The following is a 126,104-nucleotide window of genomic DNA, read 5'->3' as shown; positions in this document are numbered from 1 at the left end:
CAGATGCTGAACATTAGGGCATGGGGATGAAGAGAAGATGAAGCAGGAGTGTGTGTGAGACTTAGCTAGAGAGGGAAACGAAATGTTGTTATCCTGTGGTGTTCAGGCTATCTGTGAGTGCTGTCTTTGTTGAAAGCTACTAAAGGAAATCTGCCACAGCAAGCCATGAGTGGGGTACAGACTCACATTTCCAGTCCCAGAAGCTCAGCCACCTGTTCATTGCATCTTCAGATACTGACCTTTCCTGTTCATCACTCGTCTGTCATGTCTACCCTCCACCTGACCCACAGCACTAACAGTGACAACAGCAGTGTCATTATAGGCAGTAATATACTGGCTGCTTCCAGCTGCTACTTGCAACTTTTAGAAGACAGACAATTTTTAAAATTAATACCAACACTATCTAGGACAAAAAGTGGTTGGACAGAGATTTCGGAGAGGATTTCCCTTGACTTTAACTTATTTAGCCAATCACTCTCCTCATTTCATCAATCTCAAAGAGGAAGATGACCTCCAAGACCAATTCATTAAGCCTATGACTTACCCTGCTGCCCTCTTTCCCAAAAGTGTTGGATTCTGGAAGCAGCTCATGACTTGCTCTAGCAGCCTGTAGACTACTCATAGCCACTTTCTTCTCAAGGAGCCCTGACAAGCTGGACACACAAATAGGCATCTAACAGGCACATGCATTTGCGTTAGGTCAAGACTGAAGAGGTACGTAGAGCAACCAGCTCCCTTCAAGGAGATCCATTGGGTGACTCCCTCAGAAAGGCTGAGTATGACTCTTGTCAAGTATTTTGAGACATGAGGAGACAATTGCACTTGAAACATGACAGAGAACCCAACAGGGCTCACAGGCCTGTCTTCTTTTTGCCTTGAACAGAGGAGTTTGCTGTTGCAGTCTGAGGTCTTGCCTTCCATGTGGCTGAGACCATATTAAATCAAAGCTGGTTTCAGATATGTGACTTCATATACACCCCTGTGAAGGTTCTTATTTACTACAAAAGTATTAAAAGGAAATGAAAGAGGGAATATATTTTTGCAACGTCATCTTGCACATGAATTTATTTCAATTTTTTACACTAGTTTTATTACCAAATAGCTCTGGTATACAGAGCTCTTCCATGTGTCAATAGTTTAGCAAAGGTAGGCCAGTACTTATATTCTATAAGCCCATCATCTCCAAATACACCTAAGAAATACCAGCTCAACACTCTTTCCTTCATACTCAACACTGTCCTTTTACAGCAGTGACAAGTAATTTCATATTGTCTTAGTGATGTCTAAATAGGAAAAGAATCTACTTTGTCACATATTATATCCATAAACTACCAAACATAAACTGTATTATATTGTTGGGATAAAAGCAGTACATCAAAAAATTATCAGTAATACCAGAAAATTTAGATCACAGTAGATTTTAAAGGGAAAAACAGACAACATCACTATTACTTTGCAGAGTAATGTTACCTTGAATAACCAGTGGGATACACAGCCCTGGATCTTGTAGATTCATCTGCTAAATATGTGCAACAGATGATTTTGTAATGCAAATAATGAGGCATATGTGCATTTCAGATGGATTAAATGCCTAGCAAGTTAGGGTCAGGTACATTGACACACACCACATAAAATGATTATGTCCCAAGGAAAGAGATTCAAAAGACATAGTGACTATGTATTTATCTCAGGTGAGAAAATCCCAGTATAGTTCAAAAGATACTTTTGCTGCCTTACTAGAAGCTCATTTAATTATCATGCACCTTGAAACAGTTTATTAGTTTTGAAGGCAAAGTTAAGGATTAACAGATCCATGGATGTATCTTACATCTTCATTGAAATATTTCACTGTATAATATCAGAATTGTTTCCTCAAACTGTCACTACTTAATGTGCTTACTTAAATGTTTTGCTTTTTGAGAAACCTCATGGGCACAGATATAACTTCTCTGAGGCTCTCAAAAGAAAAATATTTTTTCTATTTAATCCAAAACGTTTTCATGTAATGCAAACAATGTACTACAATTGAAAGCACAAGTCGATAAAGGAGCAGTCACCAGCTCAGCTCTTCTGAAAGAAGGCTTCTTCCAAGTATAAAGGTAAAAAATATATTCCTGGAATTTTGCTTCAAAGTACCAAATAGTAGCAACATATTAGAGATCTTTGCAATGCAGAACTCTGCATCCCTGTCTTAATTTTATAGTTCTAGAAATTGCAGTTTATTGCCAGGTATGAACAGTGGGCCAGGCTATTAAGCATCTGGTTAATTAATTCTTATCACTACCCTCATTTGAATAGTTTGGTGCAGAATATGAAAACTAAAGATACACTGCAAGATAAATTGTTCTCTTTATTCAAAACAAATAAGTTATTGACTAAGATTTAAAGACAAGAAACCTGCTATTCAGACAGATTCATCAGATGACTAATGTAGAGAATCCTGGGAAAAAACCCACCATCCATTTTATGAGTCACACTGATTTTCCTTGTACCTTTGGGCTCTTTCCTGTAGTAAAGATGTATATACTTCACATAACAATGATTTGGCACGCACTTTAGATGAAAGACAGAGACTTTTAGCAATAATACCCAGTCATACAATATTACACAAAACTAAAAAAAATTAAAATATGGTGGAACTAGTAAATGCCAGGCATCAGAACCAATTTTTTTTTTTACTCATGCTTTAAACTGAAAATATTTTGGAATATTAGAATGGAGAAAGAATATGAGACTTCACCTGCTTTGTCAAAAGAAATATGAGCAAGTATTATCTACTGTTTAGTTGTTTCTTCCAGTTTTCCCCAACTTTCATTTTTCTTCATGTTAACGAAAAAGAAAATCAAGCACTTTCTCTTGAGTTTCTACTTGTGCAGCCATGTATAATAACTATAACATCAGACTATTTAAATAATGAATTACATAGTATGGCATGCAAAAATATTTGCTATTATCTAATGGACAGGAAATCAACAAACTTACTGAGTTAGCTGATTTTGTTCCAGTGACATTTCTGAGCTGCTAAATATTAATTCAGCTTCTGCATGCTCTTTATTTTCCATATAAAAGTATGGTGATTACTATCACAGAGTGTTCCATCAAGAAATAATTAGCCCTGTATTAAGAAGATGATCTCATTGAGGCTGCCAGTGACCTCATTCTAAATTTCAGAGTTCCAGCATCTTTTAACAGCATTGTTAGCATTGTCAAAAAAATTGTATTAAGTTCTAAAATCTGCATTATCAATATAACCCACACAAATGCTAGAACATCACAGCTTTGACCACTGAATTATACCCAAAAGCCATACTCTTTGTTGCTTTGAATTATGTAAAATTCTTACTTACCAAAATCTTTTGAATGACTAGAATGTGATGGTGACATATAAGCAACAAATGCACAACTCCTCCTACTTTTGTCCTGTAAAATTTTAGCCACTATACCTGGCAAAGCTGATACCATAAGAATGGGCAGGGGTACTGGCAGATTTTGAAGGGGATATAAATTTTCATTGACATGCTGATTTTGTAAACATCCTGTTTGCTAGAATGATACAGCACAATTTGGCAAAGAAACAAAAAACATGACATTGCACCATCAGATATTGCTCTGACAAACAAGTTTGACAAAATAGAGACTGACTGAAGCATTGGTGAAATTTGGAACAGAAAGACTACTCATTGTTTTCATGAAGCAGGACAACTCAAAGAGGCATCTGTTCATTTTCAATCCCATACCAGATTTCCTTTGATGAAGGTTATCCTCATCCATTGATTACAATCGATGAACACTATCAGCTCTTGTCTTCCGTGGTCAGATTAAGACCTCACCTGAGGTACAGTAAGAAATTTTGCCATTGAACCCATCTGACCCAGAGATGTATAAGAACTAGGTACAGACACAGCAGAGGGGACTGAGCACAACACAAAGCCATGTACTTGCAGTAAAGCATGTAAAAAATCCTGCAGCTGTGCAGGTAATCAGCTCACATATAGTAATGATTCTGCTGTGAGTGGAAATGTAGTAGACTTGAGCAGAGCAATCATCCACAGTCTAACAAAGGGAACAAAGACAAATTTCTGATGATTCCTCATCGAAATGGCATAATAATAGGAATAAAGATGTGTTTGAGATATGAGAAATAAGACTGGTAGAAAGACCCAGAACAAGAGAAATGAAGCAATGGGATGGAGAAAGTGGAATACTAAGCATATTATGAAGAATATAATGCTTGTAGATAAAATAATACCAAATTCAAGGCCAGCTGCCCCAACACGATGAATCATATGTGACTGATCAGTTCATATCTTTGGTTTGATCCTAATGAAAGGAAAATAAAAAATTAAGAATAAACTGTGGGTGTGAAGATTTGAATCGATAGCAGGATACCTATCTTAGTTCCCAGGAGTCATAACAAGAAACATCTTTCACTTCTCATATCTCCAAGATTTTGAAAAAAAAAAAGATAATTATGAATGAATGTTTTCTATGGTGAAGTTAGGAATAAATCTAGTAGTCATATCTAGTATGAGTAAATACTACTCTATCAAGTAGTCAGATATGATCTATATCAAACCTTAATTTATTCAACTAGATCTGTTGCAGGGATATTTTTGGTGCTGTGTAAAACATTCCTATTAAACACAACAGATTAATACCCTCTATGCATAGGTTAACACTAGTGCTAGAGACTCTAACAGCCTGCTAAACAGTAAACCCCAAACTGCTTTGTTTCCTTCAAAGTGTCACCTCACTTGGTCTTACTTAAGCTAAGAGCACTTCTTTCCCTAGGGTCTGAGGCTGCCCTATAGGTTTTAGGGTTCAGACTTGATAGATCTAATGCAGTCATGTACATTTCACTTACATTGCAGTGAGCATGAAACTGTACCTTTCAGACTGAAAGACTAAAACTATTCTGTATTTTAAATTTTGCAGTAGGATAATGAAACAGAGAAAGACCCTGACAGGGTTAACTCCTGGCAGGATAAATTCCTGTAACTTTCCACTGAAGCACTGTGCACATCTTCTATCTTGTAAGCACAGATCTTACTTTTAAAAACAAGACATTGCCAAGGCCAACTAGGTAGAGAGGGGATTAACTTCTGTAAAAGTGCAGGTCTTGCTCTCAAAACAAGGCACTGCCAAGGCTAGCTAGGCACTGGGGGAGTGTGAACACCTGCACGGAGACAGGATGAGGCCGCCACAACCAGCAGATAAGGGAAAGATTATCGCAAGGGTCCGATTTCACTCTATAACAAGAGGATGAAGTCATCGAAAACAGAAGAGATAAAGAGTTCAAGTTGCGAGAAAGAACGTCCAAGGACCCCCTGACATCTCCCGGACTCCGCCTGGACTCCGCCTTTCATGAATATTATAATTCAAGCTTATGAATATGTATTTAACCTGCCCTGTAACTGTATAAATACCCTAACCCTTGCTCTCAGGGCCAGGAACTCTTTGTCCAGCACGAGCTGGGAGTTCCCCGGATCCGAAAATAAATACTTTTGCTGTTTAAAGACTCAAAACTCTGTCTCTGAACAGTTTTGCTTGGCCCTTTTTGGGCTTCAATAAGGAGCTTGTGTACTTAAGGTACTGAGATGTAATGAATAAAAAAGCACTAGCTTCCCGTGTGTGCTCTTCACAGTCACAGAATGTTAGAGGTTGGAAGGGACCTTGAAAGATCATTGAGACCAACCTCCCTGCCAGGGCAGGATCACCCAGCATAGGTCACACAAGAACACATCCAGGCAGGCTCTTTGAATGTTTGAATTTCCAGAGGAGACTCCACAACCTCCCTGGGCAGCCTGTGCCTGTGCTCTGTCATCCTCACAGGGAAAAAGCTTTTTCTTATGTTTATACAGAACCTCCTATGCTCCAACTTGCATCCATTACCCCTTATCCTATCATTGGTCATCACTGAGATGATCCTGGCTCCATCTTCCTGACACCCTTTACATATTTATAAACATTAGTGAGGTCACCTCTCATTCTCCTCCAAGCTGAAGAGCCCCAGCTCCCTCAGCCTTTCCTCATAAGGGAGATGTTCCACTCCCTTCATCATCTCTGTGGCTCTGCACTGGACTCTTTCAAGCACTTCCCTGTCCTTCTGGAACTGAGGGGTCCAGACCTGGGTTCACCTCTCCTCCTTCACTGACTGAGCCCGTTTTTTCCTTGCAGTTTAGGTAAACCTATTTCTAAGGACAGACTTTAAAAATTGTAAAGGCATCCCAACAGAGGAGCTAATGCTGAATAACTGCTCTGCAAATGCATAGCTGAAGACTCAAACTAATATTCTTGCAGAACTGGCTTCTAGGATAATATTGGAACCATATCCCTCAAGTTTCTTATTTTCCTTTGTTTTTCTTTAGAGTCTGACACCCATTTCTCCTTGGAGCACAACAGCATTGCATGCCTAACAGCACTGCAGCAGATGGGTAAATGCTTAAAATTGATAGCAGCTAAAAAAGACCTGTAATACACTTGTAAGTAATTAGCAAATTTGCTACTATTTGTAGCAGATTAACCCAGAAAAGACACATTTCTATAAATACTTGTGCTTTTCCTTTAATTACATTGCTCATCTGAACATTGACTTAAAGATTAATTCCAATTGTTTTAAGAGTCAAAAATCTCACCTTTCCAGCATGTATTTTTGGTAACCAGGTTAAATACTGCAAACAAGTCCTGAACCCTAACAGAATACTTTGACCTCATTTCTATTTAAATAAAGCAACAGTTTTCTACTGTAATTGGAACACAAACTGTGAAGAAAACTGTGTAACACTCTGCTCTTTCTGGGCACAGCAAGGGCCAAAGGTGGGTTTGTTGTTTTGCTTTTCTTTTTCTTGAGTTTCAGTTTAAAAGACCATACATATCACAAGTCTCTACAGTTCCCATTACCTGAAATTTTCACATATACTGAGATTTTTACATAATAATATTGGTAAGGTAAACAAATGCATATTTATGCTTTAGACACGTACAGCCAATGACATACGCACTTCTGTAGTGTGCCAGCCTCTGTATCTCTAGTCTTGTATCTCAAATACCTTCTTTACTCTGACTTTTTTATTCCTTCCAGCAATCTCTTAACCTTTTAAAGTTTTAAAGTTTTTAATGGACCTTCTATATCATACTTACCCATCTTTTTTTTTTTTTTTTTTTTTTTTTTTGTGCATCCTTTTCCCTATTTTAAATTCCAATCTATATTTGGGCATTCATTCTGAAAACATTCATGCACTCCATGAAACCACCCTTCATTTCAAGTCACACTGGCACATAAACAGAATGACATTTGCAGAATGACACCACATTTTGCTCCAGCCTTCCATTCCTCTGTTTAGTTGATCCCAATGCTCACCAACCTAATGAATAGTTTTCAGAAAGTATCTAAAAACCTGTTTGCTTTTCTTGAGGCTCAAACACTTATCCAACCAAGTTGTGTTCTGACTGTATTGTCTTCAGACTGGCAAAATTTATCACCACTCAATGCCAAAATCCATATCTTATTTGGTTGTAGGCCTGAGCCTGCAATAAACTGTGAGCACTGCAAATTTCCCTAAAGCCCTGCAAACCTCTCTAACATCAAAGCTTTTGAAAGTGGTTAAGACCGGTTTTACTTCTATTTTGCAACGTGTCATGTATGGTAATATCTGAATATTCACGTATCTACTTCAGTAATAGATCAGAGTTGAAGAGATTAATTATTAGACATGTTGATAATTAATTTTAAGATAGAAATATATGTCTCTGATATTAAGCCACTAAGTGAATCTGTTAAAATCTTCATGTATTAGGGCAAAATTTTTTATTTACTTGCCAAATTACATTTAATTGGTATTATGCTTATGAGATTATATTCTTATTTCTGCCTAAAATTTTTGCATGATTTATAAATATGCCTTTCTAACATTCCTAGATACTTGTCCTTTGGAGCTCCATTCATGCCCTCCCATTAACATACACCTCAGTTTTAACTTCTAAAACTCTGATGGTTACACTGCAGCTTTGTAGCAATGTCTGGGTACTGTCCACTACCCAGATTACAGTCTGGGATTTTGCTGCAGTCACTACGGTGGTAAGAAGTGTTATCAATATCTGCACGACTTTCAGAACCATTTTCAAGTGGAAATCTTTAATTCTGAATACCCTGACTTTCAAAATGCAAACTGCAATCTCTCCCTGAAGCAGTTCACAGTCTGCAACAGTTTTATTCCATGAGAACAAGGATTAATTTTACTTTTCTGCCAGGGGCAAAATACCCGCTCAAGTTACACAAGAAGAAACAGTGGGGCTGGCAGCTGACTCAGAATATCTGTCTTCTGCATTCTAGAAAATTCTCAGTTTGTTTGTTTTCTTGTGATAAACTTTGTAGCAATAAAATACTGACTGTGTATTTTAATTGCATTCCTTTTAATTTGCACTGCCAATTTCTGTGACAACTCAGTAGAACTCAGGTCTGTATTATATGCAGTAGGCTAAGTGAACATAGAAATAAAACAGAGTAGTGCTACAAAAACTATTTACTGAGTGGATCATTTAACATGGCAATTTTCCTACATTTGATTTCAATGAGTCTAGTAAAAATAGTCATGTTCTTCACTATTTGAATACTATTCCTCTCCATTGCTTCCAAAGACCAGCACCAGAATCAGTTTTGTATATTTATATTAAATGCATGTTGGTCTATGGAACATTTTTCAATCAAGAAGGTGCAGAATTGCTGTATTTGCATAATTTCTCAATGATTTGCAACTGAACTTGCTAGGTTGGGAACCACTGCTGAAAAGCCATAGCTGGATCTGATTCTTTGGGGACTCTGTTCATGATTTCTTGTCAATGCTGAGGACATGTCAAAATTGTCCATCCGTGCACAGACTCAGATTTGATAACATGTGGGGCTGGATAAAATTTCTGTAATTATTCAGCTTTTATGTTTGAATGAAATTCTTTCCAAAGTTCTCCTATAGCTTTGGTTAACACAAACTGCTCCCACTAAAGGGAGTTTAAGGACATTGGAAAATCTAAACGTCAGGGAAAAACATCCCTGACTTGAGAGGACAGACATACAAATCAACCAGAGAACAACTGAAAGCAAGCATGGATTACCAGTTGCCACCTCCCCTTCTGCCCCCACAACCATCAACATTGAGGGATTGGGCAGGGTTGTCTCCCCTTACTTGTTTGTTGATCTCACTGTCTCCAGGGATACAGCCTGATTCCTGCTGCCCCCTGAGTAATGTCCTCATCAGTGGAAAGAAAGGGAGCTGAAAAGAGCCAAGGACATCAGAGCTGAGATGTTCTTCCTGCTGGTAGCATAGGGAAAGCTTGCAACATCCATTTTGTGAAGGGCAGGATGTAAGAGTGTACATACAACAACAACAAAAAAAAGAGCTGAAAAATCTGAAAACATTACTGCAAGTGGCATTAAAACATTTAAATTCCAGAAACGGAAGGATTTTTTTATTCAAAAGATCTCTTTAAAAACATAACAGCTACAAAGATTTCTGTGTGGAAAAGGCAGACTGTGGTTAATTTTATGAATTTTCCTAACAGCAGTCCCATCAGCCCTTTCACAGAATGGCTGTGAACCCACAGACTAACACACCAGAGGTGAGGGGCACATTTAGGAAGCATTTCCAGAAGGGAGAAGTTCTGAGTAATTTGTTACAAACCATGGGCAATGAAAGTTCATCTGGAGCACACAGGAAAAGGTAGGCTGGAAGCCACAAACTGCAGAGGGCTCTCTCACTGGTGCTGTCTTGATTCCTGAAAAATCTTTAGAAAAGAGAAAACTGAGGACATTATAGTGCATCTTTTTCACCGGGGGTGGGAAGGTGTAATTCAATTTGCACAGTCTGCATAAGCAAATCAGTATTTTTCTTTAACCTATGCCAAGTCTGCAGTTGTTTGTTTTCACTGTTCAGTTCAAAGCTTTTAAACTAGGAAAGGCCCTAATAAATCAACTTGTAAGAGTACCCTGTTCAGTTCTGGGCCCTTGCTACAAGAAAGACATTGAGTTGCTAGAGCCAGGGAGAGAAGGGCAACCACACTGGTAAAGGGTCTGGAGAACAAGTCCTGTGAGGAGAGGCTGAGGGATTTGGGAATGTTTAATTTGGAGGAGGCTGAGGGGAGACCTTATTGCTCTCTACAGCTATTTGAAAGGAGGCTGTAAGGAGGTGGGTGCTGGCCTCTTTCAAGTGAATAATGACAGGACTAGAGGAAATGGCCTGAAGTTGTGTCCAGGGAGGTTTAGACTGTATATTGGGAATTATTTATTTACTGAGTTGTTAGGCACTGGAATGGGCTGCCCAGGGAGGCGGTTGGAGTCACCATCCCTGAAAATATTTAAAAACTGTGCATATGAGGCACTTTGGAACACGCTCTTGTGGGTGATACAGATATTGATACCTATATTTTATTCTGGAGGGTGTTGACAGTTGCACAGTGTTGTTAGTGTGGAGACAAACACATAACCACTCGGGAGAGGTTATATGTGGTGCTTTATTCGAGGCCCCGGGAACCAGGGGTATGCACTCAAATCTGGCTCCCCATCCGTCTCAGTGCGACCACAATTTATCACCGAAAATTTTGCAACCTAACTGTATATTCAACAGGTAACAACATTTCCTAATACATATGCATATGTAGATTGCTTCATCAGTGAGTTACGACACTGGCCCCTTCTGCGCTTGTGTCCCTCCCTCGGGTGGTCGTCGGGATGAAGTAAAATAGTCTTCCTCTGATGAAGTAAGATGTCTTCCTCACTGTGTCCTTTTCACCTTCCTTCTCTTGGGTAAAGTCCAGCTGGTACATGGCAACTTCCAAGTTGTTTTTCCAACCAGCTTCCTTCTCTCTCTACTCGACTAACTTTGGTATACAGGGTCTCATCCTTATCTCGCTACTTAAATAGATGCTGAGTAATAGTCCTCTACTCCTAACAAAGTACCCTTCTTACAAAGTAAAACTTCTACATGTTTCCACATTCCTATTTTCTTCTGCCCCTAATTCTAAAATAATTACTTCTAAAATAATCAGATTCGGGATATATTTCTTTTATTCTCTTTCTGTCCCAACAGTGTGATCTTAAAGGTCTTTACAAAATGTGTCGATTCTGTGCTTAAGTGATCTCATGGTACATCACACTTCTAGTAGCAGCAAAAGCCGTGACCAATTAAGAGTGGGAAATGGGGACAGGCATAAAAATCAGAGAATTACTGAGATAGCAGACCAGGGATAAAGCACAGTGGCTTGCGAGCTGCACAAAACAACTGTGTTATCTCATGAAGTCAGTGTTACGCTCCTGGAATAATAGTTAAAGGGAATCCTATTACTTCCTCATCACGAAGCGCTCCCACAATCCACTTTAATTCCACCATCGCAAAGGAGTTTTATTCCTCCTTCACATTTCCCTGTCCACCTGCGGCCCTGCCTCCCACACAGGCCTCCAGCTCCTCCACCCGCAGCGCTACGGGCACTACCGGATTCTCATAAGAAGCAGTGCACACCGCTACCCCTCCTCCCGCTTTACGGACACTGAAACAACTCCAGCAAATTTTTAAAAAGAAGGAAAACCCACCCACCCCACGCCCCGCAGCCTCCGCCCCGCGGGTGGGCCCCAAAGAGCTGCCCGGTTCCCTCCTCCCGACCCCTTCTCCACCCCCGCGCAGGCGCAATACGCCCCGGGGCACCGGCGGGCGGCTCACTGCGCAGGCGCAAGGCAGGGACTACACTACCGACCCCCCCCCCCCCCCCTCCTCCTCCTCCCGTTTCCGCTGCTCGCTGGGCTGTGACGTTACTGTGGCCTCGGCCCTCACTCTCAACGCGGTCCCCGGAAAACTCCGACCGGGTAGTATAGCTGATGGAGAAGGGTTCCGGGAGAGGTTTAGTTCCGGGGGTTCCTCCGCTCGAACCGCGGCCGCCGCCAGCGCCTGGGCTGCAGCAATGATCCCGATCTCGGTGGTGGTGTGTGTGCTGGGGGGCTGGTGCGCCATCTACCTGGTGGATACGTTGCTCAAGGTGAGGGCTGCAGACGCAGAGCCAGACGGGAACCCTTGGCCCCGCGCACGCTGGGGCAGGAGCGCCGCTTCCCCTCCCCGCTGGGGCCGGGCGGCGGGAGGTAGGGCACCGGTCAGCCCCATCCCCCCTCGGGATAAGGTTCTGTTGCCGCTAGCGGGCGGAAGCCTCCCCGCTTCGCCCACCCTCCGGAACACCGGGGTTTGGCCGCCAATTCCCTTCTTTCGGAAGCAGAGGGAGGCGCCGCTCCCCCATCGGAGCCCTCCAGGCCCCGTTTGGCGACTCCCGCCCTCTCCGCCGGTCGAGATGTAACGGCCGGCGCGAGGCCCGGGCCGTTGGGGGCACGTGACGCCCCTCCTTGTGCGAGGCCGGGAGCTGCCGGGGGGGCCCTGAGGCTCGGATGGGGGGAGCAGCCGCCCCCATGCCCTGCCCTGACCCGACCCGATCCCCTCACTCACTCTCTCGGCTCGGGGTGGGCAGAGGTTATGCCGGCTCCCCCCCGGCGCCTCACTGCCCTCCCTCCCATTCTTTCCCCTTGAGGGAAGGCCTTAAACGGGGGTCGTCAGCCCTGCGAGAAACCTCAGCGGCGACGTCCACGGGGGGGTCCGCGGGGGTTTTGCTGCCGCCCGTGGCTGGGGTTAAAGGCACCTCCCAGCCCGCTGTAAGGGCTTCAGGTCTGCGTTAAAGGACCTAAGCTGGGAACCGGTAGGGAATGTAGATTGTACTCCGCTGTTTAAATAGTTTTGCGGCACTGAAACGCGCTTTCTGGAGTCTGAAGGGTTAATATATTAAAAAAAAAGAAAATATATGTTATACATATATATATAACATATATATATATAATTTATATATTTTTATATATATATTTATATATGTTTTAAATATATATATATTTTTAAAAAGAAAAGCCAACAACCAAAACCCAAAATCAACCTTAATTTATGTTTCCTGTGTATAGTGTGTTTTTATAATAATGATTTTTCTACTATTACCGTGTAAAAACAATGAATTCACTTTTTTTTTTTCTTTTGAATGTCCTTAGTTTTACTGAAAGAATTTAGTTGGGACAATACAACTACTATTTAGTTGAGACGTACAGCTACTTTTTAAAGAAATTAACTTCCATTTCAGAGAGAATTGTAACACTCATCTTCTTCCTCCTGCTGGAGAGGGGAAGGTTTGAATGGAAAATACACCATGACATTGTACATCATATTTAGGGATGAGGTTGTGCATTGCACAGGTTCTATTAAGTGATTTTTTTTTTTTAAAGCTCAAGAGGTACGATGTCTGACAGATGACTGAAATGCAGACATATGTATGCAAGATAGGATGTATGCTAGTTAAATATGAGGAAAAGTTAAACGAAAGGTTGGGTCTGTAATTGTTTTGCTTTTTGATGTTAATGTTACAGTCCAGGAGCTGCAGTTCTTTTTGCCCCGTGCAGACAGGTCCTATTGATTTCGAAGTTAAAAACGTTCATTTTGTCAGTCTTGTAATATATAAAAATAAAAGGGATTTAAGGCGATGGGAAAACTGGAGAAAATCAGTGGCTCCCCCTGCTGTTAGTCATTGGAGAGCAAATTAACTCGGTAAAATGACTAGCACTCTTAATTGCCAAATATTAGTCGGTATGTAATCACAATAAAGAATGCAGTAGTTTAGCTGAATATTTTTCAAATTTTACTACATTAGATCTATATCAGGTATTTGGAAAAGAAACGTGGCATCATTTTGAAATGTGTTGAAAGATTGGCTATATACCAGAAAAATCTGCTCTTGACTGTAGCGAGACACACCAAAACTCACCAGGAAGGCTGGATGTCTTCTGACAGTAGCTTTGTGTCTGAGGAGGAGTGTGAATCAGCAAGAGCTGAATTAAAGTAGTGGACCTGTGCTGCTTTGATGCTGAAACCCATTTGTATCTCTCATCTTCTGAACACCTCTTTTAGCATTAGAACCTAAAATCATTCACTTTTGTAAATAAGAGCAGCCACTACTTGTCACAGATTCTGGTGGAGCTTAGAAGCAGCACATGGTGAAAAAGAGAAACCGCACAGTGTCTGGAGCCAACTTAATACCTGATTTATGTTGGAAAAAAAAGGAGAACACCTGGAATGCTATAGGAAACAGGAGAGTCTAGGAGTTAAGATACAACTTTGATCTTTTAACTTCAGGTTAACAGAATATATTTATCTTCAGGAACCGTGTGGGGGCTGTTGGATTTCAGTGAGCTTACTGATAGGTCTCGTGTGTACATGTCAATGACAGGTTTCACTGTGAGTACCATGACCAAAATAGAACTTGGATTAAATAACAAGATTTATATAATTAGGAAACTCAGGGTTGCTTACTTTATTGCTGGTACTGTAAATCCTCCACCACATTCATAACCCATGGGTGCAAGCAACTAGCAGGAGGCAGTTGCTTCTTAGACCTCAAATCACTTGCAGTTTAATTACATCAAGAGGATGTGCAGAGCCGAAGTGAAAAATAGTACAGGAGTACTTTTCCATGTATGATCTTGTTGATATTTTTGGCAAGGGAATGATATGTTCTGTAACTTGCAGTTGATGTTTATTCTGTAAACTTGTTCAGTGTCTCTTGCTCAGTTTGTTCCCTCACTGGTTTTATTCACATTTCAAGCATTGCATTAGGCAGTCTTGAATCCTAAAAAGTCTACTTTGTACAAAGCATAACTATGGGTATAAATGATTTTTTTAACAAATAAATACACTCATGATATTGCTAGAGTTACATATAAATACATGATGTATTTGTGCTAGCAATCTAAACATATGCCAAATCCAACTGGGACCTGGAATTTTAAGTGCCTCTTGTTGCTTCATGGAAGCACTGGCACTAATGTTTCCATTGAAGTTTGGGTCTTAGAAGAGGGAATCAGGCAGACACCTGAATTTCTGCTTCGCAGCATCCTCAGTCATCACATTTGGTTGTGTCTAAAGGATCAGGAAAAAGCAAAAGGTGGAAAGTTTTCCTTCTTTCTGTTTTGAGAAATAAAGGATGCATTAGATGTGTTCAGTCAAGGTTAGCTTTCAGCTTTTAAGGTCAGGAAGCTCAAATGGTTCAGAGTTCTTGAACAGATTTGGTCAGCAAAGAAGAATGTTAAGGGCTCCTGCTTGTTGGCAGGCATTTATGGAACTCCTGGAGTATTTAGCAGACATTCATTATTTTGAAGGCTTGCATAAATAAAAAGAGGTACTGCTATATAAATGAATATAATGAACTTGGAGGAGCAGAGCCAAGGCCTGTGAGAAGGAGACTTAAAATGAAACAGTACCAACATAGCCCATACCAGGGCATGAGAGTACTCATGGTAATGTGGTAATCCCACTGGGCTCAGGACAGAAGGAGCAATGTTTGCACAGGGCTTTTAAATATATTTGTAAAGGGGTGCAGTTATCTAGTTATCATGAATACTGTGTGCACAACTTCTGAAGAAAATGCAACAGGAGAATGGTACTACCTTTATTTTTTTTTCCCCATGTGGTAAATATATGGTAAGCAATCTCGTATATCTCATGGGAAACTTCATATTATTTATGCCTTGCTAGTACAGTGGGGGTGTGATGTGGCTGGAATGAATTTTAAGGGCCTAATTTTTGACATTTCCAGGGAAAAAGTGTTTTTTGCATTTGATAAGGGGAACACATTTTTAAAGTGCCAAATATATATCCAGTTAGCTTTATTATAATATGTAGTTCATTGAGGGGGGTTTGGGGGATTCTGTGAATTAATAGGATGTGCTTACTTAATTGTGAAAAGACACTTAAGTCAGAGGAAGTGAATGTCAAGTATTTTTTTTGTTCTTAATTAGCTAGAAGATTATGTGTGGACATCTTTTGTTTGTGTGTTTGTTTCTTTGGCTTATGTATTATAATTTGTAAAAATGTAATAATCTTCGTGATCTCTTCTGCTGAAGGTAGAAAATGCTGGGGTAGGAAATGCTGACCTGGTTTTGGACACTGAATTTAGTGGTGTCATAGGGAATGAGTAGTGTTGATTAGGGAATACATGAAGAGTAAAATTTCTGTCCATGCCCACGGACTGAACAAAAATGTGTCTGAAATCAGCAGGTTGAAGAAGAAGAAAATGACATAGTACTATATATAGGCATAAAGGATAAATGGTGCAGTACATGGTAAATGAACAATGACCTGAGTGAATGGATCTCTCATCCTAGGAAAATTGTTACTTGAAATAAATTTTAATGTTCAAATTTTAATTACTTCAACCAAAAAGAAAAGCTGTGAATATAGTTGTGATTCTCACTCCCCACCATGACTGTGTCAGGACAGGAGGAATGCAAGGAACTTCACAAGTTCTAAATTTGTTTAAAGAACTAAGGATGATAGCCAGAAACTTGTGAAGTTCCTTTTGTGGTGGGTAGAGGGGAGCCAGTTGTGAATTATGCATTCCCAATGTCTTCAGTAGGTGCTGCTGCTCAAAGGGAAACTTGGGAACAGTGCCCCAGATCAGACAGCTCCAAAGACTTGTCTGGATTATGTCAGAGACACTCCTGTCTTGGGAGCTGCTCAGAGTCAGAAGGCTTGGAGCTCTGGTGCTCTTTTCCTGAGCTATGAGCTCCTCTTTCACTTCCACAGAAAGTGTTCCAGTCTATTGAGAAGTGCCATATAGTATAAAAGCAATCGCAAAACTACATCTCTTGGTCTATAATTTCAGATAATACTGCAGTTAAGTATTAATCATGTAGTCTATAGGTCACATTTCTCATGAAGATAAATCTCTGAGGCTACTAGGAAGGCATTCTAGCAGTATATTGAAATGCTGAGAAATTACCATAGCAAAATGGCTTTTGCAATACAGGTTGGTAATTTTAAAGTCCTTCTCACTTATTGTTAGTATGCTCAGATATTCCACAGTATCTCTCTGGGCATTGCCTCTGTGTCTGAAAGGTAGGCCTCATTTTTACTGTTATTAAAAGGTAGCCTCAGTACTGATACATATCTCACCAATTTTACAAACATTTTTTTCAGCTGAAGCCAAAAGTACATAGTTCTTTATTGTAGTTTTAAAAAATGTTTACTGGAATATAATTGCACATTGAAAAAAATATCAGAAAGCATCCAATCTTTAGCCTTCTAACCAAGCAGTTAAAAGCTACTGAATATGATTTAACTCTGAGAAAGATGATGTAAGATCTTGTTTGTTAGACGACAGTGGTTACCTGATCTCTCTTGCAGTCCTAGAGCTGTTGTGATTTACATCAGAACAGTGGCATAACTTTTTCATGTTATGTGTCACACCTTCCTATATGTTAAAACATAAAATCTGTGCAGGACGTTTACCTAAAGTTAAACATCCATTTTTATATAAACAGGTCATCTTTACTGCTTGATCACGTAACACACAAAATCATCCTAGAAGTTTTGATTAAACCTGATTTTCTATTGTTTTGCAGTCATCCAACTCTCTGAAGGCATCTTATGAAGACTGGCTGCTGTCATATGGCTTGAGTGTCTCTCCTTTTCACATGCGATGGCAAACAGCGCTCTTCAACCGCCAGTTCTACAACTGGGGGAGATGGAAACCCAAATTTCTCTATTTGTGGTATACATTCAGGATATTTTTTTTCTTCTGACAAATAGAGTTAACCACATCTCTGCCGTTTCAGCCTTAGAAGTATAATAGATAGACATGGTTTTTTCACTAGGCTAATAATAAAACCAAACTAGCATGGCTGACATAGTTGTACTGTGCCAGTATGTCTTTCTCCTCTACTAAAAAATATGTATCAGGTTGCCTACTGAGATGCCATAATACCAGAAATATGTAAACAGTATTTATCTGTGGTTTGAACTTGACATAGTTCCTAGGAGCACAGCTATTACATGTAATACTGCACGCAAGTAGGTCTGGAAGTGGCATCTAAAATCCTAGATGTGTCCATCACTGTATGCTGAGCTCTCCCCCGATGACTAGAGTTTGAAAGTATTCAAAGACAGTTGTGTCCCTCTTGTCAGTTATTGCCCAGACATTCAGCAACTGTACCTGCTCAGAAGCACATTGCTCACCTTCTGGCTTTTACCTGCTGGCGCCTTTCCCTGCTAAAGTTGCACAGACTGATAGTAAATAAGCAGGGTGGCTAGTATGGGTGTTCCTGGACTCATTTCACAAATTATTGCCTTCCTAGCATTATTTCCTACCTGCTCTGTGAAAATACAAAATGAGTAAGGTTTTAATTTCTTTTCATTTCCTGTATTGCTATCCTCAGGGAGATAGTAATGAAAGAGTGGCCTGCTTCATATTGGTTTCTCTTGTATGTAATGATTTTGCGGTTTCAGTTTGTAATAGTTCTATATCCATCACAGTTCTTTAATGTGTATAATTTATTACAGTATAACGTTTCTACCAGTCTCTTTAATTAACATTACAAGTACACGTTGCTTAAAATAAGATTGCTAATTCTCAGTGAGCTTCTTTAAGAAAGGTAACAGAAAAACTACACTACTGTGAGAGGAAGAAGCACTGGTAGTGAATTAAAGTGTTTTAGCTAGAGAATAAACTTTATCACATCCTATAACTATTGGACAGTGTAAAATAATAATGTGGAATAAAAATTCACCACTAGGCAGACTGTTGGAAATTGAAATTTTCAATACTGATTCTAATCAAAAATAATGGTAAGAAGAAGAATGTGTTTTAAGTATAATTGATTTTTTCTTGTTCTTGTAGTTTTAGCTTTTAGTTTTTCAAGAACTAATGCGTCCCATTTATTGTTCTTTAGCACTTTTATTGTTTGTGAGGAAGATGCAAAACTTACTGAGAAAGGCTATATAAATAAACGTGTTCTAGCCTACCATTTGATCTCGGTCTCTAAATATGTGATGGTGTGGTACAACATGGTTGATTTTATATTATTATGTCTTCATATTCGTGAAATCATAGCATGGCTTGGGTTGGAAGAGTCCTTAAAGATCACCTAGTTCCAAACCCCCTGCCATGGGCCAGAACATCTCCCAGTAGACCAGGTGGCTCAAAGCCCCATCTAACCTCACCTTGAACACCTCCAGGGGCAGCCACAGCCTCACTGGACAACCTGTGCCAGTCTTTCACCTCCTTCACAGTGAAGAATTTCTTCCTAAATCTATGAAGAATTTCTAACCTAAATCTAACCTCTTTCAGTTTAGAGCCACTGCCTATTGTCCTGTCACTACACATCCTTGTAAAAAGCTCCCTTCAGGTACTGGATGGCTGCTACTGGCATGTTATGTGTATTAGATAACTGAATACAATTTAGAATATGCAGGAACAACACAGAAGTATTTGAAATTAATCAAGGTATGATTTGGGCATAAGAAAATATTAAACAAGGAAAATATTACATGGTTTTATGGCTATGCATTGCTAAATTATTTGTTTCTCTTTGTAGGTTCAGCATAGGAATGGTGTTTGGTATAGTTGCCATGTTTGGCTCTGTTATCCTTCTTGGAAAGACATTGATGCAAACACTGACACAGATGCTCACTGAAGCACCAAAAGCCCAGAATGATCGTATGCTGCAAGTTGTGGTAAGTATTCTCTCCTCAAGTCTTTGTTTGAGAGCTGGGAACTTAATGGGATGTGTGATGTTTAAGTTCTCCCATGCAAGAATAACCTAACTCCTGATATTCATCTACATTAAAATTTGCTGGTTTGTTATAAGCCTTAAAGTGTAGGTAGCAAAAGAGGGGAAGAAAAATGAAGGCAAAAATGTGGAAGAGATTTTATTTAAAATTCTGAGTGAGAATTTTGGAAAGCCCTGAATTATCATAGTACTAAGAATACAAAACAGGGCTAAGAACTTACCTCCTCTGAGCTGTGCAATTAGAGACACTGGTGGCTTTGAAATTGCAGAGCAAATTCATAATCCATGAGAAAAGAGGAGTTCTATTTATTACAGTACAAAATATCAGTGGAAAAGAAGTGTAAAAAGCTTTGTGTGATAGTGGAAGCAAAGATTCATCAGTGAGTAGATGGCTTATTTTTTTATTGTTAAACACTTCTGCCCTAATTTACAGTGTGAAATTGAAAGTTCTGTTTCTGGCAGTATCCAGTCAAAGGCCTAATAACTTTTTAATTGGTTAATGGATTTCTGATGTTGGACTATGTATTTTGTGCTTTTAGAAAGGAATCTATATCACAGAATGGGGGAGATTGCCAATATTGTATTTTCTATCTCTATTGTGCAAGGCAGCAATCAAAGAACTGGCATTGTCCTTACAACACTTTCAGCCTAGGATTCCTAGCCAGCCTTATTTCTCCAGGAGTGCTTTCTGGCAAGAATCTAAGGTAGTTTCCCAGAAATGCAGGAAGTCCTATAAAATTGCTCTGCCTTCTGCTGCATGGCTTAGAGCAGGGGTGCCAAACCATTTTACTCTATTTAAGTACTCAACTAGTTGAGTGAACAGAAGTTGGGAATTGTGTGCTGCCATGATAGGCCTTCCAGAATTTTTAAACTGGCTGTGTGCCCCTGGACTGAAAAGTTGCATGAGTGTGGGAAGCCTTATCATTAGCATGTTTGATAAACTTGGTTTGGTTTGAGTCTGCTTTGAGTCTGGAATGGTTTGAGTCTGTTTCACACATGCAGGGTAAGCATAGCAAGTGCCTGTTGTGTTGGCAAAATCAGGCAACAAGACCCAGGAGGGGCTGGTACTGCTGGTACTGCCACTGCAGTCACCTGGTCCACAGCCTGCTCCAGAATTTTATCCAGAAGTAGACAGAAATGGGTAATTTGTGCATCAGGTAGAGCACAAGTTGGACATGCCACAGAATTTTTTGAATTTACATGCCAACAGGGTCTGTCCTAAGCATGTATGTCTGCTACATTCTGGAGTATCTGAGATGTGGATCTATCCGCTTTGAGACACCAGAGTGAAGTGGTCATTTGCAATACAGTGCTCTTTTGAAAAACAACATAGAGGCAACCAAAGTAAAAGTGAGCCTGTAGAATTCATCTGGTGTGAACTGGAACTATGGAAGGAAGCAGAAATCTAGCGTAATGTTCACAGTTGTGATTTTTAATGGATTCCTCAGTGGCTGCCTGCTGGCAGTATCACTGTACTCAAACAAAGGACAAACTGACACTGAAAAAGATTAATGTATAGGGATAATGTAATGTTATTTATGGGGACAAGGTTGCTTCTTCTAAGTTGACTTGTGGTTCTCCTTATTTCCTACCTCGTTCTTTGATGTCTGAATGGCCACAGTTGTATAATTGTGCCTTTTAAGGTGTTTCAGTATTCTTTCTGAGGGAAATTTCCAACCATAAATTGACACAAAAAAGTAACCCATGCGTGGTTGCATAGAGGTGAAGAACAAGTCAGAAGGACCTTCTCATTTAAATTAGCTATTTGGATTTGGCTGCCTGGAGGAGAGTTAATTAGCTTTTTTAAAAAAAACAAGTTACTTTTAAAACATAGCTTTAGCCTGTGGCATAAATCTGTTTAGTCTTTAGACTTGGGCTGTGGAGAGGGGAAGATACTATTCTGCTTATGATTTATTGATTAACATTTTTGTGTCCTTCCTCTTTTGTTCAGTCACATACTTTATTTAAAATGCCTGTCTGTAGGTAATGGAGCTGTTTGGTTTGGGGTTTTTTTGCTGCCCCTGCTTGTGTTGGTTGCATGTTAACAAAAGTGGGAAAGATCTTTTACTAAAGGCATTTTTGGAAGACTATGAAATATAAGTTGACATTGCTTACTAACAAAATACTGCTGCTTATTTTAGAACCCTTCATGAGAGTTAGCTTCCCTTTTAGGTGATTCTTAAACTGGTTTCTTTGGCATAAAGTCTGACAGCATCCAGTACTGTCATGGTGGTATTAAGATGGCAGCTCCTGCTGTTGCTGTCTGTCCTCTCATGTGCCTGCAGCAGAGGGCCGCTGGCAATGCCAGTTACTTGATGCATTAGTGCCACCAGCTGATGCTGTAATACAAGCAATGGATGTTTAACAAATGAAGAGCAGCTGTCTTCATATAGTGAGGCAAAGTAGTTGTGCCAGGTAAGATAAATATTTTGGTCACACTCCGGACAGAATTTATTTAATTATTCAGTTTAACATTAATGAAAACAGTCTTCTGAAGTGTTTCTTTTAGCTAGATTGTCTCACCAAGCTATTGTTGAGTTCTGCTGCATGGGCAGGTGAATGCAAATAGTTAAGGAATGTGCAAGAGTGAATGAAGGTAGGATCAAATGTGATCTGTTCAGTTGGATCTGCTGCTCTTTGTGTCCCATAAGGGTAATTTTCAGAGAGTCCTATAGACAGGCCAGGATTTTTTTGCTCATCGTATCTCTTTACGAGCCACTGGATTACAACTGACATTTAGTTCACATCAGCTGCTAGTGACTGTTCTGGAGTAGACCCTGCCCCTTGAGCAGAGAGAGCTGTGGAGCAGACAGAGCTGTCTCAAAGGAAACAGCAGAAGTGGCCTTACTGTCCCGCTGCACCATGGCTGCTGAACAGGGACCAGAACACAGCCACAGGAAAGTCCCCCAGGAGCATGGCTAGCCTAGGGGATGGTTCCCCAGTCTCTTGACTCGTGATTGCTTTGAAGCCTGTCTGGAAGGACCTGGTGTCCCATGGATAATCCAGTGAGGGACATGGGGAGTGGTGGGAAACCACAGCAAGAGGAGGAATGTGAGGGCCCTCCATATTATTATGTCTTCTATAAATTAAGATAGTATACTCATTTCAAGGGCTTTTTAAAAAAAGTTAAATTGCCATACATAGACTGCCAAAACTTGAACAAAAGACAAAAGTTACCCTTTTTGGACCTTGTAAATTTGGGATAGTTTAATGGTTTAGTTAGGGAGAGAATAGAGACTGATAGTTCCACTTGTAGTATCATTTTCTGAACTCTTAGGTCTTGTAGTGTTTTAAGTGCCATACAGTTTATTTTTTATTTTGAAGGGTGGGTATTTTCTACAGCTACATGACTAGCTACAGGAAATGGTAAACTAATCCTCACAGTTGACAAGCCTGTCTCATTTGAGTAGAAGCCTTTGTATGTTCTTGTAAACTTTTCAAGCTTAATATAGAGTAGGACACATTTAGTCATGGTTGTAGGGAATAGGTAGGGCAGGGAGAAGTGCCTGGACAGCTTTTCAACCTTCAACAAAAGTATATATCTTAAATATATTTTTTAATACATTGAATGAATTAGGAGAAGAGTTACAAACTGATGGTGCTTTGTGAAAACAGCCCCTGTTCTGTTGCAGGTCTGAAGCAGCTGAATGAGAGCAGCCAGTGCAGGGACAGAATGACTTGTCTTTGTACCTCTTGGTTTCCTCCTGTGTTTTGTTTTGTTGTCATGCCCACATCAACAGGTGCCTGGTGTAAATTTGCCTGTCAGCCAGCTGACCTATTTCTTCTCTGCAATCCTCATCAGTGGTGTGATACATGAAGTCGGCCATGGGGTGGCAGCTATTCGGTAATACAAATTATTTTTCTCTTACCATGTGCCAACAAGTTCTAATATTGCAGATCCCTTCCTTACACGAGAATATTGTTTGCACTGCTTTGGTTTATCTAGAGAATCTGTTTATTCTGTATTTCATAGCTTCCTTATATTTTAAGTTTGGAAGGGTTTTAATAGACAGAGTTTTAATACAGTGTCTATTCTACAGAACATGAGAAAGGACCTTTTTCAAATATACTACACTGCATCAGGTTTAAAATATTTCTTTCAAGTGGTCCTATTTTTCACACAGCAATTTTATTTCTGCAGCTAGAGTGCTTGAAGAGGACCCATACGCTGTTGCACAATGGTACTTTAAAATATATTTTAAATTGATTTGTTTATACATAGTTTGTGAAGTAGCATATTAACAGGCTGAAGCAGAAACTTAGTAAAATGTGATCATTAATCTCAGTGATGTGTTAATTTTGATCAAAGATGATATTTTAATGTCACTTAACTATTCTGACTGATGATTACAAGAAAGTTATTGGACATGGATAGTCATTACTGTTAAATGACACTCTAACATAAGAGGGTTAAGTGGTGCTTACTAGGACCAATATTCATGTCCTCTGCCTTTCTCCTGGACATCATCATTACCTGACCCATAAGCATAAAGCCCTAAGTAGTTTGTCTCAGATTCTTGAATGTAAGCAATCATGACAAGCATGACTGCAGCTTCCTCTATTCTTTTTTTATGGCTTTAAAAGTTCTCAGTTGAAGGGATGGTTTGGGGCCCTCTGTGTTTCATATGCTTTGTCTTTCAGCGTTTTTCCACTAATATTCACAGGGATTTTTCTATGGAGGATAAAACTCTTGCTCTTGCTTAACCCATGACAGGAAGAAGCAGCAAAATTTTCATTGTCTTACATCCCTTCCTTCTCAGTGTAGAGAAGCCAGCAGTAACTATACACTTCCTTTTATGCAGAATGAATAATTCTTGTACCTTAATGGTGTACTGTCTTCATTCATGATTTGGGGCAAAGGCTCTGAGTATTCAAGTTGGGGTTATGTTTTTGTCAAAAAAAAAATAATTCCCAGCTCTTTCCAGGGAAAAAGTAGTTTGTCCAACGAACTACTTGATGTTACTGCTGCTATTTTCCTCTTGCTGTTTTGGTTCTGGTTTTCCTCCTGGCACAGGCTGGGTCTGTAGCACTGTTACAGTCAATCATCAGGGTTTAGGATTTACTAGATAGCTGTTCTGTGGGCAAGTTTTGTTATTCTGGCAAATCACTTTGACTCCCTGAAATCTAATAAACATCTGCCAATTTCAGTTCAAGATTGTATTTGCTGTGAACTACAAGAAATATTTGAGCCTTAGCTTAGTCAAGGTTAATGCCAAAAAATCCTTTTTCTTCCCTTTGTTCCTCCCACCCAAGACATTAAGTCATGTATAGGCATTAGACTGCCTATTACTAATTAGTAGCATGAGTAGATATGGTGAATGAACTCCAGGGAATGAATGTATTCTTGCATTCTGATTTTATTTTTCTATATAATTCTGTGTCTTCTTTTCTTGTATATGCACGTTAAATAAATAAATGTGAATAAATGGAATGCCAGACAGTGTACTATCTCAGGAAAGATAGGGAATTAGCTTATCTGTGCTTGGTTTGTGTTGGAAAATGATTGTCTTGGAATAATAATTGCAATGTAATTTTCTTGAAACATGATTATCATGCCTCTCTAAGTCCCTTATGAAATTTCTAGCTTCATAAAGCTTTGATGTAGTTATTCAGAAAAAGGCATTTGAAATTAACTGTAAAACCTCTGATAAATATGTAGATGTATATAATCTGTATGATAGTGTCAGCCACTGATATATTTAAGTGGCCTTTGTCCTTCTAACCTTGTTTTTATTTTTTTCAGATTACATTTCCCTAATTTTTGTTAGTTTACAATTTAATTTAAAAATTCATTTATGAGAGAGAAATGTTGAATTCCAGGAATTTATGAGTGTTTCTTTAACAGGAAAGTGCTTGCTTCTTCCAGATAATTTTTTGTAGATTAGTTTAAAATTGCATCCTACAGGCTGCCACTTTTTTACTTACAATAGAAAAATCCCCCAGATACTAAAATATATATGAAAGTAAGGGATTTTAGGTTTTTTTTCATGTGTTATTTTTACCAGAAGACAGAAAAGAAATTTAACTTATTTTTTTACCAGGTTCACAAATGTGCGCTGCTAAAAAGTGGCAACCACTGCAGAAAACATCTTTTAATTTAATCATCTTTCCATTGTTTGTATTATGAAAAATAAGTGTGTTTTATGATTATCATTTTAGTCATTACTACTGCCAAAATATATGTGCCTTGTCGAATCTTTCAGGTTTTCATTTGTTTGTTTGAGATAACACCACTTAATTTTTTTTCTTTTTAAGGGAACAAGTTCGATTTAATGGATTTGGGATTTTTATCTTCATTGTCTATCCTGGAGCATTTGTTGACCTCTTCACAACTCACTTACAGTTGATATCTCCAATCCAACAATTAAGGATATTTTGTGCAGGTAATAGTTTGTGCTTTTTTAATAATTCTTTTGCTTAGCGCAGTAACTTATTTGCAGGCGTTATTTGTGAATCCTTGATATGGAGGATGGAAGGTGTAAAATTAATAAGTAGAAAAGCTTCTTTCTACCTAAAGGTGATCTCCTGTTCTGAACCTACTCTGTGATTTCAGGAAGTTAGCTGATTATTATTGTCCATATTGTGCTATTTTCTGAAAGAGAGTGAGCAGTCTGTTTCTGGGAGCTTAAATGAGGAGCAATTTCTTGTGATGAAAATTGTTATTATATCCTAGACCTTATGCCCTAGTTGGGCATAAGAAATTCCCGTTGAGTGGTTGTAGAAAAAAATATGGCTTGTTACGCTAGCTCAGGTACAGAAGTTCCTTTGCCTGTTTTTATTATATAGTGCACATGCCAAAACCTTGGAGCACACAAGATAGAAAATGCTCATCCAGAAAACATGTGGAATGAGGACATGGCATGCTGAGCAATTCACCCAACAGTTTCTGAACTAGGAGCAATCTGTTACGTGATTTTTCAGCAGTACTGTGAGTGATCTTCAGTGACATGCGAGTTATGTTATTATACAGGTCACTGTGTTTTGCTGTTGCCACCAGGAGGAAATAGAGGCTAAAACAAAAACATCCAAAGAGAATCACAGCATACTGCTCCAAATAACCTCTGTATATTTTGGGTTTGATTGTTTTTGAATAGTGTGGCTGCTGGGAAGTAGAGCCCTAATGTAGTGGAACAAAGCAATCAGATGCCTCTGATTACCGAGAAGTAGGTGTGAGCCGGTATCAAATCCACCTGTGCCCAATTAGGGCAGGCCCCCTATTGAGCATGTGCAAGACCAGGGGGCCAATAAAAGGTGAAACTCACAGTCACAGACTAGCTCACTGCTGGACTAGTCACGAGAGAGGCTGGTAGCTCTTTGAGTACTGTATTAACTTCATTGCTCCACTAGCACTCATCACCTCCAGGGTGAGGCTCTCTGTGGAGTCTCGGACCCAGGGCTTTCGGCATTGCAGTACTGGGTCTTAACCAGCAGCGCCACGAGAGCCTCACCTTGGAGGTGATGAGCACTAGTGGCGCAATGAAGGTAATACAGTGCTCAAAGAGCTACCAGCGTCTCTCGTGACTAGCCCAGCAGTGAGCCAGTCTCTGAGTTTCACCTGTTATTGGCCCCGTGGTCTTGCACATGCTCAATAGGGGGCCTGCCCTAATTGGGCACAGGTGGATTTGATACCGGCTCACACCTACTTCTTGGTAATCAGAAGCATCTGATTGCTTTGTTCCACTACACCCTAATGTTGCAGAAAGTTAGACTGAGACTGTTACATTGACTGAACTACTTATAGCACAAAGGTGCTTCCCAAACTACTGAAATAAAGAGGAAAGAAACATCTTGGTTTAGTTTTTGATACTGATGGTTTTCTGTTCCAGGGAACAGTAGGATAGCAGGCAGTTCTTGTAATACTTAGATACTAACATTGTTTCTTGAATATTGTAACAGAAACAAGGCTGGGAATAACTAGCCTTTAGCAAAGCATATTTTGAAGCTTTCATAAATCAAGTAAGTTATGATAAATATTGGATAAGTATTTATTTCAAATACCCTAATGAACTAAAGTAATTCACTGCAGTAGGCTAACTTCTATGAAGCCCTGTTTCTCAAATTAATTAATTTACATTTCCACCTACTAAAAGAGAAGGCATACCGATTTTGAAAATGAATTGCTCACATACATTCCTTGTAAATTGTATAGAAAAATAAGATGATAAGTTCTAATAGAAAATGATTGCTTGTATGTTTTTGATGACAAGCAAACACCTATAATATTTTTTCAGGTTTCTTGGAAAACCTGGAATGGAATCACGCAGAATCACTAAAGATGCATATCACAAGACTGCTTTGCATTGGTAGCTTGTTATCAGTTAGGTGTAAGAAATATATGCATTTTTTTACATCTAATGATAAGTATGTGTCACGGTTTAACACTGGCTCGGCAATTAAACCGAGTAACAGATGCTCTCTATTAATCTCTCTCTCCTCCCTGATAAAGAAAGGAGAGAGAATAAGGGAGAGAGACTTATGGGTTGGAAACTAAACTACACAACTTTAATGAAACAGTAATGATAAATAGGAAAAATTACTAAATATATACAAATATACAGGAAAATGGATACCACATTCCTCCCCCCCCCCCCAGTAACTCTCACATCACCACCGAGGCTGCAGGGCAGCCCTGGGAAAGTCCAGGCTGGACTCCTGGAGTCGGCAGCAGTTGGGAACTGGAGGCAGGAACACACAGATATGGGCTGGCATGGATTAGGACCACAGGCAGAGGAATGGACGGAATCCTTCCAGGATGCTGGGTGAAGGAAGGGAAGCAGGAAAGGCAGGAAGGACAGGCAGCCAGAAGCTGGAAGCATGGCTTGGCCCTTGTGATGCCTCAAATTCATATTGAGTATGACGTATATGGGATGGAATACTCTGTTTGGTCAATTCTGGCATCTGTCTTGTTCGCTCCTCCCCAAAGGAGGGCTGCAGGTGGGACCTCTTTCTTCCTTCTGGAGGGTAAAATGTTCCTCAGAGCTGAGCAGTGTCCTTGGCTCTGCACACCAGTCTCTAGCAGTAACTATAAACATCAAGTGTTGTCAGTCCTAGAAGCACACACTGTCTGAGAAACTTGCTGTTAATTTCAGCAAGTGCAACTACTTACAAGAGACTCAGCTAAAAGCAAAAGTACAAGACAGAAAATCACCTTTATCCTGGCCCAAACCAGGCCGGTATGTTTTAAAAGTAGGATTTTTGCTAATGATAAAATGTGATATTCAGTAAACTTGACTAATTTTGAAATTTTATTATTAGAGCAGTGTTCTGAAGATCTGAGTTGAGAAAGACAAGCTTTCAGATTTTTGTATGGCAGCTAAGTAAAAGAGATAGAGTATTAACAACACCAAATATGCCTCTTCAGTCCACCTATACTCTGGAGTTTATTTGTTGTACAGCAGATGGCATCCTGAGTTCAAGAATAGTGAATGAGCATTCTTGTAAGACTTGTGATATTTTTAGCATGAATTCCATTCCTAGTAGATAAAAAGGACTTCTGTGCAGCACTTTCTTATAATGAATACAAATACATGTATTATTTTTTGAGATCCTTTTTAATATGTTTTGTCTTTTTGTTAACAGGAAAAGGACTTAAAGCTTTTAAAAATACTATTTAAGGTGTTTTAAGGGTTGTGTTAAGTGTCCCTTTTTAAATATAAGGAATTAGGTATCCAAGGATGAGACTGTATTAGCAAAATGAAATTAATGGTATAGTTAAGCAGTGTGCTTCTACAGGTCTTTGAGCCTGTTTGTTTTTCTGTGGATCACCTAGGATTAATTTGAAACTTTTCTATTGTATTCCACACAGCAGACTGTGTAGATTATGGTATTGAGCCCCATCCTTTTTTCCTGGCTGTTTGAAAGTATCCCTTGTCACTGTCTGGTTCTAGTACCCCTTTTGTTATTGTTCTAAATTGTTTGGTTTTTTGGTTGTTTTGATTTTGTTTTCCAATTTACTCTCTCTAGTGGCCACAGTTAAAAGGGGTTTTTGTTCCTTTCTTAGATTTTTTTTCCTGTGTTAAGATGAAAAAAATATTTTTAAGATAAAAGATTTAAAACAATAAAATTAATATACTTAAAGCTTTTGGGTTTTTGCACTTGTGTGTGTACATGTGTATATGTACATGTGTGAAATAAAGACAACTGAATGATAGAATATTTCATCTATCTGATTACCTTTCAATAAGATGATTAAAAACTATAGAAAAAGAAGTTGCTTTAAGAAGCATCTGCTTGTGGAAATGGCAACAAACCCTTAGCTAGTGTACTCAAGAAATGTCTCATTTCTTTAGCATTAGAAATGTAAAAAAACAGGTGAAAGAAAAGAAAAAAATATGTAGAGTTAGCCGAAGGAAATAAGTCTGCCATGTGTTATGATTCCTGTGCAATATACAGTCCAAGAAATATAATTTTAATATTTTTAAATATAGTTACTTCAGTAGTAAATTTGTTTCAGTAGTAAATTTACTTCAATAGGAATTCTTCAGTTATTCCTGTAACTGCCCTGTAAATATATAATTGAATCAAGCCCTTCCTAACAAGATGAAGCACTCTACGAAGGAAACAAGGAGTCTTCACCTTTGGAAAGTTTTCCTGCCTTGGTCATACAAAATGTTTCTCCAAGGACACAAACTGAATGAAAACATTTCTGTAGTACTGGAAACAAAGTATGTCTTATGATAATGGTTCATTTCTTCCTATGGTGAACAGCATAATATAAAGATTGCAGTTAAAATTCATTGCCAAAATAATGCTTCAGGATATGCTGATCACATAACTTCATTTCTTGATGTGGTTTTAGGTTCAGGTTTTCTTGTAAAAAAGACTTGTAAAAATTATTTTCTAAACTCGCTTAACTTGCTTAGCACATATACATGTAATTATCTTCACTGATACAATGAAGATAACAATGAAAAATACTGAATTGCAACTAAGTTTCAGACATGTTGCTGAATAGGACAAACAGTGTTTATTCATGTATAAGATTCTTATATTCTACAGTTGATTGTGATAGAAGGCATGTTAATATATTTCATTCACCATTGCTTTAATATTTTTGATTGATGACAACTCTATATAGAGAAACTGTAGTTTAATTTTTTATTCAGAAGTCCAGTTTTTAATCTGGAGTCTCTGTCCACTACATGCTTATAAAAGTATGTTTAAAAAAAGTATAAAAGATATTTCTGCCATGAAATATCAAAATGGTAGAATGATATCTTAAGAATAGACTTACCACTGCCCTGTCTTGTCCTGTAGTGTAATTCCCAGGGGGTCAGAGGCTTCTCTAAAATTCCCCTTAAAAACTGCATAATAGAAACTGAAGTTTGTAGGATAATATATATGTTCTTCTTTTATGCCTATGTGATGAAAAGCACAAAATAGTTTCTCATCCAGTCTTACAGTAATCATTTCAGGAATGTGAACTAGGAGGTAACTGCAGATTCTTACCTTTTAAAAACACCTTTTTGTTATTACTATTTATTTAGAAACATTTTTTTCCCCTTCTTTTTAGGAGTGTGGCATAATTTTGTTCTTGGTGTTGCAAGTTTCATGGTTTTGTTTCTGCTGCCAGCCATTCTTTTCCCTTTCTATTACACGGGTGTTGGGGCACTTGTCACTGAGGTTGCAGAGGTAAGAAAAGATCTTTGCTGTTTTTGTATTATATCTTTTGTAATTTGGTCAGTGCAGCACTCAGCAGAATCTAATATATTGCACTTCTTGTGTGCTTGAAGTTTCCTTTTCAGTGTCATGTTTTTTGGTGTTAGAAAATGGTTAGAACATGGTTTGAATAATTACAGATTATTCAGCATACTATAAAACTATTCAAGCATTTCAGGTGAGTTTGCAGGCTTATTTCTGGAGAGGTTTTTTATCTTATTTTCAGTTTTCCACCAAGTAAATGTACTAGAAACCGCATTATCACTCTAGTTATTGCTATCTCTTTTTAATGTTAAAGATTATTTTCCTTGCTTGTTTGATCATCTGGAAACAAACTAGAGATAGGCTGTTGAGATTCTGGAAGGGACTGATGTTTTTCTGACTTAATCAAATAACAGCACAGTTGAACAGCACAGCTGAAAGGATTTGGGAGAATCTAATTCAGGATAGAGTGACATTTATTATCTCTTCCATCTTCAAAAGTGTAGGTACACTCTGCTTTGTTGAAAGATTCAAGGTATTGTTTTGAGATACTTGAACTTAAAATGGTAGGAAAAACCACAATATACTAACTTGTATGAAAAGAATTAGTTAAATTTGAAGAGGTCCTCGGAACACTTGGAGACTTGCCTTTTTCTTTACTTTTTGTTTGCACTAAGTAAATAAGTAAGTGGTTTTGTAGTGCTCTATCATAAATTGAAATAGTAAATTCTAGTGTAGTGTGATTTTTTTCTGTTTTTCTGGAAATAGTGTCATACCCTAAAGATTTCATAGCTGTTTGGTAGAACTGCAAACAAATCTTTGTACTTTTAACTATAATAGTGTGACTTCACTGTTTCTTCTCAGGATTCTCCTGCCAATGGGCCAAGAGGTCTTTTTGTGGGAGACCTTGTCACTAACATACAAGATTGCCCAATTTATAGTGTGGAAGACTGGAATTCCTGTCTGGGAGACATTTCAGAGAAGTCACAGGTTGGCTACTGTGTAAGTGCAGCCACCCTACAGCAGTTAAGCTTTCCAGCTAGAGGTATGACTTGAGGTGCTCTCTTAATTATTTTCTGTTGTAACTTTTATCATGTCTCAAAAACTGTTTTGAATTTGGGTTTTGTCGGTGGGGTAGATTTCTCATGAGTTGCATCTGCTCTCCTGTTTTAAACAGCTGTGATATGCCATTCCATTTTGTGAAATCTGAAAGTGAGGAAGAGGTAGCTGAAAGAATTTCTCTGGTCTTCCAGTCATCCTATACAAACATCCTGTATGATCTAAAAAATGAAATTTGCCTCTTCAGGATATTGCATAACCTGCTTATTAGCAGTAATACAATTAACTCTTCTATTTTTAGTTCAGTTATTTGGATCAACTCAGTGATCTTTTGCAGATGTAAATTCCACACATTACCTTACTGCTTTGGTCAGCATGACATTACAAATTGTACAGCTTAACCCAATGATGTGCTTTATTGTCATCGCTTCTGATGTGTCTCACTATATGGGTCTTATGTTTTGTTTGCTTCTTCGATCTCATAATGTCATTGCCCATGAACTTAGTTTTGTCTGGACTGTACATATTGCTTCTGCAAGTAGGTCTGTTTCCTTCTGTTTTCATTTATACATGAGAGTTCTTGTTGCTATAATGACCTACCCCTGAGAAACAAAAAAATGCAAATCGAACTAAACTGAAGCAATAAACAAAAATTAATTAGAGTAAAACACTAAAGTTAAATTGGCTGAATGTCTTGTGACATGCCCTACAGCTCTCTAGAGGGAGTTGCATGCAAGCATTCATGGAGACTGAACTCTAAGAGAAGGGGGCTGCTGATGAGCAAAGCCTGTGTGGTGCTGTTTAGAGCTTTAAACATGTTACTACGTTTTTCCATCACACTGGAAGTAAATGGGAGTTCAGGCAGCTCAATTGCCCATGGTTTTTTATGTGTTAAAATTCTCTTGAAAAGGTAATCCATTAAATTTTTTAGTATGGAAGAAAAGTAATCTTACAGCTTGAACTAAGATAAATAGTTAACTGAAAACTAGCAAAATATGGGTAAGAACCTGCATTTAGAGTCCTAACAGTCTGAAGGGGAGGGCAACTTTGGCAAGTGTTTTCAGTTTGCAGGGATGGCAAATAAGAACCAGTTCTTAGATGCCATTTATGTACTCAGATTTTGCCATTCTCTGAAATGCAATTTCAGGGTCATGGATAATAAAACTGCATATTTCGCAACAGAACCAGTCCTGTTTAGATTGAAATACTAAAAACTTAATACTGGACACTTAGAATTGTTTCCAAACTTCGATGCTGTATTGTGTTTGCAGCCCATTGTCCCTCTACTGCATTCTAATCAGACCAGTCTGTCTGCATTTTTGGAGTCATAAGCCTCCAGCAGTGAAAAATATTCCTCTGAAATTAAATGAACTCTGCATGGTCTCTAGCAGCTGTCATTTGTCAACATCTTGACAGTGCACAACTTGACATAAATAGAGAATATCAATAAAAAAATGGACCCTATGTGCTTGACCATAAAACAAATGGAGAGTAAACTATTTGAGTTTGAAGGAACACAAAAACCAGTGCCCCAAGGACCTTTTTGAAATTTAAGGAAATAAAAAAAAGATAGAAAAGAAAAAAGTGTTCTTAATATAGTTTATAAGGAAACTAATTTCATGGTCAATCAGTATTCAAAAATATATATAGTTGCTTAGCTTCAGGGTACTTGAAAAAAGGATTGTATGGTACAGTGCTTGCACCTGTAAGCCTCAGGCATAAAGCTTCATGTTAGTGGACTGCAGGTTATGCAGAAGGAACTCAGCAAGCAGCATTTACAGGCTTGATCTACCTAAGGAAGGAGCTGCAGTGCTACTGTGACACAGTTTCTTACAGTGCCCATTGTTCTGTGTGTTTTTTGAAGATGTCTTAGAGCAAATTAGGTTTAATTCCCTTAAAGAACATCTTGTACAAAGATTACAAAGATTCTGTACCAGAAATCATGGTTTATCATGGTAAATCATGGTTTAAAACATCATTTATATTCTGCTGCAGTCATCAACACATGGGAAGCTTTCAAAACCTGACTCTTGTGAAGCTTTCCTCTTCTAAAGAGGACATTTTGAGTCTTGGTCACTTCCATTGCAACTTCCATTGCCAGCCAGCCAGTGACAGTAGCACCTAACATTTTTCTGTGCAAAACCTTAATTCAGTTTGTGGGCAACAGACAGAAGTATTTTGTAACTTGTGATGCTCAGAACATCACAACAGTAGATTCCCAGTGTCTCAGTGAGATTTAATAAGATGAAAAATCAGTATGTGTCATGACTGAAATCAGATGACATTCACACATGAAAGTGGTGAAACTTATTTTTAGTTGTGAATGAACCATGGCCAGGCTGTGTGAATTACACCAACATACCTGAAGGCTACAGAATGGTTGTTTTACTTTATTCAGAGACTAGTTTCTTGTCCAGAAGGTTCTGTAATATTGATCATTTGCTCTATGCCCATGTTCTTTAGTATACAGAAGACTTGATGGCACAGTGGAATGTTGTAGTAACAACAGTCTCACAGACATTTGCTTTTCATATAGCAATAACTTGGACAGCAACTTGGTAAGTTACTGAAACTGGTAATTCTTTCTGGTAAATCTGAAATTACTTAAACTGAAATAGTAATATTTACCAATATTTATTGCTGCAGAATACCTAAAGCTGTGAATACCTACAGTATGTTATGAATGCTATGTTATTCTCCCTATTAGCAGCTTAAAAAAAAATATATTGGTTATGATTTTTCCCATGATCAATCAGTGAGTTTCTGGAAGAACTAGAGAAGATCTATACCTGTCATTCCTTTAGAAAGGAACCTCACCACTGGATACAGAATACTGGTGAGAAAAAACAACTTTTGAGAACAGGATGGAATTGTTTATTTTGATGCTTCAGTCTTTAAAGGTACTGAGCACATGGGCAAAACAAAGCACTGGACTGTCAGTTCAGTTATTTTGTCTGAAGGCAGCAGTGCTGCTCACTAGATTAAACTTAGAATGTGCAAGAGAAGGTCCTAGAGATTGCCCGATACCTCAGAATCAGGGCCTGTATTTGATTCCTTTTTCACCATATTGATTTTCTTGTCATATGTGGAAACATTAGGTTTCTCAGTAGAATTTTGACTAGATCTCTTCAAACTAGAGAAATGTTTGTTAAAGTACATGATCAGTATTGAAAGTGTGGCATATTTGAATCAGTTCTTGTTACAAGAGAAAGAGCACAAGTGTCAGCTGTGAAAATTTTTCTACACATACCAGTTTTTTATGATATATACCTAGACAAAGGGAAGTAAGTCTCTTACTACATCTGCAATTTTTTACAGTTTTTGCAGTGGTGGCCATCCAGAGTGTTTTTGTGGTATTTAACTCCTAAGAATTGAGCACAGACCAGCAGTTCGTCTGAAATATGACAGTGGCTGGTAACATCATGGAGTTCAGGAGGATTTAATAAATCACTACCCCACTGAGCTTTGACATTCTTAAGCTCACAGTAGCTACTTAGGAACAGAGCAGAAATAAAAGCATCCAGAAGCTTGTGACCTTCAAGTATCCTTAGATTGTCTGTGAGTTTTTGAACAATTATTAAATAGTCTTTGCACTTCTATGCAGCAGTATTTTAAAGTGTGCCCTCCTTAGAGCAAACTCCTTAAAGTAAAACTCCTTAAAGTTCAATGAAGAGTGTCTGACACACATACATCTACAGGGAGTGTAACTATCAGCTAAGAAGCAAGAAAATCCTCCTCTTTGCTTTTTTTGCCTTTTTTTTTTCTCCTTAAGGCAAATAACAGATGAAGAACTTTCCTTCCTTGTGTTTAAAAATAAAGGAAAATTATCGCTGAGCTTTTATGAGAGACATGAAGACAAAACCCAATATCCTGTTCCTTTCTACTGTACTCTCTTTGGCCTGTGGGGAGCAAGAAAGATCTGGTCTTTCAGACTGCTGAGTGAAAGACTGCTATAGGCAAGGCTTGGGGCACAGCAGTACATTAAGTCCCGTGTTCATTTTAGTTGAGAATGGTTTCTTAGCTATCACAGAGTTGGTAGGTTTTCTGGTTTGTTCGCTGAATGCAAGTTTTTGTGCAGCCAAATAAGGTTTTAGATCAATGAAGACAAAAACTTCTTAAACAGATCAGTCACTAGTATGTTGATGCAGGCTCTGTTCTTTAGAAATCACTGACTTTTGGTTGGATGCCTTAACTTCTATTGTGTATCTGTGTGCCTTTTTAAAAATAGTTAGCTTTTCTCTTGATACATGTGCACACCCTATCTTTCACATTCCAGCAAAAATGGAGTGACTGGTTGAATATAAATCAGGTAAAGCTTCTGCAGGATTTGACCAAAAAAAAATAAAAATTAACTCTCCATGGGCTGGTTGTGTATCTTTGAGGCAGCTCCTTTGCTTTAAAACAGGATATATATTACCTTTTTTTTCCTGATCTGTGTTTAAATAGCTTTACATTTTATAATCATTGTAAATGCCCTTTGCAGTATGCCTGTCTGCCAGCACGAAAAGTTATTGAGGCCAGCAAAGTTTGTCGAACCAACATGGACTGCCAAAAGGACTTTGTTCCAAGCTTTTGTGTGACTCCTTCTTTGGAGAACCAAACAAGGCTGATCAGGGTAAAGCATCCACCCCATATTGACATGCTGTTTGTAGGACACCCCATGCATCTTCAGTACACAGGTTGGTATTATTTATTGAAAAGGTTTAACAAAAAAGATTTTTAACATGGTTTACTTTTCCTGGCTGCTTGAACAAGATCTTGGAGCTCTTGTCAGTTAACTTGTTTAATGCAGAATCCATTTCTTATTACAGCCAGTGGAGACACATGGACTACTCAGGCCTAAAATGAAATGTGCACAATGCAATGAGTTACCAAGGTAATAGAAACCATATGTCATATGAGATAGTTGGTTTTCTTCAGAAAAGCATGAAAGGGATGTTTCTATTACAGATCTCACTTAGATTAGTCATGGGAAATAAGCACCTGGATTTTCCTAGCATATAAACTTCTCAAAGCACTATTGTAAAATCTCTGGGGCATCTTGCCTTAACACTTTGCTTGGAATATTAGCATGACTGCTTAAATCACACCTAATATCCAAGTATCTGTGACAGATTCCCATGACTACTGAGCCACAAGTACAATCACAATACATTTTTTCCAGATTTATTTATTTATTTATTTGAGAGCCCTAAAGTAAATAACATATAACAGTTTAATTCCTTACTTTGAAATGGGGATTGTGTCTCTCCTTTAAGCAAGCTTATATCCTCGAGCCTTGTATACAAGTATAAAGGAATTCTGCTCTGGGAGCAAGTGGAAAGAATAAACAAACTCATCTGCATTCCTACTTAATAGTTTGAGTAGCATAGTAAGAACTAGCTTCAGATGGGCTTAAAAAAATATGAAGTGTTAAACTAATGTCCCTCCCCTGTGAGGAGCTGGTCTGTTCCTCACAGACAGCTAAACCTCTCAGGGTGAGATTCTGCTTCAGGCATCTGGAACTATCTCCTTAACAAGGCATTACACTTTTATGAGTATGCACTGGAATTAGGTACAAAAGTGCTTTAGAAACAGTGATGAAATCTAGTGGTGTAAATCCCTTGGCATTCTTGCATAAATATGTTTTTAGTTATCTGTCAGTCTTTTCTGTGCTACTCATATTTTAATACTTACTGACAAATTATTTATTTCTCATTTACACTATTCCCTCATTTAAGCCTAAAAGATGGTCTCTTTACTTGTTACTTTTGCCCTCTTGCTATTTAGGAGGAAAAGCATTGCTCAGTTGTGCGATATCAATATGCAGTTTTATGTTTGATGACATTTATTCCAAATGCAGCAACAAATTTTAAGAATAGCATTTGATAATTATTTTAAGTTGCCTTTCTTGCTTTCTAACAATACAAACAGTAGGTACTCTAGAACAGAACAATTTATATTGTTCTCTTTTCCAATATATTGGAGGAATGGAGTTTTAGTGTTTCTGCTAAACAGTAATTCTGCAAAACAATTGAACTGGCCACAGTTTCAGAATCATAGATTCATTTTGGTTGAAAAAGACCTTTAAGATCATCAGATCCAACCATTAACCTAACTTGGCCAAGTCCAACACTAAACCACGTCCTTAAGCACAACATTGATGTGTTCTTTGAAACTTCTAAGAATGGTGATTCCACCACTTCCCTGGGCATCCAGTTCCAGTGCCTGAAAACTCTTTCAGTAAACAAATTATTCCTAATATCCAATCTAAGCCTCCGCTGGTGCAACTTGAGACCATTTTCTCTTGTCCTACCACCAGCTAACTGGGAGACTGACCTCTACCTCACTACAACCTTGTTTCACATAGAGAGCAATAAAGTCTCACCTCAGCTCCTTTCTCCAGACTAAGAATTCAGAAAAAATTGTTATTGCATCTAAGTAGTGCTACTTTAAGAAGTTACTGTGTGAAAATACAGTTTACAGGAATATAGTTCTTAAGTGTTTTGCTGTACCCTGGGAGTTGCACATTGGATGTACTAATTTGGAAGCTAAAATCTTGACTTCATTACAAACTTTGCTGCAAATGCAGCCTGTGCTCACCTTGGAAAAATACCAGAGCAAAAATTATAGGATCCTGGTTTAGGCAACAGTTAGTCTACCATCATAAGAGTTTTATTTATTCCTATGGAAGAAATTCTAAATATTTCAGACTTAAATTTGCACTGTACAATACTGGCTTGGGGCCGACAAGTTTGGATTTTTTTTTTTCTCCAAATGTAACTTACCAGAATGTGGTAACCACTTTTTGGAGTTAAGAAAGGAAATAATTTCTTCCTCTGCTGTGTGACTTTTGAAACAGGAACATGTTTTACTTAAATGCCTTATTCTTTACTGTGATCTTTTTGCCTGCAGGAAACATTACTTTTTAGAGTGGTGCCACATTTAACACACAGCCTGGTATGGGAGTTGCTTTAGTGTGTACTATGACTTTACTTTTTCTAGTAATGTTACTAAAGTAATGTTTGAAAAACATTCCAGGACTATGCACACATTATTTTCTACTTAGGCTTGCATTGTCATCATGACAGTCCTGATTCATGAAGAAGTAACTGTTTGATATTTTCATTTGAAGCTAGCTTTCAGATACAATATTTTTAAAAATTTACACCCATATTAGCTATTTACAAGAAGCAGGCTATGAAGGTGACTTCTGTAAGATGTTTCTGTTTCATCAAAGGAAAATATCAAAAATAGCAAAAATATTTTTATTGGATATAGCTGCTATGTATTTCCCTTGTTTCTGGTATTAAAAGAACTATAAGGAATCATACTCCTAAATGAACTCAGAGTGCTGAATATTTGGCCAAAACTAAACCATATGGAATTACTAGGAATGTATATTGCTTAAGATGGACATGTTGATTAATCCTTTTATTTATCATTCTTTCTGTAAAAAGTATCCTATGTAATCTAGTAAGTTTTAAATGGGGAGCCCTGTCATTATTGCCATGAAACTTTGAAGATTCTTCTTTATTTTGTATGGAGCTTTTTTATTCCTTCATGTAATTTCTGGTATTGCAAAATCTTGGCTTCTTTCACTGGCTGTTGTTGGTTGGGAAGAATCTGGTGACTAACATTCACATTTGGAATTCACATTGCCTGAGGAAAGATCATATCCCTGAATGTTGCTGTATCTGCATCATCCATCAAAAACTGGAAGATTTCCTTCATGAAAAGAAGATGGAACTCTACAAGATAATTTCCCCAAACTGGACCAGTGTCCTACTTCTGTTTTATCCAAGTCTTCAAAAAAAATCCACTTTCTTGCTTTGAGGATTTTTTTGAGCAGCGACTGTCATAAATTCCTGATGAAGTTCTTTCTGTTAGAGTCTGTTTTTTCACTCTTCTCATGCACGTTTCTCCTAATTGCTGTGGATGATCCTTCTTTTCTTTCAACCCATATTTAAAGGGTTATAGGTATAGTACTTCTGGAAACCACACAGAAATACCTGGTGCTGTACTGTTACCTTCTCTATAGCAAACATGCTCTTTCCCCCAGGAAGAGGTTTTGAAAAGCTTTTTGATAAATCCAGTCTCCAAATCACTTCTAATTAAAATTGTGTCTGTTGTGCATTCTTCTCAATGTTTGCCAATACCATCTAGCATTAGCTGACAAAAGAAATGTTAATTCCAGGCCAGAGAATTGTTTAATTAGAGTGGGAAAACAATGACTTTTTTGTCTCACCCAGCCTCATTGCTGCTCATCTGTTCCCAGCAGTGTCTTTTGAAGACAAGCCTGGAGAACACAATTTCTCTAATTCTTTTCTTATTCCTCGAAGGATGGATTTGCATGCTGCCATTAGTTTTGATCCATTACAGCCATTAAATCCATTGCCTCATGTAACAGTGTCTTAGAGTTCAGCCCAGCAACATATTGAAGAGTTTCTTTGTGCTTTGGAGGTTGCTTCAGCAACAAAGTTTGGAGTTTAGATCCATGTCTGATGTCTGCCAGGGACAACAGAGTGCTGTAACAAAGAAGAAGGGAGATTAGTGATCCATTCTGAATGTAGACAGAACTTCAGGTTCAGGATGGTGACTTGTTAGTGGTCCTTAGGTGTTTGTCAAGAGGCAGTCAAGCTTTGAAATTACAGTATAGTGAATTGTGGGTCTTTTGAAACCTCTGAATATACTGTCTGTCTCAGCCATTTTGGTATTTTGGCTCATAAACAAGAGGTCTGATCGTATATTCTGATACCAGCCTTCAGCTTGATGAGTTGTTTGCTTTGGATATCACTTGACTTGGATACCTCTGACTTTCTGAGCTGGGTGGTGCCCAGGATTACTCTATGTTCTTCACTCAGTAGTCCAACAAACTTATTTATTTTCTCTTTCTATAAATCAAAGGTCTTTCATAAGCCAGGGTGAGAGACAACATGATTTTCAAACCATCTTGGGACAGCTGCAGAAGTTTTGGTGTTGGAAAGTTCTCTGCTTGTTGCCATTTTAAACCCATTCTTTCCTTGCTATCCAGATCTCTCCATCCCATGGTACATTTGCTGTCTGTATCCCTTCCAACTCATCAGGAGGGCAGAATAAAATTTGTTTATGTGACTTGAGTGGACCAGTGCTCTTCCCCTTGTGTCTTTGGAACTACTTTCCCCTTGTCTTTGTTTGGGTGTCCTTGAATCCTTCATTGAACTTGAAGAAATCTGATTTCACTTTTAACTAAGATACACTTAGTAGCACTTTTCAAATGTTACGTACTAGTGTTGAGGTTTCCAGTGTTCTGTTAGCTTATGTTTTTAAAATTTCTCAAAGGGCAAGTTAAATTGTGCCTTTCCCATGGGTTGTATTTAGTGGGATTTGAACTTTTGCTTTCACATATCTCTGTGAAAATGGTATTTCAGAATAGCTATAACTTTTTCCTAGGTTGGTCAGGAAAATTCAGACCATTGTGGCTGGCTTCAGCTCACATCCAAAGTTGTTCTACAGGGAGACAGAGTGACTGTTAATACCATGCAAGCTCATTCTTAAGGCGATTCTCTAATTCTGTTTTAATGTACCTAAACTTCTTCCTTCTAGGGACAGGACTCCACTGTGCTATGAGTGGAGCATTCTAGTAGGAAAGGTGGCTCTTTTCCAGCTGTCACAGAAATGAATCTTTTAAATGGTCTGTGAGACTGGCAGACAGACAGCTGCTTACCTTTAAAGATTTCATCAAGACTTTTAGACAACCCAGGCAGAGCATCCATGTGCACCCTGGGAGGTCTTCTTCAGTTTCCTTTTCAAGTATTTGACATGCAGTCAGCTGAAGCTTCGTGTACACTTTCAAAGAAGTTACAGTACTAAAGAAATGTTTCAAAGTCATGTGATGCTTGTCACTTCAGTTTTCCAGTCACTCTTTATATGAAGGATGCTGAGTCCCACCTCCCAGGTTTTTAAGTTGCACTAAGTTACACCTTGGAATTACAAACAGTATCCTCTGAAGACAGGAAAAGGAGCTACTTATGTACTAGGTAACCTGTTTTAAGGTGTGTAATGCACCTGTGCATTGCCTTAGTGATTTGCTTTCTCAGGGTGACTCCAGAATGCTGCTCTCTATCTGCTCCACTTCCATACACCATGAGTTCAGCCTTAGGATGATGAGACCTTCTGCAGGTACTGCAAAAGAAGAGTTTTCTGACCTTGAGAGGAATTACTTTTGTGCACCCACACACATTATGAATGTATACATGTGGACTGCATATGTTGAAAGAGTCTGGTAACTATAATCTCTATTTATATGTTAGTTTTTGAAAAGTACTTCAGTTATGCAGTATGATCTTCATGACCACAAATGTCCAGTGGCCTCTGAAAATATATATCTTAGACTGAATTTTACTAAAATGGAGTGAATGGAGAAATGGAGAAATATTTTCTGGAGTGACTACTGCTAATGACTGCAATCTTTCAAAAACAAAGACCAAGAAACATCATATTTAAATTAGTTATCTATCTTGAAGAAATGTCATTTCAGATCTGATTTGCTGCAATATTATAATCTAAAATTCATAATGTTACAATCCTGGCACGACTGTTCATGTTTCGTGTATTTTTTTCTTTTCTGTTCAGTAAGTCTCAGCAGTTTTGTACCAAGACAAAACTTCCTAAGCATAGATCTGCCTGTGGTGATAGAGACGTTCTGCAAGTATCCTTTGAAGTATGCTTGTTCTTTTAAGGCAAGAAGGGAACTGTTTAGAATTTGATGACCCAGCAAAATTTCAGTTGAATATCATTTTAGACAGGATGCTGTGAAACATTTCTGTAGCTTTTTAACATCTTTATCCCATCTCTGCATTGATTATTGTCTGTGTGCCAGTCTTGAAAATAAAATCTTTCACTTCCTTGTACTTAGGATTTTTTTGTCAGTGCTTTTTTAACTCTTTCTGGAAGGTGAGTCTTAATACCTCTGAAGAGACAGTCAAAGTAATCCTGAATTTACAGCAGGACAACTGGTATATTATTCCTAGTTTTCATATGCCAGTTTTATCATTTTTGAGTCATAATACTGAACTAAATAACAGGGTGTAGTTGTTTTTCCCCCCTTCAACAGAAAATTCTGCCTGTTAAGAATGCAGAACTATAATTCAGTTAAAACATGCTTATTAGTGAGCAAGATTTTATTTTATATATATATATATATATATATATATATATACACACACATACATATACAGGTTAGTAGATTTGGATATGGTTATTCTAAGACCCTTAGCCTTAGAAACCGAAATACGTATGTGTGGCTGTATAATAATTAAACACTATAGTTCAGTATTGCCCATAAAAATACTACATAAGCTCCCCTTCTCTGGGAACACCCCAAAGTTTATGCTGATGCAGGTGCTTTCTGAGCCAGATACCTTCTTGCCTGGCCATAATAGGAAGGAGAAAGGCATTAGTGTTAGCAAGCCTCTACCAGCAATAAAAGTGATCTCCAGTTGCTTCATTCTCACATGCACATGCATGTACAGAAATCCACTCAACTTTTCTGGCTAACAGGTAAGTAGGAAAGAGAGGCCAGATTTCCAATTATATTCCAGCCATTTACTTACTCCAGCAAGGAGGTGTTTTGGAAAATATTCCTAATCATTATTTCATTCTTAGGTCATAGGTCTAGAATACTTTCTTACTTCAGGTGTGGTGTCAGAGCTGTACCCTTGCTCCAAAACCACACAAAGCAAGGGAGGAAGATGGGCAGTATCAAGTGTGGTTTTGCTGTCTCCTGCTTTCATACAAGTTCTGAAGAGCACAGGTTGTTTATGTAGTGCTTAAAACCAAATGAATCCATAAAGGCAATTTTCTCAGCTGTTTGGTTTTTTTTTTATGGCGTAAAAATCATTATACTCAAAATTTCTGTGAAGCAGAATGACAGCTAAGTAACCCAACCTCCATGTGTTTCTGCATTCTGGAAATAAAAAATAGGTTTGTAATTTATTTCTTTTTTTTTTTTTTCTACATTTACATGGATATAATTCATGAACCTTAACTACTATCAACCAGATACCTAATTTCATTGTCAGGAGCACTGGCAGTTATCAATGCTGTCCCCTGCTTCGCTTTGGATGGTCAGTGGATATTAAATTCATTCCTGGAAGCCACTTTGAGCTCCCTGATTGTAGAAAAACAAAACAGAGAGCTTGTTGGCTTTGTAATTTTGCTTGCTGGTAGTGCACTTTTGGCTGCCAACGTTGCACTGGGATTTTGGATGGTGACAGCACGATAGAACATTGGATATGTTTCCATCAGCTCTTAAATTACACAGAAATAATGAACCCATTGCCTTTTAAAACTTGTTCATTACTGAGACTGAAAAAAATTCCCTTAAAGTGACACTGAAAGAACATTTGCTGGTGACTGCTGATTTAATTTAAATCTGTACATCATTGTGCCTGTGGTCATGGGAAAACTAATAAAAGGAAGTAGAAACCTTTTTATATACTCTTTAAGGACTGTACTAATTTTGGAGAAATTGCATTTTAAAGTTTCATATGAAAAAGCCTAAGACTTCATTAATTTAGAATCTCAAAGTTATTTGGCCTCGAACATTTTTAAAGTGTGAGAAAAACAACCCACTTAGGTTTTATTTGATAATTTGAATAATTGTCAGCAAATCTCTGCGGGCTGTGATCATTTCTCAGTCAGCATAATCTTGAGTTTCACATTTATTTTTTTTCAATCTGGTTTTCTACCAGACTGAATCCTAAGAAGCCGTAAAGTCTGATCTCAGAATGGTGAAAAGCTAAGTAAATGATTCCCATCTGTTGATGAGGAGAGGGAGGCCATATGGGTTAGTAACTTTGCTTTTCAGCTGGCCAGAATGACTGGAGGCATGTTGTCCTTAGGATGTAGATGAGAAGTGGCAACATCTGCTGAGGCTGAGGCATGGGGGAGGATAACAAAACCCACATGTCTGCTTCTTAAACATTCAGTTGTATATTATCATACACAGCTGAAGATTTTTTGTAAAGGCAATATTTGTCAGCAATAGCTACAAGATAACTGAATTTTAGTTTCTGAGTGCTTAAGTATGCTGTGCACAATTATTCCTAAGTGGTAAGTGATGTCTGTGTTGTTTTATTCGGAAAATAATATACTGTGTTATACCTGTTTACAGTTAAAAGTGAAACCTGTTGTTTTTATGATGTCTGTCTCCTGATGTAATATGTACAGTAACTCACTGATGGTTTTGTGTCTTTTAAAAGGTTGATTTTCTTTGCTAGGATTCATCCTATTCAAAGATAGTTAACAAAGATGTTAAGCTGAAGCTGGTCTTGGATCAGAAATGTTTACAGGAAGAATGATTGTGAATTGAACATTTAAACTTTTGGCTTTGCTTTCTGAAATGAATATGGACCATATTCTTTTTCTTAAATGAACAGTGGAGGAACAGTCTGTGTTGTGCCAACTGAAGTATCTCTGGCATACTTTGAAGTTCTTTAGTAATATTTTGTACCTGATAGGATTATATATTAACATGTCCTCCTGTAATATATTGCCTAGTTTATATAAATCGGGTTCATCCAGCTGCTTGCCTCAGGACATTAAAAAAAAAAAAAGGCTCTAATTTGAGAACCTGTATATTTGAAATGGAGACATTTTGAAAAATACCCTGCTGCTTCTGTGTTGTACAGTGCTCCCCACAAGAGCTGCTGCAGCTCAGAATTTCTTTACAGAAATGACCTTTCCATCAGAAGCTGAAGTGCAAGCCAAGCTCACAGATGCTGGCCTGTAGGTAGTACTAAGCATTCATGGCCAGCTAACGTAGATTCATTAGAGGCATTAGAGGTAGAAGCCTGGATAATTCTGAAAGCGGGGTTGAGCCCAATTCCTGGTGCTACTGCTTGGACTCCTAGAGTCATAGAATCCTTTTGGCTGGAAAAAACCTTTAAGATCATCAGGTCCAACCATTAACCCAGCAGTGCCAAGTGCATCACTTCGTAACTATGATGTTTGCATTTTGCAGCTGACATGTTACTGCATTTTTGCACAGTAGTCTTCACACCTTACTGAAGATGTAGTCTTATGATGATGAAAAGAGTAATGAGAGAGAGCATGTTTGTTTATTTGTTTTTGTGTTAGTTTACTGGTGCTGTCACAGGCTGGGTGGGCCTCATGAAGTTCATCTCCATGGGGCAGTAGGCACGTGCCTCTCATTTTCAATCATTTCAACCCAGGCATGTCAGCACACATCCCAGTAAAAGAGTAAATCCTCCACTCAGTCCAGCGTGAGCTGGTCTTTTCAGGGACTGTTAAAAGTCACACAAAGTGCAAGAAAGAAAGAACAGACTATCAGCAACTGCAGTTCTGATGAGGCACTCTGCCATCATTCCATGAAGAAGAGGCATAGGAGCAGCCCGGTTCCAAAGCTGTCCTCCAGAACCCTGCTCATTTGCCTAAGTGGCTGCTTACTGATCTGAGCACTTACTAAGCTTAGTGGCTCTCTGCCACTTTTCCTCTGTCTTGTCCAAGCTACAGTGCACAAAATTGATTTGCACTTAGGAGTTTTAATGCAGCTCAGTAAGACAGGATAGCTGTGTTTTAAACCAGCTACTATTTATGTGTCAGTGCTGCAGTGCTGTCCTGATAACCTATCTATGGTGATTTCAAAAATATTCTAGGAAGAACATTTCAAATCTGATACTGTCTATATTCATGTTGACTGCAGCTGCTTGGGACAATCTTTTAGCATAGTGTATCTCCTGGAAATGTAGGTAAGAGATTCAAATAAACAAAGTTTCTGAATTAGCATATGTAAATTATGTCTGCTGTACTGAGGCTGTCAGGTTGTTCCTGGCTATTTAAACCAAAACATAACGTTTTATCAAAGGACACTTAATCCAGTTTATTTTACTTTACACAGTCGTGGAAAGCCACATTTATACTAAGTAGAACTTCACACTGTGTTTGACCTGATAATCAGAAAGAGGGTGAAGACACAGGTAATGGTTTTAGCAAAAGAGACACACTAGTACACTCTAAAGATCCTGGCTATCTTTTATGGGAGAGATAGTACTAGAACTGTCTAAAAATAATTTTTAGTCCCTTTCTCCATGTGCTGGATTTCTACTGAATCAGGTTTGATGTAGGTATGTAAGTATATATTTTAATCAAGACTTCAAGCAAACTGGGTATGAATGGTGACCCAGCACATCTCACACCTGTGGACAAAGGTAACAGCTAAGTTGGACCACTCTCTTGTTCAGTGGATCTCTTTTGTTTTCCTGTGATGGTAGCATGTGTATTAAATTCTGATAAGCAAGTGCCAGACATAGAGTTAGTGGGAGGGGTTTTGCTGGGTTTTTGTTTGTTTAGCAGAGAGAACCCAGAAGGACACAATGGTTTTTGTGTGTTGGATTTTTATTCTGTAGTATTTGCAATGTTTCTTCTATTTCTGTTTTTGTAAAAATTGAAAGGAAGCCTTTCCTTAAAATGAAGTCTTTCTCCTCATTCTAATTAGCCCCTCAGAATGTAAAGTATTCTTTAATACAGAGTCCATCAATATAATTATAGCACATACTGATTTGAGTATAAAACAGAACACTCTTAAAGATTGGATGGATACTACTATTTATGTATATATTATGCATTTGAAATCTGTATCAGATGGAAAAAGTAATGCCTAGCACTGGGAAGTGTTATACATGGGTTTTATTTGAAAATTCCATTATTATCAGTCATTGCTCTGATTTGGTTTTTATGAGATTTTTTTTAATATCAGCAAAGACTTCCATGGCATGTTCTGATAATAGTGTATGATACAACATGAAGATGGTTAACTTCATAGCATGGGGGAGGTTACATGCCCTTTGGTAACTTAGGAACTTACAACCAGCTTGCTTCAGTACAAGTCCAAGAGACCTCACTAGAAAAAGTGTAGACAAACTTGGAGATTAATCAGCCCAAATTTATGAGCCACAGTGGAAAATCTGTTAATTCATCCTTTTTATTTAGAATTAAACAAGGAACTGTATTGACAATTAGATTTTTCAATTATAATGATTCTGTATTTGTGTATATGTGTGTGTACACACATCCATATAGTAGCTACAAACCCAGCCACAGTCTTTGTTGCTGCTTTTTTAGGGATAAGTTAAGGCAGTTCTCCATACCCTGCAATGTAGGCTTTTTTTTTTTTTTTAAATTTTTCTTTGTCTCTATGAATTCCACGATTTTCTCTGGATTGTAAAATTGCAGCTATGTTTTTCTCCCACAACTGATCTAACTTCTTTATTTATGGAAGTGATGGACATAATGTAACCACAGCTGCATGAGATTTTTTTCACCTGATGTTTAAAATATGATTCTTGCTTTCTGTGAGGCCTCAGCTACAAAAGCCTGATAAACTCAGATTTTCAGGGCAACTAAAGAGATCAATCTTAGAATCCATCACTCTCTTAAGTGTTGCTGTTTCTGCTGTTCTGAAGGATAACTGGGGTGAGGGAGACTGTGTAGAGTATACCACAGAAATAACGTTTTCAAGACAGACCTTCCCATAGCAGTCAGGATGTTTGAGCTTTGTTTGAAATATGGTTTTGTTCCATTTAAACCATCAACAATGCAAGTTTTCTAATAGTTTCCTATTTTACACAATGGCAAAGGGTGTCCTGTTGCAAATAAGTTTTAAATATATCATATTTCTGTCTGAAAGATTTCTATTTATTTTTAAAAGATGTGAGTTAAACTCTTGAAATAGTTATTTGTAAAATATGCATTCTATACACCTGCATTCAGACCAGTTCCTACAACCAGTCTTGTCTCAGTTTTGTCTTTGTGACCTTGTGAGTAAGAAACTGAACCTAACTCAGGTAAGATCCAATATTAGCAGTTGTTTTGTACCCCTTTTATCCTCAACTTCATGTAACACTATGTAGATTATTTATTTAATGTGGCTGAGCTACCTGGTGTACATGTCTCATATTAATGCATATTTGGGAAGCATTGTACAAGAGATTGCCAGAAAACAGCAACTCTCTGACTTTCTCATTCCTTGGACTCATCCACCAGAATCACATGAAGAGCAGATGGCCATGACTAAGGGCAATGAAGAACTTTGGTTTATGGCAGCTTTATGAAACCTTCACATTGCTGACCCAATGTGAAAGGACAGGAACAAAGAGCAGGATATGACACTGCAATTCCATTCATTCCATTTACATTGGCATGAAATGTGCAAAGAACTTGTCGTTACATTTCAGAGCACACAGATATGTTTTACAGCCCTTTGCTGGATCCTTCAGTGACTGGTGATCAGACTTCTTTTTTTCTTTTTACACTTTGTCATTCCGTGTGCTGAATAAGCAGTGTATGGGTAGTTGTACCTTATTTAGTAAAGTGGATTTGGGTATTTCTCACCTCTCATCTTGGGGGTTGTTTTTTGCAACATTTTAATGTAACTGACCTTCACTTGGTACTAGTTTTAAAGTTGGGAGGCTATTTCCAAGCCATCACTAGAGTCTCTTCCTTCACAAGTCGTTTGTTAATGTTTTAAATTCCTCTTTACCTTACATAACTTTGCTTTTAGATTTCATATGGTCAGATGATCTTATCTGAAGCCTGTCAATGGAATATGTATTGTTTTGAAATTCACTGTGGGTTTTTTTTCCTCTACATAGCCTTATTTTTCACACTGACTCACAGCTGTGGAATGTTAGAATTTTAGACCCTTTGTTCTCACTATGCATTGTTGTTGATCATGTTTTGTTTCGTGTTTTTTTAAAAAAAAAAAGGGAAAAAAGCTTCATTTTGAAAATGTCAGCTAACAAGTATATGGAACACTTTGAATAATGTATTGTGGGTTTGTTTTCCTTTTTTTCTTGCTTTAATCGACCAAACAATAAGTATTGTTTTCTATGTATGATAAATGTATCCTGGAAATAAATTCATTGTTTGATTGTTAATGTGCTTGAATCTGCTTCCAAAAATAAGGCAGAAGTGACATAATTCCTTATTTGTAGCAATTACTGTATTCTCATACCCTTCATATGTAATTTATATTCTCTGGGTACCAACAAAGTACTAAGAGGTACCACTATCCTTTTCAGTGTCTAACCACCTCTTTAAATGAGTAATATCACTTTAATTTCCCTTATTTACCAGCTTACCATGGTAGCATTTTGAATTATTATGGAAGTACCTCCAGACAGCACCTACACACTCCAGAGAAGCCATCTTCATTTTAATGTGGCCAAGGTGTACATGGTGACTTCCTCACAGGAGCAAGCACCTTCATCTTGGCTTAGTTCCTCTGTAATTCTTCTCATATGGACTTCTCTTACCTTGGTTTGCAGTGAAATACTTGATGCAGGGTTCCATAACAAAGGGAAATCACCTCTTTGGGTGTTAAGGCCAGTCCTACATGAAGGACTTAAAAAGTCAGATCTTTGAATGACTTTAAGGGGATGTTATGTACCACAACCTTAAATTTGTATATATAGGCCAGCCAGGAGCTGGGTTCATAGCCTGGCTGGTTCTGAACAAGTTTACTGAGGTATCCAGGTGCTACCTTGGGCTCTGTTAGCATGGTGTAACCAGGTTATTTACCTTTATTTGAGACTGAAGCTTTAGTGCTCTGTTTCTTGAGCAAGCTCATCTGGAGTTAGCCAGGTTATTTGTACTGAGAACTAAATTGTCCTTTGTTGCTTTTTGGACAAGCTGTTATTTTGTACAAGCAGCAGAGCTGTTTCAGCAAGCATGGCTTTGTTCCCAGATAAAAGATTACCATGAGAAGGAGGCACAAAGCACAGATTGGACACAGTGGTAGGATTTCCCACATAGGTCACTATGCAGTTTTCTGAATATTTGCATGAGGAGACAGTTTGGGGTTTTTTTCCTCTTTTTTTTTTTTTCCTACTGATGTTAAAGGTAGACTGTGGATTTTTTTTTTTTTTTTTTTTTTTTTTTTTTTTTTTTTTTTTTTTTTTTTTTTTGAGCATTTGACAATCTAGGAGGGTCCTGAGGTTTTTCAGGAGATTTTGAAAATGTTGGCCTATATTCTGACTTCATATTTTCTATAGTCCAAAATAAAATCGGTGATGTTTTAAAGTCATGTTGCCTTAATCACCAGTATAATTTCAGGATAAGATTTAAAAAGAAGTACTGTATCTACTGCTGGTATAAAGAATCACAGAATCAGTCATACGGGGCTTAATATAATTCTTCCTCTGATCACGCCAGTTTGAATCACTAAGCAGAAGCATTCCCAAACTCTCTTCTAAGATTTTTGTGAGCTTTTGATGTGAACTACCCAATGAAATGCAATTTAAGGTTTGATTCTAATCTTGTGGTGGTAAGCTGGGAGAATCCATAAGTCACGAGGTCTAAGCAGCACTCACTCAGACTTCTAATTTTTTTCCCCTTTTTTGTACCTCACAGATGCAAGCCTGGTGTTGAACACTTTTAAGGCTCTAGTACCGTTGAAATACATTTTATGTTCTTATGGATTTTTTAATGTTTTTTTCTAAATCATATTCTCTACATTTCTGGTTAATGCTGCCTCTTCATAGTTCTTTGCAAATACAGTAGTGGCTGAATACTATAAGAGCCACTGCTGACTGTCTTGAAAACATATGGCCATACATCCTTTTTCATTTCTCCTGAAAGGAATCTTTCACACCAAATCCTTTCCCTTTTTGGTTAAATGTCATCCTTTTTTACTTGCTGTGGTATTATGAAAGCCGTTGTATCTTTTTCCCTTTCACAGGTCTGCAAGAATCTTTATTAAAATTCCTCTAAGCTTACTGAATTTGATTCACACATAGACATCTGGTGCGGTCTGAGATATCCTAAGGTGTTCTTGGGTTAATAACCTGACTTGGAACAACGTTCTGAAACTCATCCCACACTTGTTTCCATTTGTCTCCTGCTGGTTTAGGTCTTAGAGTTTCCAAGACCTACACATGGGGCTGGCAGATGTGAGTGAGGCCCTGCAAGAGATCAAAGACATTCTGGACCAGCAGCTGTATATGAGGAGGGGTACCTGAGGGCATTCTTTATCATGCCATATGCTTATATGTGGGCAACAAGTTAAGCCACACTGACTCCTTTTCTTTCCTTGCATTTCTTTTCTTTCGCACTCGTGAATTACAGTGGAAGATGAGGTTTTCTGAGTGAGTTTTGACATAAAAGTACCTCTAAGCTTTTGTACATAATTGTTCTGTACAGGCTGTTTTAGAGAAGTTAAGCTAGCAGAAGCCACACATTCTCATCCTGCTTTGGACTTCAGGTCTGCAAAGCAGCAGGAAGGAGTATTGCTGCCTTGTCTGCAGCAAGAAAAAGGAAGGCTTGTAAGGAAAACACTTTCTGTTTCCATTTGTGGAGTGGTGGTAACAGCAGTGTACAGATTTACAGGAAGGGACGAAGAGGCACCAGGTGGAAAGGAGGCTGGGTGAGGGGTTTATGATCATCTTGGCCAACTGCCCCAGTTGTGCACTGGGCTCTTTTATTCCTTACAGGAGAAAAGGAGTGGTGAGACATACAGTTAGGATAAAATCAGGGAAAATAGAGAGAGGTGGTTTGTTCATTTACAGAATCTTGAAATCAGAGAGCTTTACAAGTGGAGATGTGTGCTGTTTATTAACTCCATGATGAGCATTTTTATTACCTTTTCCATGAAGTATTTGTAGAGCTGACCTGCAAACAAAATTAGCATATTTCCATCATTGGTAAAAACATCCCATATAGTAAGATCAGAGAGGCAATAAATAGAAGCCTGTCCTGGGTATCAGCTAAGGGCATTTAGACCTCAGAGTTCTCTCTCTTAGTGTTTAAGGATCAGCTCAGATCTTATTTTCAGTTAGTTTTCTGGATGCAAAGTCAGAATTTTTCTCCTGCTTCTACATTCCCTCTTCAAGCATGACTTGACCTCACAGATGCAATTAAGAAAAATAAATCCATCCATTTTCATAATGTTTTGCCCCTTGGCTCTGTTTTCATTCCTGCAGCTATTTAAATAACAAGCACAAACTGGGCCAAACCACCTGTATCTATCATCGCTGCAAAATCAACAAAGCCAGATTATGAACATGCATTTTAAACCACAAATTTCTGGGTACTTACCACTGGTTATACCAACAACTTTTTTTTTTTTCACTGCAACTGTTTACCACGTTTAATTAGATGGCTGAATTTATTCCCTGGAAATGTTTTGTGAGGTGCTTGCAGTGCTCAACATGCTACAGCGCTGAAGGAAAAAATGAACAGATCAGAACTTGTATGCTTTTTACAACTAGAAAAAACACACTGTTTTTCATTTACTGGGCTGGTGCAAGTATGTTATTAATCATTTGTGAAGGCCCTGCTTATTTTTGCCAGCATTTATCTTCAGTTGCTCTTAGGGAGAGCACTTCAGTAGTTACCCTAACTGGCCTCTGCATATGAATTGAACTGTGATTGAATATAATTGAACTAGAAGTTAAAATATTACTGGAATAGATATGTTAGCATATTATCAAGCAGTATGTTTTCATAGAAGTGCAGAAATCTGTTGTTCACTTGAGGCTTTATTTAACTGGAAAGCACATAATTTTTTTAACCTTTATTTTTAATCTTGACATGAAAATACCAAGAGCAATTCTGAAAAGAACCATCGAGGGGCTCACTTCCAGTATGTGCAAATGGTGGTGTAAAAATTCAACTGTTTAAAAAATTCACAGTTTAATACCGTGATCTTACGTGTGATACTAAATGTGATAAATCACTCTGTTCTTAGAAATCTAGATAGCGAATGTAGCTGATTAAAGAGTTATGAAACCAAGCTTGTCATGCTCTGATGTAAAATAGCAAAAATAGAAGAGAAAATGAATGTCCATGTGGGTTTAAAAATTAATAATGTTTATAATTATAAATAAATAAGTATATAACTTGAAAAGAATGGCCCTTAAATAAAGGCCCTCTTCAAGATCAAAAGGATGTTTTGAAATGAAAAGTAAACCTCTTTTCTTTTGCCACGGCTTTGTGTGTATACACAGATGCTAATTTGGTAAGTACTTGGTTAACTTCCAGTGACCTGAACTAGCATCAGGTTAGATAAAAATATTCTTGGTGTCCTTAGAAAGCTGTGAAATGCACAGGCTGTAGCTGCAGGGAAGGACATTCATAGAATCATAGAATCGGCTGGGTTGGAAGGGACCTCTGAGATCATCAAGTCCAACCCTTGATCCACTACCGCTGCAGTTACCAGACCATGGCACTGAGTGCCACATCCAGTCTCTTTTTAAATATCTCCAGGGATGGAGAATCCACTACTTCCCTGGGCAGCCCATTCCAATGTCTGATCACTCTCTCTATAAATAAGTTCTTTCTAATATACAACCTAAACTTCCCCTGGCACAACTTAGGACCATGCCCTCTTGTCTTGCTGAGAGTTGCCTGGGAAAAGAGACCAACTCCCCCCTGGCTACACCCTGAGTAGAGTGATGAGGTCTCCTCTGAGCCTCCACCAGGCTGAACAGCCCCAGCTCCCTCAGCCTCTCCTCATAGAGTCTGTAAAAATGACAACATCATTGAAATGATGTTGTCAGATCCACAAGTAAGATCTTCCAGTGAAGAAAAGTGGTTTGGAGATTCTGTATGGACCTAGGAGGTGAGACCATGGGCAGGATACATCTTCCACGTGTGACCTGCAGCTGGCTGTCAGGGCTCAGTGAGGGACATACTGTCCTGACAAGGGACTGAGGCCAGTGGAGCTCCCTAAGCCCTACATTTAGAACCTTGCTTCCCCTGAGGTAAATAAGTCTCCAGAACTAGCTCAGGTTTTCACTCGAAATACCTGAGAGGTTTTCTGCTGCACATGTCCAGCTCTGCCAGAGCAGGAAGGCTCAGCCTGGGGTCTGGCAGTGGCACATGCTGTTCCTATCGCCTGAGGGGTTCAGTCGAGCACTTTTTCTCAGCATGGAAGTTTTAAATCAAGCATCCCACAAAGTGCAGAGGAGTTACTTCTGTCTTTGAAAATGCTGTGTGCACTGGCGGGAGCAGGATACCGTGTTCTGGATGGAATCCAATGTCTGTTTAGTGAACTACTGTCCAGATTGTTTATCTAATACCATAGGTGAATCCAAGGTCTCGGCCTGACCTCCATGACAGAGCTACAGTGTTTCCAGGAATGTTTTAGATTGTGTCTCCTGGTTCCTGGGGCTTTTTAATCTTTACCATATTTGTTTTGGAGCATAAGGACTTTGGTATCCATTAATTTGAATATCATGCAGCAGTCTGTGTGGGGATGCTTCCTCTACAGATACGCACAAACCATGTAAGACTGAGGTATTTTCCTGCTGGAGAGGAATATTAAAGAGATACTGTCAATTTTAAGCTTTAGGGAAATAAAAAAACTACTATTATTTTAAAGAGTGGAAGTGCTTTAATAATCAAATGGCTTTCCTGCTTTTCAACAGTATTTGCTGAAATATCTTTTCTGTGTTTTAAAAAAAAATAAAACTAACTTTATTTTCAGCCTGGGAAGAGTGCAGTTTTGTCCATGGAAGCTTATTAACAAAAGAGCTTTGAAATGGTCTGTATGCTCTTCAGCTGTTCCAAATGTTTGACCTTGATGTATCATTAAGAATAAACTGTGGTAAGCTTGTTTCTGATAAAAGCTTGCTGTTCTCCAGCTGTAAAGAAAGTCATCTGTCTTCAAAACAGCTTAAACTAATAGCCAGTCAGACATCTGAAGTTAGAAATTTCTACTGGTACATCCCAGGTTTTGGAAGGCTGTCCTATGAAACTTACCACTGCAGCAAGATGGTTAAACCTTATAACAGAAAATTTTAGATCTAAATTAAACTGAGCCCATAAAGTAATCCTTGAATGTGATGTTCACATGAAAACAGAGCCACATTACACATGGTTAAAAAGGCTGTTATCACAATGAAAATATAAAGGACTTCTTCCTTCCATCCTTATTCACCAAAATACAATATGGCTACACTGATGTCAGCAGGAAACATCCTGCCCCTGTATAGAGCTGGAATATCAAATATTAAGGTAATAGTGGAATGAGATTACACAGCCTAAAGAACAGTGACATAACTGGACCCGCTGAGGCAGGAAAACAGCTTCATTACCCCAGTTTCTTCATTCTGCAGAATGAATCATAATCACCATAGAATGGTTTGGGTTGGAATGGACCTTAAAGATAATCTAGTTCACACACCCCTCCATGGGCAGGGATGCCACCCACTAGACCAGGTTGCTCAAGGCCCCATCCAACCTGGCCTTGAACACTGCCAGGGATGAGGCATCCACAATTTCCCTGGGCAACTTGTTCCAGCCCCGTCCTATCATTACATGCCCTTGTAAAAAGCCACAGCTCAGCTTTCCTGCAGCCTCTTCAGGTACTGAAAGGCTGCTACAAGTTCTCCCTGGAGCCTTCTCTTCTCCAGGCTGAACAACCCCAGCTTCCTCAGCCTGTTCTCATAAGAGAGCTGCTCATGCACTCTACTCATCTTCATGGCCCTGCTTTGGACTCATTCCGAGTGCTCCATGTCCTTCTGTTTTGGGGGCTCCAGAATTGGACACAGTACTGTAGGTGGAGACTCACAAGAGTAAAGCAAGGGGGTAGAATCACTCAAAAGAGTCACATTTCTTTTGATGAAGACTAGGATAGCATAGAATCATAGAATCATCTGGGTTGGAAAGGACCTCTGAGACCATCAAGTCCAGCCCTTGATCCACTACCACTGTGGTTACCAGACCATGGCACTGGGTGCCACATCAGTCTCTAACATGGTTGGCTTTTTGGGCTGCAAGTGCCCATTGCTGGCTCATGTTGAGCCAACATCTTCTCATCAACCAACACCCCCAAGTCTTCCCCAGGGCTGTTCGCAATCCAATCTCTGCCCAACCTGTATTTGTGCTTGGAATTGCCCTGGCAGAGGTGCAGGACCTTGCACTTGGCCTTCTTGAACTTCATGAGGTTGTCATGGGCCCACCTCTCAAGTCTGTCAATGTCCCTCTGGATGTCATCCCTTGCCTCCAGTGTTTTAAAACACACCACACAGCTCAGTGTCTCCAGCAAACTCATTGAGGGTGCGCTCATCTCTGCTGCATCTCCAACAAAGCAAAAGGTTTCCCTTGCTACACTTAATGCATTTTGCAAAGCTCCTTACTTGCACAGTGTGAGAGATAAGCCCATTCTTCTGAGCACACCTCATAAAAGTTATGCAAAAATTATTGGAAAAGGGTGTGGCAATCCAGTGGCATCCACATTTTCTCTGTTTTGAACTGTAACAAGCTTTCAAGGCTGCTGGTCTATTGAACAGGGTGCTGCTATGAGAGGAAGAATTCAGGAGTTCATCCCCACCTGGCCTGAGTCGCTTGCTTTAGGCTTTTGGATTGTCTGAAGCCCTCAGTTCAGGAAGGAGATTGAGGTCCTGGAGTGGGTCCAAAGGAGGGCAACTAGGCTGGTGAAGGGACTCGAGCACAGATCCTATGAAAAGAGGCTGAGGGAGCTGGGGGTGTTCAGCCTGGAGAAGAGGAGGCTCAGAGGAGACCTCATCACTCTCTACAACTCCCTGAAAGGAGGGTGTAGCCAGGGGGGGGGTTGGTCTCTTTTCCCAGGCAACTCTCAGCAAGACAAGAGGGCACGGTCTCAAGTTGTGCCAGGGGAAGTTTAGGTTGTATATTAGAAAGAATTTCTTTACCGAGAGGGTGATCAGGCATTGGAATGGGCTGCCCAGGGAAGTAGTGGATTCTCCATCCCTGGAGATATTTCAAAAGAGACTGGATGTGGCACTCAGTGCCATGGGCTGGTAACTGCAGCGGTAGTGGATCAAGAGCTGGACTTGATGATCTCTGAGGTCCCTTCCAACCCAGCTGATTCTATGATTCTAAGTCAATAAAGAAAGAGGTACCACCACAAATACCCATCACAGGACCCATTGTGCTGTGGGGCTGCTTTCTCACCCACCATATTACAGAAGCAGACTATGTGCACAGCCTGAGCACAGCTCCATGGCCATGTTAAAGAAGGAAGATATTAATAAACAGGATTGCTTAGAGTACCTAGATATTCTCTGTATATAGCATAACAGGGTAGTGTTACAGGATACTGCAGTAACCCCAAAATTGCCATATAACTTGAAACCAGTGAGTATGACAGTGCCTTCTTTCTTCTTTCCTTCTTTGGTCCACAGCACATTAATGAAAAAAAAGGTCTGCATGAATAAACACTGGCTTCTGGGCCATGGCCCTTATCAAAAGGTCTCTATTTGTTTAGATCAAGTTCTAAAAATTGTAACCATTTCAGTCCAGATCTAAAAATATTTTAGTCTAGTAGTGATTATCACTTTTTATATACGTACGTGTCATTAAGATCAATAAAACATGATGATTAGCAATTTGTAATTGCTAGGTATCTGGCATTATCAATCTCTTCTTTCTTTTAAAGGAAAAATTACAATAAAATGAGTCAGCAGAGACAACACTTAAAAATATTAGTGATTAAGATAGTGTTTTAGTTAATCACCTTAGCTAGAAATAAACATATGCCTAAAGGCAGTGATTCTCAGCATCTTCCTCACCTCCCCATCTTGATTTCACCTTCTCACTAACAACTACAGAGCCAGTTTGTAGTTATTAGTATCTGCCTGCCTTTGTTGTGTCAGTAAAAACATGTTTCCTAAATGAAAAAGTGAGAATTTCTCAGCATTTCTGTGCAGTCAGGGAGAAGGAAAGGAGGAGGGAAGCATCTGTCTGTTTTACTCTTGAATTAGCTGAGGACTTAATTACAAAATAGGTTTGTCAACCTTTCTGCTCTTTACAACTCTAAAAGAAATTACTGTGCTGATATGGCTGAGAAGGACTGTTTATAGAATTCTATAAATTCTATATTCACCTAAGTGCTCCATTTGCCAGCTGTGGCACCTATTTAAAAGGCAGCATTTCTGGCCAGGGTTTAGTAGCAAGTTATACATACCAAGCTATATACTTTCATACAATCCATTGCTTAATGCTTTATCTTCCTTGAGGGCATCAGAGATGTCAGGGTAAAAACTGTATTCATGTTGAAGGGTAATTTGCTTTAGGAAGAAAGCAGCTTTTACTTCAAATAAGCATTATATGCATGATGGAAAGATGTGGCCAAGATTCTGGGGAGTAGCTACTGAATCTGGCTATGTTTTTAAGATTTACATTCTAAAGGATTTACTTTTTCAGTGCAACAGAGCATAAAATCAAATCCTTTAAAAAGAGCCAAGTCACACACAAAAACATTGCTTACTATGTCTTATCATTTGTTTATACCTTTGAACATCTGTAATTTACTTCTCACTGAAAGAAAAAAGAAAAATGTTGGAAAAACTGAAAAAGTTTGCCCATAAGGGCACTGACCATGTTGTTACATACAATCACACTGGCTTCCTGGACAGCTGAAATAACAGCAGCCTGTTTTAGTGCCCTTGAACCAGTTTCTACTGGTTGATTGCATTTCACAGTAAAGTCTGCCATACGGCTGTCATCAAAATCAGCAGCACCTTAATTGTGACACCAAGTAACTACAGCAGATGCTGAGAAAATCTCCATGTCTGCCTTGGGTAAGTTTGGCTTCTAGGAGAGCCAGGGAGACGACAGTCCATGTCACAGAATATTTCCACCATTAACAAATCACACCAAGTTTTGCAACGTTTGAATTAAGCTTCCAGCTCAGCCACTGTAAAAGAGGAGCAATAATGTTTTTTATGGTTTGTTGATCCCTTTCATTGTCAATACTTGGATCTTAAAATCTCTTGGCAGAAACTCCATTTTCTGAGTACAGTGATGTGATGATTAATTCATCTTGGAGAGTTGTACCTCCAGGTACAAAGACAGTTTGAGAGTAGTGTGCATTGGAAAGTCTGGCTTTCAGAAAAGAGCTACTAGCTCTTAAACATGATCTCTGCCACACACTCCAAACCCAAACAGCAGAGTGCATTTTGAGAACTAATTCATTCAAGATGGAGTGAACATCATACAAAGGACTTGCAGCAGGAGGGCATGCAAATGACCAGTATCAAACAGAATAAAGTATGGCTTAGGAAAAGAAGAAGAAAGGAAGAAAGGTCTGAAAACAAACAGTGCTTTATTCAGAACAGGTTGGGCAAGGGATTGTTCAGTTTGCACAGGAAGATAGAGAAAGCTCCACTTATGTTAAGTGATGATCACGCAAAAGAAAGAAGAAAGAATGGAACTGAGAAGATGGGATGCTCAGAGGAGGAAAGGGAGAGATGACTGGGACCTGGAATTGTACAAGGGATGTAAAAATTAAGGAAAGATCATATAAAAAGCCATTACTTCTTCTTCATTTAGAGGTACTTCATCATTTTTGTCTCTCTCCCTGTCTTGATAATTAGACAGCACTTTTGTATTTACACCAGGGTTGCATTACTTGTTTTTAACATTTGTTATTTCAAGCAGCTTGCAATATGACCGTAGGGGAGGTTTAAGGTTTTATAGCAACCCTTTACCTACCCACCACCTCTTCTCAAGCAATTTCCAGTTCATTCCTGCCATGACTGAAATGCTGCATGATAGCATATCTGCAAATCCTACAGGGGCAGCAAACAGCCAAAACCATTTTACTGCTTCTCAGTTTGCATTTCTTAAAGTCAGTTTAATCCCACATATTTAGTGCCGTAAGCAAGCAATTTCAGAAAATTAAATAGGAATTTCCCCGTGTGTTTATAACATAGCAGTGATGATAGACTTTTGTTTGCAGTTAAATATTTCCCTGCAGTGTTTACTAATTAAACATTCAAGGCATACAGGGAAAAGTGATTGTGGGCTTGACTGAAAGCCAGCTGAAGAGATAACATTTCATTGATTCAGCTGGTTTTTAGGATTGATAAAACCAGTCCAGAGCCTGATTTGCAAATAAATGTGTGCATTTCACTGTTACATCGGAAGTGAGAATTCTCGCTTTTATGGACAGAACCATTTACGAGACATTTTACTCCTAAACAGTTTATAAGCAGAGCTCTGAACAGCTGCTGTACTTTAGAAATATACACTGTAAATGTGTTATTTGGGTTCAGCGTTCAGACAGAATGCATGTAATCCAGGCAGTGAAATATTCCATGCATGATGTATGCCATATGAATGGAACTAGTCTGCCAATAACATCTCTGCATAAGATGTGCTGTCCCTTGAAGTTAGGTTCATGGATTATTATCAAGGTGGAAGTGAGGCTTACTAACAGAAATTAGTAAAGCTAATGCTTAAATCTAATGCTACCAACACATATAAATTGACTGGAAATATTGCCTACAAGCAGTAAACTAGAGTCTTCTTCCCATCAAAAAGTACCATCTTTGTTTGAAACAAAACACATACAAAATCCTAAAAAATGTATTTTTAGCTGGACATTAGCCATGAAAGAAAAACAATAGGATAATAAGACTCATTGAAAGGCCATTTTGTTGCCAAGTGGTTGGTAGTTTAAACAGTCCAATATGTTTAGTAACAACAGATTTGGTGTCTTGTCAAGAAATTTAAGAAAATTAGGGTGTTGCTTAGGTTTAACCTGTGAAATCATAATCATGTGGTCTCATAACTGGAAAGAGGAATCCAACAGCAGGACTGCTGACAAGACCATATATTTTCAGGGAAGATAAATACTTTAGCTAAGCAAGGTGCTTACAAGTATTTCCTTCAACCATTCAGACTTCCTCCTGCAGCTCTGCTGTGGCTCCTCCATGTTTGAACCCATGGAGGTTGTTTCAATCCCATCAGAAAGTGCTGCAGCAAGTAACATAAAATCACAGAATTGGCTGGGTTGGAAGGAACCTCTGAGATCATCAAGTCCAACCCTTGAACCACTATCGCTGCGGTTACCAGACCATGGCACTGAGTGCCACATCCAGTCTCTTTTTAAATATCTCCAGGGATGGAGACTCCACTACTTCCCTGGGCAGCCCATTCCAGTGTTTGATCAGCCTCTCCGTAAATAAGTTCTTTCTAATGTCCAACCTGAACCTCCCCTGGCACATTCTGCAGCTCAGAGAGGTGTGAGGAGCTCTGACATCATTATTCACGTCTGGTTTAAGACAGGATAAGCTTTTACCTCTTAGGGTCAGGTCTTTTAATCCAACTGGATAGTTTGAAGTGCAGGAGAGTGTGTGGGAAAGCAGAGCTGTGCACTGCTTCTACACAGGGTGCTGGGGGCAGAAAAGGCTCCAGGGTAAGTCCAGCTTACATAAGACTAAGGGTAATAGGATTCATCTTCCAGGAAAGCCCTGGGCTCCTTGTGTCAGTGGCTCTCAGTGGCATAGTGTAACCATGTCAGAGTGGGATAAAATCTGTAGAAAGTATTTCTGAAAGAATAGAGTCAGGCAACTGCATAATTTTGTTCCAAAAATTCTACAATGACATATTGGCTAAAGTTAAGTTTTATGGCTTTGTTTGACATAGTCAAAAGTGGTTTTCACACAGAAGATGTATCTTGTCTTTTCCTGAACAATTTTTATTGCAAAATCTGGTATTAATCATATGTTGGTCAAAAAAAAAAAAAAAAAAAAAAAAAAAAGTAGAATTAATATACTTTCAGATCAGGTCTCACACACTCCCTAAGCAAACAGCAAAAGTTAAGGGTTGGCAATCCAGTATTGTTTATAATTTTATGGGCCTGTGCTGGTTTGAGTATGTGATGAAAGGAAATACAATAGTGTATACTTTAAAACAGGAATCAAAAAGACAATATAATCCAGAAGTTTCATTTCAGCTTTCTCAAATGTCTTTTTGAGTCAATATCACTTGGCATTGGCAAGGCACTGACATGAGCTCTTTTGGCACAAGGAGATACAGTATTGTAGCCTATGATAGATGTAGCCCTTGAAAGCAAGGCAAAACAGAAAGAGAAGGAAGAAATGAACACTCAGAACAGAGCAGTTGTTTGAATTCATCAGAGTACAAACTCAATGCCACCATATCACTGCCTAGATCAGAAGAGAAACCTAACCATGATTTCTAATACCCTGCAGGTATGACAACACATTTTTTCTTCTAATGGCTGAACCCTGCATAGTAACACTGCCAACAAAACACTGAAATCCTAGCAGCCAGACCAAATTAAATTACCCATCATTTGCTTTAGGCGATAAAGTCAACTTTTCCATGAGATTTAATTGAAAAATCCAGAGGATTTAATTGAAAAATTAAAATGTTTCCACACCAGAAATTCTAAGGGCACTGTCTATTCATGGACATTTGTAATTTTGTAAGTCATTCTAGTAAAGCTGAGACTGGGGACTTAGATGATATAGAATAGCTAGGTGCTCTTTTCAGGATTCATGTACTTATAAAAGAAAGACCCTGAATCAATAAACTTTAAAAAAGGAAATATTATTGCATGTTATTGCATAAACGCATTTGAAATCCTTAATTTAACAGCCTTTCTTTATGAAGCTGAGCAATGCTTTGTTTATCAAAGCAGTGGGCACCTTCACTGCCTGTGCTTTGATGTAACTTTCATAAAGGGAATTTCTTTCTTCTGTCTTTTTCTGGAGAGAGGAAATGAATGATTCTTTGATTTCTATATAACAAATTATCTTTTGCTGTCTGATTTTGGAAGTCTGCATTACTCTTACTATTTTCAGCCTAAAAGTCAAAATAGAAATGGTACTCAAACATCCTGCCTTTAAAAGTTGTACTTAGGTGTTACCAGTATATGTAGCTACAGCTTGCATGAGAAATCCCATTAAATATTTGAAAATCTTGCCTCTCAAAATTTTCCCCTCTCACCTCTTTGAAGAAAAGCTTCCAGAATACTGATGCTAGGGAAAAAAAAAAAAAAAAGCAAACTCAAACCAGTTGCATTTGGATTTTGCATATGGTATTTATTCCTATCTGTTTAATTTTCTGATTTCCTTGTATTCTAGTTTAATGTTGCTGGCAGTAGTATTCATTCTGTAAGTATTGTAGCCAAAACCTCCAAGCAAACTACTTGTTATCTTTTGAAAAACTGCTTGATCATTAACAATAGATACACATATTATTTTGTGTTCATCAGAAGTTATTTCAGTTCAGAAACTATCAGAATAATCAAGAAAAACTAAAAAACTAAAAAAAGAAATTAAAAAACTCCAACATTTATCTAATGGTCAAGTAACTGGAGAAAATAATAAAAACTGCCTGATTAATTATTCGGATAAAACAAGGCAAGTATTCTGAAAAATGTATGTAAAATATCAAGTAAATTGTTCCCAAGAGAAATTTATAGTCAGCAGCTGAATTTGTATTTTTAAAAACATTACAGATGAAACAGTTCCTGTCCTCATGGGTTTACAACCCATGAGAGGAAGAAAGTACTTTACCACTGTTTTCCACATAGGTTCTCACTTATCCAGGGTGGATGAATCAGTAATAGTTTAAGAACTAAAACACCAGTCTTCTTACTTTCAACCTATTCTCTAATGAGAAGACATCAACTGAAATGTTTTAGTAAAGACTGAAATAGTTCCAGTGAGACCAAAGTCCACAATCAATATGGATTATATGACAAACCTTTTGGTTGCAAGGACATGTAGGTTTTCTTATATTTAAGACAACAGTTTCCTTTAGGCTGAAAATTTTTATGTTTATTCCAAAGGTCACTTTACTGTAATTAGAGCCAACTATTACTTAAGTTCTGGTGATGTTTGGGAATCAGACTACAGTGCACTAATATTTTACCTTACCAATAGGTTTAATATTTTTGTATAAGTTTTGAAGAATTAACTACATTTTTGCCAATCCAAATTTGGTCTATTAATCATAGTTCTAACTGTGAAATTATTTAGGTGAGCTATAAATCAGTCACTGGATTATATTATTGATTTTGTCTCTAGATTCAATTACTTTGCATTTAAAAATAGATTTATAATTAGATGCTACCTGAGAATGCCTTAGAGGAACTTCCTGTGAATAACCACAAAGTCCTTCATAAAGTCCAGCTTTTTTTTGTGATGCCTTTAATAAACTTAAATATGGCAGTCAATAAAATGATCATCTTAGTGTTTCTTTTTCCCTAAGAAACTCCTCTCTCTTTCCTAAGCACCTTTTTTTTCTTATTTACAATAGAGAATGAATGAAAAAGTTTGTGCAAAAGTTTCTGAGGTGCAAACTTTTGAAGAAAATTAATTTCCTTAACTCCCCACATGGCAACTCTAATTCCATGTGGAGAGAATCTACCTCTGAATAGAAGGTAATAAATTTAATCTGTGAGACACACTCTGTTGATGTAGAACACCAGACTGGAATGCACCTGAACTGTTCATAGTCAACAAAGAGAAGCAGAGCAGAATTTATCTGATCTGTTTTAGACATCTGCTGCAGGGTGAGATGAATCAAGTCTTCAAGATGGCTCTCTGCTGGTTGGGAACACAGATCAAATGCAGACTTCTAGTTCATAGACAGATGAAATTAGATGAGATGAGCTTCACATAGAGTGCTCACAGGAGAGCCTGATGTGGAACAGCTGTTCTGAAGTGACCATTTGGCCTTTTAGACTGGCACCTTTCTTTAATCTGGAAAGCCCTTTGAGGAAGAAACCATCTTTTTCCTTGGAATTTGTATTGCACTTGCAACCAAATGTTCACTCATGACAGGCAAGATGGTAATTTTGTTCATAATAAAAAGCTGACCTAATGAACATAAAATAATACCTCTTAGAGAGTTATGACAGCATGTGTGTGACTCAATAATAACTAGTATGACATCATTTATTTAAGCATTTTTATCAGAATGTATTGAAGCATTTGCTCATTCTCCCTGGTTTTATGTTTTGAATGCAATTCTGTACGGTTCTCTCTAGAAAGTCAGATGACCATGTCAAAAACAGAGTATTAACCTAAACATTCCTGCAGTGCACCAGACAAAGGCTGAAATTCTGTCTCCCTCGAAATCAGCAGTATGTCTTTGACTTTGGTGGCAACAGCATTTCATGCAAGCAGCCCTGAATCCACTGCGTAAAAAATTTCACATTATCATTACCAGTGTTTCTCACAGATTGCATATTGAGGCATCATCTCTCAAAAAGGAATTAGAAAAGATAACTAAAACAGCTTTATGAGAAAAAGTACTGCACAGCATGCATATAAAGCAGGGTAAGTATAGCTGGTCTCTACTACAGGTAAAACCTCTTTTCCACTATCTTTTTTTAATCTCTCTTTTGGTCAGCTGCTTTACTGCTTCCTCATGCACTGATGCTTTGTATTTTTTGTGGGGTTTTTTTGTTATGTTCTTTTTGATGGTGAACCACTGGTCCTGTTCTGTAGCTGGGGTCTGTATCACACCACTTGGGTGTGGTTAAAATATTCTAACAAGCTGATGCAGATATCTAATGTAACTTCTCTAGCTTAGGTCATAAAAGAAGACTAGTACCAGCAGGCCCAATCAGGGGCTGAAGATGTATATCCAGACTACATGACAGGCATGATAAAGAAGGTGGACAAAGCTCCAAGATAATGATCATTTGATCTGTGACTGGGAATCGCCTGATGAGCTGACTATGGGATCAGATGATGACTGGGGATGAAAAGGGAGTGGGGGAGGTCATCTGATAAGAGTTATAAAAAGTGATCTCAGGGGCTATTTACAAACACCAAAAGGGACCAGTTATAGGATGTAGCAGTGCTGAAAGATGACACAGATGTTAAGGAAAGCTGGACCCCCATTTGCTGCATCATGTAATGGGTTCACAGGCAAGAGTGTGGTTAGGGTGGGTAAGCAGTGTTCATCTAAGCCTTTCCTTGTATTTGGTTTGGGGGTGAGGAAATCCTAGCTGGGATTCTGTGGAATTCTGTTGTACAATCAAACATTTACGGAGAAACACAGAAAGAAACTGTCAGACCTGTGGCATTTTGGCAGTCAGGGAAAAAAATTCAAAAAACTCCAAAGCTGCCATTATGTGCAGATCTTCTTTCAAGCTCGAAAGCTTGAAAGTGATAAAACACTTCAAGCTGTGTTATCACACAGTTTGTGTGATAACACAAGTGTGATAACACAGTGAGTGTGATAACATAAGTAATGTCCCTCAGGAAGGTGTGTAGAGTGATCCAGGGACTGCTGGACTTGAGGTCTCACCTCCGTGGTAAAAAAACATCTGCACGAATGAGACAGATTGGAGTCTATTTGGATCAAAAGAAATCCCATCGTGAGGGTTCAAACAGAGCACTCTGGCCAAAATCCAGCTGAGGGATCTCAAAAAGCAGAGTATAATAGGTGCTGTAATTTATGGTAGCACTTATTTAAGCAATTAACTCTTATCTGAGTTCGTTAAAACTTCCTGAAATTGTTCTCTTGTTCTGTGAGAAGCCTTACATCCTATCATATAATTTGACTCCCCAGGGTCCTTGTTTCCTTAAAAAAAAGAAAAAAGAAAAAAGAAAAAAAAATCTTTACTCATCTTGTAATCTACTTGAATGTATTTCCTTGTTCAGTTCAATAGGCTTGTTTTTTAAAGTGAGAGATTTTTTAATTTTCCAGTAACATGTAGGCTCCACAGTACCTGAATTTAATTTGGAAGAGACAGTTTGCTATCTTTTTTAGTTTCCAGACCAATGCCCCAGCAAGCCTACCTGTTTGATTGTGAGCATCCAAGAAAGGGGAGATAAATGTATTTGTTTTAGTAAACAGTAACATGCTCAGACTCAAAAGTAGAAATAAAAATTGAAGAAGTGAATTCATTAAAATATTTAGACCTAGCTTTCTTAGCTGTATTAAACAGATGTTTACCTCTAGAAAACATTAATTTGACTTATATACTAAGACACACTGTTTAGCAAAGAGGTGAACTTTATATTTAGTCATGATTGTGGTAACACATTTTCACCTCAAATGTTTTTCTAATAACAACCAAGACCCATTTTCCCCTCATAATACTTTTCTAAAATAAAGTATTAGCTTTCATGTCCTACCCCTCAAAATTTACCATGAGTTCTATCAATTAAAAAAATACTAAGGGACCAAAGCTATGTTAAAAAAAATACATATGGGAAAAAACCCTGTCCCTCTCGGATGCATAAACAGTGAAGGTGCTGAAACTGCTTCCAGGTGTTTGCATCAAACTCCAACCTCTTTTTGTTTGCAGTCCTTGCTTTTCCCATTTTGGTACAATTTTCTTCCAGTCACTTCAGCAGAGGGTTACATGTTTGCACATTACCCTGCTTATTTAATTGGACAGTACAAACACTTCTCCTTAGCATAAACTGATTATGTTTAACAATACTGTTTGAATATGCAGAATCAGGCATGGGGAAAGAACCTCTGTGTGTGTGTATATCTGAACTGGGTATGTTTGATTAGCACTGTGAGATGACCACATTACTCATGAGTGACAAAGCCACGAGAGATATAGGTATTCCTAAACAAGTGCTAACATGACCTCTGTGAACTCCTGTCTCCAATGTGTCATCACTTTAGAAACTCATTTAGCCATTCAAGGAAAAAAAGTCTCCTAACATCCAGCAATCCTAGTGCACCCTAGGTAGGCCTCAGAAGGACCTGAAGCTGATGAATTTCCGGACAGCTCATAAACATGAAGAAAAAAACTTTCTGTTAAAGAACTTCTTAGCTGTCTATGAGAAAAAGTTGACTTTAATTCCTGAGGTGAACCACAGGTGAGAGCCTATGGTTGAAAATACTACTACAGCCTGCTTGGAAAGCTTTAAGACTTGAAACACTTGGTATTTCAGCCCATCATGGTCCTGCATGGAGAACAGAAGTGATGCAGGCTAAAGCACCCCCCTAGTGCAGGTTCTTGTATACCATGCAAGGCCTTTGTCTCAACTTTTTTCCACTGCAAGATTGTTCCCATCAGCCTGTGTCTTTTATCTAATCTGTCCCATCTACCTGTAAAGGGTAGGGCCTCTGCCCTTGCTTTTCAGCACAAAGATTTCCATACCTTGGCCAACACTGGTTTCTCAACCTTTTTTTCCCCTGTTGCAGCCACTTTTGCAGTTGCTACTGGTTTCAAAATATGCACATAATCTTACACTGAATAAACTCTTTCCATATAGTCTGTGCTAATCTTAACAATATGATGTCATCCAAACTCCACAGCATCTGTGAAATGTTTTAATATTCCATCTCTTTTGATCTTGTCTCATAAATCAATCTCTCCATCTCTTTAATTATTTTAATTGCTCTTCTTTAAATTCCCTTCAGTGCAATTTCCTAACAGGAAGATTCCCCAAAATATCCCAGGCATGACCTAGTTAAGCAGTATGCACAGGGCAGCAATGCCAAAAAAGAGATAGAGAAAGTCTTAGTTCCTTCCTCAGCAACAGGATGCTTCACATGGAGGGTTAAGTTCTGTGGGCTTTGTTACTATGCTGTTCTCTAAGACCATATGTAATTTACTGTCCACTTTCACTCTTAAGTGTTGATATTGCAGATTTCTTCCTCTTCTTGAACGTTTTCCTACAGCTCTAATGATGTTTCCAAGAGGAACCTATTCTTTTCCACCCATATTCCTTTTGTGAATTTGTTTATGCTGCTTTGTCAGCTTTCCCAGCTCCATCTAAACTAATGAACAGCTGTAAAAGCAATTTATGGCTAATAACTGTCCTTTAAGGCAAATCTTATGAAAGAAAGACATCATACTGTTCTCTGAAATAATTCATTAGCTTTTTCAGCTCTTCAGCTGAAGGCAACTGCTAATCCATAAAATTCCCATGCAAAAAGAAGAAAAGGACATGGTTCAGTTTCTTTTTTCTATAGCAAATTTAATTAAAAGATGACACACCACCCCTCTTCAAGTGCCAGTCCAGAATGGTTGGCCCTAAGTAGCACATTTAATGCCAGGAAAAGATCTGCATGACAAATTGGTGTTCCTTTTTTTTTTTTTTTTTTTTTTTTCCTGTAAATCCAGTAAAGCTGCTCACATGTATATAACAGCATAATTTAGCTAGGCACCTGGCACGTATAAGCAAATACAATTGAAAGTACTTAGGTGACAACATCATTATTATTTTCTTCCAACTATTCCACAATGGAAAGATAATGTAATAGGTCACAGGGAACAAAAGGCTTTGGATAGTTCCTTGCTGCCACTGAGGTTCAAGACAGCAAAACCCAATCAGTAAGCTGCTTTATGTAATGAGGTAACTGTAACAACTGCAGCTGCCACAAGCAAAGGTGAGAGATGTAGGAGAGCATGAAGAAAAAAGCAGGGAGATCAGAGATAGCAGTAAGGAAGCTGCTGGCTTTTTTAGTATTTAAAAAAAAAAAGAAAAAAATGGCACTAAGAACAGCAGAATTTCTTATGAAATGGCAATGAGGATACCCAATCCACCCAAACAGGACTTTGTAATCCCCTGTAACATCCAGAACCGGATCAATGATGTTGCATGGGAATGTGCAAAGCCCTGTAGTTTAGACAACTATTCATAAAAAAGCTTTTCATGGATCAGCTGTGTGAAATGAACACTGGCTGATGAAAGTGTAGTTAACACAGACCTGCAGATGTCGGTGCCTCTTTGGATGCACATCTCCAGTGAGTGTTTCTGCTTTGCTCGGGATGTGCCCATGGAATTGTACTCTTCAAGACTGGCATACTGTGAACTTGCACTGAAAAAACGTTCTTACAATTTACAGAAATAATGGCGGCACTATGTTAACTTACGTGTTCATGATTGCCTCTAATCCTTTCCCTTTTAATTGCGGAATCACAAGAAATCACTGATGCCATGGTATGTTGCAATTTGGATCTCAGTCTTGCAAAATACGCAAGGAACCAAGAGCTGTTAAATCTGGTAGTAATTAAACTAAAAAGTAATTAAACCAAAATTAAACATCAGTCCTACCATCAACTACTACGACTCAAACGTTTCTGGGTTTATAACTACACCTGGCTCCAGCACACCACTTTAGTTACCCTTTATCGATATTGAAAAAAAAAAAACAAAAAACCGACTTTAAATCAAAGGTTGTTAAGATTCTCTGGTGACGGCCCCTCAGAAGCCGCGGGAAAAGGCAAGGTCAGTGGGTGACATGTGGCCACCATTGCTGCTGGAACTTGATCCGTGGCCTCAGCACCAGGACACTGTGCGAGGCTGGGTGGGATACCAGGCCGGGAGGGGGGGGGGGGGCCGTAGATAGAACCTTCCAAGAAAATCTGGGCTCAGGGGAGTGTTTTTAGAGCGTTCACACCATCACAACCCTGGGGCCCCGAGGCGGGAGCCGGAGGCCCGGGAAGCGCAAGCACCAACCGCAGCGCTGAGGCGCTGGAAGGAGGCCGCCATCCCGCCCCACGGAGCTGCCGGGGACCCGCCGAGCCAGCCCCGGCGCCAGCCCCCGCTGCCAACCCTCCCTCCCGCGGCGCCCGTTCCCCCGCCGGCAGCCGCCGGCCCCGCTCCCCCACAGCCGCCGCTCCCGCTTCCCTCTCTCCCGCCCGCCCCGCCGCCATTGCCCAGCCCCGCCCCGCCCCCGCCGGCCCGGCCCCGCCCAGCGCGGCGCCCGCCCGCCCACCCCCGCGGCGCCGCTGCAGCCCCCGCTCCCATATAGGCTGCTCCGCCGCGCTCCCCGGGCCGCCGCCGCCTCCTCCAGGCATGGCACAGGGCTCTACCTCACTATGGCAGCAGCGCGGCACAGCACCCTGGACTTTCTGCTCGGCGCCACAGGTAACCGCTACCGCTGCGGTGCGAGAGGGGAGGAAGGGAAGGGAGGGGGGAGAGCGCGGCCGTTCTTCACTACTCTTCCCCCCACTCCCCCCTCCCGCTCAGGGTACCCCCATCCTCTCGCCGCTTTGGCCGTGCGTCCCGCCCCGCCTCCCCTCGCCCCTGCCGCTGAGGAAGCGGCGCGGCCGCTCGCCAGGCCCCGCGCAGGCGCCCCCCCTCCTCAGGCCTCGCTGTGGCGCTCCCCGCTTGCCCGTGTGCTCTCCCGCTCCCCCGTTATTCGCCTCTACCGGCGGGCAGGTGCCTCCGCCCTCCCCGGGGCCGCCATGCCCTCTCCCCGCACAGGGCTGCGGGCCGCTGCGGCCTCCCGCCCTCAGCCCGCTCACTGTTCCGCGCGGTCGCCCCGCGTTGGGGGCAGCCCGGGCCGGGGCGGTGCAGGGGTGGCGGTAGCCGTGCAGGTGCTCCCGCCCCAGCCGATCTCCACGGCGGGCTTTCCCCGCAGGAGGAAGCGGGAGAGAGGGAGGTGCCGCTCCGTGGGCCTGGGGGGAGGGAGGGAGGGCCTGGCTATGTACGAACCACCGGGCCGGGGCTCCCGGTGAAGTCCGCCTGAGCTCGGCGCTCCGGTTAACGCTGTCCTCGTACCGAGCTTCAGGCGGGGACAACGAAGCGGGCTCCTAACTCCCTCATGGCGAGGTGCGGGCACAAGGCGTGGGTTTCTTGTCAGTTTGCTCTTTCTCCGACCTCACGGCAAAAAAGCCTGAAGGAAGTCGAAAGAGATGGAACTCGGCTTCGGATGAGCCACCCGCTATTTCAAAGCTTTGCTCCGCAGTTATCTGCAGGGGGCATGTTTGAGCCAGAAAGCGAGGAAGCCACCACGTTTTTCAGCGGCCAAGATGGGTGAAAAGGTTTAAGCGCGGGGGAGCTGCTGTGGGCGCCAAAGCCGGGCGGTGAAGGCAGGCAGAGCCCAGCAAGGCCGGCATCTCGGGCTGGCCTTACCTCTTGGAGGCATCCACCCCTGGGGCAGGCTCGTCGCCGGGCCCCCCTGCCTCCGGGGGTCTCATCTGTGTCCTGTCCCTGTTTTTATTTCTGTTGCTTAAGGCAGTGCCACGCGTTTATCAGCATAATCTATAGTTAACTTGATTGGGAGGTTCCTGACCACAGGGGCTTTGCGGTGTGCTGTGCCCTTTGTAGTGTTGCTGCGCTCACACTTCGGAGAGCCAGAAGCAGAGAGGTGGGAGGTATCAGTGGAGTTGTTGCCAAGCAGTACACTGTAGGATATTTTACAGCGTTTCTTGGTTAAAATCTTACAATTTCTCCTTCACAGTGAGAATTTTTTTTTTCATACACTGATAGAATGATTTGGGTTGGAAAGGACCTTAGAGATCGACGAGTTCCAACCCCCGGGCATTGGTCATGAACACCTCCCACTAGACCAGGTTGCTCAAAGCCCCATCCTACTTGGCCTTGAACAGTTCCAGGGACAGTGCATCCACAACTTCCCTGGGAAACCTGTTACAATGTCTTGCCACCCTCGACTAAAAAATTTCTCCCTAGTATCTCATCTAAATCTAGCCTGTTTCAGTTTGAAACAGTTGCCCGTGTCCTATCACTACTTAGCCTTGTAAGAAGGGCAGTTTCTTTGTAGTGCAGTTTAGCAGTTCTGATGGTGACCTAATGGTAAAAGGGATAGTCCTACTGCTTTCCTTGCACCTTGTGCTTGACTGGTTTAGAATGAGCAGAATTGGGAAGCTAAAGCAGTCTTAAAGAACTCTGCATGGACACCACCCAGCCCCTGCATTGCCTCTTTGTTACGGTTTTTTTGAACTGTTGTGAGTGCATCAGTAACTGGCTTCTGCAGACGAGTCAGAATTGCCAGAGAAAATAGTAGGACTAGGTGTGTTGAAAATAAGCCTTAGTTGTATTTAAGCCCTGTGCTGTAAGAGCTACACCATTAATTAAATAGTCTTAAGTGTTGTCTTACTCTCAGGTAGGCCTTCTGTTCCATTTCTCTTTACTTTTGAAGACAGTGTTTGGATCTTTCTCCAGACAGGGTGGGGGAATGGATCAGTTGTAGAAGTGTTGCTGTGTGGATCAAAGGAGTGAGAAGCCTTTTTTCTGTCTTATGTTCCTTTAAGCACGATGGACATCTTTATTGAGATGTGAAGAACTTCCTTGCATCCATGGCACTTCTGTAGGAAGTTTTGTATGTTCCATGTGGACTTTTCCCTCTCATGTAGTTCTTATGGTTCAAAGCATAAAAGAGCTGTCCATAAAGGAAAAAATTGGTGAATATGCATTTGTAGTTTGTGTTAAAGGAGTTAGTTTAATGCTGAGTCATAGATCGTTAACTAGTTGAGGTTTTTACTGTAAGTTACAAGGGCAGTAAAACTTCAGAACGATCAGGAATGCTGTGAAATGGCATTTTGTAAATTAAAGTGTGGTTTTAGACTTTCTGATCTTGTAGAGATAACATGTTATCTTCACATCTTGGGCAAAGCTGCTGCATCTTTTTGGTTTGTATTCTGGAGAATGCAGAATCTGATAATTTCTTGGTAAATGCACACTCTTTGTTCCTCAGACTATTAGCTGTGTCCTCAGTTTTTGGCAGTCTTATTTTTAGTAGACATGGATACATGTCAGCTTGTAGGAAGGCAAGACTTCAATCTATGAAAAAAGTTTGTTCAGTAGCTTGTGTTTCATTCCAGTACATATTTCCTTAACTAACTGTATGTGGTTATGGTGTATGCTTATTTAAGAAGCTGCTTATGTAAGAGTTGTTACATATGCTTAATGAAATTGATTATGGTTTTCAGTGTTCACATTTAACACAGTAGCTCCACAACGTTCTTCTAATCCTGAAGGGTGGAATGGCTTCACTGTTGTTTTCCAGCATCAAGACTGAATGTGCCTATAAAAGATGGGATAGTGTTCCTGAGAGCTTTTCCCGGGATCTGTTTCTTTTTGTTGTTTGTGGCTTGTCCTCATCTTTTGAGGTTCTCAAGAATGAAGGAGACTGTCCTTGGATGTCAGTGGAAGAATCTGGATGACACAGCTCTGTGTTAGGAAGATGAGATTTTGTCACATGGTAATACCTGTGTAGCTATTAGCTAGCAACTGCTTGTGCTGCAGGACAGTACATTTCTGCTGGGTCGTTTCCAGTGACTGATTTGCTTGGCATGTTCCACAGCCCTTCAGTAGTAGCTCTGTTCTTTTCAGGCACCTCAGTTCTCTTGGGATATATTCAGTTCTCTGTCACATACATCCTTTAGGATTTAAATGTGTACTCAGCAAGGATCTTGAGAATAACAGGAATAATATGCACTTTTGTACTGTTGACCATTATCACCACTATAAGGCTGATTGTTGGAGGTATTGAGATATGTGAGCAGTGTCAGTGCTCATGGGTTTAGGGAGTTAAAAAACAGTCTTTTTATGTTGGTTTGAGTTGGGGGGAACATCATTTGTGGAGTGGGGTTGCATGAGATGAATAAAACCAGGTGCATCTACTAAAAGCTGTCAGTTTTCTTCAAGCTTTTCAATAAATTATTTTAATGTACTAAAAAAAAAAAATCTACAAACTGGTCAAAAGAGAGCCTTCTGTCTCTTCATAACTATACCTCTAGTTATGCATCCCATTAGCTTTTAAAAATAGGCAGTTATATATAAGTAGGGATGAATCTTTGGATGTGTAATACAACCTGACTTTCTGTGATGGACTGCTGAAGAGCTGCTTAAGTGAGCAACTGTAGAGCTCTGGCCTTTGAGCTGAAGTATCTAGTTTTTCTGTGGCCACTGAGATAAGAAGACAACTTCAGCCTGCAAACAGCATAGTATCCCCTGTCTTAAAATACTATAGTGCTTTAGCATTTGTGAAAATGGACTCATAATGCTTGCCTTCTGTTATTGGGGCATAGAAGGGTTTAGTCATGCCTTTCTCTTATGGGCTGATGACATTTTTGGTAGGCAGAAATAAGGAATTTGAGAGTTCAAGTTATTTAGTTTAAGGTCTTTATTATGAAAGTATGTGCATACTTCATGTCTTGTACCTTTACAGAATTGATTTTGGATTACTTTATGCTGTAAATCTGCTTATACATGAGTGTTTCTGTCCATACATGACTGTCATGTAAACTTAGTTTTTCTGATTGTTGAGCATTGAAATGATTAATCTTCTTAAAGTTTAATTAATGGAGTGGAAGGTAATATGGAGGCTCCTGCAATTTGGTTTCTTACTTGCTTCAAGAATTTGCTTTGAAAGGATAACTTGCTGGGAAATTTGTTTTAATTGTCTCAAAGTTTGCTTTTTGATCTTGCTGCTTAGGGGGTATTATACAGTTCATAGCACAGCTGCAGGAACAGCTGTGCTGGCAACATTCATGACCAGGGTCCAGATGAGTGAGCTGCTGAAGAAGAGCAGTGATTGCCTGAGCTGATGGTTACTGAAACAAATTCTAATAAAACTTGTGTGAATAAGCACACAGTGGGAATGCCAAGGCTGTAGTGCAGGTAAAGCAATGCTTGGGGGTTTTTTGTGTTTTTTTAATTTGTTTTGTTTTTTCTTTTTTTGTTTCTTTTTAAGGAAAAGAGTAAGTGAACACATGTGCACGTATTCTGTTTTTCTTCAAATATATGTCTTCATGGAGATAGAAAGAAGAGGGAATGAGCTTTTGTAGGCTGAACCTCCTCTAGGGACTCTGTTGGTGGTGTTGTTCCTGTCCACAACGTCAGTGCTCAATTCTGACACTATGTGTGCAAGTTCAGAAACTTAGTGAGAAAATCAAGCCTGTCATCAGTAGGAATAAACATAAAAAACTGATTAATGGCTGCAGTCTTATGTCTAAATGTTGTTGGATGGAGACAACATATGAAGAGATATTTGTTAACAATAAATTGTGTGAAATCTAATGGAGTGTACGTTGGTTTGGGAAAAATTATTTTATACTTTGGTGTTTTGCTGCATAACTTGCTTTGTAGAGACAAACTTGATTTACAAAGTTTTTACTTTGAAGTTTTTTAAGGGGAGGCTCTAACTGCTTTACAAGTTAGTAGATAAAAAGTCTCAGTTGGAGCATCCATTATGATATAAGAAAAGGCCACTAACTCTACTGGCAATCCTATATCCTAAACTTCTGGCCTATTTTATGCAGACAGGAATGCTGTCAGGGGTGTCAAGATTTAAGAACCTTTACATCTTATTATCTTTACATTTTTAAACTTTTTGAATTTACAGCTTTTTGGTAATACTGCATGATGTATCCAGTGTTTGAGCTCTACAAAAGTGTAATAACTAACTGATCATACATGTTGGGTTCTGAAAGAGTCTTGATTTTAAGACATTCAGAGTTACTCTACTAAATGTTGTGTCAATATTTTCATTCTTTGTTTTGGTTGAAGTCTTAATGCTCTTTATAGAGCAGAACCACAATTCTATGTGCTTGTTCTTGGCTGTGCTGACCTAAACTTTTGGAGTGTGGAAGGAGTTGGCAAGGTTTTCAGTTCTGCATCCATTTGGAGCCTTGTAGTTGAGTTTCTTCACTTCAAGGGCTATTAAAAAAAAAGAAGAAAAAAAATGCCTTTGTGAGAGGACAAGCTCCTAGAAACAGAAGCATTTAAGAGAACTGAATGATGATGAAAGGTGCTGTATTGTTCCTTCCTCTCCACCATCTCTTAAATGTCTGCCTATATTTGTACTGGTGAGAAAGAACTATGTGAATTTAGCTGTTCATATGTGTTAAACTGTGTCCTGCTGTAGTAAAGATGGTTTGGAATTGGTGCTGATTTGGGTTAATAAGCAGATAATCAGCAGTTGTAGCTGTTGAGTCATCCTACACGAAGTGTGGAAATACCAGGGAAAGGAAGAGGTGACTGGCATTAAAAACTTGGTGTCTCCTACAGTGTTTTTCCACAAGTCAGAATCTTGTGTAGGAAAGATGCTTAAACTAATACTAAATACTAAGTTTCTAGTAGTCATAATTTTGCAGTTTTGAAACTATAGCCTGTGTTCTTGTCAGTATATAGAGTTATTTTTAGCATTCTCTATAATGGGTGTTCTTGTTGCCTAATGTATTAGAAGTACTAGGAGCTGTTTTTTCTAATGAGGCTGAGTCTGCCTCAGTGACTGGAACTGGCTGCAGTTAGTGGTAAAAATACATTAAGTATTTGAATATACTGTGGGGGGAACAGCATTGCTGAGCCTTGTCTGCTTTGACTGCTTCTGTCAAGTATTGAGTTGTCTGAAGTGATGAAACATTGATGAGTGTTAACATGCAGGATGACTTGCTTCACCGTATTGATTTATGGTATATTATCAACATTTGCTGACTAAGATCTGATTGTGAACACCATGTAATAAAGATTAAACAATACTCAAGTAAATGCCTACGGAGCTTGCAACTTTGTTATCAACCTTGGCTAAAGGTGTGTTTGCAGCTGCAGTTCAGGAATGAGAAACTCAACGTGAGCCATCAATGTGTGCTTGATCATATCCTGGGCTGCATCAGAAGAAGTGTGGCCAGCAAGTCAAGAGAGGTGATTCTTTCCCTCTGCTCCACTCTCATGAGACCCCACCTGTGGTACTGTGTCCACTTCTGGAGCCCTCAACACAAGAAGGACTTGAAGATCTTGGAGTGAGTCCAGGGGAGGACAACAAAAGATGATCGTAGGGTTAGAGCACCTCTCCTGTGAGGACAGGCTGAGAGAGTGGGGGATTTTCATCCTAGAGAAGGCAAGGCTCTGAGGAGACCTTATAGTGGCCTTCCAGTATTTGAAGAGGGCTTTCAGGAAAGTTGGGGAGGTATTTTTGCAAGGGTATGTAGTGATAGGAGAAAAGGTAATGCATTTATGCCAGGAGAGGGTAGAGTTAGATCCTAGGAAGAAATTCTTCACTGTGAGGGTGGTGAGACTGGAACAGGTTGCCCAAGGAACTTGTGCTTGCCTCATCCCTGGGAGTGTTCAGAGAGATTGAATGGGTCTGTGAGCAACATGGTCTAGTGGAAGATCTCCGTGCCCACACAGGGGAGTTGGGAACTACATGAGCTGGAACTAGATTATCTTTTAGGCCTTTTCCAACCCAAACCAACCTATGAATAGGTTCATTTTAGTTGTGCTTCCTGAGCAACCTTCATAAATGGTTTGGGGTCAGTCTGTGCTCTTGGTTCAGCTCTTTTGGGCTGAGCTGTGCAGATCTTCTGGCAGACCCGGTCCAAGAACTGCCCTGCTCTGTGTCAGAGTGCAAATGAGGCTTTGTCAGGAGTCGCAGGTACTAGTAGCTTTCCATTTTTAGCAGTAAGGACTGCTATGAACTTGTTCCCTGCTTTTGTTGGTTTCCAATTTTGAAGATTAAAATGCTCTATGAATAGAACTCTGAAAATACAATTATCTGATTCTTCAGCCAGGATGTCAGGAACTCAATGGCTTTTTGTTCAGAAGGAACTGTTGCCTGCAAAGGTGAAGGTTAACAGCATGGAAGATATTTTCTATGATGGTCAGGTTAGAGGCTATGGAACAAATTCCTGCAGGAAACAAGCCTACTTTTGACATACCAGTGTATACCCTTCCAGGTATACTTCTCTGACAGTGCCTTTTTGATAGCAAAATCCTTGGAAGGAGAGAAAAGTGCAATCAGACAAGTACTGATTACTTTGCTTAATATGTTTCTAGATGTTCAGCTACCAGGTGATGACAATGGCTTGAGCCATGTAAATGAACAGCAGAGCTGGCGTTACTTGGTCATTCTGAAGTTCTGTTACAAAATATACTTTCTCTGTTAATGCTTTTTTAATGGAAGTGCTAGGGATATTACAGCAGGTGACAGTGTTTAAAGAATCAACAGTCTTGTTGATGGACTTCAGTTTATGAATTTCTGGGAAAGACAAGTTATTGGAGTCGAGGCATTGAAACCACATTTATTGTATAGGCTCAAGCCACATTTATATAAACCACATTTATATATAGACTCAAGCTATACATCATATGAGTTAAGTTTTCTGAGTGCATACACTGTGTGAAGAGGGTGTGCCCAACTTTACATATGCTAGACCTATATATGAGAATGTTGGTTTGCACATGTCTTTGGTTTACCTTTTTGCCTACTGTTCAGCTCTGATTGTCTGTTGGGAAGAAGTGTTGCAAGAAGTTTAATGAAAAGTTGTTTTTCCATAGCAGAATTTTAGCTTCACTAAGCAACAAGTCTGGAAAAATCTGTTATGCAACTTAGATGTTTAAAAGGTAAAAGATACTGTTTGTGGATTGTCCAAAGCAATATGAAAAACACTATAAATGTCTGTTTCTAATTAAACAAATATGGCTTCTGTGTTAAGAAACAGTAAATATCAAGTGGAAAAACCTATAGCGTTACAGGGTAAAGTAGCAGTTGGGGCAAGGAAATAATTGAAAAGCTTACCAGAAGCAGTGCATGATTCCAGACCATCTGAATTAAAGTTGGTGTAAGTCAATGTAGGATGTTGCATCATAACTAGCTACAATGAGATGCCTTGTAGAGGAAAACTACTTCTAAAGCATATAGTTTATTAAAAACACAGGAAAAAATAATTTGTAAATGGCAAAGTGAATAGGAGAGACTTTTAATGTTCTTTTAATGTTCTTGGCTCTGCTTGTGATTACTGTGAAAGGTAAAGTAACCTGGCAGTGTTTTTTTTTTTTTCTTTTTTTCCCTTCAAGGGGCAGTACTTCCATAGTTTCTCCTTTAGAGCTGTCCTGGCTGTCAAGTCAGGGTTTGGCATGCTTAGTGTTGTTAAGATAATTTTTTTGACTTGTGGAACGTTCTTGTAGGACTCACCCTACATAACTGAAACATTCCTCTAATAGTCAGCTGAAAATAGCCCCTTGAGCGCTCACATCAGTGACGAGAGGCTTCTAAAAGTTTTGCCAAAAGCTTACATGGGGGAAAAAAAAAAAAGCACCTCTGTAGATGTCTGTGGTGTGATGCAGGAGTAATCAGGAGCCTTCTGATGTTGGTGTGTATGGAGGCAGGAACCCTGTATTTGTACAGTAAATATGCCAGGAAAAGGTTACTTGATTTCCCAAGTAACTCAGCAGTATCAGTGATGATAATGAAATACTTAATCAAATAAATGCAAGGTGGATTCTGGAAGGTGATCCTTTGTCTTAATTCTGTTAAGTAGCTTAAACATGCTGAAAGTTTTTTCACCTTGACTTTGGCTCTTCTGTTGTTAGCCATGGTTACAGTGAAGGGCTTGTTTTCTTGTCTCTGGGTGTTTTACTACCGATTCTCACAGTAGTTGAGATCTCCTGCAGGCCAGTGTCATTGATAGGTGGCTTCTTTGCACTGGTACAGCTTTTCAGAGAGACTGGTGTGGATGGTCATTCTGGCTTCTGCAGGTATCTCTGCAGGGTATGATGTGGAGGCCATTTATACCTACTGTCCTCCTGGACTCTGGCTGGTATTCCTTGTCTAATGAGTGGGTAGAAGTTTTAGGTAGCTGAATTTTGGAGACTAGAAAATGCACTTCTGTATGGTAAAAGGTTGTTAATAAACCTGAACTTATTCACTTAAATGACCAGTTTTAAGCCTTCTTTGTGTCAGCCTGTATGACTTAATCTGTACACAAGTGTGTGGCAGTGACTAAGCTGGACTTAAATGCTACTGGCCACTTTGGCGTACACCCTTCCTGAGTGCTCTTAAAATGCAAAAATGCCTTCACCAAGGCTCTGATTTTCTCTTGGACGTCAAATATATTAATCAGGAAGTCAGTCTGGGGAAGAAAAAAGGTGGCTTCTGGTTATAAAATTTATTAATAAGCACTTTCATGTCCACAACTCCTCTAAAGTTAGTATAAATAGTATAAATAAGTATAAATAAATAGGTAGTACATGGTTTCTCCTGATTCTTTCAATATCTTTGTTGCAGTGATTTAATCTTTGTGCTTAAAAAGACTTGCTAATCTACCTAATTTCAAATGTGCAATGTGCTTGCTTCATTCAAGCAAGAAAATAATTTGTTTAGGTAACACTTACATTGGCTTAAGTTTAAAGACTGGCTTTAAGTTTAAAGCATGAGGAAGATAAACCAGAAGTGTTTTGTGCAGCTGATCGTGTTGTTTCTTGGTGTCTTTGTTCTATGTTTTACTCTTTTCTCTGCTGTACCCACTACCTGTGTTGCATGCCTCTGTATTCCAAAGGCTCTGAGCGACATGGTTATTAACACCAAACCATGAGAAAGATGTAGAATGACCAAATCTGCTAGGAATGTGGCATTCAGTCTAGTGACAAAACAGTAGTTGTATACTTGAATCCCTTTTACAGTAATGATGCTCACCTTCTGCTGCAGTTCTGGTGTGCAGCAGAGGTAACATTAGTAAGAAACTCCTTAATGTGAGATTTGTCTCTAGGAAGGCATTTTTACAATGAGGAGTAAAACTGCCCAATTTTGTTAGCATTCTTAACTTCCTTGTTTAAATGTTTGAAAAATTAACAGGAGACTGAGATAAAGAGTGGGAATGCTGTGATATAGTCTAGTCAACTTTATTTTGCACTCTGATTTTATCTGACTGTGTTATGGTGTTCTGTGGTGGAATGTAAAAAGAAAAAGGTGGGTTATTATTGCAAGAGGCAAGTAGAATACTTAGCTGGGTGTACATAGAAACTCTTACGCTATCAGAAGTGATGCAAATATTGCATTAAAGACTTGTATGGCAGAGAGATTTGTTAACTCGTGGGTGTATTTCTTGGCAATTTGAACTGATATAAGGGTGCTGGCATTGGGAGGGGAAGAATGAGGGTTGAATTCTCTGCTTGGTAGTGAGGTATCTACTACTTTGGGAGCTCATTCTGATTCCTGATTGTTTTACCCTGAATTTCCAAATGAGCACTTGGATGCACTGAGTGGCTTATATTTGTGTTTACATGGCTGTGCCAATAAGTTAATGCTATTGTGGCACAATGTAGCTTGATTTGCCTGTACTCACTGGGTAGTTAGCTGCAGGTCTTCAGAGGAGGGGTGTTGGGGGATGGTCTGTGGAAACTCTTTAGGAATATCAGCCTTCTACTCTTGATCTTCTGTAATACAGAGTAATGAAATGGAGTAAGTACACAGGGAAACTTGGTCTGATTTGTCATAGATGGGTGAATAGTAGATGACTATTTCCTCCCTTTTTTTAAGCCCCATGTCATTAATGATTTGGCTTCTATGGGTAGGTCAGCAGAATGAGATTGAATCTTACAGGTTCAAATTGATAGAACCAATTTTAGTATAGATTTTTGCTTCCTGCTATTTTCTGTTTTCACAGAGCTGCCAAGGACAAAATAAAGGATTCGTCCCGTGGGAGGGTGGGTTCTGACAAGAGACTTCCAAGCAATACCTGAAAGTTGCATGTTGTCATGGCCGGTTCTTTACTTGTATCTCGGGCAAAAGTTTTCATTACTCTTGAAGATTAATGAAAGCAGGGGCCTTGGGGTGTGCTTGGAGGGAATTTTTTCTCATTTTTGTGAGGGGCAGGTTTATTTTGTGGTCATTGTTGAAGGAAAAGGGCTAGTTTAAGCAACTGTTGTCATTACAAACTCTTAGTTGAACCTGTGATATTGCTGTGGAAACTTCTCTGGATAGGCTGTTTCAAACACCAATGTGCTCTGTACACATTTTTCATGCAGGTATGACAAAAGGAATTCAAATTTCTCAAATCTTCAAGTTTTAAGAAAGGGATCAGTATGGAGGAGTTAATGAATAACAACTCTAACTCTTTTTAGTATTAGATTCCTTTAACTTTGTGTGAAATACCCACACTGGAGCCTGAAGTTTCTCTGTAGCTCTGGATTTTAAAATTTATGGACATTTTGCTCACTAAGCATTTCCTCAGTACACCTCTAATTCTGAAGTTTTATGTTAAGACAGATACAATATTGGCACTGGAAAAATGCCTCAGATGAGCCTGTGAATGAGAGGAGGAACCTCTGTATACCTATAAGCCTGGAAAGTGTATTTCCAGTTAAGTGGTGGAGAAGGGAGTGGCCTGACTTGACTCTGGTGGGCTCCATGCCAGAGCACTGAGGTTTGCTGCTGCAGCAGGTGGAATGCCCAGCCTCCTGCTGCCCTTCTCCTGAACTACCCCTTGGGACCTCATCTTGCTAGACAGGAATCTCTCTTCTTGGGTGTGTTTCATTCACCTCTTGTACTTTGTACTCCCCACTTTGTCCCTGTGCATTTCATTGAATGGAAGAATTGGAGCTCACAGGTAGAGTTTTGTCCATATGTGAGAATGTCAGACTTGCACAAGACAATGTCTGAATATACTGAAATGATTAATTTACACAGCTCTTAACCAAAACAATATGCCAGTCATTAAGTTTGCTGTTTACTAGTAGTGTATTGAGCATTTTGGTTCCTAGTGTACATCAACTCTTTAATGTATTCTTAATTAAGCCTCTCACTGAGCTTAATTTTTTTTTTCCTGCCTTCAACTTTTTCTATTTGTAAGTAGAGCTACTGAGTGTATGTAAACACTACTGATATGGTTGTGTTACAATTTGACTTGCTAGAGGAACTGGTTCAGAATCCGGGTAAGAAAAATTTAAACTCAGCTGTGGGGTGAATATTATCAAAAGAGATAATCTGTTCCCATAGCTGACTAAGATTTTATCAGTCCTCTGGTATGAGAAGGTCTTAAACCAGAATGCTTTTAGAGATAGCCTGGCTCAATAGATTACTGACCTCAGTATTGGAGTATCTGGATGAAGCTGGCCAGTGTTATGCATGAGGTCAGGCTGTGTTTGTGTTCACAGATTTCTGTCAAATAATGGCTTCTTGGCTCCTAAAATTTCAGAGGAATACCTGCAACTGCTACAAATCACTTCTTAAAGTGTGCTAGGATTTCAAAACAGTCTGGCTTAACTGGGCATTCATTTTCTTGAGAAATAGGTCTCTCAAATCTTCAACGCAGTGTTTTGCTTTCTGTTGAGTTGAACCTCTGGACCTTTTCATTCCTTCTGGCAAATAATTATCAGTTACAACAGTATTTCAAGCTTGGTAACCGGAGTTTATTTCCTTTTTTCTTGAATAGCAGAGGAAAAGACTTCTTGAATGAACATTTTGATGTAGATTCAAAGGTGTGCCTAATGTTTTAATTGCTTTGTCCTTTCTGCTTGTCGATTCGTGATACAGTGTATCTGAGCTAGGAGTGAGGTGGTGGCATGTGTATTTGGGTGAGAGATCCTGAGATTACTGAAACGTCTGATCTAGTCAAGCAACCACTGATGCCTCAAACATTTTAAAAAGGAGCCTCCAACTTTGGAAGATTTATTAGCCCTTCCAGGCAAATCTTGTGTGGTACAACCAAAGGGAGACCTGATGAAAGCATGTTGATGTTGTTGTTGTTTTAATTTCCCAAAGTTAATTGCATAATAGGAAGAACTCGGTCAAACTTGTGCCTGGCTGCTTAACAAAGAAATCTGCTGCTGGATGCTGAGCAGCTTCTGAAGGATTAGTATGTTCATGGAGCAGAACAATATCTCTGTCCTGCAGTCTCTGCCAAGATGCACCTAGCAGGAATCCTTGAAGCTGTTGAAAAGAAGGTAGACTGATTGTGGTATGTGCACTTCAGTTCTTCTGGAGTCTGTTCTCCATTTATCTCTCCCGTGTCTTGCAGGAGCTGCAGAAGTGAAGTGGCCTGGTGTTAGTTGCATGCTACTTCAGTTTTGGTTTTGTGTGTATTTGCTGCCTTGGGAAGGCTTTGGCATGCATTATTAAACTTGTTTAATGTTCTGATGGTGGTGATATCATGTAAAATGGCAAGGGAAAGAAATGAGGATGGGTTTTGTAAAAAGTGAGGTGGAAGGCAAAGGAATAGGGCAAAGAAAGCAAATGCCAAGCAGGAAGTGCAACATGACTGAAGGGACCAAAAAAACCCAAACAAACCAAAAAAAGACTGTGAATGTACTGGCTTTGGATCAGATGTTCCTGTGCTCCCCAAAAAAGTGGTGATGCATGCTGTAAGCTGCAAGTTTAAAGTGTGAAGTGCAGAGTGCCCTTCCCAGTGCAGATCTGCAGAGACTGGAACCAATCTCTGTGGTTCTAATCACTGCCCTATTTCTTCTGTGCTTTTAATGTCCCAAAAACACATTGTCTTGATTGTTGGCCTACTTCTTACTACTGCAACTACAGTAACTGGGCAGATAACTAAGAATTAGTAAGAATTAGTAGATGGTTTGTGCCATGCTGGTACATGGGTGCTGCTGGACAGGAAGTGTGAAGACTTGCTGGTACAAAAGATGCAGGTTCTTATACTAGGGTAGGAAAGGAAAAAAAGCTTTATAGCGATAGTGGACTGTGTGGTGTGTTCCATCAATGAGAGTAAAAATCATCATTGGTGCCATGTGCTGAGAAAGGACCAGCAGTTAGATCATTTACTTGTACAACAGCACTTAGTTTTCATTGGTTCTATTTTTCCATAGTTTGAAGCATGAGTTAAAGTGAAATGTAGAATGTGAAAAATAGTTATTTCAGAACACGCATTTAACATAAGATAGTACGAGCAATAAAAACCAGGGCCTTTCCATTCATATTGAGTATCCACAGCAAGATATTAGAGAACTGGCTTTCTCTTTGCTACTCTGTTATTCCAGTCTGGTTAAAACATTCAGGGATAGTAGTCTAGGCTTTACATATGGGCAAACCCAGGTTTAAAGTCATCAGGCTTTCAGTTTAGTGTATTGTGAAGTCACATCGAGGTGGTAGATAAGCCAAGGTTTGTCATTTACTTGTAGAAATGTGTTCATGAGTTTGAAGCTTGTACAAATCTGTAATATCCTGGAAACTCTGATTATGTCTGTGGGTTACACTTGCCACTGTCCAAGGTAAATGCATTGGGGACAGGTAGTAAAACAAAGTGATTCTGTTGAGAGTAACTCTAATACCTCCATGCAGGGGGGACAATGTGTCAGTGCTTTTGTAAGGTGACTGTGCCAGATGATTTCTCTTGACAGAGGGACTCTAAATCCTGGTTATATTGTTGACACATTGCATGACCATAGTGGGTTTTGTGTTTGTGAAACAAAAATGATACTTGTCTCACTGGCACAGCCTGTAAGTTGATATTGGATAGTTCTCTCAGGCACGCTTACTGATGTGGCAGTCTTTACAGTTTTGTTCTGGCCCATGCACCTTCACCCACATCTTCCACCAACTTGCTTTTTCAATTCCAAAATCAATTGAAAAAACTTGCAGTTTGTTCTTGAGACACTTGCTTGAACATACTATCTAAAATTGCTGTAATGAAGATCATTTAAAAAAGTAATCCCGAACTAATCTGTACAGCAAACTTGAGCATTCAGTAAACAGCACATTCTGACTGTAGAAATAACTTTATGGACAAACCCTCAGCTTGCTTTTGAAGATAATCTGATAAATAACTTTTTAGTTATTTCAAAGTGCATTTTAGGTGTGTTCTAATGAGAGGTGTTTCCTGTTGCATCATGAAGATTTTGTTCAGGGGTCTGCTCTATCCGGGATGTTAGAAAAAGGATGTTTCGATACAGTGGAGCAGATAGGGTACTTTGCTCTGTCTATTTCTAAATGCCTTTGAAAAGAACCTTGAGCTTTAAGATAGAAACCATAGCACTGACAAAAAACTTGGTACTTTCCCCTTTCTCATTATTTTTTTCTCTCAATCTCACAGCTGATTGCAATGCCGTTCTTAAAGCTCTACAGCCCATTTTTCAGGAGCAGGGAATGACAGAAACAGTTCATAACTGGGAAGACCATGGTTATTTAGCAACCTACATCAAAAAAAATGGCAGGTGAGTGGATTTTCTTTTTCTTACTATAGATTATCTCTGTCCTCCCTTAAAATCATTATTTCTCCCTGTATTGGATCTCTTTTTGGGGGTGTGGTCTAGGCAAACTGGTCTTCTACCAGCCTTCTATATGAAGGGACTAAAATAAAGCAGAATACTGTTGCTGATCTTTTCTGTGCCATCTTGCAGTTTGGGTATCAAAGCAATTGAACTGGTAAGTCTGGGCTGTATTGACCCAGTAACATTGTCTGTAGTGTCTTGGTCTCTTATGCTTTTCAGAGCTGTACTGAAGCAGATAGCATGGAGGAGAGGACAGTGGGGAGAAGAGGATGCTGTTTCCTGAAAGCCACTTTAAATAGATTAGTTTCATCAATTGCTGACCATTCATACTGGTTCTAAATTTACACTTTCCTGTGTGTTGTACTGATGTTCATCTGCTGCTTTCCAGCAGCATGGCACTTTGAATCATCTATTTTTTCGCTGTGCTGCTAAATACAGCTTCAGCTTTTGCACTAGAGGATAGTTCACACTATTCTTACTGCTGTGGAAAGATGAAGTTGGGGAGGTGGGCCTAGTGGCCTTCCAGCAGGGTAACAAAGATCTGTTATGTTGGATCTGGGTTCAAGATACCTGTTGCCACTGTTAATGTGCTATGTAAAAAAGTTAGGGAGCAAGGGCAATCAATCAGTCATCTGCTGCAGGCTGTCAGCTTGCTTTCTGGATTTCTCTTCAGGGCTGCAGCATTAGTCAGCTGGCAGGGTCCTGGATTGGTTTGTTCTTGAGTCCTCTCCCAAAAGGCAGTGTCAGTGAGGTGTCCCTTCTCTATGTAAATATACAGGTGCTGCAGCCTTACCTTTCTTCATGTGTACTCTTCTTCCCCATCTATCCTGAATCCAACCATGAGTGGAATTCCCAACAGAAATGTGATTAACTATCAAAGTTTTAGTTGAGCTTGATTTTAATATCAAATTACTGTTGTCATCTTAAGGTTTAAAATGTATCTGTGTTATCAATTCAAAATCACATTTACTAATGAAGACTCCTAAGTTCTCAGTTCTGATATAATACAGGTCTGGAAATACTTGAACTTGTAAGACAAGTGATCCAGGAGAACATCCTAAACATAATAAAGAATTGTACTTTGTGGTGCAGAATCAGAACTGAAGAATGAAGAACGAGACTGCACAGAAGAGCTGTGTTAAGTGGAGATCACTCACTTTCCAAGTGTCTGTTTCTTGTGCAGTTTTAAACGTGAAATAATAAACAATGCTTACTGCTTTCTCTTGGTTATGTTCATTGCTGTCTGAACTCCAATGCTTCCTGGTTTTACTGCCCTTGGAAACTGCTTGCTTTGCAAGTCAATTTACAGTCTGTAGTGGTGTGAGTTAAAAGTGTACTCTTTTGTGCTTTGCCAGCTCCATTGAATTGGGGAAGAGCAGCATGTGCAGAAGTTCCTAGGAGTTTTAGGACCTCAGTTTTGGGTTTTTTTTTTTTGGTTGGTTGGTTTGGGTTTGTTTTTCAGGTCACTTAGAGAAACTGCATATACTTAAAGGCAGCCTTATACAGCATATTTCTGTTAAAGTCTGATGGAGGTTTCAGTCAACTGAAACAAATTAGGCTGTGAATACTTCAAAACCAATAGCCTGGACAGTTAAATAAAACCCATGGAACAGAAAAAAACATTTAGTGAGTGGTAACAATAAGCTGGTGAACATCCAGAGGATTTGATACTAAGTAGGATTTATTTTAATAGCATTTTTACATCTGGATTTTTTTTTTAAAGAAAATACTGATGGTATTTAAAAAATCTCTTGCATGTAGGAAGATGTCTTCCTTCCCTGCAAAACAGCCTATTTCTGAAATTGAAGTAGCTTGTAGTAAAAAGCTGGGGAAAAAAACCACACCAAACCAAAACCGTAACATAAAACAAAACTCAGAAAGGGGTAGGAACTTCATGAGTGGATGAATGGGTGTTGGTGAGCACAGAAGTTCCCCGGGAGGGAAGATGGGTGAGTTGATGCTGTGTGTGAGTATGGACCTACAGACTTTTTCTTTTTTTTGCCATCCAAAGATGTCTGAGCCATTGCAAGATAAAGATGTGCAGCTGGTGCAATAAGATGGGTACTAGTCCCAGGAAAAAATTAGATGAGATAGTAATATGTTGCTAAACAGTCTCTTACACTCCAAATTGTGTAGAGATAGCACCCTGCAGGCTACGAGGGGGTTACAGACCGTTTAATTGTGGGCGCTGCTGTTGACAAAAAAATTAGTGACAGAGATACCGAATGGAGAACCCCGTGGAGGGCTGCGGTTGTCAAGCGACCTGGAGCTGATCTGGGGATTAAAGCCTCCCTTTCCTATTGTCATTACCAAAGCACCAGCTCCCCCTTCTCCTTTGTCTGAAGTTGAACAAGCAAAAGTCACATGTGACAACTCTACCTGGTCCATTTTACTTTGTGATTGACTCTGACAAAGGACCTAATTGAGGGAAGTTCAGCTGAAAACGTTTACTAATGGGGTTGTCAACACAAGGTCTAGAGCCCAGCAGGAAATGGCTCTCTCAAGTCCCTGTCTGTAGCGGTGGGGATGGTTCTCTCGGCTTCCCCACCTCCCTTGACCAAAACGCTGGGTGGGGGAACAGTAGCATATTGAGAAGAGCTCTGGTGCCCCAGCAGTCTCATCTGCCTGAGCTTTGTGTTTTCAGATCACAGAATGTTTTCTGGGTCACTTTAAGCAGCATGCTTTTAGTGATGTGTTGCTCTAGCTTAGACCAGACAGTTAAAACTATGTTAGGAATGTGAAATCTTTACCTAATTTCATCTATAGTCATAGGGCCCATTATATGTTAACAGATTAAGAAAAACTCCAAAAAACAAAACAAAAAATCTTGGGTAAGGAGAAAATAATTAAAACTAGTCCTGGGAAATTGTTGAGTCTTTTCTCAACTAGTACTGTATTTCAATAACATCACTGCTTGTGAGCAGATCTTCTGTCACCAAGTGTGTATACCTACCAGGGTTTTTCTTGACCTCTGTGTATCCATGCACTTTCTTGTCATGTTACACCTTAAAGTTCTTTAAAAACCCACAGAATTTGAAGCTGAAGACTCAGCTGGTTCAGTAGAAGAATGTCTATAGGAAAAGCTTTGTCCTCCCTTACACACACATCCATTTTTAGCTTCTGCTCTGTGTCCGAGTTAGTGGTCAGAGAAGTGTAATCCTTCTGGCATTTGACTTCATCGTTAACAGCAGTGGAAGATTTACTCATCTGAAGTTAGTTTGTATGTCACTGAGATGACAATGAGTATGTAACACCATGAAGGGAGGAACGAGTGTCTTTTTCTGTGTTAGGCTTTTCTTGACCATTCTATATGCTAATCAGCATATTTTAAAGGAGCAGGATGAGCATTCCTCAGCTCTTTGTTTCAGGCTAAAGTGTTGTATTTTATTCATGGAGTTACTTGAGCTCAAAGCTGCTGAGAAATTGGAAGCAGTTGCTAGGAATCAGCAACAGTTTAAACCAGTGAAATCTACCACAGTTCTGATTTTCTTATTTTGTAAAGAGAAAACAGGAATAATGTAGATGGTAAATTCCTTAAGGTCCCTTAAGTACTTTGTAATTAAGATGAGCATGAAAAAAAAAAAGAATATGCTTTACTTAAACAATGTTTGGTTTGGGGTTTTTTTTGCATTTATTTGGGGATTTCCTAATATAAGCCAGTTTTAATGTCTTCCCTTACTATGAGTGGTTTGACAGGTGATGCTATTATTATTGGCAGGCTATTTTTTTAATACTTCAATTACTTAATCCATAGTGACTCCAAGTTAGTCACTCAGCAGATAAAAGCTTTGGTGGCTGAAGAGGTGTTGGTAGGTACCTGGCTTATTAAATTTTATTCTGTGGGAATGATAGTTGGGGAAATATTTTCTCAAATATATGGGATTGCAGCATTTTTTTACTCGGCAGCACAAGTAACTAAAGTAGAACACAGTTTGACTCAAGAGTGTGTTAATTTTCCTGCTTCTGGTTCTCTTTTAAGTAAAGAGGATGCTCATCCAAAGTCTCTCTTGGTTTCAGATCAGGTACTTTTTGATTTATGCCACTGAGATTTATTTCTTGACATCTAGTGTTCCCTGTTTAGGTGATCAGAGTGGCACTCAAGACAAGATGCTCCACTCAATAGAATTGTTTCTGTAATTGAGACTCATTTGCATGCAAGCACAAAAAGCTTGAGTACTGCTCTAGAAGATGTGATGGGTATGCAGGGGCAGCAATGAGTGGGGTCCCCTTTACATTTTATTGTCTGCTGGAGAGGATCCCTCCTTGCTGACCTTGTTTCTCACTGTTTTTAGGAAAGTGAATGCAAGCACACACCAAAGGTGTGGCAGGTGTTTTGTTTTGAAAACGGGAATTAAAATTTTTCTGTAAGACAAGATGCAAGGGGGAGACTTTTGAAGGGAACTTCATTTTTCACGGGTTTCTTCCACTTACTTGTAAAGTAATCTTTGCTATATTTTCATAGGAGAAGATGGAAATTGGTTTAACATAGTTCTTAAAGCTCTCCCCCAAATATTACAAAAACTGCTGCTGAAAACCTCTGTTCATATGTGTTCTGCTAAGCAGACAAGTGTGAAGTAACAAAGGCCAGCACAGCCTTTGCTCTCTGCTGAGTGAAGTTAGGAAGTCTTTTGTAGGTTCAGCCTTGGCCTGCTGCTTTTGGCTTAAAGCTACTAATCTGGTCACTTTTCTGAACGTATGCATCCTGTTTGCTGTGTGTTTAAATCTTTACAGGTATTGTACCAATTTTGGGTGTAAATTTCCCACCAGGTGACTTTGAACCAGGTGACTTTTAATCAAGGTATAGCCAACCTGGGGCTGTATTGGCTTCTTCAAGAAATTCAAGGTTTTTTACTGTAAATTAACTGACTGAGATTATCAGCCAGATGCTCACTACACCACTCCACCCTGGTGCCTGTCTCTCATCTCTCTCACCCTTGCAAGTGTCAGGACCATGCTATTCTGGTAGAGGTGACAATTTGAGGAAATGAATGATGGGTCTGCAGCATTACTGACTCTATATTCTAATGCTGTCATGTCACTTAATGATAAGTCTGAAGTTATGTGGTTGTGATTTTCGGAGTAACTCTACTCTCTGCCTCTCCTTGCCTCTCGCCCTAAAAAAGATCCCAAAGCAAAGTCAGTAATGTCCCATACCAAGAAAGCATTTCATGCAGTCACAGGGGAAGTGAAGACAGTGTCAGCTGTAAAATCTCATGACAGCTAGCGCGATTCATGTAGGAAAGGAATTTAAAAGAACTCAGATCACGGGACAATAAATCTCTTGCATATTTGTGTAAATAGCAAACTCTGGAATATGGGAATAAACTAATAAAAAAGTTTTTGAACTGGAAATTTTTACTGGTGCTGTGCCAGGTTTTGGAGACGTTGGAAACAGTGCTGCCTCGTGAACTGCAAAACCTGATTTCTGTCTGTAGCGCTGCAGCTCAGTGGGCCTTCAGCAGGTCTGTGGGCTTCACCAGAAATGTCCCTTTTTACTATGAATGGTTGTCTCCAAAACCTGCTGTGGTGAGCAGTGCTTCCATCTAGTGAGCTCTGTTCTTTCTCTCCATAAAAAACAAATAAAACCCCTATATCCTGTGGTAAAGCTCTTTGCTCTTACACTTAAGCCTGACTGATTTTTACTCTCATTAGGCATGTTATAAAATAAACCTTTGCTGACATGAAAATCAAATAAACTGAATCCTGGTAGGGTTTTCTCCAGTACTCTCCTTTGCAGTAGCTGCTTCCCTTGTGCTGAGTACCAGGAGCCTCTAGAAGTGCTCAACTAATTTGAGTTCTTTTGATTCAAGGGGTTGTAAAGTCACAGAGAGAAACGTTTTAAAACTTTGAAACCTATTGAGACTAAAGAGGAGATGGGGAGTGTGTTGTGCTCCCTTTCTTTATTGCATAATTATTCTACTTGTGTCTTAGTGTTACTGATGAGAACATCAGCTTAAGCTGTTGGATGTTTTGGGTTACAATGCAAAGTATGCATTGGCCCACTTATGGAAAGCACTGAGCTGTGTCAGTAACCAGTAATGTGAAGCAGCATCCTAAAAATGCATGTTAAGATTCTACCTAAATTCAGAACAGCTTCCTCTGCTTTCCTTTGGTTTTGGCAGAACAGTAGAATGAATTTGCTGATTCTCTTTGAGCAGCTTCTTATATAGCTTGGATGACAAGCAAAAAGCTGCCTTAGAAATGTTTTGAATACTGAAAACACTCAACTCTTTTATTAGCTCATAAACCTGGTCTCAAGTGGTAGCCTTCTAGTTAAAAATCAAGGCATCTTTGATTACTCCTTGATTACCTTTTCTTCATCCTTGGGTTAAGTACTGTGTTTTATTTTTTGCAGAAGCAATTTCCGAGGGCAGGTGGGGTGCAGGGAATTAATATTTCAAGGCTATTCTATCCTTTTCCTTAATGGCCGTGGGGCATAGGAACATTTTCTGGTCCCAGATCAGAAACCCTTGTTGGGAGGACACCTGGTGGACAGTCGCTGAGGTGTAGGGAGGGTCAGCGAAGGATGGTGACAATCTGCAGGTACATGAGACACAGGATGGGTGTGTGCGTGTTGAATAAGAAAACATCCTCCTGGAGACAAGACCTGTGCCTGTGGCCTTCATGAAAACCTGAGACTTCCCAGACTCATCATCTGAAAAGAAGTGGGTGACACTTTGGTTTCTCTGTAAACACATCACAGCTACAGATCACTGCTGTCCAAAGCCAGCAAGTGTGTTTTTATTTTTTAATAACTTCAGTCAGGTTCATCATCGTATTACAGTTATGAAAATTTATGATCCTCAGATAATACTTACAGACAATTCAGGATTTTCTCTGAGTGCCACCATGGGAGAGGTGGTCGTCATACTGAGGCTGCTAGTTCAGGAAAGGAGCTCAGACAGGGACAAAAAAAGGTGGGAGTGGTGGGGAAGTGGAAGGCCACCTACACTTTTTGTGTCAGCAAGAATTGGTTTGTGTTCTGCCTCTGAGGCTGAGTGGGATAAGAGCAGACAGGCAAAGAAAAGGGCATTCACAGAACTGTATGCTGCTTTACCTGGGGTTTCTCTGTATTGCACGGATGAGCTTCCTCCTCACAATGCCCTTCTGTCTTTGCTTGGCTTTTCTATTCTCATACTTTTGTCTGTCCTATTTTTTCCATGTATGCTTCCCCACCCTTCCTTCATGTGTAATCTCTTTGTAGCTTTTCTGTTTCTTTTTGTCTATAGAAAGTTTATTGCAGCTTTAGTTTTCCTATGTCCTTCCCCATAGTCCTTTTGTTTGTTGCAAGTTCTTGCAAGTTAGACCACCCAACACCTAGCATGGTGAAGCCTAGCTCATAGCTTTAAATGCTCCTGTCATAAATGCAATATAGAGCAGTTTTGTATGTGTTGCATCTGTATACATCAATGAGATTTTGCTGCTGTAATTTCTTTGCCAGTCAAAGCTCCACGATGCTTACGGTTTCTCACTTAAAAATTTTTATTCAGCTTTGAATATGGACACAGTCTCTGTGAATAGTTGCTACACAGTTTAAAAAAAAATCAAATCAAATCAAATAAAACCCCTAAACACCCAAGAAGTGAGAAGGATATAGGGAGTATCCAGTTGTTTACTTGAGGCTTAATTTCAATTAAAAAATAAACAACACCAACACAACACACCTGTTCAAGCAGGCATTATTTGAAGAGCTGAGAGTAGTAAGCAGTGTATTTTCCTCTCACACCACAGGTCTGGTTTGAACACCCTGTTTATAACCTTGCTGCCTGCTGATTTTATTAAAAATGTAGTGACTAATGTGCTTTTACAACTTTTGTTTTCTGCTTAGTGACTTGCAGAGGAAGACCAGCACTGGCATTGCCAACAGTTACAGATGGCTGGAAAAAGAAATGTGTATTCTGAATTTAGTGAAACTCATTTTAGGCTTTCTTTCCTCACTCACCCTGATTTTCAAGAACAAAATCATTATCACTGTCTCTTTGTTTTATAGTTTTGCCAATTTGAGAATTCACCCTCATGGATTAGTGTTGGTGGATCTGCAGAGCTACAGTGATCACACGAAAGAAAGAGAGGAGGTCGATCAGGTATGTGTAAAGCTTATCTCACTAAACTTAAACTGTATTGAGAGGGAGCACCTTCTTCAGCTCTATGGAAGCATATCTTGGGAAAAGATGTTAAAACACCAAAGTTCAAACCGGAGTGCTTACAGATGAGGAGTAGTAACACCTATTGTAGTTGCATACATATATGTCTTTTGCATGTCCTGAACTTCATGTTCTTTGCTGTATAAGTTGTAAAGACATAGCAGCCTTAGTTTGGGCTCAGGACTTTCTCCTCAGGTACCCAAGGCAGTGAGGAAGAGGTGATGCACAACTCACAACCTGGTATATTGGTTTATGACTTTTTTGCCTTAGCTGAGAGCTGGTGAGTCTCTGTACTCTTAACTTCTTCTCTGTGGAGAAAAGTGATTCCATCTTTCCCAATGTGAAGGCTCCAGAAATTGGATATTGCAGGGAAATAGGCCACTGCTTTGGCAGGAATGAAACCTTACGGGGGTTTCGTTTTTCCTCTTTGGCTGTGCCTGAGCAGTCTGGTTGTGTTATCCTGGAGGACAGCTGAATGCAGTGATGACAGCTGCTACAATATGCACATTCTTGCTAGTAATGAGGGTAAGGTGACCAGCTAGTTATTCACAGGCTCTAATGTTACATTTCAAAGCCTTTCAATGCAGGTGCTACTTTTCATTGCCTTCCACAGAGTCTAATTAATAGGTATATTACATTAAGTGACCACCTTTAAATTCCACCTCTCTTGTTTGCTGTTTTTTTCAGCTTCTAAACAAAGTAGAAGAAAGAATGAGAGAATTTTTCCATGGTAATATAAAAAGGGTGAAACGGTAAGTGTGTACATCTGCTTTCCTGTGTGGCTTGTCTACAGAGTTGATTAAGACAATAAATAAGCAAATTATGCCTTGCTGTACTGCATTGAGTAGCCTGCAGTATGACTTTATGCATGTTATGCCCAAGACTGGACATCTAAGGGTGGCAGGGGGATAGGCCAGGGCATGACCCATGCGCTCTGGGCCACATCCCACAGCTCATGGACAAGGTGAGCAGGGCTGGTGATGATTACCAGGGTCAGCCCCAGCCTTGTGACTGCCAGGCTGGGCTGCAGTACTGGGGCAGCTTCTAGAGCAAGCTGGATTTGCAAAAGATTTTGGCAGGTGTGGGCAGAGCTACCGCATAGGTTGGACAGGGACCGCTGGCAAAGGCTGGAGCTAAAATGAAGCTCAAGCTCTTGGAGAAGGCCCTGCCCCAGGAAGGTTTCCTGCAGAGCTTCCTGGTATCTCTGCCCATGCTGCTGCACTGGCCTTGGGCAGATGTGGCAAAAACCCTGGGGGAACCTGTGTGTTTAGGGCCCTGCCAAGAGGACAGAAATATGTTGTAGCAAATTTTTAAAATCTACCTAGTAACTGAAGGTGTGGGAGGCATGCAAACATGTTATTTGGGTTTACTTAAATACAGTGTTAAATATTAAACTCTAGGATGCTAACTGTGGCTCATTGCCTGCTGCTGAAACAGCATTCATCCTGGAATTCCCCAGGAATCTGGGAGGACACAGCTCATGTTGGTGTCTTCCTGGCAGCTTGAAACCAGGCAACACTTACTGCATGCACTTGCTGGAAGTGCAGCTGATGCTTTAAAGAACGTAGTCTGAAGTGGAAGTGGTTTAAGAAAAGTAAAACCAAGATTCAGTAAAGCTAAGGAACAAACTACAGAATGGGAAGACAGCCAAGCAGTACTTCAGCAGAAAGTATTCCTACCACAAGTAAGGTGGTAGGAAAAGTGATATTATGCCCTTAATATTGTTTTTTGGTGTTTAACAGTTGTATGTAAAACACAGAGAGGTAGTTATATATTGCTTTACTTCATTCTGATAAAGCCTTACCTGGTGCACAGTGCTCAAATGTAGATCCTCTTGTGTAAATGGAGGAGAAGCTCTCTCTTTGAGGGTATTTTGATACTGAAATATGATATTAGGAGTTTGTAGAATCTTTGTGATAGGAACTTGTGAAAAATGGATCAGGAAAAAGTCTGTCTGAAGTTATCTGAATTAATTTGTTTACCTTAGGATAGGAAGATGAACCTCCTAGAACAGTGGATGTGGCATGAATCTTGTTACACATACCTCAACTTTTTTTCTCTTTTTCTTTTTGTTTTTAAATTTGCTTTGCATCCTCCTGGTGTTAGCTTCACTTATGCAGCTCTAGTAAAATCAATGCTACTGCAAAACTGTTTCTGTTTTTCGTTGTCTTGTGAATAGTGAATAGATGCTCTCACCCTGTGCTGCCATCTTGCGGCTCACTGGGGGTAAAAAACGTTTTCTAAAACGTTTTTGAGAATCTCTGGTAAATTTAGAAGCAGCTTGTCTATGCCCGCTCTTTCACTGCACCCTCCACCTCTGCAAAAAAAAGAAACTTTTAACTCTCTGAGGCATGTGGGATTTTTTTGCAACAGCAAAACCAACAAAAAATTTAAAAATTCTGTGTGAAAATTCATTCACTGCCACTTCAAATGTAGTTTGTCTTTACAGGTGAAACTGATTTGAAATGAGACATGTCTATGTGGAATTAAAAAAAGAAACACACAAAAACCCCAACCAAGAAAACCAAAACAATCTGTGCAGGTGTTTGAAGCACTTTTAAAATGTAATGTAAACTGTCAGCTGATATCAAGGATTGGACTCTTAATATTATCTTAGAGGTCTTTTCCAACCTTAATGATTCAATGATTGTTCTTATACACTGCAGGGTGATGCTATTGTTCAGTTTGAACCTCTCTAATAGTTCAGATTTTGTGTTTGTATATGCATTTAAAATGCCTTTCAGTACAACATTAGAAGAGTGAGGAATAATCTCAGAGAAATGGCATTTTTAGCTGAGCTGAAGGTGGGAGATTTTTGTCATGGTTTTCTGTCTTCATTCTGCTTTTGTACCATATCCATTTCTAGTGATGAGCTATTTCATCTGCAGAGGCTGGTATGTTATGTTAATCCCTTCTCTTAGGGTAGAGGTAGATTCATGAGTGCATCATAGGAATTGTCCATGAAGAAGCAGCATTTATATTTCACCTGTGCCTTAGCAAGTTATGTATATTTAACCTATGGCTGATAGGTTTCTTAAATCCACTGAGGATTAAATCTTGCAAGTTTTCTTAGATCCGTCTTGTAAGAACTTATTTATTATGGCCACTGTACAGGATGTTTTGAGTCTTATTATTTCTTTCTAGGTTGCCAGCCATTTTGAGAGGAGGTGTCATTGACAGATACTGGCCCACAGCTGATGGACGCCTGGTGGAGTACGACATAGATGAAGTTGTTTATGATGAAGATTCACCTTTTCAGAATATTAAAATTCTTCATTCAAAACAGTTTGGGAATATTCTTATTCTCAGTGGGGATGTCAGTAAGTATCTTCTTCTTTGAGTATCTTTTGTGTAAAATTGTAGGAAGTGGGGTTTTTTCTATCTTACTGTGTCACAGTTTTACTAGATTACTAAGGATCATGGTTTTCATGCAGAAAGCTACATATATGCATGTACACGTATATCTTTTCCTGTGTATGAAGGACTTTAATCTGAAGAGCTGACTAATGTAAATCTAGAGTACAAAACCAGATATCTTCTTTTTTCAAAGTTGTTGCCTTTGCCGTGGAAGGTGACAAGGGAGACTAGAAGTCAGACTGTTCTCCATCAGAGATTACTCCCTTCTTTCATATGAGCTGCCTGCTTGTTGCAAGTCTCGAAGGTTTTTTTTAAACAGTAATAAAAGTACTTTGTCAGTCTTCAGAACACAGGGGAATACTAAAGAAATAAAAAGACATAGTATCTGGTGGGTATATGTGTGGGGATAATCTTGCTGCTCCCTTGATTCTTGTGAGGAAATTACCTGCTTGGTGAGGTACAGGATAGCTGTATCTTTAACCATTTATCTGCTTTGTTGGGAAACATCTTTTGACACTGTCTTCTTCAAAATGTTCAGTTTAAGTCAATCAGAAGAGTAATCCAACCTATATGGGAGGGTCTTTATGTGTGCTATTCTGTGCCCTCTGATCTTTGTATTTGTGCAAGTGAACTTGAGAAAAGATGTGCTACTGTTCTTTCAAGCTGTTTGCTAGAAAATCTAGGTACACAGGACAATGCTTTGAAAAACCTCTCAGTACTTAATGTTGAAAAGTACAGACTGAGGTAACTGATGTTGCTGTCTGCGAATAGAATACCTAATTTGAGCCTAATGGCAGGGCAATTAAGAAAACCGACTAGCTTTTTGAAATCATCAGTAATTCCTCTTTTAATACCATTCAATTAGCTTTCTGCAACCATCTGGGTGACTTCTGTACAGATGGCAGCTGAAAAGTGTTATTATTGAGTCCTCTAGCGAGGTACTTTCTAATTCAGTTAGAATTGTGTTTGAAATCACCCAATTAGGTATTCCATACTTCTAGCCAGAAATTGCCATCATATGAAGGTAAGGTTGTCTGAACATTGCCACAATGTGCCTTATAGAAAGGGAGGTATGCCATCACTTATTTACCTTCTGTGGGATTTTAAAATACTGCTTTGTGTCATTTTGTTATCATGCACTTATAAGCTAAGTGTTTCTGATGAGCAACATTTGTCCCTTGCAGCTTGGAGTTACTTCAATAGAGCTTAGGAATGTTGCTGGTTTCTTTGAAGCTAATGATGAACAAGGCAGCAGAAGGCATTCTTCAAGGCCCTTCAGCAGTTAGGTGCTAGAGGTGATACTTAGGCTTCTGTGCAGGGGTCCACTGGGGTGCATCTGGGTTGGTCTTTTTAGTTGGGGTCTAGTTTAGAGTGTGCTTTCAAAAGTCTCCTTATTTATCTCTTGCATCACTAATCTGAGGTAAAAACCCACTAAATATTGAATGTGGACATGAAGGCCCAAGTGCTGCCTGTTTTGCTCCACAACTTTGCTTCTCCTTGTGTGCAGTACTCCCTAATGCTGAAGTAGCCATTGCTGGGGTTGCATTAAGAAGTAGAGAAATCCACTGTGGGATTCTAAGGAAGATCGCATTAGTTTTGGTAAATCACAAGCCTCATGTTACCAGGACTGTCCCTGAGAAATAGGTTGTTTCTGTAGATGCCCTTGGTTTGGCCTATATTATATCACCTTTGGATTAATAAAATATTAATTGTATTGAATTAAGGATTAAAGATCTAATTTTTCTGTTCAACCTTTTCCTTCCATTTCAGATCTGGCAGAGAGTGACCTGGCATATACTCAAGCCATAATGGGCAGTGGAAAGGAAGACTACACGGGGAAAGAGGTGCTAATTCTAGGAGGTGGTGATGGAGGTATACTATATGAGATAGTCAAACTGAAGCCAAAGATGGTTACTATGGTAGAGATATCCTTTGACAAATGACTTATCGTTCATTTCAACATTTTTAAGCCTGTGTTTGCTGCTGGTGTCTTCGCCTTGAACACAATTCACTGTCAGGTTCTGATTAGTTTGAAGATGGCTCAGTGACTGCATATTTGTGCATCATTACATCATACCAATCCACACTGTAACTCTTTAGTATCCATTCACACAGAACTGAAAAGAAATACTTTTGTCATCAGACTTATATGTTCTGTAATAGCAGAAGACAGGCATGTCAGATTTGAAGTTTGGACTGAGTGCTGCCTTCTGTTTTTCTGAAGAAAGATATATATTTACAAAATAGTACCTAGAAGCAAAATAGTTTAATCAATAGGAGTAACAGGAATTGGGTGAATTGGATTCTCACCAATTGACTGACCAACTCTTGCTCTGTCTTAAAAATACTGATACAAAGCAACTTTTCAACATTCTGTAGTTCACATAGTTTGTAATGCTAACCCGTTAGCCATATGAAATGTTGTTCATCATAGGTTTTCGGAACCCCTTATTAGAAACTAAAAATGATTGTTATAAAAATGTGTATTAAAGTCTTAACACAGTTAACTTTCTGGGATTTTAAAATGCACCAACCTATTGTTCACATTTCAAGCTTTCACAGTAATGGTAACCCAAGGTGCCAGAATTGCTTTTTAAAAACAAGCACCTCCTACATGTCTTAACTGAATTTGGAAGCAAATACATATGGTTGGCTATTGCAACTGTGTATATCAAGATACATATCTTTCTATTTTTTTGTCACTTTTTTGAGAACTTCCTTCTGAAGAAGTAGAAATTGTTACTGTATTATTTCTGAAATGTAGAATGCCTTAACCAGCTCCAAACATTGACCAAATGGTAATTGATGGATGTAAAAAGTACATGCGTAAAACATGCGGAGATGTCTTAGACAATCTGAAAGGAGAGTGCTATCAGGTAATTTTTTTGTTTTTTTCTTTCTTTCATTAGAAGTAATATTTCAAATAGAGTTATACCTAGCCTGAGAAACTGCTATGGCAAAGCTTTGCGGAAAAGGCTTCTGATTTTGCTTTGGTGAAGGATTTTTTCCTTTTTTGAAGGCTCTTCTAAATCTGGCAGTGGGGTTTGTGTTGGAAGCATACATCAGTGTCACAATATTTTAACTCTCCATCTTGGGACACTTAAAAGTAATTATATATACCTTTTAAGGAATGTGAAATGAGCGCATGCCTACTGCCATAGCTTACAAATGAAGAGAAAATATCAGGAAGGACTCAGCATTTAACATCATTCCTTAAATTGAAAATATAGAAGAAATGTTTCTTAGTTGTCCTGTACTGTTGAGACTAGATGAATTTGTAATACATATTTTAAAATTATTTTTAATTTGCAGGAGATGGCTACTGCTACACTGATAATATGTTAAAAGTTAAAAAACAAAACAAAAAATTAATCGTGTATCAGTGCAGTTAAGGTTTTTATGTGCTGCATCTGTCAAAGCTTAAAAAACTAGCCCAGGTGTAATCTGACATCTTCACTGGAAATCTTTTCCTTTTGTTTTCATTACTGCTCCCTATGGCTCTCACGGATTCTAGTTTACAGATGTGAACTAGATGAGCATGCAAAAAATAACAAAGCAGCTCACATGATACTTTGTATGACTTCATGGCCCTACATACAAATACCTTATTTTACTCATTTGTTAAGGGAACTCTGCTATCTCTTCCAACTGTTTGCTGGGTAAAACAGTGGTCAGTCATCAGTCAGGGGCAGACTTAGGAAGTTCAGTCCCGTAGTGTCTACATTGTCATTATTATAGTTCCTACAATTGTTACTTCTTTTTTATATCATATAAAAAGTTGGAAATGTAGCCTAAAATTAAAATCATATTTAGCTTTGAACTTTTCCCCTTCTTTTAATTCCTGTAAATCCACACTTGTTACTTCTACCTGGTCAGTTTTGGGGTATTTTGAGGACTATCCAAAGTGTTTAATTCTTACAGGTTCTAATTGAAGACTGTATTCCTGTACTGAAGAGGTATGCCAAAGAAGGAAGGATGTTTGATTATGTAATTAATGATCTGACGGCTGTTCCAATCTCCACATCTCCAGAAGAAGGTTAATCCTCCAATTTATTCTCCTAAACTTCTGAGTCTTTCCCATGTTCGTGATCCTCCACTGCATAATAGTTGTTAGTTTGCAACAAAAATACTTTGATTCCTGCCTTTCTAATAGCAAATCTGAGAGGCAAAGAACAGTAGTTACACATCTGTTCTTGTTGAATTTTTGATTAAAAAATTGATTTTGATTGATAAAAAAAGTAGCAAGTGCCTAGGACTTTTTAAAACTTGCTCTTATTCCACAATAATAATAATTCATGTAATTCTTGAGAAAATATTTGGTGGGTTCACACACTCCAGTAATTTCTTGGAAACGTCTGGAAAATGACTGTGAAGAAAACCAGAGATTCTTATCCTGTCATTACCATTGAGTGTGAGTTGTGAAGGGTCTTTACTGTTGTGGGTTTTTTTCTTGTTCATTTATTTTTATTTTAATTTTTTTTTTAAAGTAGTGGGTACCTATCTTCGAAGTAGTGGATACATTGCATGTCTTGAATATTTAATAGTGAACAAGCCAATAATATGCGGGTTTTTAAATCACATTCTACATGCAGATTCTACATGGGAATTTCTGCGGTTGATTCTTGACCTCTCAATGAAAGTCCTGAAGCAAGATGGAAAATACTTCACACAGGTATCTGAATGTAAAGACATATTACCATATATGTATTTCATTCTTCATTTCTCAGGTAAAAAAAAAAACAAAAAAAAAAAATGGAAGGGGCAAACCCAAACCAGCTAACTAAAAATCTATTAGCAAGCTGTTTTTCTCCTTTTAATAACACATCAGGTATTTTTGCATGAAATTTGGCCATTACTAACTAACTCATCTTTTTTCATTATTCCAGCTGATTTTGTAGTGCTTGTGTCTTTGAATTTAAAAGTGTGATTTCAAGAATCAGCTCAGCATACTACGGAATATTTTAGCTAGAAGCAATTCTTGAAAAAGTAGATGTACTTTCTGAACAGATACATGTTTTTTAATGTCTCCAGTTGTGGAGTGTAAGATATGAAAATTTGTCATCCATAAAGGTGTAAGAATTTGACATTGGTGCAGTGGGATGAGAAAATCAGTCATTTGGGAGTAAAAACTTCTTGCTTGCTATTTACACTCCTAACACAAGTCACTGGTTTGGCTTTTGCAAAACAGATTTTGAACGTTTGTTTATGTTTGTTATAATGCTTGACAGTCTGAGGTATGTTCTATAATCGTAAGTAAGATTTTGTCCTTCTGTCTGAAGCTTTTAATGCAACTCTATTTCAAAATCAGAAAGATATGTAATATATGTATTCTTGCTGCAGTATAGCCACCTCATGGATAATATAATTTTGGGATAGCTTTCATTTGAAGATACTGTATGAAATCCTGAATTTGGAATGCCACAAAGCTGCATGCAACTGCACAAAAACCTGACGAGCCCCAGCGGGTAGCTGAATGAAGTAAAAGTCTCTCTATTTCTTTTGTCATGCCCATATCTTAACTAGTCTACTGCTGTATGGAGCATCTACATACAGAATTTCAAAATAATCTTGTTAAATGTTGAAACTAACTAGCTAAAATTGTGTTTGAACTCTCTTCCTATTGGTGTCGAGTTTCTGAGGTGTGTAAAAAACTGGTTTATCGTAAAATTGTGCAGGTTCATGTGCACATTTATATGCAATACTCTGGTTGTACCACATTCTAAATCTTCATGGCTTTTCTGTTTTGTTAAAAGTGGTAAATTTCTATGTTAAAAGTTATTTAAAAACTTCCTTCTGAAGAAGTAAAATTATTGTTTTTCGGTATTGAAAGAACACTACATCTTCTGGACAGATCAAGCATTTGTGTTTCACTTGTCATGCTTGTAACATACACAGTGAGACATTAGCATGTATTTAAGTTGATGTCTGTGGACAGGTATCTGTTAGACTTTGCAGAAGGACTCTGGGAAGAAGCTTGTGCTGAAAGCTGAAGTGATGGCTGTTTTGATGCCAGGGTGTACAGGGGTGTTCTTTTCTATCAGCTGAGACCAATTGAGACTGGTTGTAGCTCTGCTGCCTGTCCTGTCCTGATGGGAGAAGGTAACTCAGCTCTCCAACATCTCTGCTTGCACAGGAAGAAAGAACAGCAGAACTGAACCAGCCCTGGTGGGTTTAAGCTGTTGTGAAACTGCAATATCACTTTCACAGTCCCAAAGGAACAGGGTAGAACATGCCAAGATGGGAAAAAAAGAATATTACAGCTGTAGTAGCTTGAATTTGGACTCGTAACTGAGTGCTAGCCAGAGAAGGGGCAGGAGTATAGGAGCAGTTTATTCTGGCAATGGGCTATTCCTGGGAGTGTTGAAAAAAGGAAAGTTAATATTGGGTCAAACAGTTATCAGAGCTTTTGGTACCAGCCTATTTCACAAGACCACAGAATTGTTCTGTTTAGAAAACCTTTTAAGATCATCAAGTCCAACCATTAACCTAACTTCGCTTTGTCCAGTGCTAAACCATGTCTCTGAATTTGATGGTCCTTATAGCTTCTTCCCAGCTGGTCCAGATTTAAAAGCAATAACAAACAGAAAAGACCCCAGAAAATTCAGTTATCTGATCATAGAATGAACAGACTTTTAGGAGTGCTTCAAATAAAATTAGCTGTCTATGTCTTTCTTTAAATGAGATTTTGAATTAAGCTAACTGAAGCTGCATAGGCTAAAGGATTAGGTTAGACTAAGGACAGAAGTTCATACATGATCACTATGGTTTTGGTAGCTGAGCTTAGTCACACACTTGAGAGATCATAAACTGCATTGAATGCTCTGATTTGTTAGCTGTTAAATACCATTTCTTTAAAAATCTCTGTTTATTAATATTGGATATTGAAATTACTTTTGGTCCAACTGTCCACTTCCAGGATGCATTTCTTAGGTAGCAGGTTGTACTGTTCTTGCTGAAGGAATGACAAGCCTTTTAAGGTAGCTGTGTTTTAAAATCCAGGACTTAGTGTGCCCTTCTCTTCCCCCCATCCCCTCAGGCTTTCTTAAAGTGCAGTTTAGTTCTCTAAAAGATAAAACATTAAAAGGAAAGCAATTGGGGGAGTGTCTACATTTGCTACAAAGAGGCAATATCTCAGGGAAGATGGTGCAAAAGGATGATTTTTCTGTTGGCTAGTGGCTAGTAGATGTAGTCACTGCTTCTGTCTTGATGTGATGCTGTGCAAGTATTTGAAATTTCTGTCCTGTGTAGTTTCTGCTTGCAGGGCTTACCTTGAGTGTCGTGTTAGAATGTTACTTATTTCAATGCTCAAGAAATGCTTTACCCAAAAGTGGAATGCTGTCTACAGAATGCCAGCTTTTCACATATTGTATTGCTGCCTGATTCTATAAATGCCTCTGATGGGGAAAAAAATCTTGAAATGCTCATCATCTCTTCATTGAGCTCTGCACAAGTTTTGGAAATAGTCATGGATTGATTTTGAGGTGTTTTACAGTAGACAGCATATTACACGTATGCAAACCTACAAACACTGTTCAGGACTGCTGTCAGCAGGCAGGGTCTAAAGCTGTCTAACAGGAAGCAGTAATATGGAAGCAATACAAATAATAATGTGCAGTGCTGAAAGCAAAGAGTCAAGCACCTTAGTCTGTGACTTAACCTCTGCTGCCCCTATTCAGGGTACTTTCCCTTAGAGCTGAATGTTTGAAGCCTAATAGAGGATTAAGTGAGACTTGAGTTGTGGCACTCTAATATAGCTCTGAATTTTCATATTTTTTTCCTGTCTCTTAGTTGTTAATGTTAAGTAATTTCATGTGCATTACTGAGGACAAAAGCTCCTAATACTGCACATAATGTTACATAACTGCATTTTTGATTAATTGACTTAAAATCTGAGGTCATCAAAGCTGCAGTGCACATAAATTTCTGCTTTTATGTAACTGTTGTGGAGATGGCATGATGCCTTCTCTCTCTTCTTTGCAGGAGATAATAAAATGTGTGGTGCCATTGCTGTATCTAGCTGTAAGTCTTGTCTGGTGCTGCAAAGTTCATGGGTTAATGCAAGGGAATATATTGGCAGGCCAATTTGATTTTGCCTAGATCCTGCAGCCCTAATGCAGACAGCATATTTTTAGGATGGTATGTGCATTACCAGCAAAAGAAAAAAATTGAGAAAATAGGATGAAGTACATAGCTTCCTTTGATTCTTATCCTGCTTTTCAGTGAAGACTGAAGTGTATTCATTAAGAATGGAGCATGTACCCTGACCCGAGAACTGAGAAGTGCTTCTAGACCAACAATTGTCTGTTACCTGTTCAGTGTTTGTATGCATTTCCTGAGGGGTTTTTTGTTTTGTTTTTTTGGGTTTGTTTTTTTTTTTTTTGTTTTTAGAAACGAGAGTCTAGAAATGCTGAATAAAAGCAATTAATCCTGGTGTAGGTAGAACTGCATTGCTGTCGATCTGAGAGCAAAAAGTTAAAGTTTCACTGACTGACTTGTGAACACATTATTATGAAATCCCATTTTCTTGTGGGATGATTTCTGGTTGCAGCTCATGTAACGTGAGCTCATGAACATAAATCAGATGTGGTTTTGTACAGCTACTTTAATATTTATGCTTGTCAGTAGTCTTCCCCACCCCTTGCCAGAAGCAGCCAGTGAACAGCTCTGATGCAAAGCCAGCTAAAAATCCTGAGGGCCATTCCAGTAATCCCAGGAACATGTCAGATCTGAGCTCTGGAGACAAGTTATGTAATAGAACAACAAGTAGTATGGAGAAGATTAAGAGGAGATTTTTTTAAAACTTTGGCAAAAGTCCTGCTCAGTGTCTGTGTAAAGGAGAAGTGAAGTTTAAAACTGAAAGCATGGAGGCTTTTGGCTAGGTGTTTCTGAGCAAGTCATGAGTAATGTTTTCATAGGTTTGTTAATCAGCTATGAAATGCAGGAGTATATTATGCACACTGTTAGAAGTTAGAGAAAAGCTACTTTTTAGATAAATATAGTTTATATAGATATTCTTATCATTTGAGATCATAAAAATATTTTTTTTAAAAGTTACTTTTCTTTTTTCATGCTGCTTAACACACCTTTTTGTTCTCTCAGGATGCTGTCATGATCCTTAAAGTAATCTCCAAATGGTAATGCAGAATATTCGTTCACCACTAGGTGGAGACTGATAACTAATATTTCCCAGCAGTTTAGTATCATTTATAGACTAATTCTGCCTGTGAAAATCTTTTCAGACTATTTTTTTCATATTCCTAGAAGATGCAAGAACATATGTAGCCAATTTTAGAATGAAGGAGGGATTTTTTGCTTGTTTCAGCTCTGGAAGGGCACTTGATGGATCTCATTTTGTGCTGCTATAAGTATGCTTGAGTATATCAGGGGGGGAAATGCATTCGTACTTGCTCTACACACCCACAAATAGTGATCACAATGAGAACAAAACCATATTTGAATGGGTAGAAGTATTGCTTTTCATCTCCTTGCTTTTTGAGCTGCATCATTGGTATGAGGGCCTTACAGCCTACATAGGACTTGAATGAAGACAGATGAACTTCAGGGCTCTTAGCCTGCAGAATTTGCAGCCCTGTCTGTATGTTTAAGACTTGTTTAATCTCCCTACTCTATGTTTTAGGGTCACATGGCTTCCTGTATTTCTGTTCTTCCTTCTCTTTCTGCAGTGGGTACTTTGAAGTGTTTAGTGATACAGGTCCACATCTGTGAAGTGCTCAGTGTTGCCTTCTCAGAGAGTAGCCAGGTACAGGTTCCCAACCATCACAGGGAGAGAAGTGTGAGTCAGTGAGGATGTGGGACTTTGTGAGATGCAGAGGCTTAACATTATGTTGTTTCTATGTAAATAGTTTACATGTAGTTATGAAAATGGTGTTTTTCCTGTGCTAAGTTTCTGCTTCAATGACCTAACCCTTTGAGACTGAGCAAGCTATCATTTTTTCAGCCTTTTTATGAAGTTGGAACCTTTTGGTCATCTGACCCAGGCAGGATAGAAACAGTCTCATACCACTCACACACTTGCATTCCAGTAAACTGTACTAAGTACTGGTACAGGGGAATCGGATGTCTCACACACACACACACAAACACACGTGGCCCTTCACCAACCTGTCACTTCCTGGCTGCTCTCTAATACACCATGGCCCTGCCCTCTAAATGTCCAGACCACCATAGAGCTGCTTCGTAGTTAAATTCCTTTTTTTTGGCTGCTGTCTTTGGTTTTCTAAGTAGCACTTCCAAAGAGCAAGCAGGGTTCTTCTTGACTCTACAACATGATAGGAGGCTGGAAGAATGGATGCGTGAGTCTGCATGATTTCTTGGCAGTTTGGGAGACTGTGAGGAACAAAGTTTTCATTTCCTGAGAGTTTAGTTTTGAATTAATTGATCATTTGGTCAGTGGAGATACCTTCAGTTAGGTTTGCCTCCATTATCTTCTTAAAAGCTAACCCTGCCACACAGAACTCAAACCTAGCTTTGATGCTATGTCTTTGGTTCTCTGTCTGTGTCCTAGCTGCTTAGTCACTCTGAAGTGAGAAAGGAAAAAAACATGGCCACATTCAACTACTGCACTTGTCATGACAAAATAAAACCAGAAACCCATGTTAAATTAAAATGAAAAATTGTACTTCTCTAGTATACTGTCACAGGCAAGTATGTCCAGTAGCAGTGATATGTAGGATATGAGGGATAAGAATGATGCGTTAAAAATGGGCAAGTATGGAAAGGGACCATGGCATCAGCTTTCCAGTCCTAGTTTATGTTACAAGATTGGGGGAGGTGTAGTGGCCTAAATTCAGCCTGTAACCAATTGATGGACACATCTTTATAGGTGGGTAAACTTAACTGGAACATACATGAATAGTTTAAACAAGTTCTTTCTTACTATTTATTTTAAGAAATGTTTCTTTTTATTGTCCTCCCAGAACTGTGTTTATTGTTTAAACTGTAGTGTGTTGTGCTGTAGAAACCTGAAGACTAAACCCACGATTCTGCAGAATGTATGCCTCCTGAAAGCTCAGAAGAATTGGTGTTGGAAGACAGGCATGAGCTGTGTATGCAACCACTCAGCAGTCTCAACATTCAAAGGCTGTCAGAGAGTTCAGGAATCATCACTCTCAAACAAGGTTTTATACAGACAGATCGGTTAATCTAAAAGTTTAAAAGTACCTTGGATACTTTCATGTCAGAGAGGTGCTTGCTAAGGAGAGAAAATTTTTTCAGCATTCCTCTGTTTCTTATATATAAAACTGTTTGATATGGAAGAAAGATTAAGTAAGGGAAGACAGGTAGAGGAGTTTGGTGGGGGTTTTGTATAAATTGAAAATTGAACAGAATGTGAGAAAAAAGTGTGATTTTGTATATTTCCTATTGAAAAAGTCTAACTGGTGAGTGAGTCATCAGCTTTAAGCCTTATTAAACAGTGGTCAGTATTATTGTTTGAGTATATGATTGATGTTCAGAACAAAAAATCTATAGTTCTGTCACAAAACTATTTTCATTAGACAAGAGAGTTGAAACGAACACAGGTTATTACACTGATCACTCTGTTGCATTCTGGGTTTGATTCCCTGTGTTATATTGTAATGGTACATGAACATCTCAATATAATTGACATAGTTACCAACACTGTGGTCTTGGTTGATAAAGCTGGTCACTTCTTACTGGAAGGTGTTAGTGAGTTTCCACTTTTTCTTTATTGAAACAAGTTCATCTAAGTTTTGTAGGTTTGATTTTTTTCATTCTTAGCTTTTTGTTGAGTAAAGCCAAATAATTAAAAAAAAAAAAAAATAACTGGCCAGAACTGTAAAATCCTGTGGTGTGTCTTCAGAAGAAGAGGTTAATAGAGCAGACAGGTGGGATGTCTGAAACTTTAGGTAAGACATTGGTTTGGAGACAGGGAAGTTGTGGCTTTGAGAAGTTAAAATTGCTTATTGGCATGTTTCATTGTTCCTGTAATTTGTTTCCCACACTGTCTGCAGTGATTTGTCTGTTGCTGGAGAAGGGAGAAAGGATGAAGTACTGAAGCAACAGTCTGGGAAACTGTGGATACTTTTATCTCACTGTGTATCATGTTAAACTTCCTCTGTAATAGTGGTATGCTCCATAAATTACCTAGCAGTCTTTTCTATTTATGACTCAAATTACACACACAGGTTGTTTTTTAGTTTTCTTTTGCATTTAGCCTGATGTAGAAACATAATTATATGTTTGGTAAAGGGCAGCTGGACCAAATAACTGCTACAGTCCTTTGGAAAATAACAGGTTACTAAACAAGTACTACAGTAGTTTGGTCATTGTTGTGCTTTGTGCAGTTGTGTTCAGTGTTCATCTCTTACTCTTTTACAAACCTCTTCTGTTTTCTGGTAGCCAAACTCAAATATGGTATATTTGCTATAAAGCACACCATCTTACTTTACCAAATAAACAAGTACACATTTGTCCGTGGAATATGAGCAAATGGTAATCAAACACACGTTTCATGCAAGTTCTTTTGAGAGAGCTTTCAAGAATCAGATGCTGTGTGTAGGATTTTTTAAGTTGAGGTTTTGTTTTCAGCTTGTGAAAACTTGAGCGTGATGCAAAAATTTCAGAGGAAGAACAGTAGGATGGAGTCTCTTTTCACTTCCTCTGGAAATGTTTATATTTTATTTTTAATGTATTTAATGTATTTTAATCTATTTAGCATCGTGTAAAAAATCCTACCAGTAACAAGGAGAAAAAATAGTTTATATACCAAAGTCAGAATGTGCATGTTGTTTCTGGTTACCATCTGATGCTGTTACATGAAAAAAGCAATGCAGGTGGAGCTGTTTAGACATACTGTTTTCAAATATGAGCTCTACTTCTTTCCTTCTGCTTGTTGTACATTGTTTTTAAAAGCACCGTAGTATTTGGACATCAAATACATAATTCCTTGCTTTATGAAAATTATCTTTCAGTTGTATCTGTGTACACTTAATTATTTTAAAGTCTTTTAAAAAAATTTGGGATCACTGAGAAGTAGAAGTTATGCAGTAAAATGTGACTTGCTTAAAGACTGTTCTCTTGGAGTTAAAAGCTTCACAATGTGCTAATGGAACATAAGTTGTGAAGATATTTTGGAATAGGGGTCTTAGAGAACTTGACATTTGTTTAAAGTTAGAGGTCTTAAAATATTGAATAAGTTGTGGCTGTAAGGGAGCTATAGTTTTTAATACATCTAGCTCTTTTTTCTTAGGTGGACCATGTGCATTTTTCACAGTCACAAAATAATGTATGCATGTGTGCAACTATTTCCAAAAGTCATTCTAATCTAGTAACTCTACAGTCTTATCACTTCAGCCTTTCTTGTTCATGTATTTTCCTTGCAAAGTTCAAGGCTTTTAAAGATCTGAAGCAGTACTGTACTGGGAAGTGCTTACACCAGAAGGCATTTGGCCTGTCTGGTCAAGACCTGAAAGAGTCATCTAGAAACCAAGAAGCTGGAATCATTAGCAAATGATTGTTTCTTATCATATTTATTTATTCAACCTGGCCTTTTTCTGTCCAAAACATATCCTTGTATTACCCAGGCTAAAATTCATGTGACCTGAGATAAGAAGAAAATCTTTGTGCCTTGGGTCTGTTGCCATAATTTTATGGGTCTTTGGCTCATGTGCTAAATTGCTAGTAATTTAATATTTATTAACACAGAAGTTTCCTTTTTTTTTGTGGTGTGTTTTTATTTTGGTTTTTTTGTTTGTTCTGCTGGGTTTTTTTGTTTTGTTTTTTGTTTTTTTGTATTCTGTGGTTTGTTGTTCTTTTACTAGAAAGAGTGAGATGTGTGAGTGGGAAGGCTGAGGATTTATGTTGGAAGTAACTCTGGAGAAATGCTAGTTGATGCTTCTGTTTCTTGTGATTAGAAAACAGAAAAAGAAAGGAAAGTAGGCTTTGTGTTGGGTCAAGGTAAAAGACATTTACACTATAAGCTTGTAAATTCAACCATTAGAGAAGGATGGGGACACGTCCCTGAAGATGTCTCATCCTGCTGCATATGACCAAATGTGCACATGCTGCATCGTTTATGATAGATTGATCATCATCATATAACTTGCTGCTCATGTGTAGCATGAACCATGTTTGGGGATCGTATCTGGGGTCTGTAGGTCGAGCTGAAAGTTTCTTGTGAGACTGGTGGAGGTAGAAAAGCACAAATCATTCATCTGGCTGCAGTGTGCCAAGGACTATGAATATAATCTCCCCTTTGACCAGAATCTCAGAATGTCTCATCTCTGTGCCAACAGTACCATTCGCATTTGGTGGGTTTTAATTTGGCATCTTCTACCTGGAAAGTCAAATAGTTTGTAGACCATGCATTTAAACATTATGAGGCCTAAGCAGTGTTAAATAATTGGGAAATTCTGGATGGTTTAGCATTGTTTACTAATATACTTAAGTAATCATAAAGAATTTGGTCATTGAGTAGATGTTATATGCAAACAACACATGGTGGTCTGTTTTAAGTGAAAGCCCTAATGTAAAGGTTGCTTCTACTAATGAAAAGAGAGATAATCCCCCCATACTTACCCTTTCCTGAAAAGAAACAAATTGCTGTTTACTGTAGGCAGAATGAGAACAAGCTGTTCGGTATTTGCCTTGTAAATATTTAATATTAAGAACAGCATATATCTGGTTCTAAAGTATGTGTGAGCCTTGCTTTAATGTCAAAATTATATATTAATCTGTAATTTTGCTTTTTTGTTTGATTGTAACTGACTTTTTTTTTTTTTATTCAGGGAAACTGTATCAATCTGACTGATGCCTTGACTCTGTATGAAGAACAACTTAGCAGGCTCTATTGTCCTGTGGAGTTTTCAAAAGAAACTGTGTGTGTTCCCTCCTACATGGAATTGTATCCTTAAGGACTGAAAAAGTGTTGAGAGTGTGTATTAATGAATGAAGCAAGCCTAGATTGCTTGGAGGTAATGAACTCAAGTGCAAGAAAGCAGTTCTAATTTAAACACTATAAATGTTTTTTTCATAGTAAATGAACTATTGCAGTTTTATTTTGAGGATAATTGCAGGAATTACTTTTCAAAGGTGCCATAAATTCAGAGCTGGTTAAATGGTCAGCACCCTTCAGAGTCAGTGTATTTTTGTTAATGTTTTGGAGTGTTTCCAATTGTATTGTTTATCTTATGTAGGATAAATGGTATGATGAGGGTAATGCTGCTTGGGAGTTCTGGCATGGCTGTGTTTTCTTTTCCTTTTTCCTTTCACAGAAACCCCCAAACTAACTTCATACAGACTAGTATGGTCCGGGTCTTTAAGTATTCCCTGACTGATCTATTCTTGAACATACGGTTCAAATTGTATTATTAAGGGGGAGGAAGTGATTCCTAGCATCATTACTAGCTGATATTGAAAAAAAATATTCCAAGTGGAGCAGTATACATGTTTCTCAGCAACATCCCAGTACTAAAAGCAATCCTTCAGAATATCTTCATTTTGTGGGTGGTAAGCAAGTTATACAAGGAGCTAGAAGTTTCTGCTTCATGCCATTAGTTCTTTATGATCATTTTGATCTCCTTTAGAGTGATTTTGCTGACTGCATTTGGCTTGAGTACTCATCCCTTTTGTATGGTCTCCTAGGAAATTCTTCTGAGGGGGTTATGCCTGGTCTGGCTACCCCTCTCTTAACAGGAGAGATCTTTCCAGGATCTGCTGTATCATAATATGCTAAGCATGTGAAACTCTGCTACAGCCTTTCTCCTGTTCTCTGTTCATTTTGCCTCCCTTCTGTCTTCAATCTTGGTACTGTTTATTGCTGTAGCCTGCTGTTCTGGACTCCGTCCTGGCTCTAACAAGCTCCTCCTGTTTCTCATTATTGTCAGCTCTGCAGTGAAACTCAGATTCGATCTTAACATTGTCAAGACAATATACAAAAAGTGAAAGAGGATATGAAGATATTTGCCTTTGTAGCTTACAATTTCAGGGAATTTGATTATTTTTCCCTTTACAGCTGCCAAGCCTTAATGCAATGTGTATGTAATTTCTAGTATGCATCCTCAGAAAGTCTTACTTACTTTGTTGTTTATTTGGAAGTATGCAAAATGTTTTTAAATCAATTAAGTATAGTTTTTGAAAACTACATTTAAATGTCTGCAGTAAGCTAACAGGTGCAAAATATTTTTAGCAATAAATTCTTTAAAACTGGCTATTAAATAGGAATAATAAAGCTTGAAAGTGAACAGCTAAAGGCAAAGCCATTTTGATGAATTTGGATTAACTCAAAGTACTCTTAATATTTAATTTGGCCCTGGACTTATGTTAGTATTTCACCTGCATTTCAGGTGTGAGTTATTGCTTTTAGAGAAACTTGAAAATTTCCAAGTAGGAGTGTGTATCTGAATGGAAGGTTATACCTAAATGTCACAGATAATTGAGATGTAATAATTTCAAGTAGAGTTGTGACAAGTAATAAAAAATTAGGGTGTTTTTTTTTCTGGAGGATGTGAGACATTCATCTAACCATCATTCTTTTGAGTCATTGAATGAATCTTTTCTCTTAGGTAAATGTTGATTCTTTGTAATCTGACCAAAAGTTACCTCTGTGGGTACCTGCGTGCAGCCAAAGCACTAAACCAACTTACTGCTTTTTATTTTTACTCGTTTTGCCTACTACAAAAACTGTGTAATTGTTACTTGAAATTCTGATGTTTACCAGTGTTGCTGAGTGGATCATCTGAAATTCAAGTAGCTGTTGCCATAAAAGCCAGGTCTTTATTTTAGGGAAAGCGTATGTATCTCTGAGATCTCCACCGGGGCTTCACGGTAAACATGGAGTCTCCCATCTGAAGCATCTGTGACCTTGCTGTGCAAATAGAAAAAGGTGTATCTCTGTGTAGTTTCACTAAGTTACAAATCCCAGAAATCTATTTCTTCCTCTGCAGCTGGCTAGTTTGTGTCTTGTGCTCCCCTGCTTCTCCCAAAGCAGGTGGAGTTAGAGAATCACAGAGTCATTCTGGTTGGAAAGGACCTTTAGGATCATCAAGCCCAACCATTAACCTAACTCTGTGAGTCCATTGCTAAGCCATGTCCTTAAGCTCTGCATCTATATGTCTTTTAAACACCTCCAGGGGTGGTGATTCAACCACTTCCCTGGGTAGACTGTTCCAGTTTTTGATAACCCTTTCAGTGAAAAATTTTCATCCAACTTCTAATCTAAATCTCCTGTGGCGCAATTGGAGGCTATTTCTTCTTGTTCTGTCACTGGTAACTTGAGAGGTCAGCACCCGCCTTGCTACAACCTCTTTTCAAGTACTTGTAGAGAGCAGCAAGATCTCCCCTCAGCCCCCTCTTCTCCAGACTGAACAACCCCAGTTCCCTCAGCCACTCCTCATAATGCTTGTGCTCTGGACCTTTCACCATCTTTGTTGTCCTTCTGTGGACTTACTCCAGCACCGTGATGTCTTTCTTGTTGTGGGGTCCAGGACTGAACACAGGATTCAAGGTGCAGCCTCACCGGTGCCAAGGACAGGAGGACAATCACTTCCCTTCTCCTGCTGGCCACGCTATTTCTGATACCAGCCAGGATGCTGCTGGTCTTTTTGGCCACCTGGGCACACTGCTGGTTCACACTCAGCAGACTGTCAGTGTACACCGCTTTGTGTGCCTTTTCAGCTAGGCAACTTCCAGCCACTTCCCCAAGGCTGTGGTCTTGTATGGGGTTGTTGTGACCCAAGGTGTAGGACCCAACACTTGGCCTTGTTGAACCTCATATATAGTTGGCCTCAGGCCTCCAATCCAGCCCACCCAGAGCTGCTTATTCTCAGGCAGATTGACACCCACCCAGCTTGGTTGTCATCTGCAAACACAATGAGGATTCACTTGATCCCCTCATCCTGATAAAGAGAACTGGCCTCAATACTGAGCCTTGGGGAACACTACTTATGTCTTGTCTGCCAGCTGGATTTAATTCTGTTTACCACAACAGTTTGGGCCTGGCCATCCAGATGGGTTTTTTTTACCCCTGGTCTAGGCTATATGTAGCTTAGTTTCTCTAGAAGAGTTCAGTGGCAGTGTTGAAGGCTTTACTAAGGCCTGGGTAAACAACATCCCCAGCCTTTCCCTCATCCACCTTGTCATAGAAGATAGGTTCATAAAGCAGAACCTAACCCATTCTGACTGGGCCTCAACACCTGGTTGTCCTGCACGTGCTGCATAATGGCTCTCAAGATGATCTGCTCCAAAACCTTCCCTGTCACCGAGGTCAGACTGACAGCCCTGCAGTTCCCCAGTCCTCCTTCCAGCCCTTCCTCTAGGTGGGGGTCACAGTTATGTAGCTATGACCCCTCATGTGCACATTGTCACTCCCACCAGGAACACCTCAGGGAACTGTGGTTTGAGCATGGCTTCTGTGTCACTGTGCTGAAGCTGGGTCCATCTCCCCCAGGGAGAGCAGTTGACAGAGCACTGATGCAGCTTCCAGTTGCTCTGTGTTTGCTTCTAGATTCATATAGCTCTATCTGGGCAACATAAAGGGCTGTTCCTGAAGAGTGTTTAGGTACCTAAGGCAAACACTGTAGAAGCTTTTAGAGAAAAGCCTAACAAATGTTGCACCTGTTAAGGGAGTGTTCAAAAGAAACTCTGTTGGAGCAATAGACATTTAAATCTGCCCAGTGAGATACCTGGACACCTAGTGTTCAGCTACTGAACATCTCAGTATTAATTTTGTGTCTGATTGTGTCTACCTTAGGGATTCACAACTTAGGCAGGTAAAGGTCTCTTTCGTAGTCTAGCTTGCTACTTTACAATTGAGAAGGTGAGCAAGGAGGGTTCCCAGCCTGGTGAACTCCAGACTGAACTTCTGGTCATGCTTCCCAAAGTACTTCTGAAGTTTGTTCAGTGGTTGCAATGCCAAAAAATGAAATGCAAATGAAAATCTGCAGCAGGAATTAGAAAACATGGGTTTGCAAAGGGTTTCAGTGGAAATGAGATGCTCTTTTGAACTACTAAGCCAAAAAGAAGATTCAGGGAGATTTAACTTTGGAAATATTTACCTACCCTATCCTTAAGAGCTACGAAAACTTTTCAGAAGCAAAGTAAAAGTGAGAACTACTTCCATTTTAACTATGTATTGCAAACTTTGGTTTGTTTTGGTTTTGTTTTTTTCCTTAACTGCTTATTTACCTCCAGATGGGTATTCTACACTATTTGGAAGAAACAAACTGACATCTGAACATCAAGATTATTTACAATTATCCTAAATGTACATGCTGCATGGAGCATATAGGCCTACCACGTGCTGCATATTGGCATCCTGAACCTTTAAATTATATGCTGTAGATGATCCTGAAACTTAGTCATGCTATTGATTGTGAATTCTTTAAATGTTTTTTTATTATTATTTTAATTTAAAAGCAATGGAAAATGTATATTTTGATGAGCTAGGGTGTTATTTTTGAAAGTCAACTTAAAGATGAATAAGCAGCAAAACTATATAGCTGCTGAATGCACTGAACCTTTAGAATGTGATCCTTTTTATTTTTTGTAGATCTTCACAAACTGATTAAAGAAGACATCTTTAGCATTTCATCCCTGAAGGGGGTGGTCCATGGAGTTTGTTTTGGGTTTGGGGGGTTGGTTTTTTTGTTTGTTTTCCACCGGATTTTTTAATCTACGGTGCTTTTAAAGGATGGAGAGAGTTTTTTTGCTTGATTTTTAAAAATGAACACCACAGTGCTTCCATATGAAGAAGAATGGCAGAACTAAAAAAGAAAAAAAAATCCAATGAAAGCGTACCCCAAACCCTCAAATCCTTCACTGCAAAGAGAAGAAAGCAAGTCATAAAATCTGTTTATCTACTCTTGTTTCATTCAGCATTGCTGTAATCTCCTCTGCAGGAGAAGTATTTTTCACCTTTCACCTCATGGAATTCTTTAGCTGCTGCCACAAGGATAATTTGGATTTTGGTATGGATTTAACAGTATATTGTAGAAGCGCTTTGTACTCTTATCAGCATGCTAATTAAAGCTGGTTTTCCATCCCACCAGAGTGCAAGAAATTGGGTGTAATGAAGTTCTTGTGGGCATACACTCCTCAGTCTTATAGGAAGCACTGGGTTCTTGAAGAAGGAAAGGTTGCTTTAGAGAGCAAAGATGTGGGTGTGATCTAGATATATATATGCACCATTACTGAATGTTTTGAGGCAAGTGTATCTACTTAAGAAGGTTAAGTCCTGCTTGTATTGCCAGAGTTAAACTGCAAGGTTTACTTGCAGTGTAAGTATCAGTAGAAACTAGGTTGCATTGTAGTATTTTTCTGAAACACAAAGCTTTTTTTTTTTTTTAACTGTTTCTCTTGTCGTCTGAAAAACTATATTTTTGTAAGAATGTACTGACTTAAACTTTGCTTTCCGTGTGTAAAGGATCCCACTTGAAAGGAGGTAGGAAGATATAACTGTTCTGTGCATTTCTGTACATTTCCAAGATAGAATAAAAGTGCACTATTTCCCTAAATACTCTTATCCTGAACAATAATGATTTTTTTTTGCCTTCAACACCTAGGATTAACATTTTCTTAGTGTAATTAGAGAGAGTTGATCCCCCCACCGTCCAATACTGTTAATGAAAGAAAGCAAACAAATCACTCCTAAGATCTGTTTTCTTAATTGTACACAAAGAAAAATTTTAGTGCATCCCACATACATTAATTGTTCATGACATCTGAGTAGCCTATGTAGAATTCCAGAGAAAAACTTGCAAAAATTTGGTCTTCATTTGGTGTACAATTATTTTTGTTTTGTACAGTTGCACTGTTAAAATCCCTTTAGTTTGGAGAGCCCAGAGAAGTATTCTTCAGTCTTATTGTTTGAAATTATTGTAGATAATGTTAATTCTTCCATGGCCTACAGCTTGTGCATCCATAAATACTCCCAAAGAGCAGAGCCTCCCTCTAAACAGGAGAGGGAAGTGTCTTGCATTGAGCTCTCATGTATACATCCCAGAAAATATCTTGATATTTTTGCTTATGACCTAGTAGTGACCCTTCCTTGATGATACAGGACTACAATCAGTGTATTGTATAGCTGCAAGTGAATGCAGATGCTCTATAAAGTTACAGGATCCTTAACTTTGCAGTCATGAATATTGCAGTTGACTCCTGGTGTGGTTACTCGTGTCGGTGAAACGATGCACATGAGCATTCACTGGGATGAGGCTTACAGCATATGTGCTCTTGAGTGAGACTGAGGTGTAGAAATCAGTCACAAGAAGTGGAGTGACTTCTTTAGTCAAGAAAATTGGGAACTGGAAGATGATTTAATGTTTGCTGGCTTGCTGTACCAAGGCTGGCACTTTTCTTTAGCATCGCTGCACAAGGCTGCCTGAACACAGAGATGTTACGTGTGCAGGGATGTTCTGTAGTCAGTACCTGGAAAGACCAGGGGACCTAAATTTGATATTGGTAGGTTAGAGGCAGCAATGTTTGCAAGCCTTTACCTCTCAACTGATGCAGCATAAAGAGAGTTGGAGGAATTATTTTTTTCTTTAAACTTTTTTTAATGTAGGTTTTTTTTTTTAAGTCATAGATGCAGGATAAAGCAATTCAGCATACACTGAACCTTGCTTTTATACTAAGTTGCTGAATTGATTCTGAGCAAATATATACACAGTCAGTATTTATTTGTTGCTGTAGTCTAGATTTTTTTAAAAGAAAAAGAAATCTGCATTAGAATTTTCAAATGCAAAATGCTATAGCTGATGAGTTTTCCATGTTTAGGTCAATTGGGAAATAACTATGATTGCTGCACTTACGTATGCAACCGGTTCCCAAGATATGGTTAACATTAGGGTTTTCTTAATTATTCTTTGCACTAAATGCTGCTTCCACCTAGAAATGTGATTTAAGTATTTAAAACCTTGATTAATAGTAGTTTGTGCAAAGAGAAGACTACTGGCATTGTATCTACTGCATCAGTGCAGTGCACATATTAAAATAAAGGTACACTGTTACTACTTGTGTGTTTGAATTGTTAAATACATTGTGGATTCAGTGCTAAAACAACAGAATTGATGGGTATGATGCTTACCATTGTACCTCATTTTTCTTTTCCTTGATGCCTAACAAACATAAAGGTACTTAAATGGTCCTTTTACTGAGTATCTCCTGTCTCAGATTAATAAATTCAGTTATTTCCCACATATGCTCAGAAAAGATACTCTGAATTTTGGAACAGCAGGCTGGTGTTTGTGATGGGGAGGATCACTTGAGGCTTCAGTAATCCTTGCCTAGAAAGAGGTAATTTTCTGTAGAGAACTGTGAATGTGAATTCTTTGGAGGTCTGAAAGTGTTAAGTTTTTCTGCTGAAGTGGCAAGTTGGCTTTGGGTGGCAGTGTGACTCATCCCTGGTGTAGGGAAAAAATAGAGTAGGAGAAATAAGTGGGACATTAAGAAAGACGTAGGCTTTGGCACAGAAGTGTTTAAGGAAGAGGAGAAAGGGCATGAACAGGACAGACATAATTAAGAAGTTACTCTGGGGTGTAATTCAGAAAGATTGATACTGTCAGACAGTGAAAGAAGAGTGTGACTTGTAAAAGATTGTAGTGAGATTTATGTAAATTCCATCTAATTGGAAAGGAGAAGTATTTACATCTATCCTAAGTGCAGTGATAGCAAATGGCTTGGTAGCTGGGAAGAAGAAGGGAGAAAACTGAAGTATTTGAGAGGAGAAAAGTCTAATACAGACTTTGAGGTACAATAAAGAGTAATTGTAGTGAACCTACAGCCATGACAGGGAAGGGTAGTTGTGCATTGCTTTTTTATTTTAGTGTTAGGAGTCTGAGGTGTTGACAGCTCAGTTTGCTGGAATGAGCAAGGCAAGGGGACAAGTTAGAAGGAGAGTGCTCAATTTCTTATTTTTTATTTAGGAATAGGAGGCTGCAGATTATGTTGCCTGAGGGTTATAGGAGGACAGTGACAAACTTTTCCCACAGGAAAAAAAAAAGAATCATTAAAGGAGATGCTGAAGGAACAAGTGAGAGAATTAGCAAGGAGTGCTTAATAATAGTACTGAGCAACATAGAAGTGCCTTTTCAGAATATGTGAAGCTTTAAGAAGTAAGGCATTAAAAACATGGAATGCCAACAGTGGAAGGATGTGAGATGTCCATACAGTGGTCATACATTTTTGTGAACTTGAGTTTCAGAGGTAGAAATGGACCAAGCAGAAAGGAAGGAAAGATATGTGTGAAATTCACTTTGAGCATGGTGACAAGTACTCCTATACAGTGTCAAGGAAAGAAAGGATGCAGGAGCAAATTGATTTCAGATAGATAGGAACTGAGGGAATGAGCCAGGTGACGGAACCAGAAACAGGACAGTGCAACAAATATGTGTGGATTTGGGGAGCACATTGAGACCTACAAAAAAAGACTGCCAGTCACACTAACTTGCTTCTTCTCTGTAGATACCTGGGAGAAGGAAGAGAGGCTTGAAATGCCTGGGTTTATTTTACTGAGTGACATTTACAAGATGTCTTCTAAGATTTTTAGAAGGAAAAGAACCTTACTGTGCATGGGAGGAGGGAGTAGCAGCTGAAGGAGTGCAGTACACTAACCAAACCACTCACTTGTTCCATCTTTGACTTTTGCATCAGAACTGTCACTTGCATGTCTAATAGTGCAAAACATCAGATGGCAGTGTCACATTCCAGCACTTCACTTGATTATCTGTACCAGTTGTGAGAAAAATTTGCTTGCCTTAACTTGGATATGCCTTAGAGCCAATGTGAACCCAAACTGCATGGGAAATGTGGACAGCTTGCCTCAATCCAAAGCCATGGGCATGGAAAATGGGAAGACACTGCTGTGCTTGTCTGTCCCCAACCTGTGTACATACAGCTGAGCCCTTTTTCTATTGATAAGCTTTATCTGTGGTGAGTGGCAGGCTTGCTGTGGGCACTGCCTGCACCTGGGCAGTAGGACCAAAGCAGTGGGTATATTGGCCAACTCCAATGCAAGCTGCAGTGCTCACCCAGAAGCCTTCTTTCTAGGAGTGCCAGGGGAACTGCACAGGAGACAGAGCTGCAGGACAGTGAGAAAGACACAAAGGAGATTGGTTGCTGTGTGCAGACAACTCTTTTCCTCAAGAGGCAGATCTATAGCCCACGGTCTGTGTCTGTTTCCTGCTGGTAGGGGATGGGTGAGGCAGTGCACACTGGTAACCTGGATTTTCTGAAGGACCACATGCAACCTGCAGGAATGTCTTCCTGGATCAGTTTCAACCTAAATAAATAAATATGGTAAGTAGAGGAAGAGACGGCCTCGTTAAAATTGAAGAGTTCTAAACATTTTAAAGTTTCTGACTGGATGCATGAAAACATCGACAACTTCTTGAAGTTCTGTGTAACAATGAGATCCGACCTAGCTCGAGAGAACAACCAAAGATGTGGCTGCTGCCAAAGCCTTTCTTATGTAAAGTGTCTCTTTAGTCTAGGGGTCATGGTAGAACTATTGTAAGAGCTTGCTCACAACACAGACCCAACTACTAGGTTTTCTGAGACTAGAAGGTATGGTCCCCTTTGTCTCCTGTCTCTCTGAATTTCTATTTCTAGATGTGATGCAAATGCACATGAATATGCAGAGATGTATGAAAAATTAATTAGCCATAACATCAAAAATATTTCTGACTTTCTTGACTGAATGGGGTGCTCTCTAAAATCTGTTCAACCCCGTTCCCTCAGCGCTACAGCTTGTGCAAAGGGGCTGCTCTGAAGCCATTTCTTGTGGTAAGTATGCCATGGAAATGGTCCCGGCCATCTTCTCTATTCTCCCACCTCTTTGTTCTCACCCCTCTATTAGTTTCTCTTCCCTGAGAGTTGCAGCTAGCCCTCCTGTGGCCATGTGGCAAGCTAATTAGGTTAAAAACAAGCAAGGAGAGTCATTAAATGGAAATGTGAACTGATACAACTTTGGCTACGCTGCTGAAACAAATGGATGGAGCGACAATTTGTGTTTAAAAGGGCCCTGCCTGGCTCATCGTGCTGGCAGACGTGAGTGGTGTGCAGTCATGGGAAGTGGCAGGCAATGGGGAGAGCAGGTCAAAAGAAGCTGCAGGATAAGGGTAAAATGTTCAAAATAAAAGCTGTTACAGCATCATAGTTGATACCTACTTATGCAGTTCCAGGGGAAGAATTGTTATGGTAGTTACCTCTTGGTTATTTTCTTGTTTTTCTGTTTTCCCATCCACTGGATCATTTATGGGTCCCTTCTAACCTGAGATTTTGTTTGTTAGTATGATTTCAGTCGCCCTGAAGGTTTGAATCATTTGAATTTTAGGAGCAAGAAAAAGGTGATCCTGCAGAAACCACGTCACTTTGATCTAATGGAAATTAACTTCATCTGTGTCTGAACTCTGCCTCTAGTGCTGTTTTTCAATTACTTGTTGCCACTCATACCTTCAAAACTTCTATTTAATTGGAAAAATTTTATTGCGATTTTGTTCATGTCAGTAATTTAACTCTCCTCGTTAATTTCAGGTAAATTTATTGATTTTGTTCTGTTTTCTGAGGTTAGGTTAAAAATGATGGTGATTGCAACCCTCAGAATCACAGAATCATAGAATCAGCTGGGTTGGAAGGGACCTCAGAGACCATCAAGTCCAACCCTTGATCCACTACTGCTGCAGTTACCAGACCATGGCACTGAGTGCCACATCCAGTCTCTTTTTAAATATCTCCAGGGATGGAGAATCCACTACTTCCCTGGGCAGCCCATTCCAATGTCTGATCACCCTCTCAGTAAAGAAATTCTTTCTAATGTCCAACCTAAACCTCCCCCAGCACAACTTAAGACCATGCCCTCTTGTCTTGCTGAGAGTTTCCTGGGAAAAGAGACCAACCCCCCCCTGGCTACAACCTCCTTTCAGGGAGTTGTAGAGAGTGATGAGGTCTCCCCTGAGCCTCCTCAATTAAATTAAAAATACATTTTTTCATGAGGGTTTTCTTGTAAAAAAATACATGGACAGCACCCATTTAATGCACTGTGGACTTCCTGTCTGTTGCTCTACTTTGCTATGATCTTTAAGGAGAAACAAATGCAAGACCTATTATTTAATTTTATTTTCACTACAAGCAAAGTCAGCAATGTGGTTTTAGACCCACATGCAGATGGAGTTTTATTATATGTTGTTACAAAGGTAAGCAGCTGCTTGGTGAGCTATAACCAGAAAGAAGCTGTGTGGGCCACTGTGAAGCACTCCAAGGTGATTTTCTTCATCTAGCAGGAATGCTTCTCTGTGCTGAATATGTATTACCTGGGAGAGGAGATGAACTTTAGCTACTTCTGGATCATGCTTGTGACCTGGCTTCTCAGGACCTGCTTGGCTGCCTAGTGGCAGCTGGTGAATTATTTTCTCAGTGAGTGGCAGAACTTTGGCCTTTTTTGAGCATTCAGTTGTGAAAAAATTATGCTCAGACACATCTGAACTTCAGGCACACTAAAAATATGTTTTATGTCATGCCCATCAAAGTACATTTTGATAGTGTTAAAAGTTGTTAGTACTTCCAGATTCATAAAACAGTGGATGTGTTTCGTTCAGTATTTGTGGTACTTGTAATAGTGCTTTGTAGTTGCTTGAAGCCACAGATTAAGTGAAGAAAAATACATGGTTAAAATAAAAACAGCAAGCCATGAATTATTTTATGCACTAAAGATGAAAATACATGTTTCCTCTTAAGAGCATATTTTCCAAAGGCAAAAGCTGTAATGCCCTACAAAAATGCAGTTGTGGAATCACAGTGTGGCAGCATCATGCAGGTCTGACTTGAGTATTGCTGTAAAATTGGATAGTGAATCTCCTGTTTCAGTCAACCAGTTCAGCTAAGGAAGAGGCTGATGATGTTTCC

The 126,104-nt window shown here is 39.2% G+C and overlaps 2 protein-coding genes across 8 annotated transcripts; both read left to right on the top strand.

The window, feature by feature from the left end:
• Positions 1-11,718: 11,718 nt before the first annotated feature.
• On the top strand, positions 11,719-52,289 carry MBTPS2 (membrane bound transcription factor peptidase, site 2). Of its 7 annotated transcripts, XM_030463093.1 has the most exons (12): positions 11,719-12,018; positions 17,459-17,607; positions 19,430-19,568; positions 23,365-23,468; positions 25,880-26,007; positions 31,137-31,255; positions 32,129-32,309; positions 34,787-34,881; positions 36,807-37,002; positions 42,917-42,992; positions 44,345-44,409; positions 49,349-50,241. In XM_030463093.1, exons 1-12 carry the CDS (start codon positions 11,944-11,946, stop codon positions 49,414-49,416), a joined length of 1,395 nt encoding a protein of 464 aa, XP_030318953.1. In that variant the 5' UTR covers positions 11,719-11,943; the 3' UTR covers positions 49,417-50,241. The 7 variants fall into 7 exon arrangements, with proteins under 7 accessions (XP_030318953.1, XP_030318947.1, XP_030318971.1 ...); XM_030463087.1 differs by having other exon boundaries at positions 44,345-50,241; XM_030463111.1 differs by lacking the exons at positions 44,345-44,409; positions 49,349-50,241 and adding an exon at positions 37,135-37,199 and having other exon boundaries at positions 42,917-42,998.
• Positions 52,290-71,730: 19,441 nt separating this feature from the next.
• Positions 71,731-119,719, top strand: SMS (spermine synthase). The gene is made up of 11 exons (XM_030465375.1): positions 71,731-71,907; positions 87,549-87,669; positions 95,717-95,810; positions 96,558-96,622; positions 99,015-99,190; positions 100,998-101,152; positions 102,014-102,103; positions 103,149-103,263; positions 103,820-103,899; positions 113,996-114,111; positions 118,398-119,719. The coding sequence occupies exons 1-11, from the start codon at positions 71,859-71,861 to the stop codon at positions 118,438-118,440; spliced, it is 1,104 nt and encodes a 367-aa protein (XP_030321235.1). The 5' UTR covers positions 71,731-71,858; the 3' UTR covers positions 118,441-119,719.
• The last annotated feature ends 6,385 nt before the right edge of the window (positions 119,720-126,104 follow it).

This window comes from Calypte anna, chromosome 1 (assembly GCF_003957555.1).
Source record: "Calypte anna isolate BGI_N300 chromosome 1, bCalAnn1_v1.p, whole genome shotgun sequence".
NCBI classification, from domain to species: Eukaryota; Metazoa; Chordata; class Aves; order Apodiformes; family Trochilidae; genus Calypte; species Calypte anna.
This window is presented reverse-complemented; position numbering and strand designations above follow the sequence as displayed.

Coding starts and splice junctions, on each gene's coding strand:
- MBTPS2 (XM_030463087.1), top strand. CDS start 11,944: ATGATCCCGATCTCGGTGGTGGTGTGTGTGCTGGGGGGCTGGTGCGCC. Junction 31,256..32,128: donor TTGTCACTGAGGTTGCAGAG/GTAAGAAAAGAT, acceptor GTTTCTTCTCAG/GATTCTCCTGCCAATGGGCC. Junction 32,310..34,786: donor GTTAAGCTTTCCAGCTAGAG/GTATGACTTGAG, acceptor CATGTTCTTTAG/TATACAGAAGACTTGATGGC.
- SMS (XM_030465375.1), top strand. CDS start 71,859: ATGGCAGCAGCGCGGCACAGCACCCTGGACTTTCTGCTCGGCGCCACA. Junction 96,623..99,014: donor AATATAAAAAGGGTGAAACG/GTAAGTGTGTAC, acceptor ATTTCTTTCTAG/GTTGCCAGCCATTTTGAGAG. Junction 103,264..103,819: donor CTCCACATCTCCAGAAGAAG/GTTAATCCTCCA, acceptor TTCTACATGCAG/ATTCTACATGGGAATTTCTG.